Genomic DNA, 144179 nt, shown 5'->3' on the forward strand with positions numbered 1-144179 from the left:
AGGATAGATAAATTATCTGCTCAGTGTGGAATTACTTGGGATTAGCCCATTACTATCACTTCTGCATGTCAAGACACAGGCCTTTTCACCAAAATCTGTGAAGGACACTAGTTTCTCTGCAAAACATGGATGTGGCAATCATTACAAATATGCATTTTCACACATTTAAAGTTAGGCTTCTCCTGTGGGTTTTGCAGTTGATACTGTGCTCTGTAGACTGTGTAAACAGATAGATATGTGGTTTGATTTTAACAGTGGTGAACCTGTCTGTGTGCAGCTTTAGTGTCAGGTAAGTGCATCTTCAACAATCCACTGTGTCCATTCCCACGCAGGAGAGAAATTTACATTGGGAGAGGGCTCCACCACAACGTTTAACACAACATCTTCTCTAGAACACACTGATGATGTCAGCTTGACAAAAGTGCAGTTTCTTCATGTAGAAGACAGACTTCCTCTTTGACACTTGCTGTTGATATTGTGCTTTCTAGGTGTCGGTGTTTCAAATCCAGCATTGCTTAAGTATTGTTACTGTGTGTGTACTGTCATGTACAGTTGTCTCCATTACAATACCTGCTATGCACACTTCTGCATAGGAGACATGTCTTCACTGGCAGAGAGCTACTCTATAAATATTTAGCATCCCTATCCATAGGGTGTGTAGCTGTAGAGTGTTATTGGGCTCATCCCCCAGTTTCTTTCCTTTTTATCAGAACCATCACCCTATTAAATAATGGTGGTGTCATCCATTGAACTGTGCACTGTCACAGTTGTAAAATAACATCTCTTGTAGTGCTTGTGATTCATCCAGTGTTCTCTAGATTGTGAGCTTCGGTAGTCAGTTCTAATCCAGCCATTATGTCTTAGCCTCAGTTGTGTTACTATGTACATGTATAGGTTGTGATTCTTCTTACAAGAATTTTTGTCTATTTTTTCACAGAAGAATGCTTTCTTTAACAGTCATGATGCCCTTTGATAACATTTGCCATTTCTAATATTATCATTAACATTTCTTCTCTTCTATGAGGAATTGAGACAATGCTCCGTATGCCATTACCTTAGTAAGCTGTGGGTTTGAATCCATGATTACCTAGACATTCTGCATGACTGGGATTCTGCCAGCACAGTAATGACTGCATTATGCACCGCATGCATATACGTAGCATCGTGCAATATTGTGTGACAATGAGAACAGGCCTATGTCATGACACTCTTAACCAAATTACAGGTGCACATATGTCTTGCAGCATATGGCATCATATGGCATATGGTGGCACATGTGGCAGCCACAGCAGTGTAGCGGTTAGCATTGTCACCTCACAGCAAGAGGTTCTCAGGTTTGATTTTTGACTAGGGTGCCTTCTGTGTGGAGTCTGCATGTCCTCCCTGCAGTCATGTGTGGTTTCTCTGGGTGTTCCAGTTTTCTCCCACATTCCAAAGACATGCTGCAGGTGAATTGGATACTCTAGATTGGCCCTATGTGTGCAAGCGAGTGGTACAATTGAACTATCAAGGCAGAGCTAGCCACCTGGTGGTGTAAACCATGGCTTGTGATGATTGTCACTGTTGAAGCGAGACCCTGACCCCATGTGCAAATTGGGAAAAGGGGGTTGAGGATGGATTGATGGATATGTCTTTCAGCAATAAGATGATGTAATTCCTTCAAATGCACACTATCTCGGTTATGGCACATTCGGTCTTCACAATATCATGTACCTTCTGTGGTCACAGAGATAGGTGTTCAAAATCCACATTGAGTGACTATAATCATTATATGCCAGTATACTGCTATGCATGAATGACATGCACCACAATTGAAATGTGTACAATTACAGTGGGAGAGGCCTCCTTATAGCTTTTACCTCAAACAACTGGTTTGAACACAATCATATGATGTAATGACTTCACATAGAAGGAGTCTCACAGTTGTGTTAAAATTTCCGCTGTGGCATAAGTGATTAATGCACATTTTGTTAGCCCATGAACCTCACATAGGTGGCTATTCATTCTTAAAAAAGGACAATGTTATGTGAGTGTGCTGACATAAGACAACCACCATTGCTTCAAGATATTTGTACCAATTTTTATGTTGGGCAAATGACTTTCAACACATTTGAGGATTTCATGGCAGTGTCAAATGTGTTCTAGGATTCTTGCATTGTGTGTGTTCCTGTGGCACATTCAGTTAGTACTGATGTATAGCATATCTACTTAACTATGCTCTGGTTGAATCCAGGACTATGTGTAAAAAAATAATGTGGGTGGAAAACATTGGCTTGTCCAAGCAACATTGATAGTGGACTGTTCACAGCTGTCAAAATATTAACATAGCTACCGCCTTTTCATCAGTCTCACAAACTATTATTTGATAAAGTAACATCAAAACCCATTTCTTACTTCACACCTTGATTGATGTTATTTGTGACAAGCTTCAGTACTCTCTCCTGTGGCAGACTCAGGCAATATACAGCTCTGTAGAATGTATAGTATGATTGGCAGGGGTTCGAATCTGTTATCATCTGTATGTTGGGTAACTGTGTCAGACAGGAGTGCCTTATGCAAAGAAAGTAGCTACAGCAGAGTCAGAGGGCTAGATTTTTAAAGCCTCACCCTCTAAGTAAGGGAATTCATACATACTACAAAATTAGATTGATGTAATCCCTTAAAGGGTGTTCTTCTTAACACAACCAATATACCTGCTTCTGTTGTGTCAGTAATTGATATACATTTTTTTCTGATCGGCCTGGCATGTGTTCAAGTCTGGCAAATGTTGAGTATGTCATTGATTGCTCAGAGGCATTACTTTTATCAAATAACAATGATGTATGTTGTATGTTTTCATAAAAACATAATTTTAACTATTTTGTTCTTGAGCTTTATAGGACATAATAATTTAATGTTTGCCATGCTGCAAAATCACCAGAAACTGTGAGTGAGCCAATGTTATGACATTTTGTTGTGTGTTTGTGTTGCTTAGTTGAACTTCTGGGATTCTTTGTTGAAATTCCTTATAAGCATGCTCAGTATAATGATGTAGTAGATGCATGCTGTGTGTAGCAAAGAGAACATTAATTATGGAATGTCATGAGATCTTTTCATTTCTTGCTCTTGGTCGTTGTATTCTACAATGGGTCTAATGAGGGATGAGTACAGTGGGACAATGACCTCCTTTTTTCTGGATGAAAACCCCTTAGTGATGAGGTGTGCCACATAGAAGGATTTCCTGACTGTTGTGGTGATGTGGTTATTGAAGGTGAGACCACTGTCCACCTGTGTCCCTAAGTCTCTTATCACACTTTCGGTGTTTAGTGTACTGCCACCTATGTGATAATAAATGGGTACATGTTTTTTCCCAAAGGGGATAACTATACATTTCTTGGCATTGAGCTTGAGCCCATGGCTCTGGCACAATGCATCTGTTTCTGTAAGGCCCTTTTGTAGAGTGTCCACATAATTTGGGGATTCAATAATGGCTCCCAGTTTGCAGTCATCTTCGAAATTTGTTAGCCAGTCCCTTAGTGCTGGCCTGTACTTCAGAGAAGTAGATGCCAAACAAGAGAGGTCCCAGGACTGAACCCTGAGGTACTCCACTTGTTACTTGTCTGGAGCTGGATTTGGAGTCAGCTACTTTTACTGTGTGGGTTCTGTCAGTAAGCCAGATGGCAACCCATCGAGTGATGTAGGGATTAATGCCCAGCTTAGTAAGTTTATCTATGATGCCAGAGTGGGGGGGGGGGTGTCAAAGGCCTTGGCGAGGTCCAGATAGGCTGTGTGGACTGCCTTATCCTCGTCCACGGCTCTGGAGGCTGATTCAAAGAAGTCAATAAGGTTCAGGAGACAAGATCGGCCCTTCATGAACCCCAACTGGGTGGGGTCCAGTGTTTTAAGGTTGCCAATGTCTTTGTTTATAAGTTCCATGGTAATACATTCCATGGCCTTGCAGATCAGGCTCGTCAGACTGATGGGGCATTAGTTCCCAGGATCCAAGGTAGATCCCCCCTTGTGGAGTGGGATAAATGTAGCTGTGTGCCACTCAGTGGGCACAAAGCCTGAGGTGAGTGTATGATTAAGTATGACACTTAGATGAGGTGCCAGTTCATTTTGTAGTTCATGTAGTACACAGCCCGGGATATCATCTGGTCCCATGGATGCTGTATTCTTAGCTTTAGAGAGTGCATTTTTTACCTGTGTGGCCGTTATTACCGGAATTTGGCAATCTTCCAGTATTGAGATGAGCAATTTAGGGGGTGAGAGGGGGGTGAAGTTGGCACTGAATTGGTCTGCCAGGATATTGGCAATATCCTTGGGATCAGTATATTTAATGCCATTCTGTTGTAGCTCAGAGCAGATCTGAGCATTGCCATTTAGATTTTTGACATAGTTATAGAATGCCTTGTGGTTGTCTTTGGAATCTTTGGTAATTTTATTTTCATAACTAGCTTTGGAGGATTTTATGAGGGATCTCATCTTCTTACTGAGGCTGATAAGGGAGTTTTTTGCATCCTGGGATTTTCCTCTTTTCTGCAGCAGTTTTTTCCTTTTGTTGTAAAGTTTGTTTATGGCAGAGGACCACCAGATTGGCTTCCTTTTTTTGGAGGAGAGCATCTTGGTTCTATTTGGGATGGCACGATTCATGCATGAGTGGATGTGCTCGCACAGTGCCTTAGTGTAGGACTCAGCAGTCAAACTTTCAGTTCCCGTCTGCATGGGTGTCATGAAGTTTGTAACTTCTGACTTGAGTAGCATGAAGTTAACCTTGGAGAAGTTTTTTATGGAGGTTTCCTTACTGGGGGGTGGGGGTGGGATGTGGATGTTAAGGGTGATTAGCTTATGGCCTGACCTGACCAACGAGGGGGTGACCATAGGTGTGGAGCATTGATTTCCCATGTTGGTAATGACCAAGTCTAGGATACTGGAGCCCCTGGTGGGACTATGGATTAGTTAATCCAGGGCATTGGAGTTTATGAATTCCAAGAACCGTTGGGCAAAGGTGTTGGTGCACGAGTAGTTTTCCCAGTTAATGGCAGGGTAGTTGAAATCACCCAGTATTGGGGTGTTTGATTGTATATTAATATTTACCAGTATGTTTAGAAAGGTGTAGTGAGAATCTTGGGTCATGGTGGGGGATCTGTAGCAAGCTACAATTTGGATTGCAGTCTTACCTAGTGTTAGTTGCATCTGGAGAATTTCAGATGCATTGTGTTGGGCAACTAACCTGGTGGTGTGAATATCCTTGGTGAATACGGACACTCCTCCACCTTTAGTGTTTCGATCCTGGTTTGGTGGCCGAAAAGTGTGGTAAGAGTTGTAGCCTGGTATTGCAGGGGTGGTCTCTGGAGCCTTGAACCAGGTCTCAGTTACTGCACAGATATCGATGTCCTCCATTTTTAGGAGTGCCTCGAGAGAGTGCATTTTGAGGTTTAGACTTCTAGCATTGAGTAGCATTACCTTCAGATTTTGCATGCTTGTACCTGTTCCGGTGGTGGCTTTGTCCTTTGAACTTTGCCTAAAAAAGGCACTATAGGGGTGGCAAGAGCCTTAGCCAGTAACCTGAATCCCAGGGGCAACAGGTGCAGACCATCTCTGGCAAAGCATTGTGGTCTGTCGATCATGTCATCCCAGGCAGACAGATATTGGATCCCCTTTGAATGACACCAGAAGCTTAGCCAATTGTTGAAGTCAATCATTTTGTCCTTATATTGTGGTATAGTTCTGGGTGAAGGCAGGATGCTACTTAGGGCTAGGGTCATACCTGCCTGGGCCACATGATCCAAGAGCTCTTCCATGTCTCTTTTCATGTAGTCCAGGGAGGTACATCTCAAGTCATTCACTCCAACATGGACAATGACAGTCATATTTGTACTTGTTGTGAAGTGACTTGAGTGCATGAGTTATGTGGCGGATCCTGGCACCCGACATGCTACATTTAGGTTTTTTGAGTGCAATCATACCATTTTATCATTTATATTAATTCACATAATATGCTTAGCTAATACATTTTTAAATTACAACAACCTTTCTATGGTTACAAATACCAACAAATGGAATAGAAATATCCCTTTCGGAAGTGCATGACACAACAGCTGTAGGGTTCATTGATTTGTGTTTTTACATGATAAACTTGATAACACAGCATATTATCATTCACAAAAGATACCTCGTTATTTACACATTAGATATGCAGTAACAGTAGTATGTACAAATATACACTTATGTGTCTACTGCCCTTACTATTTTCCAAAATCAGCATTAGATATACATTTATCACATTTAGACTCCTTTGTTACCCTGTTGGTTGTGTCCCTTTTATACCATTTGACAGCATTTCCATTTTTATTTATGTACATGGTTTAATACAGTGAACAGGATTAATTTAGTACATGAATATGAAGAATTTTTTCTGATCAAAATGCTCTTTATGCAATAATCACAATGATTACCTAACTACAGTTTCCCCATTTAGCTTCCCGGTTTCTTGTTTGTACACTTACGTATCTGTGTAGCTGAGTACAGTTCCTGGTTTAACTTCCCCTGCATCTTAATTCTTTCATTAAAGTTGTCCTTGCCTTGTGTTATGCTATCCACTCATTCGTGATCACTGGGTTTGCCTGCAGGTAACACCTTTTGTTTATATTGCATACATCTGTGCTCCTTTTTGTTGGCTGCTAATACTTGTGCTCACCATGAATAGGTGCTTCTAAAAGTTTACGTGCCTGTAGCAGTTTGTATGTGCAATAAACACTGCTGCTCATTGCACTAATGTGTAGGCATAGTGTGAAGTGCATCTAGAAAATGGACATATAACTTAAGTTATGCATATCACTCACTCCTCTTCCGACTGGTAATTACTTATTGCAAGATATACCCCAGGATTCACGAATCCTCTGTGTAAGACTAGAGTAGTCTTACACAGAAACGCCAGTCTAAGAATAAGACGGCAGCGCGCTATGCATATTAATGAGGGTGCGATGCCTCAACTCAAAGGCTAACATGGAGCATGCATGAGTGCGGGGGGCGTGTCGGACTGCCGAACAGTCCAAAAATCCACGCCCCTGCAAGTCTCTCAATTGGGAAATGTCAACTGACATGAGCGAGTCCGCTCAAATGTGTACATACCCAACACTACACTCCCCCACATTCTAAACCCCAGTACAATTATAAAATGTAAAACTTTTAATTATTTTTTTATTATTCTCGATATAGCTGCCCGTATTTGCACGTGTTTGTGCGTGTTTGCCCATTGCTTAGCTACAGTTATCAGTCAAGACATCGAAGAGGATAATGAGAAACTTATATGTAAATTAAGCAAAATAGCAATAGCGTAGTGGTAGAACCTTCACACAAAGAGGCGGCATTCCCATTTCGAGTCCCACCACTTCCCTTTTTATTTTCTGTTGGAAATCTGTATATGAAAAGAATTCCTGACATTTATCATTGAAATTTTAGTAAAAAGCATTGAAATGGCCTATGTAGTAGTGAACGAATTTTATATATATATATATATATATATATATATATATATATATATATAAGAAAGTGAAATGGTTATGCATAATGATGAATGCATAAGTAATGTATCTTAAGCAATGTGAAGCACTGCTAAGCAAAGTTTACCAGTAGTAAGCACATTTCAGTATAATTGCTCATAGCTTAGCACTGCTTTAACTAGCGCAATAGCTTTGCACGGAGCTGTGCATCGTGTAAACTAACACAAACAGAGCATGTTTGCGCGTAGCTGTGCACCACACTAACCAGTACAATGTCGGGCAACGTTGGGCAACTTAGAGCAACGTAGAACAGCATCGGGCAACATAGAGCAACGTAGAGTAACGTCAGGCAAAGTTGAGCAAAGTCAGTAAAACATAGCCACACCTCCTAGCCGGTCTGGCCAGTAGGGAAATAAAAAGCAATGACAGGCCTTGAACCCAGGATACTGTGCACCATAATCACAGTGCTGAACCACTAAGCCATGACAGCTTTTCGTAAGTATGCTTCAACACACACATACATATCAATGGAAGTTCACCCATTGCTAAGCAGGTGTACCTTCAGCTGCATTTTTTCAAAACTGGCCAATCACAAATAAGTGCGGGAAATAATGCATATTTAAGCTCCATAGGTGGGAATACTTGCCATAACTGGTTGTAGCTCCCATCTGCAGGCAGCAATGGCCGGTGCTGGAGAGGGCTCTCATTTTCAAGCGCAACTTGGGCATTGAGGAGTCAAAAAGTAATGGTTTGGCTCCTTGTCCATAATCATGAGGATAGTCTCCTGCGGGGCCAGTACCAGGGCACCCAATACAAAGCAGAAGCCTGGGACTGTCTAGCTCATGAACTCACCAGTGCCACAGGTGTCCCTCGGACTGGTGAGCAGGTGAGACACCACCACACAGACCTGAAGAGACACAAGGTGGATCAACTGGACCAGTGGATCCAGGAGGCCAGTGAGATGGAAAATGCCCCACTACTGAGTAAGTAGCCATGGACTTAAGTATGTAAGAATTGCTATTCTAGTGTATACTATGGATAGGTATGTCTCAATATCACTTCATTTACATCACAGCTGCAGGTGTCCGTGTTGAAAATCAGCAAGCCTATGCAGATAGGCTGCTAAGGCTGTGCCTCCAGGCAGGTTAGTAATTATTCTGCTTGTACTGTTATGTAAAATAAATGAGAGAGCCTGAAAAAAGTGTTTTAACACAATAAATAAAGGTATAATAATTCTCTAATAATTATTCTGCATGTACTGTTATATAAAATAAATGAGAGAGCCTCTAGAAAAGTGTTTTAAGTCCTTAATAAAGGTATAATTCCTGGAGTGTGTCTGTGTCATTTTATTTGATATGTTGTTGTACTCTTGCATTATAGAAATAGTGCTGTTGTATTAAGCGCTGTTAACACACAGTTGGGTAGGCCCATATAAAGTGGATGTCAGTAGCTTTTATGCATATTCACAGTCCTCAACTGTTAGCTCATGCCCAGCATGTACAGGTTAATCTGGCACATGAGTAGTTTGGTATTGTGTTCCCCAGAAATGTCATTGTGCTGGCAAAAATATAGTGAGCTGTTAACATATAACTGATAATTTCACCTAAACATATCTAGATAAGTATAGGAAAGTAGAGCTGTCAGTGTACCATCTCAGCAGTAGTGTGTCTGAGCAACTTACAAAATATGTAGCAGTAACATCTGTATCCTGGACAGTTTGTATGTCAGATACAGTCCATGTATATAAAGATCTAGCAAAACCCATTTCACGATTTAAGGACAATTGGGTAGTGTACTAATACATGTAGGGGACATATAACTGCAGTTAATAGGAATGTAGTGTAAACTTGAAGGATATATAAGTTGTTATTAGAGCTATCATTTTCCACCCTACTGTATGTGCATAAAAAATGCAATTCCACACCTCAATGGGTATGTTTAATCTCAAAACATTTGTTGGGACATATGTCCTATTGGTTTATAAATATCTGCATTTATTTCGATGCATTTGCCCTGTTCAAATACCACAATATTGGTGACCTGTTGCCATCAATTAAACCTGCATGCTGTTGTAATGTCCACTGTTGTTCCATATATGCATGTGTCATGCTTGCTGTTCAACTGTTGGAACTCTGGTGTGTTGGGTTAATGGGAATACTTCTGCATGCTGTTATAACAAATTGGGAATGCTGTTGATTGTTACTAACCCATATTTTCATTAAATCCTCCTAAACATAGAAAGTATGGGAAGGCCAGTCCCAGTGGACCCACCTGTTCCACCTCAGCTGGCAATGGCACCTGGCACCAGCAGGTCCAGTGCCCAGCCTGGGACCTCCTCCTCCTCAGTTGGCCCTGTGCTACCTTTGGGTGGAAGCGCTGCAGGGGATGGGGCTCGTCCCCCCCGTGCAAGCGTGGGCGGAGGAGTACCACCTATCACCCTCCGAACGGTCCGGGCTGCAGTGCATAGGGAGATTGAGCATTCTGTCTCTGATCCTCTATGCCAGCTTGAGGCATGAGTGGCGCAACTCATGGGTGAGCCTGCCCTTCCTACGCAGCCCCCAGCACAGCCACCCCTTGGGCTGTGAAGGTGCAGTGGTGACTGCCCATGGGTGGGGATCTCAGTTCCACTGTTGCCATCTGTGGGCTCATGGGCTTGCGATTTCCAAACATCCTTCCCCGTCAATGGTGTTCACCCACCACATGTGTCATATTCTGCCCCTGTATCTGTCTTGTTTGTCTTGTCTGTTTACCTCCCCAACCTACCTCCCCAAAAATACCTACTTCCCCTACCCCACATTCCACTCTCACCTGAAAAAAAAGAAAAAAAGGGCAATCTGCTCCCAAAAAAAATTTACGCCCCATACATAGCTGCCCATTTTGCACACATGCCCGCTGGACACATAAACTGGTATTCAATTTGCAGTACAACATACTTTGTTGTCTTCACCCCTCTCAGAGGGGTTGAAGGTTTCATATTCCCCTCCAAATTGACTGCATATGCACAGCTGTTGCTGTTAAAGAAACGGGTAGCTATGGGCCTTCCCTACACCCGTCCTGCACATCCCAAGCTGTTTTCCCTACTGTCTTTCCCTCTTTGTGCCCCTTTATTACCACTTTCCTATCTCCCCATGTTCTTTTCTTTCAAAGAAATGAGCGTGGGGGTTAGCGAGAGTAAGCACTTTTAAGCAGTAGTTAGTGGGTTTGCGCGAGTGTGCGCTTGTGTGTGCTTAGTTAAGCTTTGCTAAGCATCGCGCAAACCTGCGCAAACCCGCTTACAACTGCTTAAAAGTGCCTTAGTCACTCTGTATGTCAGGGCCCTTGTTCTGCTCAGCAGCAAATAAAACACCTCTGTCAGTCTCGAACCCCGGACCTTGTACACACTAGACTGCATGAAGTACCACTAAGCCCTGGTAGACATACAACTAATTGGTGCTGAAATAAATATACCATGCATCAGAATGAGTGAATGTAAAGGAAAAATAGGAATGCCATAACACAAATCTTGTTCTGTGGATCTTTACCAGCAGTTCTTGTGGAATTGCATTACATGACTGTGAAAAGAGGACCAGCCATTCTAGCAGGAAATAATGTTACAGTAGCACTTTACAACCCCCACACAGTATCATAGCAAGACAAACACTGGCATATCTGATTAGGGCAGAGGCCATACTTTCCAACTGTGACTAATTTTCAGACATGTCCCTGATTTTGAAACAAGTTTTAGCTGTGTCCCTCTGAATCCCACTGAAAAGTACTGATGTTAGGCAGAAAGGTGGGGAATTATACTTAATGAATAATGACAATACGTAAGAGTTAGACACTGCTTGTACTTCAGAAAAGGTGTATTAATCCGTATGCTCTGGTTCTCTCAAAGTCTCAGCTTAATGTCTCTAATATTTTAAAGGTGTACCTCACTTTTACCTACTTTACCCTGTGTCTGTTCAAATATGTACCTGAGTGTTTGAGAGGCATGGCAGAGGCAGAAACACACAGGCATATCAGCTTTTCTGCTGTTACACACTGTGCAAATAGCTTTGGAAGGAGTTCCAGAAGCATACCCTTATGTAGGAGTACAACACTGAAATACCAAGGGATGTAGCCATGTACTGGTAGCAACCAACTGTGACAATGCCATTGTTCCAGTGCTGAAAAGACCGGTGTGGTGCACAGACAAAGAATAACAGGCTAACCTCTGGCTACCATCTGGATAGGTCCACAGTTGGGAGCTATGCAGACAGACTACTTGCCTTGATAAACTAACAGGTACACAGCAACCCTTTAAGTCCAACAAGATAAAATTCACACAATAATACATAATGCTCTCTGTACATCTGCACCCCTACCCAAATGTACAATATACCTGTGTGTTCAGGGTCTACCAAGGATGTAGGTAGGCATACTCAGTACTGAAATTTGTCCAGTTTTCTTGTGCAGCCTGCGCTAATGTCAACACTAAAAAAGCACAAACTGTTCAGAAGTGAGTAAATTAATATTCACAGTATGGCAGTTCACAAACAGTTCATGTGCCAAAAGAATACATCTCAATAACTACTTTTGTATGGCAGTTAATTGTATAATTAGAAAAGAAAGTACATACTCCCATGTATCTTGTGTTAGCATTTGGAGGGGTGAGTACAATTCTACACTGACAAGTGTGTACTGGAAGCAGCAACATTCAGGTCTGAGTACAACATTCAAATCACTGGCTACACCCCTGGCTTCAGATATAAGAACTATACCAACCTTCTGACTTAAACAACGATGTCCATAGCAAACAAGCATGATCCCCATTTAGGAAAGCTGAAAGGGCTATGCCTACCTGAGTTAGCAATTTATAGCATTGGGTTGCTATGACAGTGATTACTGCAATTACCACACAGTAGGCTGCATGCAATTAGCAAATGGTGGCCACCAATTGGTGCAGAGGTCATCACATGCACATGTGCAAATACCTATAAAAGCAGGCTGCAATTGCTGCCTACAAACTCAATCACTCTATTGCAGAGACTGAGAGAGAGAGAGAGACAGAGAGTGAGAGAGAAAGAGAGAGAGAGAGAGAGAGAGACAGTGAAAAGCAAAAGGAAAACGGAAAATAAATAATACCAACTCATACAAAGGAAAGGTATGTAACAGATATGTATTTACTGGCATGTAGTAGATGTTTTTGAAGAGTACTCTACATAATGTGAACTATTCATATGTGACAGTAGTACGTATCTATGCACAGATGTCCTGCTTAACTACTGCCATGGACAATTCAGTGTGTAGCTGTGTGCATTGGGACATAACTGTGAAATATGTAGCTCAGCATTAAATGTCAAACATCTGATCCATGTTATCTGTCTTCTGAACAGTAGTATGGACAATGGCTGTTTGGGGGAATTAGCGCAAAAATTGATATAAATATGGTTGTGACAGAGTAACACATGCATGATAGTCATATTAAAGTTTAGCTTAGCATTGGCAACTGCTGTACCAAGCTAGTATGCTAATCTAGCATTTGTAGCTATATACCCCCTGTAATGTTACTGTGTGTTCACATGTGACACCTGTTCATGTTGCAGCAAGACCCAACAGTTCAGCTGTGAGGTCCAGGGACCTACAACAGTGTGCACCTTGTGTGTATGGCGCACACATATGGAGATATATATATATATATATATATATATGTGTCAAATATATTAACATCTGTATATGTGCATAGAGCAAGAGACATATTGCAACTGTTTGTGAAGGGTGGACATATATATGAACATGACTGAGGTGCACTGTCTGCATGTACGTGCATATTGGACACATGGGCAGGGTGACATGCCCTGTATTAGACAGTGTTAACACTCCATAGTTTCTATTGGTGGCCAGTATGCATTGTACTACACACATTTTGGAACTTGAGTACACGTGTGTGTATGACACAGTTTGACACTGTGCTGTGGGTGATACTCTTACTATCTGTCATTGGTTTGCATTCTGGTAGTATACATAACCTCAACAGCCTGACCATAAACAATTGTTAGCTGATGTCTTGACAACTGACACACAGATGTAGGACACACAGTAACATTTGCAGCCTTCAAGTACTATTCTATGCCAGTAACCAGTGGTATTCACCTGCACTCAGTCCTGGGACCACTCCTGTTTGGCATATAGCTTTCTTAGGTACAAGCAAACACAGTAGGGATATGTCTGGCCACATTTGGCAATGCATACTGTGGACTATAATGCATTCTTCAGATGACACACACATCTTCCAAAAGGGTATCATACAGACAGATACCTGGTGTCAAACCCATACTGTAAAGTTATAAGCCAAATAATGCATAGTCATCCACTTTTACAAAACATAGTATCCCCAGAGTAACACATAGGTAGTAGCCCCCAAAATGTTGAACAGGTACCGATGTATACATAGAGACATGTGTTACGTCATCTCTCCTTTGATAATCACATTTCCAAAGGGTTCTGGAAATCCCTCTGTGGATCACATAAGCAATAACGGGTCTGCATGCATATCCACAAAGGTTGTTGCACACCTATGATAAATAGCCATCTTTGACAGACTTTGCTGCTTTTGAACAGGTTTCAAATATACCTCAGGCATAAACCCTCACTCACACTATTCAATAGAAACTGTAATGAGTGTGAAATGGATGATGTAGGCCAGGGATCACTGCAGTGGCTAGGCTTGGCACAAGCATACAGGGTCTGGAAAGTGGCAGCACGCTCTGGCAAAGATGACAGATGTGTTCATTTTTTTTCTTTCACCATGAAAATGATCTATTCCTCTACTCATCCCATTATATCTCTCATACCTCTCCTTTATTTACCCCACTTCTTTCTCAAGTTATCCTCTCTATTTTGTCAAGCTACCTTAAAGTATGGTTCTTATGGCCATCACAAAAAAAAAAAAAGATTTTTTTCAATTTGGCAATTTATTTTTATGTGTTTAGGATTTACCTGTCTTAGCTTTTTATACTAATTTTTGTGAATTCATCTTTAACTGTTTATGGATTTGACTGTCTTAATTTTTATGTAGACTGATTTTTTTATATTTTTTACTATGTATTATACCTGGAGCTTTTCTCCCCGGGCCTCTACTGAAAATGGACATATATCCAGTTATGCTAGCCCGGTCAACAAATGTAAAATAAATAAATAAATAAAATAAATGTAGAAAGCAGGGTTCCCACCTATAAAATAATTGAGGTCACATGTATGTATATGTATTTGCCACACAGCTACCTGATATGTGTAATGCACATACTGTTGTCATTGTGATATGTCATACAGTACTAAAAGCAAAACCCATATCAAATTGACCAACAGTGTCACACACGTGGCGCACACACACACAGCCACCAAGTGCAGGATTCAAACCCCTACCTAACTATTTTGTGATACTAGAGCAGTACACATTAACATTATATTTGTAGGATGGTGACATCATCAGACTTGACAAAGATAACTATACAACTTTTAGGGTATTTTAGTAGTCTCCAAAAAGGTTGCTCCTCTCCAAGGAAATACACACACATACTCTTATACAGTTGTCAAGTGCAGGAATCAAATCCCTACCTAATTACTTCATGATACTAGAGCAGTATGCATTAACACGACACGTTATACACATTACTGGGAATTTTTTTTTTCCACAGGTATATTTGTAGGATGGTGACATCATCAGACTTGACAAAGATAACTATACCACTTTTAGGGTGTTTTAGTAGTGTCCAAAAAGGTTGCGCCTCTCCAAAGAGACACACTTGCACAAACACTCATACAGTTGTCAAGTGCAGGATTCAAACACCTACCTAATTACTTTATGATATTAGAGGAGTGCGCATTAACACAACATGCTATACACATTACTAGGAGCTCTCCTTTCCACAGGTATATTTGTAGGATGGTGACATCATCAGATTAGACAAAGTGGGTTACATTAGGTGACATTAGGTGGGCTACATAGAAGGAATTTCTAAACACTTTGGCAATGTGATCATCAAAGGAGAGTTTACTATCTACCTGGGTCCCCAGGGCCATAATTATATTCTCCGTACATACTGGATTGCCACCTATGTGATAATTTGTGTGCACTTGTGCACTTTGTTTTATACAAAGGGGATGACTATGCATTTTTTGACATTCTGCTTGAGGGCATTGTTTTGACACCAGGTATCTGTCTCTGTAAGACCCTTCTGGAGGATGTCTGTGTCAGCTGTAGAGTCGATTATGGACCACAGTTAGCAGTCATCTGCAAACTTGTTCAGCCATACTACTCCCGTGCTTGCCTGTACCTCTGAGCAGTATCTACTGAACAGGTGGGGTCCCAGGACCAAGACCTGTGGGATGCCATTTGTGACTGGTTTAGAGTCGGACATGGCACCCGCAACTCTGAACATGTGTGTTTGATCTGTGAGCCAGTTGGCCACCCATCCTGTGACATAGGTGTAAATGTTCAAGCTGGCAAGCTTGTCCATGATGCCAGAGTGGGGAATGGTGTCAAAGGCCTTAGTGAGGTCCAGGTGGGCTGTGTGGACTACTTTCACCTCCATCTGTGTCCTTGGTAACTGTTTCAAAGAAGTCAACTAGGTTTAGGAGGCAGGATCTGCCTTTAACAAAGCCAAGTTGTGTAGAGTCCAGTGTCTGGAGGTTCCCAATGTCTCTGTTTATGGGTTCCATGATAATTTGCTCCATAGCTTTGCAGACTAGGCTGAGTAGGCCTATAGGGCAGTAGTTTCCAGGTTCTGTTGTGGCACCACCTTTGTGGAGCTGGATGGCTGTTGCTGTATGCCATTCTTTGGGTGCATAGCCTATGGTAAAGTTGAGTCTAGACAGTGACTGTAGGTGAGGGTATAGTTCCTTTTGGGGCTGGTGTAAGATGCAGCCTGGGACACCATCCAGTCCCATTGATGTTGTGTTCTCAGCTTTGGAGAGAGCTGTTTTTACCTGCATGTCCATGAAGTCTGGGGCACTGCAGTCTTCTGTGATGGACACAGGCCCTTTTGGGGGTGATGGGGGGGGGGGGGGTTGCACTGAACTTGTCCCCCAGGATGTGGGCAATGTCAGTTGGTTCATTTTTTTTGCCATTTTGCAGTAGCTGACAGCATATTTGAGAGTTGCCACCTAAATGTTTGGTATAGCTAACGAAGGCTTTGTGGTTGTTATTCTTACATTCCTTGGCAATTTGTCTTTAGAAACTGGTCTTGGATTATTTTATGAGCGATCATTGTTTCTTTCTAATAATGATCAGTGATGCCTTTCCTTTTGTGAAGTTTGCTCTATCATGTGTTCGTTTCCTCCTTCTGTTGTATAGCTTATTTATGGGCAACGTCCACCAGATTGGTTTCTTATATTTGGAGGAGTGCGTCTTGGTTTTATTTGGGATGTCTCAATCCATGCATCCCTGTAGATGCTCATAGAATGCACTTGTAAATGATTCTGCAGATTGTATAGCATTATCCTACAGCAAGGGGGCTTTGGAACTTTCCACTTTGGTCTTGAGAAGTGTGCTGTTTGCTTTTGAAACTTTCTTCACAGTGGTTTCCTTGACTCGGGGGGGGGGGGTGTGGATGTCCAGTGTGATTACTTTATGATCTGATATTACCAGCGAGGGGTTTATCTCTGTTGTGGAACACTGGCACTCCATGTTGGTGATGATCAGGTCCAGTATGTTGTCACCTCTAGTGAGCATGGTGACCAACTGTTCCAGGGCATTTGAGTTTTTAAACTCTAGGAAGCATTGGGCAAAGGATGTTGTACACGAGTAATTCTCCCAGTCAGTGTTTTGATAGCTGTAATCTCCTCATTTAATGGTGTTTGGTAGGACCTTTATATTTTCCACTGTTCTCAGGAATACTGAGTGAGGTTCCTGAGACAAGGTAGGTGATCAATAGCAGGCTACAATCTGATAAGCAGCTTTGCCCAATGTTAGTTGCACTTGCATGGTCTCCAAGGCCTCATGCTGTGCCACTAACCTGAAGGTGTGGGTATCCATAAGGTAAATGGATACACCCCTTCCTTTTGTATTTCACTCTGAGTTTTGGGGGTGAAGATCAGAGGGATTGTGAGTGTTTTACATGCAGCATGTCCAACAGCTCTGTGTTTGACATAGCTTTGTATGTTAGGCAGAGATCACCTCTGAGCAGGCGATATGCGAGAGAGTACAGCTGGAGCATTTTGAAACGGTCTGTGTATGGCATTTATTTCTGGCTGCTAATGCTATTTGTGTGGTATTTCTGCAGGCTTTATAGTTGTCGTAGATATCTTGTGAGGTACATAGCAAAAGGGGCGTTGTACTCTATTATGGATCTAGTGAGTGATGAGTAGAGGGGAACAATGTCCTTTTCTATTCTGCATGAGACACCTTTTGTGATGAGGTGTGCCACATAGAAGGATTTCCTGACTACTGCAGGGATGTGATTATCACAGGTGTGTCCACTGTCCACCTGTGACCCAAGGTCTCTTATTACACTTTCAGTGTTAAGTATACTACCACCTATGTTGTAGTTCATGGCTACAGAGTTTTTACCAAAGAGGATGACAATGCACTTTTTGGCATTGAGCTTGAGGCCATGGCTTTGACACCAGGCATCTGTCTCAGTGAGGCCCTTTTGTAGGATGTCCACATCTTCAGTAGTTTCAATTATGGCTCCTAGTTTGCAGTCATCTGGAAACTTCATTAGCCATAGAGCTTCCATGTTAAAGTTTACTTCAGGGAAGTAGATACCAAACAGGACAGGGCCCAGGACTGAACCCTGTGGTACTGCACTTGTCACTGGTCCAAAGTTGTACTTGGAGTCTGCTACTTTCACAGTGTGTATTCTGTCAGTTATCTGGTGACTGCTTCAATGACGTCTATCAGGTTTAGGAGACATGATCTGCCTTTTACAAACCCAACATGGTTGTGGTCCAGAGTTTGGAGATTACCAATGTATTTTTTTATAAGTCATATGATGATACATTCCATGGCCTTGCAGAGCAGGCTCATCAGGATAATGGTGTGCTAGTTCCTGGGGTCCATGGTGGCTCCCCCTATGTGTAGTGGGATAACAGTCACTGTGCGCCATTCAGCAGGCACAAAGCCTGAGGTGAGGCTATGACTGAACATGGTACATAGGTGTGGTGCCTGTTCGTTCTGTAGTTTGTGTAGAACACAGCCTGGGATGTTATCTGGTCCCATGGATGCTGTGTTCCTGGCTTTGGAGAGTGTTTTTTACCTGTGCAGCCATGATGACAGCAACTTTGCAGACTTCCGTTATAGAGATGTGCTCTTTCATGGGTGAGAGGGGGGTAAAGTTAGCACTGATCCTATCTGCCAGGATGTTGGCAATATCAGTTGTGTCTGTATATTTAGTACCATTGTGCTGTAACTCAGAGCAGATCTGAGTGTTGCCATTGAGATTCTTGACATAGCTATAGAATGCTTTGTGGTTGTCTTTAGAATCAGTGTCAATTTTGTTTTCATAACTAGCTTTGGAGGATTTTATCAGGGATCACAGCTTCTTACTGATGTTGACCATGGAGCTCCTCCCCTCATGGGATTTTACCCTCTTTTGCAACAGTTTCTTCCTTCTGTTGTGCAGTTTGTTTATGGCAGAGGAACACCAGATTGGCTTTCTTTTCTTGGAGGTTTGCGTCTTGGTTCTGTTTGGGATAGCACGATGCATGCAGTCAAGTCAGTGCTAATAAAGTGCAGTTGTGAAGGATTCAGCAGTCGTATCTGTATTGTCAATCTGCATGGGTGTCCTGCAGTTCAGCACTTCTGTCTTAAGAAGCATGAAGTTGGCTTTGGAGACATTTTTTTAACATGGTTTCCTTAATGTGGGTGTGGGTCCAGAATGTGGATATGTAGGGTAATTAGCTTATGGTCAGATGGGAACAATGAGGCGCTGACGTCAGGTGTGGAACACTGGTCACGCAGGACAAACCAAACCCCGTAACCAACACAAATAACCACAAAGTGAGCTAAATGCTTCTCATTGCCAGAAGTCTCAGCCTCTAGATGCACACACTCGAGGCACTTCTCATTATGGAGAATATTGATATCTGTGCAGTATCAGTAACCTAGTTCAATGCTCCAGACAGCATACCAGCACTACCAGGATACTACTCATTCCATACCTTCCAGCATCAGAACCTGAATCATAGCACATAGGGTGGGGATGTATCCATATTCATCAAGGATACCTACACCTCTCTCTACATTCTCTCTACAGGATATGTACCCATAGAATGTTGCACAGCAACATTCTTCACACTCCACAGGGGTGGGGCCACAAAAACCCCTTGGAATTCATGCTCTATGAGCCTAACGAGTGTGTTCTGCAAGGCAATGGAGCCAATCATAATGGAAGTCAACAATACAGAGATTGGGAACCTTCACACAGTTGAGCACACCCAGTTTGGCTTCGTCAAATGCAGACCACGTCTCCTGAACTAGGAGGATTTCTTTGACAGTTACCCAGGCTACGGATGATTGAAATGAGCTCCACACAGCCTACCTATACCTTGCTAAGGCCTTTGACACCATTCCCCAGTCAGGTATCATAGATGAACTCACCAACCTGGCCATGAATCCATACATCACAAGATGGATTGCAAACTGGCTCACAGATAGATCCCACACATTAAGAGTTGCTGGCTACATGTCAGACTCTACACCAGTAATGACTGGTGTCCCCCAGGGTTCAGTCCTGGGGTCCCTCCTGTTTGGTATAGACTTCTCAAATGTACATGACAACACAGGAGAGTTGTGGTTGACTAAGTTTGCTGGGAACTGTAAAGTGTTTGCCATAATAGATTCCCCGGAAGACGGACATATTCTCCAGAAGGGACTCTATGAGACAGATGTGTGGTGTCAGAATCATGGCCTCAAGCTCACTGTGGAGGAATGCATAGTGATCCTCTTTGTTGAAAACAAAATACCCACAAACTACCACATGGGTGTTACCCCCTTAAAAATGACAAGGTGATAAGGGATCTGGGGACACAAGTAGATAGTCATCTTTCCTTTGACAACCATGTTGCCAAAGTGATTGGGAGATCCTATGTGGCCCAACTAATCAACAAAGGGTTTGCATCAGGACCCAAAGAGGTAGTGTTGGCACTCTACTCTTACATCATCAGACCCATCATTGAGTACAGTGCTCCATTTTGGATGCACTCGACTTAGCATATCCAGCAGCTGTAGAGACCACATAGGTACCTCATCAAGAGGATTACTGGCCTCAAACAGTTGTGTTATGCAACACAACTGGTAAAACTAAATCTGTTCTTCGTTGCGTACCGCCTACTCAGAGCCATGTCTAACACATAGCTGTTGAACATACTCCATCTACACATAACAACATTGAGTCGCCCTACACATTCCAGGGATATGAACCTCATCAGAATGATGAATACAACATGCTGGTGGGATAGAGTACCTTCCCAGACACTTGCCTTACTGTGGAACAGAGTCCCAATGTACATCAGACAGAACCCTCACTGACACTCTTCAATTGGAACCTTGATGAGTGGATGGGAAACAGACAATTCATGCCAGGCATCACATCAGCAGCTCCACTAGAAAGAGGCTTAGGGTACTATTAGAACTAGGCCTTGGGAGACTACCCAATGGTGGGGTGAAAGCTGCACAACTTGCGTAGGCTGATATATGCCGTCGTGGAGATAGTCTACTACATACCTATGAACCTATGTGACAGGTACATGTCTACAGATACTAGATGTGTACTTCATTGTACAGTCATGTTGTACAGCAGGCACATGGACCACATACACTGTAATGCTTACAGATACTGGTGGCTGTTATGTAAAGTGGAAGAGATGCGCACTTCATGTCTTTCGTGCCATTGGGATGTGTGCTGGGTGGGACAGTCCCGGATGGCTCCCTGTCATGGTCACCCTCTTACACACATCTCTGCCCATCCATCATCTTTGGCTTATTATACTGTGTTCCCCCTGTATATATATATATATATATATATATATATATATATATATATATATATATATATATATATATATATATATATATATATATATATATATATATATACATATATATATATATATATCTATATATATATATATATATATATATATATATATATATATATATATATATATATATATATATATATATAGGTACATAGGTAGGTAATAGGCTATCTACCTGAAGGAATATATTTGTATGGCCAGAGTGTGCAGCTATCACCACCCATGCAGTTAGTTCCCTATGCCTCTGTGTAGTAGAGCTGATGAAGTGATCCATGGTGTGACAGTTCAGTTTCACATACACTCATCAAGGCTCCTCTGGAAGAGTGTCAGTGAGGGTCTCAGCTTACTGTCGGTTGGGATCCTTTTCCAAAGCAAGGGAAGTCTGTGAGTTAGTAATGTATCCCTCTAACATGTTCAATTTAATGTAGTGATGATGATATCCCTAGAGCATGTGGTACAGTGAGCTTGGGTTTACTTCAGATAGCGCATGTACATCAGTTCTGCATTGGACATGGACCTGTCTGTTGGACAGAGATCTCCTGAGTAGACAGTAAGCAACAGAGTACAGATTGAGTTAAATTCAGACTTGTTGCATGGGGCAACTGTCTGAGGCCAGTAATCCTCTTGCTGAGGTACTTCAGTGGTCTTTCCAGCTGCTGAAGGTGCCTAGTCAGATTCATCGCAAGTGTGTTGTGGCACTCTCTGACGGGTCTGATGATTGATGAGTAGTTTAACCTACATGCAAAGATCTTGGCAGTTTGTGGGAACACATAGTATGATTTTCTAACCACTTTGTGAATATATTTCTGGAATTAGAGATGACTATCCACATGTGCCCATAGATCCCTTATTATCACCTCCATATTTAGAGTGTTGGCACCTATGTGGTATTTGTATGACTGTAGCTCGAGGGCATAATTTTTACACCACATATGTCTGACTGAGACCCTTTTTAAGGATGCCTCTGTTGTCCCAAACATCGATTATGACAACTTTTTTGCAGTCATCCACAAACTTTGCTAAACATAGCCCTCGTGTGTTTGACTGTATTTCTGAAAAGTATACACCAGACAGGAGGGGTCCCAGGACTGAGCCATGGGGAACAGCAGTTGTTACCAGCTTGAACAGGAGACCACAATTCTTACCTTGTGGGATCTATCTGTGCCCCAGTTGGCAATCCATCAGATGACATACATATTTATGCACTAGTTGTTGATTTTGTGGATACGACGCGTCTGGGATGTTGGAAAATGGCTTTTCAAGGTCTATGTGGGACGTGTTTAGCTCATTTCATTGATGTATGTCCTGGGTGACTGCCTTGAAAACAGTCTAGCAGGTTTGGGAACCATGATATCCCCTGACCAAACCGAAATTGGTAGGGTTGGGTGTTTGTAGGCTCACAATAGTTCTGTTTATGTGTTCAATCAAGATGGACTCCATGGCCTTGCAGATCAGGCTTAATAGGCTTATAAGACAATAGTTCCTATGGTCTGTTGTGCACCAACACTTGTGGAGTGTGCCAAATGTTGCTGTAACGCATTCAACAGTTTCATACCCTGTACAGAGGGTGAGTTTCAACAGACTGTTCAGGTGCAGGGTCTGTTTGTTTTGGAGTTCACATATGACACAGCTAGGGAAACCATGTCATCCCATAGACGCCATGTTTTTAGGTTTGGAAAGTGCTGTTTAACCATTGTATATGTGATTTCTGGGTTTTCACAATCTCCAGGTATGATAATGGGCCCTTTTGTCAGTGAGAGGGGGGTTAATACATATGAACCTGTCTGACAAGATGTTGGCAATGTCATTCATGTACATGTATTCATTTACAGTTTGCACTGACTCAGAACATATATGAGTTTGCATTGCTATATATGACATTGCGAAAGAAAGCTTCATGGTTCTCTATGGACTCTTTGACAATATTTTTGCCAGAACATGGATTGGATAATGTTAGGAGTGCTCATTGTTTATTGATGATACTGATCGGAGATTTATTGATCTTCTTTGAATTTTCACTTTCTTTGAACAACTTAAGTACTTGTAGTACATAGTTTGATTATGACAGGAGTCTAATATATTACATGTGTCTGTTTTCATATAACTGTGTGCGCAAGGCAGGATTGGTGAATAGTGACAAGTTTCTGGGGTAAGAACTGCAACTGCCAGATATGTGTGGCCCACTGCTGTACTCAGACATGGCCTAAGTGTGTGAGCATGCCCAGTATGGACATATATACTATATGTGTGTAAAAAATCAAGTTGGTTTTTACTTCAGTGCACACCTTTGTGTTGTACGTCGACAGGAAGCACGCTGTGCCTGCAGGGCTTCCATGAGTTGCTTTGCATAGACTTATCAACATTTAAACATACAGGGGTGATGGCTATTATTTGTACATTTCTACCCAGGGAGCACACATGATTGTTACTGTGGGTGTACATAGGATGAGAGGTTCACCTGACACTTATACACATTTGCTAGGCCTGCAATGCTATGTCCAGTACACCATTTCAGTCTGTATTGTTGCCTATCGTACTGGCTTGAGGCATACTACTGTACTACAGAACTTAGCTTCCAATTTCACATATATTAGTTTGTGACTTCATAGCCTACCCAACACACATCACACTGCCTGGCCTGCTGTTATCTGTCTGCATAGGCCTGGGGGGAAGTTCAGAGGGCATGATACAGCATTTATTTGTGTTTGCGTTAGTCTACAATTGTCCTGCTGTGGCTGTGCCAGTGAAATGCTGTCATGGCTTAGTGTTTCAGTACTGTGACTATAGGGCACAGTATCATGAGTTCGAGCCCTGTCACTGCTTTTTATTTTCCTCCTGGGCAGACCTGACTGGTTAAGGAACAGTAAAGCAGGTGTGAGCGTGTTTACCCGGCTTTGCTCGACTTTGCCTGACTTTGCCCAACATTGCCCAACATTGCCCAATGTTGCCCAACATTGCCCAACGTTGCCCAACATTGCGCTAGTTTGCACGGCGTGCAGCTCCACGCAATTGTGCTTACATATGCTAAATAGTGGTAAAATGTGCTTAGCACTGCTTTATATTGCTTAAAATAGGGCAATCATGCCTCAGATGGTGCTGCAGGACTGCCTATGTCGGATGCACATAGTACACTCCCTATACATGTTTGAAAACAGGTAGTGTCAAGTTAGGCATCCCTTTTATTGCATGTGCGAGTCAGAGAGAGGTGTCATTTCCAGGGTTCCTACTGAGTCAATGTATGTGCTATGCGTTGCCTCTTTGCCAAGGCCAGGGCATACTGGACACACCTCCTTCTGCCTACTGGGGCAGGCTCAGGTTGTTCCTCCTTCGAGTCACACTGTGCCTGTGCAGGCCTTGGCAATGGTGGGGGGCTGTTTGGCCCTGCCCCATGCTGTTCCTGCTGCAGCTGTTTTCACAGGATCATATTGTGTAGCATGGCACATACCATGACAATTTGGCTACATGTAGTTGGCGAGTACTGCAAGGCTCCACCAGATGTGTCCAGGCACCGGAACTGTGACTTGAGCATCCCAAACACACGCTCAATAATGTTTCTTGTTTGTGCGTGTGCCTCATTATGGAGTTCTTGTTCGGGTGTGTATGCATTTCTGATGGGTGTCATCAGCCACGGGTCCAGTGCGTATCCAGCATCCCCCACTAGGTGACCGTCAGGGATGTCCCCAATGGCAAATCTCTGGTACAGCTGCATCAGATGCCAGATGTGGGAATCGTGATAGCTTACACGCAAGCCAGCACACACATTCATTATTATGCCCTGGGCATCACACACGAGCTGGCAGTTGATGGAGGGGAAGCTCTTGCAGTTGATGTAGACACTACCCAGCTCACCGGGTGGTGCTTTGATGTGTATGTGCGTGCAGTCTATTGCAACCACCACCTCAGGGTATTCTGCTATTTAGTGGAAAAGACGCATATTGCTGGCCAATGCCTCACTGGAGTTGGGGAAATATACATGCTCACCGACATGTGCTGACATGGCATCCAGGAACTGGTGCAGTACCCTGGATGCTGATGCCTGTGAAACCCCCACCATATCACCAGTGGGTCTCTGGAAGGTACCTGTAGCTAGTATTCATAGGCCAACGCATACCTTGGTATCCACTGGGATGGGTTCCCCTCTGTTGGTTCTGTATGTGAGGCGTGGCCGGCACAGCTCAACAATTTGCTGCAGGAGGTCTCTGTCCACTCTATAGCGCTCCACTATCTCCAGCTCATATAGCCCCCGGTAGGTTACCCTGGGTCTGTACACTCTTCTCCTTCTCCTCACTGTGGGTTGCTCAGCAGCATTCATAACATCACCACCCTCAGCACCTTGCACATGTTGGTTTATGATAGCAATAGCAGCCCCTAACATTTAGTCAGACTTAAGATTTTTAAGTTTTCACTCTTTGTATACTGCAGTGTTGCAGAGTTCTTGTGAAAAAAACAGGGTAGACTGCTGTTTGCAGAGTTTAAAGTGCTGGGCTAGTCTACTGCCTGTGTAATTGGCTGATTCTGATATATTTCACCTGGCAGCTCTGTTAGTTCTCCTTGGTTAACTTCCTACTACTTCTTTTCCTTCCTTTTTCCCTTTCTGTTTCCACAAGGGGCAGCACAGCGCATACGCTGTGTGCCCGTTTGCAAGAGATTTTAGATATATCCACAGTGTACACCTTTGGTTTCTTGTTTTCAGCTAGTACCACTGTAAACATGCCTCTTGCAATCCTGAGCAACTCAGGGCAAACATAAGCCACTGTGCTCCAGTCACCCTACAGTCTTTCAGACATACCCCCCCATGATGTCACCTATCTTCTACTCTACTACTACTTACACTCTAGGGACATGGCTCACATGCTGGGGAAAATTAGGATTCACTATCCTTATCCTCGTTTGCATAGGATTGCCTATTAATGCTTGGTTACATCTCTCACACTGAGCTTCCCCCCCTTAGCAACCACTACTCCGTGGCCATGTTGTTTTCAGCCTGCCATTCACCTGCATGGCAGAACAAGCTTTTTAGTGAAAATGCACATTTGTGGCTATTTTTCCCTTTTTTTCATTTTATTTAAAGCACAGCACATTTGCGAGTCGCTGTGCTACACTTAAACATCGGCGATCGGGGGAAAATGGATTTTAAGGATTTACAACATTTGCAAATGCCAATGGCCTTATATTTGGCCATTGGCATGCTTCCTCAACTAGATGCATCCTTTATTTGGAGCTGTCATAGCTCCGTTTAGCTATTTGCAGAACGGTACTCCGTTACCAACGGAGTACATTTCTGCAGATAATACTACTCTTACACAGACAGGTTAGTATTTCCTGGATCGCAAATTTACCTCATTTGCATAGCTTTCAGCAGCAAATGAGGTAATTTGCATACCATAACACTGTCCGTGCAAGAGTAGCTTTAGAAGCTCTCATGCACTCCCCTGCCGGCTATTGCTGAATAGCTCGGCAGACATATTGCCTGTCTGCCGTCTTACACTACTCTTACACTCCGTGCAAGCCTTGGTGAATCCAGCCCATAGTATATTCTTCAGATTCACTTATACATCAATTTCATGTTATGATCTCAGTAAGTCACATTGTTTCATGTTTCTTTTCAATATCTGGTTGAGCACTGCTTGATATAATTACCAGTATTTTTAAATACTGCTGCTTCCTCTATATTTGGCTTTAAGTTCGGAATCTGATCAATAAAGTGTATAAATCTGTTTTTGTTTAACTGGTTTACTGATGCATGAATTTGACTTATTATTGCCTGCATGTAATTATTGTTTCAGTTTCTGAAAATGTTATTCTGCTTAGGACTCCCAGTGTGAATTGAACTTCCCAGTTGGACATGCCTATTTCACAGTTAACAAATGCAAATAAATAACTAAATGGACACAGTGTAACTGTTTTCATGGATGTGGATACAGACTGACTGAGAATGTAAGAGCAGAGCCAGGTCTCAGTTTACCTGTACACTTCAGTTCAGCACTCACAAGACTGTAGCTTTTGAACCAGAATCTTGTCATTCTTGCACTCCTACTTGCTATCACACAAGAACAAGGTTTGAGATGCTTAAACTCTTCCCTGGCAACAGATCTTCCTTTATTATATGAAGAAAACAATACACTTTTTTCAGGAGAATACCATGCACTCATAATTAGAGATGATGATTTTAATTCAGCTGCTATGCAACAAATAATTGTTTAAGTGTATAGTAGTGTTGATGCTAAGATGATAGCAATATCAGCTGGAAACAAAGTATTCTTTGAGTCTCTAGATTTGGCAACATCTTAGTCTAAGCTGAGTCTTTAACCATTTGGCATAAAATCATTAATAGGACTAGTAACAAGAAACGTCCATATGGCCATGCAAAGGATTAACTAGCTATTTTTGTGCCATTCACACCATTGGCTCCTCAGCCAAGCACATGCACCAAATGTCTGAATCTACAGTTCCTGTCATACTGAGCAGGATTACTGCCACAACAACATATCATCAGTAGGGCAATAACTAACCTGTCTCATGACAGTCTAAACCCAGCTCATGTTCCCTATTAGTGGGTGAACAATTCAATGGTTGGTGAATTCTGCTTCACAATGAAAGGAAGAGCCAACATCGAAGGATCATAAAGAGATGTTGCTATGAATGCTTGGTGGCCACAAGCCTGTTATCCCTGTGGTAACGTTTCTCACACTTCCTGCTTAAAACCCCAAAAGTCAGAAAGATCCTGAGGCCCCACTTTCACAGTGTGTATTAATTCTGAAAATCAAGATCAAGCGAGATTTTGCCCTTCTGCTCCATGGGAGGTTTCATTCTTCCCTGAGCTTGCCTTAGGACACCTGCATTTCTTTTTTACAGCTGTACTACCCCAGTCAAGCTCCCCAACTGACTGTCCCTGGAGCATGTCACACCCAGACACCTGGGTGCTTGAAGCCAGCAGCGAGAACCCTTGTGGGGCTCATCCACTCACCTCACCAGGTAAATTAAAAAACAATAAGAGTAGTGTAATTTCACTGGTGACTGAGGCCTCCCACTTATTCTACACCTCTCATGTCTCTTCACAGTGCCAGACTAGAGTTATGCTCAACAGGGTCTTCTTTACCTGCTGATTCTGCCAAGCCCATTCCCTTGGCTATGGTTTCACTAGATAGTAGGTAGGGGCAGTGGGAAACTCTTTCATCCATTCATGCATGTCACTAATTAGATGATGAGGCATTTGGCTACCTTAAGAGAGTCAAAGTTACTCCAGCCATTTACATGCGCTTCATTGAATTTCCACTTGTGTCCCTCTTGGACAGGGGCAATAGGTGCTGATTTTAGTGTCTTCTTGAACCAGACACCCTTGGAAACACTAGTTGAACTTGGCTAGACTTGTAAGGGCTCTGAGGCCATTATCCTAGTAACTTCATATGATGCCATGATTCCTATATGATGGTCTCTCAACTTCAAGTTTAAGAGTAAAGAAAAAACAAAGATCCTCTTCTTGGACTTAAAAAAAAAAGGAAAAAAGAAAAAAGAAGCTCTTCTCTGTTTTTAAACAGCAACAAACTACTTGCTGCAATTGTAGCAAGCAGCTGCTACAGTTCATGTCACACAAGGAGAGCAACAGCTCTTCAGTTCTGAAGTCTGACTCAAAAGCAATATGGGCATTCTTTTACAAGAGTTGGTAATGCACTGAAGCCACAGATCTCTACAGTGCTTCACTTCTGACCGCATATAGAATACTAGCATATTGAGAAAGCACCAGTAATGCACTGAAGAATGATTGGGATCTGCTGATCATGCCACCTAAAACTTCGCACCTGGGGGTGGCTGCCCCCCATGCTAGCAACGCTTCTGCACCCTTGTTAGCGTCTAACACTAACAGTAAAAACAATGTGTTTTAAAGCCAAGAATGTGGGTGGATGCAACTTTCAATGTGTTTTTAGAGGGAGCAAGTAAGATGCAGCAGTGTTAGAACTGCCTGTGTACCCACAGGTCCTCTAGCAGTTAGAGCTGGGGTGTGCTTTTGTATGGCTGCTCCATTTCCTTACAATAAACTATAATTGGAATAGCAAATTCTAATAATGCTTTCCACAGCAGCAGAAGGGTAAACAGCTGTCCCACCTTTTCACAGTCTGGACAGGACCTGCGCTATGTCTCCTAAAACTGATGTTTTACTGTCAGATACACTCTCCACTGTGCAATGTAACATAAGCTTTTGCAGGGAAGCTGAAGTGTGTGATGCCACTATATCTGGAATACAGGGTATGATCCTCTTTCTTCTTAAAGAGGATGGCTCCATCCCAGTTCTCAATTCAGAGCTACAGTCCCATCTTCAATGCAACATTAAAGGCACTTGCCAGCCACATTGCCCCAATCCAGTCCAGTGTCTTCAAGATGTCTCCCCAAAGTTCAACCAAAATTGCTGCTTCAAAGCTGTACTGGCAAATGACCAAATAAGTTATTTTAGCCATCCTGATGGACCCAGTGGCAGCTGCTGATTTCAAAACAGAGGAAACAACTAAGTGGGTGGGTATTACTGGAATGGGATGGGGGCTATATTATGAACAGATCAATAACAATTTACAAGTTCTTAGCAGATAGGGTTCATGGGTTCATAAGTGTGTACTAGGCTAACGACCACTAGGGTTCTTTTAAACCTAGCCATGCATCCCAAATCTCTGACAAGTTCACGTGTCCTTGAAAAGTGTAAGCAGGGGCATGGGAGGTGAAACATTTGCAAGCAGTGGCTTGGGAGATGAGCCATTTACAGACTGCCTGTGTCCATTAGAGACATAGGTACCAAATCAGGGAGAATTTCATGTTTTTCATCCAGTTGTCCAAGTTACACTTCAATTGGGTTAGGGAGGAACTCTGCTTCACATGGATGGGGAGCCTGTTTCAGAGAAGGAGCAAGTCTCTGTGATACATACCTGTGTCTCCAGCAGGTGCTATTTATATCACAGGCAATTGTAAGTCTTTAGAATAAGCAATTTTGGTACTGTTTGTTTTGCTGCTATGCAGGAAGTTGATCAGAGTGGGGTCTGGCAATGCCTTGTATACCAGGCATAGATCTCCCCTCAACAGCCTGTAGGAGACAGGATACAGAGATAGGGCCTTGAGATGGTGTGCATAGGACATGTTATTTATGCCTTTTATTCTTTTAGTGAGGAACCTCTGTGGACATTCCAATTGCTGGATATGCTTCATTAGGTACATGCCAAAGGGAGAATTATACTCATTGGTAGGTCTAATGAATGCTGAATACAGTGGAACAATGACTTCCTTGGACCTAAATGCCACACCTTTGTTTATAGGTTGCACAACATAGAATGATTTTCTCACTACTGTAGACATGTGATGGTCAAAGGCAAGATTACTGCCTATGTCTGTACCCAAGTCCATGACTACTGGGTCAGTTGTTAGGGATATCTTGTCAATATGATAGTTACCAGCGGTGGATGACTTCCCAAAGGATACTATTATGCATTTCTTGGCATTTAGTTTTAGTCCATGTATTTGACACCAGTTGTTTGTCTATGTCAGCCCTTCCTGGAGAACATTTGTGTCAGTGGGTGATTCAATGACAGCTCCTAATCTGCAATCATCTGCAGATTTAATCAGCCAGAGGCCATTGACATTGGCTTCAAAGAAGTAAATGCCAAAAAGACGTGATCACAGGACAAATCCCCCAGAGACTCCACTTGTGGCTAGCCACTTTGTAGAGGTGAACACCCCAATTCTAACCTCCTTTGTCCTGTCAGCCAGCTGGCTATCCACCAGATGACATAAGGGTTTGTTCCTTTCATAGGTTCATAGGTTGGTACTAGACTATCGGCCCTAGGGCCTATACAAGCCTAGCCATAACAATTCCCTGGATATTTCTTCCTATTTACTTCCCTGGACCCCTGTCTAGCAGGGCAACTGACGTGATCCCCAGGGTGAATTTCCTTTCTCCCATCCAATCATCAAGGTTCCTTTTGAAGAGGGCCAAAGAGGCACTCTGCTTGACATGTATGGGCAGTCTATTCCTGAGTCTAGGGAGTCTCTGGGTCAGGAACCTATCCCTCCAGTATGTTTTGTTTATTGTGATGACAAGGTTTAGATCCCTGGAACGTGTGGCTCTGAGGCATTGGGATTTCTTTAAGTGTAGCATGCCCAACAGCTCTGGGTTTGACATGGCCTTGCATGTTAAGCAGAGATCGCCTCTGAGTAGATGATACGTGACAGAGTATATCTGGAGTTTTTTAAGGTGGTCAGCATAGGGCATCTGCTTTAGGCCTGTGATTCTTTTAGTGAGGTATTTCTGTTGCCTTTCCAGTTGTTGCAGATGCCTTGAGAGGTGCATACCAAATAGGGCATTGTATTCTATAATAGGTAAAATGAGGGATGAGTACAGTGAGACAATGACCTCCTTTTTCATCCAAAGAATGCTTCAGTGCCTACTCATTCTAGGTACTTTATTGAATATATACATGCCAGATGTCTTACTGCAATCATCAGAGTCAGCATTAGCTGAAATAGAACCTTACTCAAAGGAAACCACCCGGACCACTTGTTGCTACTGCCCTACCCTACAGCACTCATTGCCCCTTCCCTGTTTTCTTCCTATTTTGGCATCATACCATTCAGATATATTAATTCAGTCTTCCTTTTTTCATATTTAGTCTTGCTTTTTAGCTTTTGCCTACATCCTCTTATGCTATGTCTGACCAAGATAGTACTGTAATAATTGTGGTGAAAAAATATGAATTAACCTGAGGTCTGGGGGCATCTTGGTCCCTATTAGTCATAAGACTGTAGATGATCTGTAATCTATGTTAGAATGGTTTTGTTGACTGCTTTATTCAACAATGTGCTGAAACAGTTGTGAGTATCGGAAGAAATACAGACTTACTTTTTTCTTTGAAGAAAGAAATACATTATGTCTAAAGCTTGATGCTCAAAGCTGACAAAGTAAAAGTTCCCAATAATCTATGAAGGCAGATGTTTGCAGTTATATGTAAATCCAGTTTGGAAATTACATTGCCTCCCTACCCTACTCCCCAAAAAATGTGTGTCTTATACCTTTTGTGTATCCATCTAGTGTTAGTTTGGGATGAAAGTAAAAACACAAAAAGCCACATGCATAAATTATGTAGCTAAAAGTCTAGGGGAGGACACCATTGTAACTGGTTAAAGCCCTCACAGAACAGGGAACCCATACAGACTCCATAATGATGGACTCAAAGCCAGAAAATCAAGCTGAGAAAATCCTGTGAGATGTCAGTTGCTACCACACATACACATCCTACCCATACCACCACAGACAGCCATTTGTATATAAAGTTGATATTTGACTGTCATGAATGCAGAAAGAAATTATGGCTAACTTCCTTCCAGCAGTCATTTTTTCCTCAGACAGCCCTGCCATACACATCAATGACAGCTACTTTATTGACTGTACACACCTCAGATGAATGGTTGCATTTAACATTGCCACAGTAAACTATTCCAAATTGCAACAAAAGAGTGCAAAATAGTTTTGAAAGTCAGACTAAGGACTGCTTAACTTCAGCAAATGACATCAGAATACATTAGTTGTATCTGCTTATAGCCCCTGCATCCAACAGTTAATGCCTAATGTTTTGATTGTGCACATATTAGATGTCTGATTATGATAAAAATGACCAAGGTAATGTTGTTCACCTTTTGTTTTACACAAACTGTGGATAATTTAATATATTCTGATTTATTTTAACAGTGGATAAAGTAATGTATTCTGATTTATTTTGCACAAATTCACATTAGTCCTGCAAATCCAGAATTTGACTGTTTAGCAGAAACAGATGAAAGTAAAGCTAGGCACTGCCATGCACAGAAAACCCTGTATCCAGAAGTTATAACCATTTTGTTTACTGCATGCCCATCATACATTTGATTGTGATTAAAAGTAATTACCACAGTAATGTTCTCTAACTTTGTTTCACTCATTCAGTAAATAATATAAAGTATTCTGACTTACTTCACACAAATACACCTGATCAGCGTATGATGTTTTAATTCTGAGTACTACACAAATATTACAAATGTGTGAAATGTAGTTTAAAGTTAATATATTTTTCAAATGGGTAACCTACCTGCTAAGGCATTTATTATTGGACTTTAGAATATTTCTGGGTAATATGTTGCTTCCCCATAAGTCCCCCACCCTCTCTGGAGTGTATTATTGCTTGGTTATTAGTCTCTTTGTAGTTGAATTTGGACTTTGCGATGGTCAGTCAATTAACTGAGCTTTCAACCTCAGAGGATTGCCATCCTCCTCTGGTCATCACTTACAATGAAGGGTTTCCTAGTCTCTTATACACTTTATAGTTCTGCAATCTAGAGTGTTGAAGTCTTGGTAGGGCTACGTTAGGGACTACACAAGGAACAATCCACAGAAAGTCACTTGTGAGTGATAAACTAAAGACAGCCATGTATGACTTAGGTTACACGGATGCATTTTTGGAGACTGGACTCCTGTTGGTGTCCATCAGCACAGCAATTACCAGATGGCCAGGTCACACATGTAACTCAGCTGGATACAGACTGGATTAGTAGAACAATTTAATTACTTACATTTAAATGTGGAACATTGGAAAGAGGTTATTTATTTATATTTTGTTTTATTTGTCTGTTTTGTCTATTTGAAACTGCACTTTTGTTTAAAAAAAACTTTCACACACACAAACACACACATACACACACACACACACACACACACACACACACACACACACACACACACACACACACACACACACACACACACAGACACACAGACACACACGCACACACACACACACACACACACACACACACACACACACACACACACACATATATATATATATATATATATATATATATATATATATATATATATACATATGACTCTCAACTGTTAAGTTCATATGCTGTTAAGTTTGGGAGGAGAAGCAGGTGGGGTTGTGTACTATTTGATCTACTATATGAAATGATGTTTATTTCAGCTGTAGATATGAAATATTATTTTCTAGTCATCCTATGCCATATTCTCTCCCTTCTCCCTTCTCCCTTCTCACAGTGACCATCAGCTACTCTACCAAATAACTGTTTTGTTCTCCCTTCCTGTCAGCTAACTTGAAAATGGGTGCTAAAACCATGAAGAAAGTAGGTCATCATTCAGACTAGTAGCACACTTAATGCCCATTTCTCTCGCCACAGGAATGATTGCCATTCCAGTAAAAGTAGAAGGTTGCAGTTCTAAGTCTATTGTAGTGTACAACTGCCCTACCCCACACACACTAAATCTCACTTACTATGCATTGTGCTACTTAGCAGCCCAGATGAACATTTCCTTTCTAGGTTTTCTTCCTGCTGTTTCACCAGCTTGTCTTCATCTGATGGCAGTGATACAGTGACTCAGAACCCTTCCTTTCCCATGGTAGATGAGCAATCTATGACTGAACCCCTCACCTGCAGCTGCACTCCTCAACTGTGGCTTCACTGGTATCTGGGCTGTATCCAGACTTGTATCTCAGCTTGATCCCTCTGCAACACAGAACCAGTTGCATCTAGAATTCAACTTAGGACCAGATTTCAAAGCAAGTTATATTTAGGGGAACATAGCACTACATCCATGTCCAAGACAAAGACTCCAAGATTCATCAAGGCACATAGGCTGATGAGATTTTGCAGGGCCTTATTCATACTTCCATGATACGTACCAGGTTAGCTATGCTGTAAGGTTTAGAGGCTCTACACTGGAATTCAGTGTCTATGTAGACTGTCTAAGAAATGATATGACCCATTCAAATGAATCGACCTTCATGATGTAGGTGCTGCTCAGTCTGTATGCTGACAGTTTTCCTACAGACATTACAAGGTGGAACGGCCCACAGCCTTCAGGAAAAGTATGGGCATATAGGGGTCTATATCAATTTATCAAAGGTTCATTCCCACGAACCTTTGTTTATCGAACCATATACAGAAAACCTTCACTAATGCAAATGTTCAGTTCAATTAATTACTTTCCCCAGGGAAAGTAATAAGTTGCTCAGCATTCCGACCATCACACAAAGTGTAGTATTTCAAACCGATCCCAGGTGGGGGGATTCACCCACCACACCGAGATCACACTACAGTGGGGAAAAGGACAAATTTCTAGCACTCGGCAAGTCATTACTTTCCCTGGGAAAGTCATTGGTTGAACTGAATGTTCCACAGAAGTGAACATTCTCTGTAGATGGTTCGATAAATAAAGGTTTGCAGAAATTAACCTTTGATAAAGTAATATAGACCCACATATAGTAAGGTCATTCAGATGGGAATGTCTTGGAAGCCATGTGTAGTCTTGAGTGTCAAAGGATCTCACACAAATTCATTGTTTTATGAGATTCATACAAACAAAACATAGGGGAAGATTCAAAATAACTACTATGTGAGAGTTTGGGCAGCATTTCTATAGCTCAGTCAATACATTTACTCCACCTTGTATTTTTGGTTGATATCATGTATGCAAGACACGTTTTGCATTATTGCATTCAACATGCAGGTGTTTTTTTAGGGGGGGGGGCTGACACAGCATGATATTAGCAGCTATGCATTGGGTTCATTGACATTTGGGCTATGCTAGGTTCTGGTACTGGGATTCATTTACAAAACATGTTTTTGAATGTCATTCCCTTATCCTGACATAGCATTTATTCCTTATAGTTGCAGTACTGGAATAGAACTGGGTGGTCTTAAACATACTGTGCTCTGAAAGGTGCTGTTTTTTCACTATCATTAGTGCATATCAAGATGGTTAAGGCCGTCTAAAAATTCTTCCCCAACCCTTCTAGAATCCCATAGTTAGTGTTTTGCTTGTCTGACTAAACTGTATATGGTAATATGGCCTGTGCCTGTATTAGTTTGTCCTGAGTTATGTCAAAATAGCAGTTTAAAGTAATGTTTTATTTGTACATTTTAATTATATTCCATGGCTTAATAACATGTAATCTTAATCATGCCATTTGGTATATCGGGCAAAGGTCACATGGTGCAAATGTGACATTCTGAGTAGCAATGTGTCTGATTCACACGGGTCACCTCTAGAAAAAAGCTTTTGTTTCGCAAGTTTCTTACCTAGCTAACGAATAAAATAATGGAATTTACGTCTTAAACAAAATATAAATTAGTTTTACATTCACTCTTCGGCATAGCATTTAAGTCAATACATTTTAAATAGTACTCCTCTAATGCATTTAAATTGCAAGTTTGACTCTGCAGCCATAAAAAGAAAAAAAAAAGTTATGGTGTTAGAATACATTACAGCATGTGAAAGATTGCAGCTGGAGCAATTCAAGCACAGGCAGTTCTGTTTCACATCATATTTATTGGAACAGGACACTTAGGTTGGACACTACGACTCAGCGACTGTACTTAGAGGAAGGAAGTCAGAGGTGCAAAATTTTGGTGAATCAGAAGTCATGTGCAGAAACACAGACATGTCTGTATTTAGACAATATGAGGACCTTAGCACAGACTGGCACAGAGAATAAAATGAGTTCAGGCATGGTGAATAAAATGAGTTCAGGCATGGTGAATAAAATGAGTAGCATGCTTTTGCAATATCTGTCTCTTTTTTACAAGGCAGTGCTATTTATTTCAGTTCTTAACACTTATTTTCTGGTTGCAGATGTTAAAATTACCTGCTGGGTTATGCAGGTCAGGTATTGGATAAAAATTATTTTAGAAGAAAAAGGGCTGCAAGTGAGGAGATAAAAGGTTTGAATGTTGTGTGTAATGTGTTATTTTCTTCAATGTTCTAATGTAATTGCTGCTGTACAAAAATGAATAATCTTTGATACATCTATTGTGAAAGGTAATTTCACTGTACTAGATACTGCAAGGACATTCTGCTGTTAAAGCTGCTGAGGCAAAACCAATTACATGCAGATCTGTTGGCAAAGGCAAGCAGGAATAGGGCTAGCTCTATTTTAATTGAACACATGGTACAATTATTTGGTTTGTTATCCATATTTCAAGCATCTGTGGTCTTCAACTTTTAAAACAAATAGTAAGGTGCAACTGTAAGGTGTTGTAAAACAATTCATCACAAATATGTCAAGTCTGTTAAAGTGTAAATGTAAATTAAAGCACCTGATTGACTAATTTATGAAGCACTGACTAATTAAGGTGTGTTACTGTAAACAACATGCAAAAATGAACTGCAAGCTTCAACTATTTTGATAATGCAAGATATTTAAAAGAAAACATACAACCTTCAATATAAGCAGAATGATATGTCAAGGCGAAGACCTGAAGATGGACAGCAAAATGAAGGGACTGTAGGTAATCCAAAAATTTACATACTGAGTAGTTATATATCAAGTTGGCAGAAACGACACACTTGCAAATATCTCTGCTATGATAAGTCCACTGGTAATTTGAGCTGCAGTTATCTCCAGCTGCATAAAAAAATGGTTATTTCCCAGTGGAGGCTTGTCCTATTAGACTGCAGGACTGCAGCCCCGCCGGCTGTAAAAGGAAAAGAAAAACAAACTAAAAAAATAATTAGCGAGTCCCGGAACTCCGTGCAAGCGTGCTCGGCATTCCCAAATTCCACGTATGCGTGCAGGAATCTGGACTGGTTAAACAGCAGTCCGGATTAGGAAAGAAAGCAGACTACAGATGCTCCAGTTACAACTGCATAGACTGGAAGGGGATCGCACTGCAACGTCTGTAGGCTGGATAGCTATAGCTGCTCTCACGGGACCATTGTATTTCAATGGAGCTTGCAAAAGTGTGTGTGTGTGTGTGTGTGTGTGTGTGTGTGTGTGTGTGTGTGTGTGTGTGTGTGTGTGTGTGTGTAAAATGTACCAGTTAAATATAACTGGTGGCTAGAGAGAATAACTCAGGCTCAAACCTTGGGTGCTGGTAGGAAGAGCCTGAATTCCCTACCCACCACCACTTGTGAAAATTATTCAGATTTTTGCCTCATATTTTTGTTCTGTCCCTCAGAAAATCTGTAGTTTTCTGGATTTTAAATTCACTAAATAATGATGACATTTGAATTTCAGACTTCATAGTCTTCAGAAAGTACATGGTAACACAAAACCTTTTATTCTAGCAATTTTCTAAGTTTATAAGATCAATATTTGAAATTTGTCCCTATTTTTGGGGCTGTATCCCCCCATTATTGGCTTTGTACAGGTGTTTTGTGCTAAGAGGTTGAGAGCTATGGTGAGAACTGAATTCACTAAATGATAGCCATTTAAGTTTCAGTCTTCCACGCTTTCAAGAAGTAGCTGGTTTGGCATAGTGGTATGCTGCTTTGAGTGTAGTGCATAGAGTTCTGTATTCAAGACTTGGCAATGAAATGCATGGTGGTAGCACAGCATTTTATTCTAGCAACTTTCCAAGATTATACAAGCAATGTTTAAAATGTGTCCCTGGTTTTGGGGCTTTTGTCCCCCTCCCAATATATTTTGGCTTTTTCCAGATTTCTTGTGCTGCAAAGTTGAGAGATAAAATTGAGTGTCGAGTGGATTTTACAAGGAGCTGAGAGCTTCAGGGGAAGAGAAGTTTAGTGTTGCTTATGCTAAGTCTGCTTGCATTGTTAATAGCACAACAGGTAATGTACTTACTTTTGATGCAGAAGGCTGTGGGTTCTACTCCCACAGTATGTAGATGCATTGCTGATACTGTAGTGTGTTGTACTTTTAAAGGGGGTAGATGCTGCAGTCATGAGAGGGCGGCCACGGTGGTGCAGTGGTTAGCATTGCCGCCTCACAGCAAGAGGTTCTCCGGTTCGATCCTCGGCTGGGGTGCCTTCTGTGCGGAGTCTGCATGTCCTCCCTGTGGTCGCGTGGGTTTCCTCCGGGTGCTCCGGTTTCCTCCCACATCCCAAAGACATGCTGCAGGTGGATTGGACACTCTAAATTGGCCCTAGGTGTGCGTGTGAGTGTGCCTTCTGTGGAAGGTTGGGCGCCGGGCTGGCAACTCGACACCGTAAAACTCCACTGCCATTCAATGTGCGGACAAGGTGATCCGCTGTGGCGACCCCTAACCGGGAAAAGCCGAAAGAAGAAGAAGAAGATGCTGCAGTCATGAGAATGTCCTCTTTGGCAGATATATCTAGTAACTATGAACCTGTTATTAGTTTGCCATCCAGTCACTATTGCAATACTACTAGCTTATCATTTATCATTTTTTAATATAGCATAGGCAATGTATTCCTCAAGGGCAACAGGCACTTTATTTGTAGATGAAGCAATGAAATATAAAGTTGTTTGCTAGCAGCAACCTCTTCATTAGTTACAGATCTCTTTAATGTGGAATTATTTAGATGACTTTTACTTCTGCAGAGATTGTGCATATTTACTGATAATGGTGGACTGTAGAAGTTTGAGTAGGCTTTTGTGATGGAAATGTTCTGAATTGGGCAGGTTTGTCATTATTGTTGCATGCATTTTGTTTCATTGCTTACTGGAAAAATGTTCAAAACGATAAATTTAAAATGCCCTCTAACAACTGTACTGTATTATAAAATATAATTTAATGCAATCAGGAAGGTGTATCAAAGAACACATGTATGTTTTGTGTGCAAGGGGCTTATGATTTGAAAACAGCCCAAAGTTAATCTTTATCTGCCACTGGCCAGATGTATTTCTTTGAATGTGGGGTTCAATGCTGTTTCAATGAATGTGAGTTTCAAGAGCAGAGAAGTTTTAATGCTAAGTCTATTTTCATTGTAAGACTGCATTGCTTTGTTTAGCAGATGTCTATTAGTGTTCATGCTGTCAAATGTAAAATAAAACTTTTAAATGAAATCCAAATCATTGTAGAAGTAAATCAGTATGCACATTACACTATTTATGATAAATGGGGTGAAATAGACAAGTAATGGGATAATGGAATGGCTGCAGGGGGGAGGCCCCATTGGACCATGATTTTGTGAGTGGGAAAGGGTGGCAAACTGAAACACAGCCCCAGCTGAACTATACCTCTCAACTGTCCAGATTTTTGCAGAATTAATACATTTTTGCTTCTTATTTTTGGTTTGCTCCTCATAATATTTGTGGTTTTCTGGCACATAATTTAGGAATGAAGTCATTAAATAATGGCAGACATTGAGTATCAGACTGCATACCCTTCAGAAGAATGCATGCTAAAGCAAGATCTGTTATTCTATCAACTGTCTAAGTTTATACAAGAGCAATTTTTAGTACTGTTTGTATGTTCCCCCAGTATATTTGGCTTGTCCAAATTTCCTGCATTAAGAGTTTGAGAGGTACACACAAACAAATTGCTTTATAGAATTAGGTATATCCAAACCTCTCAACTGTCCCTGATTTTGGCTCAGAATGTTGCTCTCCCCCTAATAATCCCTCCACAACATAGCAATTTTGGAAGAAAATGTGGAGGGTTTACAATTAATAAATAGCTGTAATGATCAGAGTTATAGATTACTTTTATTTCAGAAATGCATGTAGATTCTCTTATTTTGTCAGCTGCTGAACTTAACAGTACTACTATTAAAAAAGTGTCCCTTCTTTGAGAGGTTCCCAGCTGTATTGTGTGGCTATTTTATATTTTTGCATCACATTTTTGAACCATTTTTCATAAAATTGTGGTTTATTGGCAAATTAGTGGCAAATCATTAAAGACTGAAGTTAGAAAATAATGACAGACATTTGAGTTTCAGATTTCATATCCTTCAGAAAATTCATAGTAATGCAAGACCTACTATTATCCTATTATCATTCTAAGTTTATAAGAGCAATATTTAAAAAAATGGCATTATTTTTGGGCCTTTGTCCCACTTCTATTTATGGCTTTGTCCAGATTTCTTGCTCTGAGGTTGACAGGTATGAGAAATGTGTCAGGGTCACCACTGTCAGCCAAAGATATTTCAAATTGTGACATGCTTGTTGCACCCCATTCCCCCACGTAGTGACTCTGAATGTGTCTAAGCAAGGGAAGGAGCCATACCCCTCAACCATACCAAATACCTCGGTATTTACTGGTTTTGATGTCAAAATAATGTCGTGCCACAAATTACCATGTGGCCCCTTCAATTCCCAATTTTTTTTATATTTACCATTTTAAATTATGAATGAATGGATGATTTCATCACGGATCGCCAGCGTGCAGGTTCATGCGTGATGTCATCTGCTTTCTGAGGTAGTGCCTGACTGCCTGTCAAACTTGGAGACTTAGGTCTTGGGTGGGAGATTTAAAAAAATAAGAAAAACAAAGTTGCTGTATAACCGTGGCAACACAGCCCTGTCCCCACCCACAAGTGACTTACTGGTTGTTGCACAACCAGAATGAGCAAGGATTTCTTGATTGATGATCTGACTGCTGTCTGTTGAGTGTTTCTGTTTCAGATGGAAGCCTGTGCACAATTTAACTTTTAAGTTTTGCAGACTGAGGGACATGACATACCACAATCAGGAAATTTACTTTCTCCAGCTTTGGCAGCTCAAGTATCAACCTCAAGGTAAGTAAAAAAAGAATTAAAAAAAAAAAACAAGCAAACAAACATATATGGTCATTACACTATGGGTGTAGAGTGGATAAGTAAAAAAGTATGCTTGAGGGCAACAACCAAAGTTTAGCATGGAAAAAACTGGTGACTTTCAGTCTTGCACTACTACACATTAAATGGAAGGGAAAACTGTTGCTAGTTGTTCAGCTTTTGTTATTGCTTCTTTATAATCAATTTAAAATCTGTACAATCTTAATTTCACACTTTGGGTACCATAAATTGCCATTGATTCTGTGCTCATGACTTACAATCACCTCTATCGATCTCCATTAGGGAGATGCTGAAGTTGACTCAGCGCTGTTCACTTTTTGCTGAGTGCTTGAGCTTGAGTGCAGTTAAATAACTAGCAGGAATGAGAGAAATTTTATGTAGGATTGATGCAGGAATTATTTGTGAAGTTGAGTGATCTCATATTCGTAAAACGTATTCTCATGAATGATTCATTTAAGATGCAACAGTAGGCACCTAAACTTAATACTTTGATTGTAAACAGCTGTCTTTTTCTAAAAATATATTGCCGGATCTGTGGTTCATTGTGGTTCTTGCAGAAATAATCTATGACACTGTTGAGTGTTTTTTAGTGATAAAGTTGAATTAGAGTGCCTGCAACATTTGAAATTACACTTTCAATCCAATAGCAAATCCCACCTGCCACCTCCTTCTATCTATACACGTGATGCCAACTTAATACGGAGAGATGCCGTTCTTGAATGTATTTATTTTATTTGCTTACCATGGTAGTAGAACAGTGATCCTAAGTTATCAGTTGCAGAATTAGCCCAGGTAGCAGAACAAAATGAAAGTTAAACACAACAAATTCAAACAGCAGCAATGTTTGTTAAAGTATTATCAAAATGTTATGATATAATAACTGCAGTTATATAATGCATTAGGAGAAACAAAAGAAATATGTGTTTTCATATTAACACATATTTTATATAAATTTTGTGTTGCCAGTAGGAGTAAATACTAGCGTAAGGAGAACTGAGTTGTGGGTTTTGTGTCAAAAGAAAAGAGTAATTATCAGACAAGGAGAATGGAGTTGTGTGAACATAGTTTTCAGTCCTTCCCACTCCTAAATGTAGAGTACTGCTACTCATACAAACCTCTAACTGCCCAGGTAGTCACAGAATGTCCAGACTTTTGCTTAACAGTTTTGGTCTAGTAATCATAAAATGTTTGGCTTTCTTTTAAATCATTGAGAACTAAAGTCACTGAATAATAACAGACACTTGAATTTTCAGGCTTAATAGTCTTCAGAAAATGTATGCCAAATGTAGCACCTATTATTTCAGCAACATTTTAAGTTTATAACAGTAATATTTAAAATCTATCCCTATATTTGGGCCTTTTTCCCCCATTATTCTTGCATTTGTCCAGATTTCTTGTGCTAAGATGTTGAGAGTATAGCTAAGAGGTTGAGAGGTATGTATGCTAATAAGTGCATATATCTGTACTAAAGTATAATACCTAAGATTTGCTAAGCTAAATTAAGCCAGAAAATGGACAAATTATGCTAGTCTTAAATTGTCTGTGTGATGGAAGTGAATTGTACACAATCTCTCTCTGCATAACAATGGACTCAGAAAAGCCATGCCTAAAAGTCATGTTACTAGATTGAGTGAGTTGTCTGTGTTTATGGAAAGCTTTTTACTGTACTGGATTTGCATCTGGCTTATTTTTATGTGACAGTTACATCATGTTTTCATAATCACATTTAAGAAAGTATCAGTTAAGCCCTAGTCAGTAACAGCAGTTACACTTTTAGTTCTGCTTCTATCCTTCTTGACACCTATTTTGTTAACCATTGTAGGAAGCATGGATTTGAGTTCCTGTGTGTGCATATGATTTTGATTGCAGATGTTTTTGCAAGCATCTAGTTAGTAGGTTGGTGCCTGATTAGTGGTGTGTCATGGTTAAGTTAATTTTATTTTCCTGAGTTTTGAGCCAGGTGCTTCAACAACTGCATCTTAACAAGTATTGTTCTGGCTATATCATGTTGTGTTAGTTAAAATAAATGCAGAAACAGTTAATTTTATTTTTATAAAAGAAAAACATATTTTAGTTTTACACAAGTTCAAAGTTTGATACAGGTTCAGATGTTAATATAAATAAAATAGTATTGTTCTGGTTATAGTTTGTGTGTAATATTTTGTCTGTTCATCAATCTGCATTTGAATGTTGGCATCCCACAATTCCATGGGAGTGGGTGGGGTTACATAATTATGTATGCAAATGTTATGTTAATCAGCGTACAGATTTGTCCCGGTACTCTTCAATAAACACATCACACCAAATGACATCTGACAACCTTTATTAAATTTCCATAACATAGCTTTGTCCACCAAATTCATTAATTACAACTTATAACATAATTGATTCTAAACACAGCATAACATCCTTGTAATGTTAATCAGGGCAGCGTACCTACTCACCCTGTCCCAGTAAGCAGCATCCATACCTCTGCTCACTTACTTTACTTATGAAGCACCATCCTTGTCATGTTAATTAGGGCAGCATACCTACTCACCTTGCCCAAAAAGCAGGGTTCGTACCTCTGCTCACTTACTTTGCTTATGAAGCAGTGTCCCATCTCACTTCATACACCATTCATTGAATTACCTTCTACCAAATAAGCAGCATCCTTACCTCCGCTTGCTTATCTATTCAGCAAGCTTCCTCCAACTACTCATTTTCCTTTCCCTAGATCCTTGAAATGAACATCCAGACACCAGAGGGGGAATGGAAGATGGCAAGCCTATCTTTCTATTCTGCCTACCCCCACTGATAAATAACCCCACTCCCTCCAACTCACCAACAAAAAAAAAAAAAAAAAGGGAGGGTGGGTAGCAAGTTCATGCCAAAATGTGATTGTTTAACCTAGCTACACTAAACTAAACCTCTTAAGACCCTCCCCATCCTTATCTCATTTCCGCCCAACCATCCCTGCCTCCACTTAATCCTTTCACCTCCCCAACCCACTTAACTCCCCCTAATATCAACCTAACCCCCCCCCCCCCATGAAGACGTCCTGAGGCAACTTAGTTTGTTGTCAAACTCCATTTGTACCTATTTGTCATGGGCCTTTGTCCAGATTTTTGATTTTTCCAGGTTGAGAGGTATGCAAGGATCAGTTATGCAGTGTAAGTGTGCAGAGTATCCCCCCATCCAAGGTAGACACAAGTACTGCATTGGCTTTTCATCTGTCCTTGATTTTGCAGAATGTTCTGGTTTTCTGTCATATTTTATACTGTTGATTTATGCTTCTTATTATTCAGAAAATGCATATCGTTGCAGTGCCCGTTGCTCTGTATTTAAGTAGCAATGCTTTAATGACCATCAGGTAAGCTTGTCTGAGATTGTAAGATGCACGTAAGCTTTAATAAGCATACTGTTAAAGAATTACCAACATTGAAAGCCTTTTTGTTGTTGCCATGCAGACAATATTTACATAACTAGATGACATATAAGCCTTAGGTATTGAAATGCATATGACAGTATTTGTAATACATGACAGGATTACAGTATTTTTCAGAAGCTCATTTCATTTGTTGGGGACTTGCAGTCATCTTTGCAGGCTTTACCCATAAACTAAACAGAATGCCAATCTATCACATGTGGTCTATAACCTGTGCAGTAATCCTTTAAGCAATTTATCTTGAGCTTGTTTCTTGTTTGCTGTTAATTTTTTACTTTGATCATATTTTCCCCATGAAACAAGTAGATAGTTGTTGACAGGCAGCAGGTCATTTTTGGATTAAAAACATTTTTACAAGTGGGGGTATCACAGAGATTGCTACTTTCAGCATGTTACTTGGTACTTTTATAAAGCTGAATATAAATTATAATTAGAACTTCAGTGCAAGGAGAAGTGGTTTGACTTGAGTGTTGCTTGATTTTTTATACTTGATTTTGACTGGCATTCCAGTAATGTATTTAAAAAGTAATTCATTTTTTCATGCCTCACAACCTTTTTGTTTCCATCTAGATATTGTTAGCTGTCATATAGCCAATGCATTAAAATATTTTTTTCTTCTGCACTTCATTTTGTCTTGATTGGACTGTCATAATGATGGTTTGTCACCCAGGACAGCGTATTTAATTATTAAAGTCTCAGTTTTTATGGTTTTGAGCACAGCTCCACCCCTTTCTAATTGAGCACACCCCTTCCCATAGGCCCCAACCATTCAGCTGTCTCCTGCAGACCCCCCTTTGATTTGAAGTCACTAGCCATCACTGTTATTTCATACTACTGAAAAGAAAAATAAACTGCATGCACAAAGATTTATTTGTTAAGAAGGTCCATCAGAAGAGTATTAGGTGAAAAGTGCATGACAAATATAACATATAATGACAAATTAATTTTTTTCAATTAACTAGTATACTTTATGATGGCTAGAAGAAACCAAAGTTCTCAGAAAAAAATGCATGGCGACAAGGCAAAACATACAGCATCCACAGAAACATTGAATGGAGCTTTATACTAAGCTTGATACCTTTAGTCCATGATACAGAAACTTTAGCCATAATCTGGCTATTTTATTAATGTATTAACATTTACTAAAATCAGTAAAAGGAGCATTACATACTCAGCAAGGCCATCCATTTTCTTAGCTTACAAAAAACTGATAGATATTGCAGCACATTTTTCCTATGTGGATTGCCTTAAAGCCCTATCTCTATACTCAGTCTACTGGTTGCTGATAGGTGATCTATGCCTGGCATAAGATCCATCCTTGGATCCAGCTCTGATGGATGTTTTGCACATCCACAAAACAAACAGCATCAGACCCACTAGATCCTAAGGATTTAAACTTTGCATGTGACATAAATGAGACATGTTGGCGAGACAGATATGTGTCTCAAAGGATCTCCATGCTCTAGAACAGGCCCCTATTCATATGAAGTAGAGTCCATCCTTAACCCTATTCAAGCATAACCTTAACTAACGGATGGGAAATTGGAAATTCACCTCAGACCTGGCTCCCATGTGTTTGATAGACAGAGATAGGCAATAATACCCAGACTAACATAGTCCCCTCCCAACATAACCTCTAGAAACTTCTTAACTTACATACTTTTCCTAATGAATGCCCATGATACATAGGGACACAACTGTGTTGGGTTAATTGGTGAAGCTTATAAAGGCCTTGGTGTTCATGTGCCTAGTATATACCTATGAACCAATGAACATTTGCATGTTTAGATAGAGGATTTGTTATGAACAATACACAAGAAAGGATAAATGAGGCAAAATGGACTGTGGCCAACCATTGTCTTGATGAAAATATGTTGGCAGCAGCAACACACACAAATTCATAGTGGATTAAATCAACAATTTATCTTCCACAGGATTAACCAATCTCTATTTTTTGCTGATCTGTTACAGATAATAATAAAAAGAATAGTGATAGTAATAGACATTTGGAAACGTATGTGGATGGTGACCTAACTATTGACCAACATGTTAATATTGTTGTAAGAATGTCCTTTTATATTGCACAGCGTATAAACAAAGGGAATGTGTCTAGATCCAAGGATGTCATTATCTCCCTTTACTTAACCCTCATTAACATATATCTGTCCATACACATGCAACAACTGGAACATCAGCAGAGGTACTTTACTAAAAGGATAAAAGTCCTAAACAATATGTCCTGCATGGACCGACTCAAAGCCCTGTCACTATATTCGGTATCCTACAGGCTGCTAAGATGTGACCTGTGTCTGGCATACAAGGCATCCTCTGATGCATTGCTGGTGGACTTACAGCTAGTTTAATAGTATTAGAAATACTCAGTCTAAGGATCTAATCCTCTTTTGCAGCAGAACAGTATTTGCAGGGATATGTATATATTGCAGATTATACCGCTTCTGTGAAACAGACTTTTCATCCACATAAAACAAAGTTCATCCATGTCTATTTTCAAGTGCAACTTAGATCTGTGGATGTGAAAGTGAAAATGTACTCCAAGACTGCCCCTATACTACTATTGGACAGAGACTTATCCTAAATGTATTACCTCATGCATGTCTCCCCTCAGATTATCTATGGTATCATCCCTGCTATTCTTTTTTGGGGGTAATATATAATTACTGACAGCGGGATGGGTAAGGCCTATCTATAACTAAATGGAATATATTATTTTTGAGCACAAAAAGTGAAACAGGCTAGGCTTAAAATAGCCGACAAGGGCATCTAGCCTAGTATTTACCTATGAACTAATGAAGCTGTAAACTTCAGCTTCCTTTTTGTTATTATTAAACAGCTGGAGATCCAAAATTCTAAACTTGTCTCAGTAATCCTACTTCTGTTTTCAAATCTACAAGGCTGCAAACTGTTAGCAGTTGTTAAAGTGGCACTCTTTATACTGACCGGTTATATACTGGCTATTGGGAAGTAACAGCAATCTTACCACCACAAAATTTGAATGAACAAATATTTCTGTTTAGTCTAGTCAGTGGGGAAAAATTATAACATTTACTGTACCTCTGTATTATCAGAAATCATATAAGCAACAATATTCTTACTACTGAGGCAGTTCAGATATTTTGCCACTAACAGTGACACTAACAGTGACTCACTGTTAAATGTCATATAGCAATTAACCCAGTGATAATATTCATTGATGCAAATCCTCTGGTAAGCCTTTATCCAATGGCAAAAATTCAGCTAGATTCCCCTCTCTTATTAATACAGTTCACACCAGTACAGCAGTCACATCACTACCCTTTAATCATTTTACTAGTAACCAAAGAGATATTACCTCCCAAGATGTAATTTATCTGTTTCTAATTACATTGATCCCAGCAGCCCCTTTGGTATTAGGTATGTTAGTGGTGTAACAGGACATCTAACAGCCAGCCTGCTGCTAGCTCTTATGTGAATGTCAGTACTCCAGGGAGCAGTCACAGCAATGTTAATTGTTGTTTCTTCATTAGTCTTGGTGACAATACATTTAATCACATCTGTCAGTTTGCTTTAATCACTCCTTCAAATGTGCATTCATTATCAATGGTCATCCCACTGCAGTCAGTAACACAACTAACATTAGGCATTCTGCTTGCCACACTAATGCTTTGGATGGCCAGCAGTCATCCCACAAGTAGAAATAACACCCAGCAGTTCTTTGCAGGTCGTACTGCTGATGAGAATGATTTCAGCCAGTACTTTAATACTAAATAATATACCAGTGCCAGTCACAGCTTACAACTGTCCTTGATTTCACAGAAATGCCTTAATTTTGCCTCATAGTTTTGGTCTGTTCACAAAATTTGTGGTTTTCTGGCAAATTATTGAGTATTACAATAACTACATAATGGCAAACATTTGAGTTTCAGACTTCATATGTTTTGGAAAATGCATGCAAATGCAAAACGTTTTATTCTAACAACTTTCTAAGTGTATTATACCAATATTTAAACTCTGCTTGTATTTCGGAGCCATGTCCCACATTATTTTTTGGCTTTCCTCCTGATTCCTGAGCTAAGAGGTTGCACGTTATGGTGTTAGTAATCATATTAACAGCTCTATTAATGACTGCAAGTCTCCAGAATGTCTGCATTTATTTTCATGTCATTGACAACAATATCACTCACCAGCCTTCCAACAGCAACATTGCTGACAAGTTATCTCAGCAGCAAGCTTTGTCTTCACCACCTGTTTTTGCCAAAGTGTACATTACTTTTTAGATAATAACACTGCTTATGACTGACCAAATTAGTAATGTATCTTTTAGCACTATGGCTTCAGAACTCACAGCACAAATGTTTACCCTGAAACTGTGCTTCAACATTTCTCCTATTATGGTTGCACAGTATTTTATTTATTTTATTTATTTATTTATTTAAGATTTGTTTGCCAGGATAGTCCGACTAGACAACAAGTGTTCATTTTCAGCAGAGTCCTGGGAAGAAAAACTCCATAAGTTTACACAGAGAAGAAAAATGTACAAAAAAAAACATTACAGGGTAGTAGCTTACAGACTGTAGACTTTACAGCCGTTAGTATACAATAAGAGGATATTCCCCCTTTTGGTTGAAAATACAAGTGTATAAAATATGCAGTGAGAGTAGCAAGATATTTCACAACTGAATAAGAGTATATAAATGTTTAAGTTTCCATATATACATTCAAGCAAATATGCATGTAAGACCATATACACACACACACATACATATATATATATATATATATATCAATATATATATATATATATATATATATATATATATATATATATATATGGATTCAATTTGAAACATCGAATGTTCAGAACATTGACGTTCTGATCATCGAGACCAGAACATCGATGTTTAGAATATCGAAGTTTCAAAATGAACCACACAAACACCAAATAAATTACAAAAACTATGTTCAGCCCCCTGCACCCCCCACACACCCCCTACTTTAATCCTCCAACTACGAGATCGCACTACAGTGGGGTAAGGGAAATCTCCCATTTACCGCTATATGCGGTATCGCTAAACTGGAGATTTCCCGTACCCTACCTGCAATGCCAACACTCAGATGGCACACACCCACACACAACATGCAGGGCACCTTGCTGCCCTGCATACACACCCACAATTATACATTTTCACTTACCTGGCACTTCCACTTTAAACTTTCGATGTTCTTGAACATCGATGTTCTGGTCTCGATGATCAGAACGTCGATGTTCTGAACATTTGATGATTTAAAGTGGAACTATATATATATATATATATATATATATATATATATATATATATATACACACACACACACACACACACACACACACACACACACACACACACACACACACACACATATACACACACATGTACATACACTCATATATAGGTTATTGCTCACACATGGATAGGTATAGTTAGATGGTGTTGTTTGTGTTGTCCAGGACAGAAGAGGTGTACAAATAGTGAGTGGACGAGGCTTCAGGGGGTCAATTACAGTTGTATAGATGGTTGGTGAAAGGTAGGCTTTTGAAGGAGCGTGTGGAGTTTTGTAGTTTGAGGTCAAGAGGAAAGTTGTTCCATATTCTTGCTATTTCATGGGCAAATAGTGATTCCCCAGAGTTGTTTTTGCATGCGATGGTTTCGATTAAGGCTTTGTTGGAGGACCAAAGTTGTCTATTTGAATTGTGGAAGTACAGCATGCCAGTCAGGTAGGGGGGTTTCTCGGGATAGTACAGAATTAGATGAGCTAGGCTGAGTTGATGGTGCCTTAATAGGTTTGGAAATTCAAGCCAGTGCAAGGCTTGTAGGGAAAGGCAGTGATGGGATCATGATTTGGCATTGGTAGCAAATCTAACGATTTTGTTGTAACAGATGGAAAGTTTATTAAGGTCAGTTTTGTAAAGATTAGTTAGAATTGGGGATGCATAAAGTAGAGTAGATAGGAGGTGGGTCCTGGCTATTGCAATTCGAGATTCGGTGGTTAGATAACTTTTACAGCGATAGAGGGGACATAGCTTTTTGTGGACTTTAGTGATGGTTGTTATGTGCTTTGTGAATTTGAGTTGCTGGTCAATGGTAACTCCTAGGAGTTTAGCCTCAGTGACGGGGTGATTTGGGTTTTACTGGCAGAGAGTACAGAGAAGGTAAGGTTGCTCATTTAGTGGAATAGCACTAGTTGTGTTTTCTTGGGATTTAGTATGAGTTGTGAGTTGTTATGCCAGTTCTCTATTTCAGAGAAGGCTTCTTGGGCTATTTGTTGGAGAAGCTGGATGTTGGGTGCAGAGCATATTAGAGTTTTGTCATCAGCATATTGCACTATGTGGCTTTAGAGGTAGTTGAGTGGAGTTGGTTTGTGAAGATATTAAAAAGAAGAGGTCCTAGAACTTATCCTTGCGGCACACCAAAGGAGGTTGGGAGTGGGGGGGATAGAGAGTTATGCCATTTGACAGATTGTTGGTAGTTATCTAAATAGCTTTTAAACCAGAGGAGGGTGGGGTTGTTAAGGTTGAGGTCAGAGAGACAAGACAGTAGTTTATTATGTGAGACTGTGTCAAATGCCTTGGATAAATCTAGGAAGGTAGCTGAGACAAATTTACCTAGATTCCTGTGGGAGTTTATAGTATTGGTGAATTTGAGTAGGGCAGTGGTGGTGCTCTGGGATGGGCGAACTCTGTTTTGGGTTGAGAAGAGAAGGTTGTTGGTGAGGAGATAGGAGAGGAACTGGTGATGAATACATCTTTCTAGGATCTTAGGGAGGGGTGAGAGAATTGCAATCGGTCGATAGTTGGAAAGGCCTAGGGAGGGGCCACCTTTGTGGAGTGGTATGATATATGATGTTATCCACAGGGATGGAACGGTGTGTTCAGTGATGGAGCTATTTATTAGAAGTGAAATGAGATAGGCTACAGCTGTAGATGCAATTTGGAGGTATTTGGCAGGAAGGTTATTGGCTGCAAGTGTGGTTCATTTGAGTTTGGCTAGGAGTTTTTGGATATTAGAGGTAGGAACAGACTAAATTGTGAAAGGTATGGTATTGATTTGGGCCTAAGGTGGCTGTGAGGTGTTGGTGGAAGTGATGTTGTTTAAGAGTTTAAGTACTGAGGAGGTGAAATAGTTATTAAAGCTGGATGCTATGTCCAGGTCTGTACCTGTTAAATTGGGGGTGGGAGTGGTGGTTCTTCCAGGCTGTAGGATGTTATTTACTGTTGCCCAGAATTTTTGTGGTTTGGTACTGTATTTGTTTTGTTGAGTGATATAATAATTCTGTTTATCGAGCTTAACCTGCTTTTTTGCTTTGTTCCAGAGCTTGTGAAAGGTTTGCCTAGCTGTGGGTGATCTGGTGTGGCACCAGGTTTTCCAGGCTTTATCCCTGGCTCTAAGTAGGGCATTTATATATTTACTTAGATTCAAAAACAATTTATACTTCAGCTAACATGCTATCTTAAGTTGTTACATCATTCTCAATTCCGTAAGAAGGGTTCTGGAATTCCTCAAGCTGCACGGGCAAGTGAGGGATCAGATAGTTCTGCTCTGAAATTCAAAACATGATGAGGCTTACAGCACCCCAGAGCAGGCCATACAAATAAATGGCGCTGTGTGGTGTAGTGACAGATCTATCCTTAGTTGATAACTGGTACTGCAAGTATGAAAAGGTGAACAGCCCAAATGGCCAGTAATATTCAGACTATGTACAGAGAAGACAATGTACCATGGATTGTACAGTCTTACTTTGGTTTCAGGAAGGACACACACTTGTGTGCTGATATAATTTAGAGATCTGATCCATTCAAACCTAAAGGATGAGTTAACCAACATTATTCTGTTAAAACTTGCACTGCACTTTTGAGGCTGTTCGCCATTTATATAGCCTGCTCTATTACTCAGAAGTTTTACAATGCTATTGATAACTAGTGCTAGACACAGGGCTTTTTAACTCCACATAAAGCAGCTTTAATATATAACAGTGGAGAATTTAGACTTGGGTGCAGGGGCACATGCCACCGCCTTTTGCTGTTCTACATCTGTAAAAAATAAAATGCACTGCACCATTGTTTTGTTGAAATCGGAAAAATATACCAGTAAAATGGTACATTTTTCCCTTTCAACTTACTTTTTTTTTCTGTTTGAGTGGAAGCTGCATCTGAGAGGCAATTGGAGGTTGCAGTCAGGTGATCTATATGATAATCCTCAATTGCTCCTCCAACTGTATCAACGTTGTACTTGAGTTAAGGTGCATATTGGTGACAGATTAAGGATTTACTTACTTTGTGAAAAAAAAACATTTTTAGTGTTGCACCTTCAAAAAAGTGCAGAGCTGATTGAGCATATCCTGTTTGTCTAGCATTCCGGATAACTGCTGCAAATTGTGAGTGAGTTTAGAATGACACAGTTTAGTGACCCTGAGGTATTTTTTTTTCAGAAGTACTGGGTCTTAAAAAAAGGAGCCAAAAAGGTACAATTGAGAATACCTCATTTAGCGTGCTATGTTGGATGTGTTTAACATAACTTTAAGTATCTTGCAGCTATATGAATAAACAGATCAGTTATTTTGCTTGCAGTGTCCTGACAGTGATGCTTTTGCTGGCAGACCCAAGTCTATCTTTTAGCCTTATCACACCAACTATTATGTGCAAATCAGGGAATGCCAAAAACTGAACAAACTGTAAACTATAAGGGGCGCACTGCTTGTTGAATGAACTTGGTGGTACACAGAATTAAACCCAGCTATAATTTCAAATGCACCAGTTCTTTTATATATAGATTGTGTAACTGTTAATTTGGCAAGTTTGTACAGTATTTCTATTTCTGATATATCCTACTGCAGTACCACCCTTGGGGTACTAAAACATCCTGTGCATTACACATAGCTGTCTTTCAAGCACATGGAAATAGTTTGATACATTTATCATGTAATTCTTATTCAAAACGATTTCTAAAAGTGTAATAAAGCTTTCTTGTGGGTGTGTCAAATAAGTCTACAGCTGTGCTCACTCTGCAAAGCCTTAATTGCAAACATCTACCTCTTTAAAAGGTGGTGCCTGGCAGTACAGGTGTCATGCGAGAATGGTTGTTGTCAGTTTATGACAGTGAGCGTTAGTGTAAATGGCACATTAAAATAAGATTTATAGCAATGGAAGTTTCCTCCATGTTGGATCTACTGTTTAAACAGCTTTTGTGCCCTTTGTGCATCCAACTGTCAAGCAGTGTTACCCTGCCAGCACTTTTTCTGCAGGTAGGAGGTGAGGTCAGGTGAAAAGCAAGGAGGATGTGTGTGACACAATCTGAATAAATATGACTAGTAGGGTGCCATGTGCTGATCCATCTTTTGACGCGGTGCTAGTTTTCTCTGCTATTTTTCTGCCAACCAGAAAAGGCACTGAAACTGGATTCCATGTGCTTCAATTTTTTTGGCAGACACAAGTCTGTATATTTTAAACAACTTTTTATTAATTTTAAAACAAAGATTCTACAGAATTATTTAAACATAAATATAACAAAAACATAACTATTCACTGATGGCCACAACAAAATCAAACATAGAAAACTAAATCATTTAAAATTTATCAAGTAAATCACCTAATTTTGACCAAAATCTAAACTGGTGAGTAATATTTGAAGTTCTCATTTTGGCAGTTGATAATTCTTTTTTACAGACTTTTTTTGCTACATTAATGAAATCAGTGAAAGAAACGGTAGTTTTACACGTTTACTATATTTGGGTCTTGTGAAGTCAGCAGATATGTATGCAGTCCCACAATTGCAGATCTATACATGTAATTAATTTCAAGTTGGCCCATACCGCCTTCAGAATTTAAAATATACAATCTTGGTATGACTTTATAAATCATTTGATGAGCATGAAGCATCCTTCTTGTTTTCCTGTCTAATTTATCCAACACCTTTTGGGGCCAGTCAGTCACTCCAAAACTGTACATTAGGACAGGAAGAACAAATTGGTTTATAGCTTGAATTTTGTTCCTAGATGTCAATGTTTTTTTCAGGATTAATTTTAAGTCTTCTAAAATATTTCTCACTAATGTTGTAATTTCAGTTCCTCATCTGATGAGCTATACAGTTTTAAATCATTGATAAAGAGAAGATGAGAAGTCGTTACCCTTTGTTGCTTTCTGGAAGCCAAATAATAGCCATGACCTAATCTGTTAAGCAGAAAACTTAATGAGTTAAGGACAAGGCAAAAAAGCAAAACAACAGTGACAGAGAGTCACCCTGGAATATCCCCCTTTGGATTTTTATCCCTGGAATAATAATTTGTCCTTTATCGTGGTTTAACTGCAAAGTGGTTTGGTACTATTTAATGGTCGTCATGATGTAGTTTATCAGTCTAGGGTGTATCTTATACATTTTTAAGCACTGTTTTATCCATGACTGTGGAATACCGTCAAATGCTTTCTTTGTAGTCAATCCATGCCATACTTAGATTCTTCCCCTTTTCACAGTTCTCCACTATGACTTTATTTAACAACAAATGATCCTTTGTTCTATATGACTTTCTTTTATTGCCCTTTTGTTCTATTGCCATAATTGAGTTTTCTTCTAAATGACTATAAACTCTGTCTGCATCAATTCCAGTGTATAGTTTATACATCATCGGAAGGCAAGTTATTGGTCTATAATTTTTAGGGTAGCCTGCAGGTTTACTCTTAAGTAGGAGCATTGTTTTTCCTGCTGTTAGCCAGGTTGGTATCCGTTCAGGGTGTTCATATAAATAGTTCTTACTCATGGCTAAATCTCCCTGCAAAGATGTTAATATTTTTAGCCAGAAGTTAGGTACTGCATTTAGGCCTGGGGTTTACCCATTAGAGGCTTTACTAAACTTTATTAAAATCTCTCTGGCTGTTATGTCATTCCATTTCATATCCTGTACCTTTGAACTTCTAATTCTTTCTTTTACTTCTTCTATCCATTTAGCATCTTTGCTATGTTCCAAAGGATCTTCATAAATACTTCTCCAAAATGTATTTATTTCTTCTTTTTTGATGGTCTTTCAATTCCTTTTACCTTGTTTCCCAATTATCTATAAAACTTTGTTGGGTCATCAATTAATTGTTTATTTTGTACTTTTCCTTTATATTTATCTGTGCATCTTCTATATTTTTCTGCCTGTGCTGTTATTTTTAGTTTCTTATTTGCGACAGTGCATGATAAATCCAGATCCTTTATATTACTGTGCATTGTATTCATCACATCTATCTTTCTGAGTATTTCTGTTGATCTGTTCCCTCTTCTCTACTCCTCTAACAGTGACACTTCTTGTCTTAATTCCTTTATAGTTTTCTCTATTAGATACTTCTATGATGGTATTCAATTTCTCCCCTTCCTTTCCCTTACTACCCTGTGCTCTTGCAGTAGAATATTATCTGTTATTAATTTAGCTGCACAGTAATATTTTCTGTTTACTTCTGTTGTATCACATGAATTTCTATGGACAGTCCTAATTACTGTGATCATTTGTTTTATTAAACTTCTAACTTTTTGGGTTTATTGACGTTCTGCAGTCTATTTCTTTCATTGATCTTAATATGTCTGTCTACCTCTATTAAATCAAGCAACTCTTCTCTTAGCTCATTTTCTTCTAAACTGAGAGCACATTTTTTTGTTTTACATTTTCTGCGGGCATTCTATAGAAAGTTCTATAGCATGTTCCTGTGGCACATTCTTTTCAATTTCATCCTGTGTTATTCGTTGTGCTGTCATATGGGAACTCACTAACCTATCATTCCTCATCATTGACTGCATCAGAGTTGCCACAGTTTCCTGTTCCTTCCTTTGCTGTCCAGCTTCGAGTAAATGTTTAAACTGGTTTCCTGTGGAAGGCTCCAAAATATCTTCATATGGCAACTGACCAGGTGCTTCCTCCTCTATCCTACTGTCGTGCTTTCTGAGTTAGATTTTCTGCACTGAATCCTTCACTTTGCAGGTACTCCATAATCTCAGTTTCTATTTCTTTAACTTTTCAATTACTAATTTTCTTTCTAGTTTTCCTCTTCCTTCTTATTTTTTGTATTGTAAAGTTTTCCATGCCCAGATTCCTTTACCTATATTTCTCTTCACATATCTTTGTTGCTGCTATTTTTGTATTGATTAGTTTTGCTTTCTCCTTTGCATAAATATTACACCATATTAAATCTTTTTTTATTTTCCATGTCCATATTTCTTCTTCAGATGTCTCCTGGTCTTCCTGTTTCTCCTTACTTTGGGGACTCTTTCTATCATGCTGTGATGTAACCTGTGTTAGACCTTCTGCATCAAATTCTTCACTTCACAGGCATTCCATAACTTCAACTTCTATGTTTTTAATTTCCACTTTACTAATCTTCTTTTCTACAGTCCCTCTTTGTGATATTATTTTTATTGTGAAATTTTTCATATCTAGATGCCTTTGCCTGTATTTATCTTCGAATATCTTTTGGGCTGCCTTTTTGTATTGATTAATTTTGTTTATGACTTTGCATAAATATTGCACCATATCAAATCTCTCTTTCCCATGTCCATACTTCTTTATTTATAGTTTTTAAAAATCTCTAGGTTTTATTTATATTTTCTCACTTCATCAGATGGTTCTTTTACCAACCAGATCAAAGTTTCTTGGTCTATATAATGTTTTTCACAAACCTGTTGTATTAATGAACACAAAATTTTATTTGACGTTTCTGACAGTTTTTCTTGTGGAAGTATTTTTCTTTCCTCTAATTTCTCTCTTAATCTTTCTGTATATATTGAGCCTGGAAATTCTGGGTGTTTTGCATAATAGTAGCAATACAAATTTTCTTTCTTATTCTCAAAAGTCCGCTGTATCATCTTTATGGCTTTTCTTTGGCCTATCAGTTATTGTGATTTTTGTGGGCTACTACTTTCTTCTACAACAGTGGGGGGGGGCATCCCCCTTCTGGGCCTGGCTTGGACTCACTGTAGGAATGCTTCTATATTTTAAGGATTCTACTCTGCCATTTTTCCCAATCCTGGCACCAGTGTGCCTACCAGGATTTGACACTTTTTTATCCTGTGTCTTGTGCACCCAGCTATCTTTTTTTAATTTATGACCTAGTTCTGTCCATGATATTCTATATAAAATATGCTCTATATATCAGTTTCGTCTTGGTGAGATTTTGCAAAAAACCGAGTCCACCTTGTGAACGTACTCACCAAGACTTGAGGAAGAATTCAATTTCAGCAATTCTACTCTCCTTTGTTTGCTGACTTATTATCTCTCCATTTGGACTTATTTGCTTGCTGAGTTATCATCTCTCCATTCAGACCCAACTTTGCTTACTGACTTATCATCTCTCCATTCACCCCCCCCCCCTTGCTTGCCAACATATCATCTCTCCATTCGGACCCCACTTTGCTTGCTGACTTATTATCTCTCCATTGAAACCCCTACTTGCTGATTTATCATCTCTCCATTTGGACCTCTGGTAAGGGAGTATCACTGAAAGCAGAGATAGAAACCACAATTTTCCCTAAGAGTACACTGGGAACAGGGACAAACCTGGGACTGGACTTGATGCTTCACAACAGTTCCCAAATGAGCCTTCACATTAACCACTGCAGAGCACTAGGTCCTAGTCCAAGGTATTTGACACACTCATAAATATTTGATATTCACTTATACAAACACTCTTAGGAAATACTGGCACAGATTTACCTGCTATGTTTTCTTTCACAGATTACATGGTAATGGCTACCACCAGTCAAAATACCACAGTGCCCTTCAAAAGGGGTGTTCAATTATATTGAGTTAAATAAATATTGATATAAAAATGTAGCATGCAAATCAATCATTAAGACTTTTCAGAGTGGCCCTGGTGTTATCATAATAAGCATAAGCACTCTTAGGTTACTAAAAGTATTTTCTAAATAACCAAACACAATAGGAGGTAGTAAAATATTTAATAAATAAAACATATATACACTGAATAACTGATTCCAATAAACCACAGAGTTTCACACAGAGGAATTATGAAAATAACTCTGCATGATAGTTTTCACATTGATTGAAGAAAAACTCTGACAATCTAACTGTAGATGCCTGTCTAAAGATTAACTGTCCCTGTCTAATCTAATTAACTCAGCAAGGCAAGATGATACTCTTACGTCTGCAAGGCAAACTAAGCATATATGTCCACTCTTCAGGCTGTTGTCTGGTCCTCAGTGACTGGAATAGCAACTCCTACAAATTCTACTGAACAGCTCTGAAAAACTCACAGTGATAAGTACTCATCTGGAAAACAACAACTGACTGCTATAACAACTACTTCAACAACTGCTAAACAACTGAACTTTAACTGCCTCTGCACCTGTTTTTATAGCAGAATATTTAAAAGTCACAGAAAGCTGTTATGATAATTCTACTCTCTCATATCAGACTTTAGAAAGTAAACAAAACAGCTGCTGTGGAGATTCTATTTCTTTCAGCTCTGGCACATGACATCACATCTAGGTCAGCTGACTGGCATAACCTGCATTCAGAATTCTTTTTTTTAAAAACATGCACATTTGGTCAGCCAGAAAAACACTCTTTGATTCAAACATCTTACATAAATCAAAGTAATAAAAAAAAACAAAAAACCAAAAAAAACATAAACTTATTGGGCAGGATTCACGAATCCTCTGTGTAAGAGTAGAGTAGTCTTACACGGAAACACCAGTGTAAGAGTAAGATGGCAGCATGCCATGCATATTAATGAGGGTGCGCTGCCTCAACGCTAAGGCTAACACGGAACATGCACGAGTGTAGGGGGCATGTCAGACTGCCGAGCAGTCCAAAAATCCATGCCCCTGCAAGTCTCACAATTGGGAAATGTCAACTGACATGAGCGAGTCCGCTCAAATGTGTACATACCCAACACTACACTCCCCCACATTCTAAACCCCAGTACAATAATAAAATGTAAAACTTTCTTTTTTTTTTATTATTCCTGATATAGCTGCCCGTATTTACGCGTGTTTGTGCATTTGCCCATTGCTTAGCTACAGTTAGCAGTCAAGGCATCGAAGAGGATAATAAGAAACTTATATATGCAAATTAAGCAAAATAGCAATAGCGTAGTGGTAGAACCTTCGCACTAAGAGGAGGCATTCCCAGTTTGAGTCCCACCACTCCCCTTTCATTTTCTGTTGGAAATCTGTATATGAAAAGAATTCCTGACATTTATCATTGTAATTTTAGTAAATTTTAGTAAAAAGCATTGAAATGGTCTATGTAGTGGTGAACGAATTTTATATATATATAAGAAAGTGAAATGGTTATGCATACTGATGAATGCATAAGTAATGTATCTTAAGCAATTTAAAGCACTGCTAAGCAAAGTTTACCAGTATTAAACACATCTCAGTATAAGTCCTCATAGCTTAGCACTGATTTAACTAGCACAATAGCTTTGCACGGAGCTGTGCATCGTGCCAACTAGCGCAAACAGAACATGTGTGCACGTAGCTACGCACCACGCTAACCAGCACAACATAGAGCAACATAGAGCAACATCGGTCAATGTAGAGCAACGTCGGGCAACGTAGAGCAATGTAGAGCAACATCGGGCAATGTAGAGCAATGTAGAGCAATGTCGGGCAAAGTTGAGCAAAGTCAGTAAAACATAGCCACACTTCCTAGCCGCTCTGGCCAGTAGTGAAATAAAAAGCAATGACAGGCCTCGAATCCAGGATACTGAGCACCATAATCACAGTACTGAACCACTAAGCCATGACAGCTTTTCATAAGTATGCACTTTCAACACACACATACATATCAATGTAAGTTTACAAATTGCTAAGCAGGTGTACCTTCAGCTGCATTTTTTCAAAACTGGCCAATCACAAATAAGTGCGGGAAATGATGCATATTTAAGCTCCATAGGTAGGAATACTAGCCATAACTGGTTGTAGCTCACATCTGCAGGCAGCAATGGCCAGTGCTAGAGAGGGCTCTCATTTTCGAGCGCAACATTGGGGCATTGAGGAGTCAAAAGTAATGGTTTGGCTCCTTGTCCATAATCATGAGGATAGACTCCTGCAGGGCCAGTACCAGGGCACCCAATACAAAGCAGAAGCCTGGGACCATCTAGCTCATGAACTCACCAGTGCCACAGGTGTCCCTCGGACTGGTGAGCAGGTCAGACACCACCACGCAGACCTGAAAAGATGCAAGGCAGATCAACTGGACCAGTGGATACAGGAGGCCTGTGGGATGGCAAATGCCCCACTACTGAGTAAGTAGCCATGGAATTAAGTATGTAAGAATTGCTATTCTAGTCTATATTATGGATAGGTATGTCTCAATATCACTTCATTTACTTCACAGCTGCAGGTGTCCGTGCTGCAAATCAGCAAGCCTATGTAGACAGGCTGCTAAGGCTGCACCACCAGGCAGGTTAGTAAGTATTCTGCTTGTACTGTTATGTAAAATAAATGAGAGAGCCTGAAAAAAATGTTTAAACACAATAAATAAAGGTATAATAATTCTCTAATATTTATTCTGCATGTACTGTCATATAAAATGAATGAGAGAGCCTCTAGAAAAGTGTTTTAAGTCCTTAATAAAGGTATAATTCCTGGAGTGTGTCTGTGTCATTTTCTTTGATATGTTGTTGTACTCTTGCATTATAGAAATAGTACTGTTGTATTAAGCGCTGTTAACACACAGTTGGGTAGGCCCATATAAAGTGGATGAAGGGAGTGCCAGTAGCTTTTAAGCATATTCACAGTCCTCAACTGTTGGGTCATGCCCAGCATGTACAGGTTAATCTGGCACATGAGTAGCTTGGTATTGTGTTCCCCAGAAATGTCATTGTGCTGGCAGAAATGTAGGGAGCTGTTAACATATAACTGATAATTTCACCTAAACATATCTAGATAAGTATATGAAAGTAGAACTGTCAGTGTACCATCTCAGCAGTAGTGTGTCTGAGCAACTCACAAAATATGTAGCAGTAACATCTGCATCCCGGACAGTTTGTATGTTAGATACAACCCATGTATATAAAGATCTAGCAAAACCCATTCCACGATCTAAGGACAATTGTGTAGTATAATAATTCATGTAGGGGACATATAACTGCAGTCAATAGGAAAGTAGTGTAAACTAGAAGGATATTTAAGTTGTTAATGGAGCTATCATTTTCCACCCTACTGTATGTGCATAAAAAATGCAATTCCACACCTCAGTGGGTATGTCTAATCTCAAAACATTTGTTGGGACATATGTCCTATTGGTTTATAAATATCTGCATTTATTTTGATGCATGTACCCTGTTCAAATACCACAATACTGGTGGCCTGTTGCCATCAATTAAACCTGCATGCTGTTGTAATGTCCACTGTTGTCCCATATATGCATGTGTCATGCTTGCTGTTCAACTGTTGGAACTCTGGTATGTTTGGTTAATGGGAATACTTCTGCATGCTGTTATAACTAATTGTAAATGCTGTTGACTGTTACTAACCCATATTTTAATTAAATCCTCCTAAACATAGAACGTATGGGAAGGCCGGTCCCAGTGGACCCACCTGTCCCACCTCAGCTGGCGATGGCACCTGGCACCAGCAGGTTCGGTGCCCAGCCTGGGACCTCCTCCTCCATTGGCCCTGTGCCACCTTCAGGTGGAAGCGCTGCAGGGGATGGCGCTCATCCCCCCCATGCAAGTGTGGGCAGAGGAGGGCCACCTATCTCCCTCCAAACGGTCCAGGCTATGGTGCGTAGGGAGATCGAGCATTATGTCGCTGATCCTCTACGCCAGTTTGAGGCACCAGTGGCGCAACTCACGGGTGAGCCTGCCCCTCCTACGCAGCCCCAGCACAGCCACCCTCTGGACTGTGAAGGTGCAGTGGTGACTGCCCATGTGTTGGGATCTCAGTTTCACTGTTGCCATCTGTGGGCTCATGGGCTTGCGATTTCCAAACATCCTTCCCCGTCAATGGTGTTCACCCACCACATGTCATATTCTGCCCCTGTATGTGTCTTGTTTGTCTTGTCTGTTTACCTCCCCAACCTACCTCCCCAAATATACTTACTTCCCCTACCCCACATTCCACTCTCACCTGAAAAAAAAAAGGGCAATCTGCTCCCAAAAAAAATTACGCCCCATACATAGCTGCCCATTTTGCACACATGTCCGCTGGACACATAAACTGATATTTAATTGGCAGTACAACATACTTTGTTGTCCTCACCCCTCTCACAGGGCTTGAAGGTTTCATGTTTCCCTCCAAATTTATTGCATATGCACAGCTGTTGCTGTTAAAGAAATGGGCAGCTATGGGCCTTCCCTACACCCATCCTGCACATCCCGAGCTATTTTCCCTGCTGTCTTTCCCTCTTTGTGCCCCATTTTCACCACTTTCCTATCTCCCCATTTTCTTTTCTTTCAAAGAAATGAGCGTGGGGGTTAGTGGGAGTAAGCACTTTTAAGCAGTAGTTAGTGGGTTTGTGCGAGTGTGCGCCTGTGTGCGCTTGTGTGCGCTTAGCTAAGCATCATGCAAACCCACGCAAACCCACTTACAACGGCTTAAAAGTGCCTTAGTCACTCTGTATGTCAGGGCCCTTGTTCTGCTCAGCAGCAAAATAAAACACCTCTGTCAGTCTCGAACCCTGGACCTTGTACAAACTAGACTGCATGAAGTACCACTAAGCCATGGTAAACATACAACAAGTTGGTGCTGAAATAAATATATCATGCATCAGAATGAGTGAATGTAAAGGACAAATAGGAATGCCATAACACAAATCCTGTTCTGTGGATCTTTACCAGCAGTTCTTGTGGAATTGCATTACGACTGTGAAAAGAGAACCAGCTATTCTAGCAAGAAATAATGTTACAGCAGCACTTTACAACCCCCACACAGTATCATAGCAGGACAAACACTAGCATATCTGATTAGGGCAGAGGCCATACTTCCCAACTGTGACTAATTTCCAGGCATGTCCCTGATTTTGAGACATGTTTTAGCTGTGTCCCTCTGAATCCCTCTGAAAGGCACTGACATTAGGCAGAAAGGTGGGGAATTACACTTAATGAATAATGACAATAAGTAAGAGTTAGACACTGCTTCTACTTCAGAAAAGGTGTATTAATCCATATGCTCTGGTTCTCTCAAAGTCCCAACTTAATGTCTCTAATATTTTAAAGGTGTACCTCACTTCTACCTACTTTTCCCTGAGTCTGTTCAAATATGTACCTGAGTGTTTGAGAGGCCTGGCAGAGGCAGAAACACACAGGCATATCAGCTATTCTGCTGTTACACACTGTGCAAATAGCTTTGGAAGGAGTTCCAGAAGCATACCCTTATGTAGGAGTACAACAGGGATGTAGCCATGTACTGGTAGCAACCAACTGTGACAATGCCATTGCTCCAGTGCTGAAAAGACCGGTGTGGTGCACAGACAAAGAATAACAGGCTAACCTCTGGCTACCATCTGGATAGGTCCACAGTTGGGAGCTACGCAGACAGACTACTTGCCTTGGTAAACTAACAGGTACACAGCAACCCTTTAAGTCCAGCAAGATAAAGTTCACACATTAATACATAATGCTCTCTGCCCTACTGCACCCCTACCCAAATGTACAATATACCTGTGTGTTCAGGGTCTACCAAGGATGTAGGTAGGCATACTCAGTACTGAAATTTGTCCAGTTTTCTTGAGCAGCCTGTGTTAATGTCAACACTAAAAAAGCACAAACTGTTCAAAAGTGAGTAAATTAATATTCACAGTATAGCAGTTCACAAACAGTTCATGTGCCAAATGAATACATCTCAATAACTACTTCTGTATGGCAGTTAATTGTATATGTAGAAAAGAAACTACATACTCCCATGTATCTTGTGTTGGAATTTGTAGGGGTGAGTACAGTTCTACACTGATAACTGTGTAGTGGAAGTGGCAACATTCAGGTCTGAGTACAACATTAAAATCACTGGCTACACCCCTAGCTTCAGATATAAGAACTATACCAACCTTCTGACTTACACAATGGAGTCCACAGCAAACAAGCATGGGCCCCACTTTGGAAAGCTGAAAGGGCTATGCCTATCTGATGTAGCAATTTATAGCATTGGGTTGCTATGACAGTGAGTACTGCAATTACCACATAGCAGGCTGCATGCAATTACCAAATGGTGGCCACCAATTGGTGCAGAGGCCATCACATGCACGTGTGCAGATGCCTATAAAAGCAGGCTGTACTTGCTAGTCACACATGCAATCATCCCATTGCAGATGCTGAGAGAGAGAGAGAGAGAGACAGAGACAGAGACAGAGAGAGAGAGAGACACCCCCACCCACACCAGCGGGGGGGGGGGGGAGCCAAAGACACACCAAACTGAAAACTACGAACACATACAAAGGAAAGGTATGTAACATATATGTATTTACTGGCATGTAGTAGATGTATTTGAAGACTACTCTACATACTTTGAAACATCAATATGTGGCAACAGTACGTATCTATGCACAGATGCCCTGCATAACTACTGCCATGGACAAATCAGTGTGTAGCCGTGTGCAGTGGGACATAATTGTGATATATGTAGCTCAGCATTAAATGTCAAACATCTGAACCATGTTATCTGTGTTCTGTACAGTAGTGTGGACAATGGCTGTTTGGGGGAGTAGCGCATACAGCTATATAACCATGGATGTGACAGAGTAACACATGCATGATAGTCATATCAACGTGTAGCTTAGCATTGGCAACTGCTGTAACAGGCTAGTATGCTAATCTAGCATTTGCAGCTATGTATACACCCTCTAATATTACTGTGTGCTCACATGTGACACCTGTTCATGTTGCAGCAAGTCCCAACAGGTTAGCCGTGAGGTCCAGGGACTTACAACAGTGTGGACATTGTGTGTGTATGGCACACACATACGGAGAGATGTATCTGTGTCAGATATATTAGCATCTGTACTTTCTGAAGGGAGGTCATATATATGTTGGTGAAGGTTGTTATGTGCATATTTGTATGTAGGTAGTAGTGTGTGGCAAACAAGACAGCATACAATGCTGGTATATGACATGTGGTGGTTAAACGCTGTGGGTGTGATTTGTTAGGTTTGCAGTGTTGCAACCAGTGAGGCCTGCTAAAGCTACATGGGCTGAGAACACCTTCAATGCATTTCGCACAAGACTGTGCAATATCATTACATAACTGTATACCTTACATACTTCGCATAATTGATATTCCCACCATGAAAGGTGCACTGTATATGTGCCTATATGTATTTCTATATGTACACCAATGGATGTTTATATGTATGTGCATAGATATATATATATATATATATATATATATATATATATATATATATATATATATATAAATATATATATATATATATAGAGAGAGAGAGAGGGAGAGACAGAGTCATATTTACTGCGACAGATGCCTGGTGACAAAGCCATGGCCTCAAGCTCAATGTCGGAAATTCATTGGCATCCCTTTTGATAAAAACTCTGTACCCTTGAACTACCACATAGGTGGTAGTCGACTTAACACCGAAAGTGTGCTAAGAGACCATGGGACACAGGTGGACAGTAGTCTCCCCCTTGATAATCACAGTGCCACACTAGTCATGTAATCTGTCTACATGGCACACTTCATCACAAAAGCTGTGTCATCCAGGGAAAAAGAGGTCTGTGTTCCCCTCTACTCATCACTCACAAAACCCATTAGAGAGTACAATGCCCCTTCTGGTATGTACCTCACAAGACATCTACAGCAACTGGAAAGGCCACAGACATACCTCACAAAGAGTAATACTGTCCTCAAACAGATGCCCTATGCAGACCGTCTCACAAAACCACAGCTAGACTGTGTCGCATACCGGCAACCCAGAGGTGACCTGTGCCTAATATACAAAGCTATGTCAAACCCAGAGCTGTTGGACATGCTCCACGTAAACAGATCACAATCCCTACAAGCTACACGCTTTAGGGACCTAAACCTTGTCACCTCAATAAACAGAACATGCTGAAGGGATAGATTCCTATCTCAGAGACATCCCAAACTCCAGAACAAACTACCTATCAATAGCAAACATAGCTCCTCAGTAGCACTCATCATGAATAGTCTTGATGATTGGATGGGAGATAGGAAATACACCCTGGGAATCACCTCTGTGGCTCTGCTTGACAGGGGCGCATGAAATTAAATGACTTGGGTGTCAAAGGCCAGGGTACCGTCTGGCTAGGCTTCTGTAGGCCCTAGGGCCAATAGCCTATTACCTACCTATGAACCAATACACACCCACATGTACTTGTTGCAATAATTGCTATGTGAGGTTGACTGAGTGTGTTGGTGAATGTGTTGGTGAATGTGTCACAGTTGTGTATATGTGGGATAGCTTAGTGGGAAACTGTTTCTGTCATGGTATTATGTGTCCTAGCTCTGATCCCAGCAAAAGATGTGTATGCTATTGCTAGCCAGAAAAAGCAGTATGGCATACGGTGTGATGTAGTCCCTTTGTGTTAACTGGGGTGTGCCATTGGAGGATAAAGCAGTACATGTATGCTCATTGATTGGTACTGCTGGTGAATCAAACCCCTGTATGAACTGTAGTACTATCTGAAGCTGTAGGCCTAAACAGCACAGTATGGTGTATGCCCACATTGCTTGGAAACACTGTTTTGTGTGTTCCCTGTAGTCCTCAAAGATTACATACTTCAGGCATAAGGGTTTGTAAGTACTGACACACAGTACTGTATGGTACACACGTAAAGCTCATCTGGGTTGCCATACCTCTGTGTCCTGTATGTATGTCTGATGTGTGTGTGGGTATGCCTGTAACATGCCCTTGGTCATATGTGTGTTACAGGATATAAGTGCGTATCTAGCAACATGTATAGTCTAGTACAGCAGTATGCCACCTATATTCACAAATGTGCACATATTTTAGGCAGGGTTTTCGATCAACTAACGTGGTATACTGGTAATACTGTAACTGGACTTTACAATCATTGCAATGGATTACATATTTCTTTATGCATTAGCTTGATATATACCTCCTGTGGCTAGGTGGTGCATTGTGTTGCGTACAGTGTGCCATGTACTGTTGCATAGTCTTACATAGTGGTTTCTCTTTGTTGCTGTGCAGAAAATGTTTTAATATATAGAGCGTGTCAGGCACTGTCAGGCAGTTGTGGGTTGAGCACTGATATGTGGTATTGAAAGTGTGTATCCTCTGACAGGCAATAGTTTGCTATTTATGGCACTTCAGTGATATCTGTACTGTAGAATGTTAAGTGTGCCACATGACTTGCTCACACATATTGTTTCATTGTCTTCCAGGGTCATGGCCCACCATCACAACCCTGCCTATAGTTATGCAGAGGATGAAATACTAACCACCTGTCTCATCCAACACTACACCCTGCAATTCTCAAGAACCAGCCAAGACCAGCATGAGCGGACTGCACTGTGGCAAGATGTTGTCCATAGGATAAATGACATAGGCATGCATAACTGGACATATGAGCAGGTACGACATCACTGTAGTGATTTACTTAGACATGTCCGGCAGCGTGCGTCTGATGTCCGTAGGCAACAGCTTGCCACAGGTGGTGGGGTTGCCACCCATCCCCCCCTCACCAGAGTGGAGGAGCTGCTCCTGAGCCTGGGGGCTCCCAGCCAACAGCAACAACAGCACTCATGTAGCATCATGGAGGCTGGAGCCCCCCAGCAAGTTCACATTGAGCATGCAGGTAAGGTGGCATATCTGTAGACTACTGTTACCTCTATTGTTAGATCATGCATATGTGAGATGTGTACTGTGTAGTTAGAAGATGTGGAGCCTGGTGTTGTTCAATACTGATAATTTGGAACATGATGTGTAGGCCTGTGACTGTCAACCATTGTGCTACTGTAAGACTGCAAACCCACAGTAGCAATGCCACAGTTGTTGCCACTGACAAACTGTTTCATATCCTTGCAGGTCCCTCTGGTGTGACAGCAAGGCAGCAGACACATGCTGGTGAGTGTGTTCTACATTTAATATTGCAAATAAAATGTACATGTCATAGGTGAGGTGTAGGCCATGTACACATGTAATACACCTACGCATAATGCATGCTGTGCATGTTTGCTGTGACACTATGCACATCTCAGTAACGTGAGTGGCTGCCTCAAACACATGCAATACACAGAGCATCCCAAACAATTGTGGCTACACTATAGTGGACATTGGATAGGCAGTCGATACACATGCACACGACATACACAACTCCGTCATACGCAGTAGATGTTAATATGCTACACATGGCGTATTCAGACACATGCTGTAAGGTCACACTCCAGTATCCCAAATGTCATCAACACAGCACACATAATATACCTGAGGGGTAGAGATCTATCATGGGGCAGTGCGACACTCTTCAACACACAACACATTCATGTTAGGCAATGCTCCCTATTGGGCACCTTACAAACCCATGTAACAACTGGCTGTGAAATGGTGAATGCAGTCATGGTACTGCGGTTCAGGTACAGCATGATAGGTGCTGGTCTGGCACACATTAGTAGCCTTGAGTGACCACATGATGCTGCATGATGATGGCTCATGGTACTACATGCCATCCAGTTACAGTAACCACAGTACTACACATAGCATTCATTGCTATACACCTCAATGTTGTGTGTGTGCAAACATATGCACCTATGCACAATATGCATAGCAATCACCATTTGCACAAAGTGATACATATATGTCTTGTAAAGCTATTGAGTGTATAAGTCACATGACACACATTGGGTATGTGTGATGTTTAATGTTGCAGTTGTGTTGTAGCATGCCATGTCATGGCTGGCACTGGCATGTCCACAATATGTTCTACACTCACCATAACTACTGTACAATGGCTATGTTGAGCAATGGTATTCCATCAGGTATACACGCACCACTCATCCTGTGTGTATACATAGGATGCATGAGCTAAACCTGTGTCCACAATTATCTGCTAAAGACACAGATGCTCTAATCAGTAACAGATATCTATGTGACACACAGATAAACATCCAGCCATGGTATGTATACCTGTGAGTGATGGTGCACAGCACATTGAAGAGCTTGTAATACTTGCACAGCAATGTTGTGTCCATGTACACATTGAGTTCCAGGGTGGGGCCAATCACTGAACAACAACACACATGCATCAAAGCCATGTATACTGTTATTAGCATGGACTGTCTACACTCCCACTGCATGCTGTTGAGCAACACACGTCCTGCATACTGACACGTGTGATATGACTGTTTGTCTTGTGATACTGTACCCCACCATCAACCGCTATTGGGTATGTTCTGGATTGCTGGTGGTGTGTGTGTGTGTGTGTGTGTGTGTGTGTGTGTGTGTGTGTGTGTGTGTGTGTGTGTGTGTGTCTGCTTTAGTGAGGAGTGTATTTGTGTGCATGTGTTCATGTGTGCATGTGTTCATGTGTTCATGTGTTCATGTGTGCATGTGTGCATGTGTGCATGTGTTCATGTGTGCATGTGCTCATGTGTGCATGTGTGCAAATGTGCACATGTGCGCATGTGCATGTTTGCACGTGTTCATCTGTGCATGTGTGCATGTGTGCATGTGTGCATTTGTTCATCTGTTCTGACATCATGTACAGGTTGTAAAGTGTGTTTCCTGTCTTCCTCTCACAGGTGCTAAGGTTGGGCTGGTTCACTGCAGCAGGGAACCTGATGTCACTGTGATAATGAGGATAGGTGTGTTGAGGCACAGGTATGTTTGCCAGGGTCTGTTGTTGGGCCACCAATCGACAGTACACAGCTGTCCACCCCATCCATGCACACAGTCATACTGCCAATACATCCATCATCACCAATGCCCTTAGCTGAGGGACAGTCTACAGTCGGCAATGGCCAGAACAGTGTGATACCTATGGCACATGCATCCGGACACAGCAGCCATACCCAGAGGTCTGGAATGGTATCACATAGGCAGATGTCCAGGGGTTCTCATCAGAGCACTGCTGGTCATCATGCCCCTGGCAGATGTGCCACAGGTCTTACAACCTCATGCATGTTCCAGGCTATCATGGAGGCACAGGCACATATGGAACAGTACACCAGACAGGGACTAAGGGCACAGAGGGCACATAACACCGCTTTAAATGACAGTATCCATGACCTAGCAGGTGCCATCCATAATTACACTGTGGTCATGGATAGACGTTGGGGTGAGACATTAGATGTCCTCTGCAATGTCATGTCCATGTGTCAGGACAGTGCGGGATGGGTGAGACATCGACGTAGATGTATGCCAGCAACATCAGCAGCTGGCAGTCGCCATGGATGTCCCTCAAGTCATAGCCGCTCCCGTAGTGCCAGTACCAGCCCCAGCAATGTTGGGGGGTGGGCTGTCCATAGACCATTCTAGAAGACCACGTGCACGTGGCTCTGGACAGTCCCAACAGGGGCTTGGGTTCAGTGTACATATGTCTACCTCTGAGGATCGTACTCAGTCTGGCTTAGTACCTGATACTGTCAGTAGCATCCTTGCCAGGCACAGGTACCATATCCGTGGCCGGAGACGGTGATCTGTAAAGCCTGGCAGGTACAGTCTGTGGCTGTCCCACAAATCCCTGTATATGGCAGCCACATGGTGGAACTGTGTGCATGCAGACACACACACACATAAACCAGACACCTAGGGCTAACACATACCCGCACACATTACATCAACATTGGCCCATACCAGTACTCTTGGCCCTCACACACACACACACACACACACACACACACACACACACACACACACACACACACACACATACATGTCAATTGTATGGCTCAATGTAGGCCTCTGACAGACCAACAACACACCCTGTGCATATGATGAAACCTGTGCCACCTCCTGTCATCTGTAACATTGATGCAGGAACAGGCTAATATGGTGCTGATGCACAGGGTGACTTTATGGCAGTATAGCAATGTTAGCATGTTGTCAGCAGTAAAGTGTAATGATATCCTTGAAGGTGTAGCTGAGCAGGCATGATGCATTAAAGCTATGATTGTCAATGTAGTATTGTTTACACCAGTGTTAATTCCAATAGTGTATTGTCTGCCCATGTACCACTTGGCTGATGTGTGTAGTATTATGCATGTGTTAGAGAGTGGACAGTACATGTGGGATGTGCGCAGCACAGGTTTGCAGGTGTACATTTGTGAACATGGTGGAGGTGCACTGTCTGCATGTACGTGCATAGTGGACACATGGGCAGGGTGACATGCCCTGTATTACACAGTGTTAACACTCCATAGTTTCTATTGGTGGCCAGTATTCGTTGTACTACACACATTTTGAAACTTGGGTACACGTGTGTGTATGACATGGTTTGACACTGTGCTGTAGGTGATACTGTTACTATCTGTCATTGGTTTGCATTCTGGTAGTATACATAACCTCTACAGCCTGATCATAAACAATCGTTAGATGATGTCTTGACAATTGACACACAGATGTAGGACACACAGTAACATTTGTACCCTTCAGAAACTATACTATGCCAGTAACCAGTGGTGTTCACCTGCACCCATTCCTGGGACCACTCCTGATTGCCATATAGCTCACTTAGGTACAAGCAAACACAGTAGGGATATGTCCGTCCATGTCTGGAAATGCATACTGTGGCCTATAATGCATTCTCCAGATGACATACACATCCTCCACAAGGGTATCATACAGACAGATACCTGTTGTCAAACCCATGCTGTAAAGCTATAAGCCAACTAAAGCATGGTCATCCACCTTTACAAAACATAGTATCCCCACAGTACCACATAGGTAGTAGCCCCCAACATGTTGACAGGTACCGATGTGTACATACAGCCAAGTGTTACATCATCTCTCCTTTGGTAATCACATTTCCAAAGGTATTTTGAAATCCCTCTGTGAATCACATAAGCAATAAGGGGTCTGCATGCATATCCACAAAGGTTGTTGTACACCTATAATGAATAGCCATCATTGACAGACTTTGCTGCATTTTAACTGGTCTGTAATATACCTCAGGCATAAACCCTCACTCACACTATTCAATAGAAACCGTAATGAGTGTGCATGACATGGATGACCTAGGCCAGAGATCACTGCAGTGGCTGGGATTGTCACAAGCATACAGATGTGACCTAAGGTCTGGAAAGTGGCAGCACACTCTGGCAAAGATAACAGATGTGTTCATGGAGAAAGCAGGGTTCCCACCTCTGAAATAATTGAGGTCACATATACGTATATGTATTTGCCACACAGCTACCTGACGTGCAATGCACATACTGTTGTCATTGTGATATGCCATACAGTAGTAAAAGCAAAACCCACAACACAGTGACCAACTGTGTCACACACACACTCACCAAGTGCAGGATTCAAACCCCTACCTAACTACCTTATGATACTAAAGCAGTATGCATTTACACGACGCACTATACACATTTTTGGGAATTCTTCTTTCCACAGGTATATTTGTAGGATGGTGACATCATCAGACTTGACAAAGATAAGTATACCACTTTTAAGGTGTTGTAGTTGTCTCCAAAAATGCTGTTCCTCTACAAGGAGATACACATACACACACACACACACACAGTCATACAGTTGTCATGTGCAGGATTCAAATCCCTACCTAACTACCTCATGACTAGCGCAGTATGCATTTACACGACATGCTATACACATTACTGGAAGTTCTCCTTTCCACAGGTATATTTGTAGGATGGTGACATCATCAGACTTGACAAAGATGGGTATACCACATTTAAGATGTCGTAATTGTCTCCAAAAAGGTTGCTCTTCTACAAAGAGATACACACACATTCTCATACAGTTGTCAAGTGCAGGATTCAAACCCCTATCTAACTACTTAATGATACTAGAGCAGTATGCATTTACATGATGCGCTATACACATTAGTGGGAGTTTTAGTTTCCACAGGTATATTTGTAGGATGGTGACATCATCAGACTAGACAAAGTGGGTTATATTAGGTGACATTAGGTGGGCTACATAGAAGGAATTTGTAGACACTTTGGCAATGTGATCATCAAAGGAGAGTTTACTATATACCTGGGTCCCCAGGGCCATAATTACATTCTCTGTACATATTGGATTACCACCTATGTGGTAATTTGTGTGCACTTTGTTTTATCCAAAGGGGATGACTATGCATTCTTTGGCATTCTGCTTGAGGAAATTGTTTTGACACCAGGTATCTGTCTCTGTAAAACCCTTCTGTAGGATGTCTGTGTCAGCCGTGGAGTCAATTATGGACCACAGTTATCAGTCATATGCAAACTTGTTCAGCCATACTCCTCCCATGCTTGCCTGTACCTCTGAGCAGTATCTACTGAACAGGTGGGGTCCCAGGACCAATACCTGTGGGATGCCATTTGTGACTGGTTTAGAGTCGGACATGGCACCCACAACTCTGAAAATGTGTGTTTGATCTGTGAGCCAGTTGGCCACCCATACTGTGACATAGCTGTTAACATTCAAGCTGGTAAGCTTGTCCATGATGCCAGAGTGGGGAATGGTGTCAAAAGGCCTTAGTGATGTCCAGGTGGGCTGTGTGGACTACTTTCACCTCCATCTATGTCCTTGGTAACTGTTTCAAATAAGTCAACTAGGTTTAGGAGACAGGATCTACCTTTAACAAAGCCAAGTTGGGTAGAGTCCAATGTCTGGAGGTCCCCATTGTCTCTGTTTATGGGTTCCATGATAATTTGCTCCATAGCTTTGCAGACCAGGCTAAGTAGGCCTATAGGGAAATGGTTTTCTGGTTCTGTTGTGGCACCCCCTTTGTGGAGCTGGATGACTGTTGCTGTATGCCATTCCTTGGGTACATAGCCTGTGGTAAGGTTGAGTCTGGACAGTGAATGTAGGTGAGGGTGTAGTTCCTTTTGGGGCTGGTGTAAGTCGCAGCCTGGGACACCATCCAGTCCCATTGATGCTGTGTTCTTAGCTTTGGAGAGGGCTGTTTTTACCTGCATGTCCATGAAGTCTGGTGCTCTGCATTCTTCTGGGATGGGCACAGGCCCTTTTGGAGGTGATGTGGGGGGGAGTTTGCACTGAACTTGTCCCCCAGGATGTGGGCAATGTAAGTTGGTTCAGTGTATCTTTTTTCCATTTTGCAGTAGCTGACAGCATTTTTGAGAGTTGCCACCTAAATGTTTGGTATAGCTAACGAAGGCTTTGTGCCTGTTATTCTTACATTCCTTGGCAATTTGTCTTTAGAAACTGGCATTGGATTATTTTATGAGCGATCGTTGTTTCTTCCTAATAATGATCAGTGATGCCTTTCCTTATGTAAAGTTTGCTCTATCATGTGTTCGTTCCCTCCTTCTGTTGTACAGCTTATTTATGTGCAACAGCCACCAGATTGGTTTCCTATTTTTGGAGGAGTACATCTTGGTTTTATTTGGCATGTCTCGATCCATGCATCCCTGTAGATGCTCATAGAATGCACTTGTAAATGATTCTGCAGATTGTATAGCATTATCCTATAGCAAGGGTGCTTTTGAACTTTCCACTTTGGTCTTGAGAAGTGTGCTGTTTGCTATAGAAACTTTCTTCACAGTGGTTTCCTTGACTGTGGGGGGGGGGGTGATGTGGATGTCCAGTGTGATTACTTTATGATCTGATATTACCAGCGAGGGGTTTATCTCTGTTGTGGAACACTGGTACCCCTTGTTGGTGATGATCAGGTCCAGTATGTTGTCACCTCTAGTGGGTGTGGTAACCAGCTGTTCCAGAGTGTTTGAGTTTTTAAACTCTGGGAAGCATTGGGCAAAGGACGTTGTACAGGAGTAATTCTCCCAGTCAGTGTTTTGGTAGTTGTAATCTCCTCATATAATGGTATTTGGTAAGACCTTTATATTTTCCACTGTTCTCAGGAATACTGAGTGAGGTTCCTGAGACAAGGTAGGTGATCTGTAGCAGGCTACAATCTGATAAGCAGCTTTGACCAATGTTAGTTACACTTGCATGGTCTCCAAGGCCTCATGCTGTGCCACTAACCTGAAGGTGTGGGTATCCATAAGGTAAATGGATACACCACTTCCTTTTGTATTTCACTCTGGGTTTTGGAGCCAAAGATCAGAGGGATTGTGAGTGTTTTATGTGGAGCATGTCCAACAGCTCTGTGTTTGACATAGCTTTGTATGTTAGGCAGATATCACCTCTGAGTAGGCGATATGCGAGAGAGTACAGCTGGAGCATTTTGAGACAGTCTGTGTATGGCATGTATTTCAGGCTGCTAATGCTATTTGTGAGGTATTTCTGCAGGCTTTCCAGTTGTTGTAGATGTCTTGTGAGGTACATAGCAAAAGGGGTGTTGTACTCTATTATGGATCTAGTGAATGATGAGTAGAGGGGAACAATGTCCTCTTCTATTCTGCATGAGACACCTTTTGTGATGAGGTGTGCCACATAGAAGGATTTCCGGACTACTGCGGGGATGTGATTATCACAGGTGTGTCCCCTATCCACCTGTGACCCAAGGTCTCTCATTACACTTTCAGTGTTAAGTATACTACCGCCTATGTTGTAGTTCATGCCTACAGAGTTTTTACCAAAGGGGATGACAATGCACTTTTTGGCATTGAGCTTGAGGCCATGGCTTTGACACCAGGCATCTGTCTCAGTGAGGCTCTTTTGTAAGATGTCCACATCTTCAGTAGTTTTGATTATGGCTCCTAGTTTGCAGTCATCTGGAAACTTCATTAGCCACAGACCTTCCATGTTAAAGTTTACTTCAGGGAAGTAGATACCAGACAGGTCAGGACCCAGGATTGAACCCGGTGGTACTGCACTTGTCTCTGGTCCAATGTCATACTTGGAGTCTGCTACTTTCACGGTGTGTGTTCTGTCAGTTAGCCAGTTGGCATCCCATCTTGTGACATAGCGATTTATACCTAGTTTAGTGGGTTTATCTATAATTCCAGAGTGGGGGATGGTGTTGAAAGCCGTGGCAAGATCTACATAGACTGTGTGAACCACCTTACCCTTGTCTACTGTTCTGGTGACTACTTAAATGACTTCTATCAGGTTTAGGAGACATGATCTGCCTTTTACAAACCCAACATGGTTGTGGTCCAGAGTTTGGAGATTACCAATGTCTATTTTTATAAGTTATATGATGATACATTCCATGGTCTTGCAGAGCAGGCTCATCAGGCTAATGGGGCGCTAGTTCCTGGGGTCCATGGTGGCTCCCCCCTTCTGTAGTGGGATAACCATCGCAGTGCATCATTCAGCAGGCACAAAGCCTGAGGTGAGGCTATGACTGAACATGATACATAGGTGTGGTGCCTGTTCATTCTGTAGTTTGTGTAGAACACAGCCTGGGATGTTATCTGGTCCCATGGATGCTGCGTTCCTGGCTTTGGAGAGTGTTTTTTACCTGTGCAGCCGTGATGACAGCAACTTTGCAGTCTTCCATTATAGAGATGTGCTCTTTCATGGGTGAGAGGGGGGTAAAGTTAGCACTGATCCTATCTGCCAAGATGTTGGCAATATCAGTTGGGTCCGTATATTTTGTGCCATTGTGCTGTAACTCAGAGCAGATCTGAGTGTTGCCATTGAGATTCTTGACATAGCTATAGAATGCTTTGTGGTTGTCTTTAGAATCAGTGTCAATTTTGTTTTCATAACTAGCTTTGGAGGATTTTATCATGTATCACAGCTTCTTACTGATGTGGACCATGGAGCTCCTCCCCTCATGGTATTTTACCCTCTTTTGCAACAGTATTTTCCTTCTGTTGTGCAGTTTGTTTATGGCAGGGGAACACCAAATTGGCTCCCTTTTCTTGGAAGTTAACGTCTTGTTTCTGTTTGGGATAGCACGATGCATGCAGTCATGTAAGTGCTTATGAAGTGCAATTGTGAAGGATTCAGTAGTTGTAACTGTATTGTCCATCTGCATGGGTGTCCTGCAGTTAAGCACTTCTGTCTTAAGAAGCATGAAGTTGGCTTTGGAGACATTTTTTAACATGATTTCCTTAAAGTGGGTGTGGGTCCAGAATGTGGATATGTAGGGTAATTAGCTTATGGTCAGATGGGACCAATGAGGTGCTGACGTCAGGTGTGGAACACCGGTCACGCAGGACAAACCAAACCCTGTGACCAATACAAATAACCACAAAGTGAGCTAAATGCTACTGATTGCCAGAAGTCTCAGCCTCCAGCTGCACACACTCGAGGCACTTCTCATTATGGAGAATACTGATATCTGTGCAGTATCAGTATCCTAGTTCAAGGCTCCAGACAGCACACCAGCACTACCCGGATACTACTCATTCCATACCTTCCAGCATCAGAACCTGAATCATAACACATAGGGTGAGGATGTATCCATATTCATCAAGGATACCTACACCTCTCTCTACATGCTCTCTACAGGATATGTACCCATAGAATGTTGCAAAGCTACGTTCTTCACACTCCACAGGGGTGGGACCACAAAAACCCCTTGGCATTCATGCTCTATGAGCCTGACAAGTGTGTTCTGCAAGGCAATGGAGCCAATCATAATGGAAGTCAACAATACAGTGATTGGGAACCTTCACATAAGTGAGCACACACAGTTTGGCTTAGTCAAATGCAGACCACGCCTCTTGAAATGGGAGGATTTCTTTGACAGTTACCCAGGCTATGGATGATTGAAATGAGCTCCACACAGCCTACCTATACCTCGCTAAGACGTTTGATACCATTCCCCAGTCAGGTATCATAGATGAACCCACCAACCTGGCCATGAATCCATACATCACAAGATGGATTGCAAACTGGCTCACAGATAGATCCCACACATTACGAGTTGCTGGCTACATGTCAGACTCTACACCGGTAATGACTGGTGCCCCCCAGGGTTCAGTCCTGGGGTCCCTCCTGTTTGGTATAGTCTTCTCAAATGTACATGCCAACACAGGAGAGTTGTGGTTGACTAAGTTTCTTGGGAACTGTAAAGTGTTTGCCATAATAGATTCCCCAGAAGACAGACATATTCTCCAGAAGGGACTCTATGAGACAGATGTGTGGTGTCAGAATCATGGCCTCAAGCTCACTGTGGAGGAATGCATAGTGATCCACTTTGTTGAAAACAAAATACCCACAAACTACCACATGGGTGTTACCCCCTTAAAAATGACAAAGTGATAAGGGGTCTGGTGACACAAGTAGATAGTCATCTTTCCTTTGACAACCATGTTGCCAAAGTGATTGGGAGATCCTATGTGGCCCACCTAATCAACAAAGGGTTTGCATCAGGATTCAAAGAGGTAGTGTTGGCACTCTACTCTTACATCATCAGACCCATCATTGAGTACAGTGCACCATTTTGGATGTACTCGACTTAGCATATCCAGCAGCTGTAGAGACCACATAGGTACCTCACCAAGAGGATTACTGGCCTCAAACAGTTGTGTTATGCAACACATCTGGTAAAACTAAATCTGTTCTTCGTTGCATACTGCCTACTCAGAGGCACACTCTGCCTAACATACAGAGCCATGTCCAACACATAACTGTTGAACATGCTCCATCTACACATAACAACATTGAGTTGCCCTACACATTCCATGGATATGAACCTCATCAGAACGATGAATACAACATGCTGGTGGGATAGAGTACCATCCCAGACACTTGCCTTACTGTGGAACAGAGTCCCAATGTACATCAGACAGAACAGCTCGCTGACACTCTTCAATTGGAACCTTGATGAGTGGATGGGAAACAGACAATTCATGCCAGGCATCACATCAGCAGCCCCACTAGAAAGGGGCTTAGGGTACTAACTATTAGAACTAGGCCTTGGGAGACTACCCAATGGTGTGGTGAAAGCTGCACAACTTGTGTAGGCTGATATATGCATTCATGGAGATAGTCTACTACATACCTATGGACCTATGTGACAGGTACATGTCTACAGATAGTAGATGATTTAAATTAATTTGGTTGTGTTGCATTGAGCAATATCTAGCTGGAAGTTGTGACTCTGTTTTTTCAGTTAAGGCTTGTTAAAAAACCTGCATAGCCAGTGATAAGTGGGGGTAGTTTACGTCATTGTTATTCAGTTTCTGCCTTATACAAGTGGTACAGTGAATTATTTTCTGTTTAAATTGTGAGCTTTGGCCAGCTAAGACCTGCATGCAATCAACTGATCGCATAAGTGAAGTTAAGTAAATTTTTATCTGCACTTTTTTCAAATAATACACGATTTAAATTAATTTGTTTGTGTTGCATTGAGCAATATCTAGCTGGAAGTTGTGACTCTGTTTTTTCAGTAGGTCCCCACCCACTTTCCCTGTTTTTGTTTTGGTGTTAATCTTGGTGGCTTTGAAACTGCCCGCCCCTCACTCAAAAAAAAAAAAGAAAAAAAAAAAAAAATGTATCTGCTTTTACTGTATTTGTGTTTCTTACTACTTTATTTTGCTTTTGCGTCATCTTAAAAGTACTCAATTGTATTTATTGCTGCTTGGTGTAACTCATTCGAAGCCTTTTAGTTTAAGCACTTGGGCTTCAGACCAGTTGATTTACATTAAGAAGGTTTGTGGTCTGCACTGTAGTGGCAGGACAGGTAGCTTACATCCTTCTAAGTTGGGAACTGCTGATTGAGGGCTCAGTGTCTGTTATTCTAAAAGTGTATTAATTCTGGTTTAAGCGCTTGGGCTTCAGGCCAGTTATTTTACATTAAGGGGGTCCGTTGTCTGCACTCATGTGGGAGGAGAGGCTGGACTTTGCTCTTCTGAGCTGGGAATTTCTGGTTAAAGGCTTATAGTGCCTGCATATTTGAACTGCTTCTTACTGAAATTGGTACACCTTGTTTGCTGTATCATAGACTAGATCCAGGCCTGCTGAATCTAGCTTTGTTTGTATAACTTGAGCACTAATCCAGGCATTCTTTAAATTATTCAATTGTATTTATTACTGCTTGGTAGTAACTTGATTAAAGTGTAGCTATCATTCTAAGTCTTTTGGATTAAGCACTTGGGCTTCAGACCAGTTGTTTTACATTAGGAAGGTTTGTGGCCTGCACTGTGGTGGCAGGACAGGTAGCTTACATCCTTCTAAGTTGGGAACTGCTGATTGAGGGCTCAGTGTCTGTTATTCTAAAAGTGCATTAGTTCTGGTTTAAGAACTTGGGCTTCAGGCCAGTTATTTTACATTAAGAAGGTTCGTGGTCTGCACTCTTGTGGGAGGAGAGGCTGGACTCTGCCCTTCTGAGCTGGGAATTTCTGGTTAAAGGCTTATAGTGCCTGCATATTTGAACTGTTTCTTACTGAAATTGGTACACCTTGTTTGCTGTAACATAGACTAGATCCAGGCCTGCTGAATCTAGCTTTGTTTGTATGCTTGTTGTTGTTTGCTTGTTATTTCCCTGAAATGCTAATTCCACCTAAAACGTGGCTTTTCAGCGCTTCTGTGGATCCCTAGTGATATCTGCATTGCTTACTGTACTTATTTCCTTGTTTCACTTGAAAGAAAGTTACTGTTTGTCATTTTTGCATTTAAGTTACCTGTAACACATTGCATTTAAGTTACCTGGCACTTGCTCACTAAAGCAATTATATAAGTCAGCACTAAAAGGTTTAAAGCACTACACCCTCACAAACTCCCCTTGAGTACCTTGTTCCCCATTGGCCATTTTTTTCAATTATAAAGGAATTCCCAATACTATTCTAGCATGTCCAAAGGTCAGTTGTCAATCTCCTCTCCGGTCCAGCTGGTGAATCTGGGAATCTTGAGACAATGTTACAACTGCCTCATGTACACAGACAATCCTCTCCTCCTCCCAACAAATTCCAACACATGTGAGAGATGCAACCATATAGCCAAACTGGAGGCTAAGCTCTCTCAACTCAGTACTGGTGTAACCAGTCAGGAGGAGAAGGAAACCACACTCACTACAATTCCAGTCTCACATAGACCTACCACGACAGCAAACCAAACACATAAACACACAAAAAGATACTCAGAGGCTCTAAATAAAAATCTGCCTAAGCAGCAGAGACCTCCAAAGCAGACACCCAATCAACCGCTACCCCAAAACAAAACACGTGCAACACATAGGTCACAAAGCCAGTGTGCCGAACAGTCACAGCCCTTAAGGCTAAACAACACACCTGATACACTTGTAATAGGTGACTCTATCGTCAGGCACACTGACATCCCGCTCACCAGCCTAAACAAAGAGAAGGTCACGGTGAGCTGCCTGTCAGGTGCTAGGATCCACCACACTCAGGTCACTCCAAGGCAAGTACAAATATGACTCAGTCATTGTCCATGCTGGTGTGAATGACCTGAGACGTACCTCCCTGGACTACATGAAAAGAGACATAGAGGAGCTCCCTGAGTATGTAGCCCAGGCCGGTATGACCCTGACCTTGAGTAGCATCTTACCCTCACCAAGAATTATGCCACAATATGAAGACAACATGATCAATTTCAACAAATGGCTTAAGTATTGGTGTCATTCAAAGGGGATCCAATGCCTGTCAGCCTGGGATGACATGCTCGACAAGCCACGATGCTTCACTAGGGATGGCTTGCACCTGTCATCCCTGAGCTTTCAGATATTGGCAAAGGCTCTTGCTACCCCCATAGTGCCTTTTTTAGGCAAGGCTCAAAAGACAAATCCACCTCCATAGGTATCACAAGGGATAAGAAACTAAGAGTAATGCTACTCAATGCCAGAAGTCTAAACCTCAAGATGCACACACTTGAAACTCTCCTTAGCATGGAGAACATCGATATCTGTGCAGTAACAGAAACCTGGTTCAAGGCTCCCGAGAGCACCCCAGCACTACCAGGTTATACCTCATACCATGCTTTTTGGCCCCAAAACTTGGACCAAACCACAAAAGGAGGGGAGTATCAATATTCACAAAGATACCCACACCTCCAGGTTGGTGGCACAGCACGAAGCATCAGAGACTATCCATGTGCAACTAACAGTGGGTAAAACTGCCTTCCAGTTTATAGCCTGCTACAGACCACCCTCCCAAACCCAGGAACCCCACTTGGTCTTCCTGAGAACACTGGAAAATATGAAGGTCTCTCCATACACCATTATATTGGGTGACTTCAAATACCCAAACATAGACTGGGAGCATTACTCTAGCTCCAACACCCTAGCCAAAAGGTTCCTAGAATTTATAAACTCAAATGCTATGGAACAACTTGTTACCACTCCCACAAGAGGGGAAAACATACTGGACCTGATCATCACCCACATGGGAACTCTATGCTCCAGACCAGAAGTTTATCCCTCACTGGTAAGATCAGACCATAAACAAATCTCACTAGATATTCACATCACGACCCCACCCCCTGCCTAGAAAACCACAGTGAAAAACTTCTCTAAAGCAAATTTCACACTTTTCAAAACTGAGGTAGAATCCTTCAAAGCCCCTGGGCCTGTGGAAAATACAGCCCAGACCGCAGAATCCTTTATAAACACATTCTATGAACACCTTCAGGAATGCATGGATCATGCAATCCCAAATAAAACCAAGACCCAATCCTTCAAAGGCAGACATCCTGTCTGGTGGACCCCAGCCATAAACAAACTATTCAATAAAAGGAGGCAGCTACTACATGATAGAGCAAAATCCCAAAAAGGGAAGGCATCTCTGATCAGTATTAGCAGAAAACTACAGGCACTCATAAACTCGTCTAAGGCCAGCCTAGAGAGAAAAATTGCACAAGACACTAAGGATAATCACAAGGCTTTCTTTAGTTATGTTAGGAACCTGGGTGGGAATTCCCAGATATGCTCAGAATTAGTCCAAAATGACAAAAAATACACCGAACCCACAGATATTGCCAACATCCTAGCTGACAGGTTCAGCGCAAACTTCTCCCCCCCTCCCCACCAAAAGGGCAAATATCTATCCCAGCAGAGTGCTGCCCCCCTGACTTCTCAGATGCTCAGGTAAGAGCCGCCCTCTTCAAAGCAAAAAACACAGCATCAATGGGACCAGACGGTGTCCTGGGCTGCATCCTACATGAACTCCAAAAAGAGCTAAACCCAAACATAAAACTACTGTTCAATCTCAGCTTTACTACAGGATATGTACCCAAAGAGTGGCGTACAGCAACAGTGGTCCCTCTCCACAAAGGTGGTGCCTCAATGGATCCTGGAAACTATCGCCCCATAAGCCTGACTAGCTTGCTCTGCAAAGCTATGGAAAGGATCATCATGGGCCTCATAAATAAAGATATTGGGGACCTACAGACACTGGATCCTACCCAGTTCGGCTTTGTTAAGGGCAGATCCTGCCTCTTAAACCTGGTAAATTTCTTTGAAACAGTCACCAAGGCCATTGATGAGGGGAAGGTGGTCCACACAGCCTCCCTGGACCTCACAAAAGCCTTCGATACAATACCCCACTCGGGCATTATAGATAAGCTCACCAGCTTAAATATAAACCCCTATGTCACTAGATGGGTTTCAAACTGGCTCAAGGACAGAACCCACATGGTTAGAATTGCTGGAGCCATGTCAGACTCCAAACCAGTTACAAGTGGCATCCCACAAGGTTCAGTCCTGGGATATCTCTTGTTCGGTATATATTTCTCACAGGTACAGGCCAACATGGAAGGACTGTGGCTGACCAAGTTCGCAGATGGTAATCCATTAAGTACGGAAGAAGTAATTAGGGACCTGGGGACCCAAGTTGATAGCAATCTCTCATTTGACAACCACATGGCCAAAGTGATTAGAAAAACATTTTATATAGCCCACCTAATCATGAAGGGATTCACATCTAGATCAGGGGAGGTCATCGTGCCTCTTTACTCATCCCTCATCAGGCCCATAATTGAGTGCAATGTTCCTTTTGGGATGTACCTTACCAGACACCTGCAGCAACTGGAAAGACCCCAAAAGTACCTCACCAAGAGGATCAAAGGGCTCAAACAGATGCCATATGCTGCCCGGTTAAAGAAACTCCAGCTCTACTCAGTGGCATACCGCCTGCTCAGATGCGATCTGTGCCTGACGTATAAAGCCATGTCCAACCCAGAATTAATGGACATGCTGCACCTCAGAAAATCCAAATCCCATCGAGCTACGCGCTTGAGAGACTTGAACCTCAGCACTGAAATAAATAGGACATGCTGGAGGGACAGATTCATAACCCAGAGGCTCCCTTCACTCTGGAATAAAATCCAAGTCCAGGTTAGGCAGAGTCCCTCACTGACTCTCTTCAAGAGGAATCTTGTTGAGTGGATGGGAGATCGTAGGTTTACCCCGGGTATCACTTCTGTGTCACTGTTAGACAGAGGCACAGTATACTAACCTCAAAAAAGGACATAGCAAAATTAATTTAAAATGGGTGGCGAAAGCCAAACACACTCTGGCTAGGCTTCTAAATGCCCTAGGGCAGATAGCCTAGTATGAACCTATGAACCTATGAAGATGTGTACTTCATTGTACAGTCATGTTGTACAGCAGGCACATAGACCACATACATTGTAATGCTTACAGATACTGGTGGCTGTTATGTACAGTTGGAGAGATGTGCACCTCATGTCCTTCATGCCATTGGGATGTGTGCTGGGTGGGACATGGCTCCCTGTCATTGTCACCCTCTTACACACATCTCTGCCCATCCATCTTTGGCTTATTATACTGTGTTCCCCCTACATATATTTATAAGTACATAGGTAGGTGATATGCTATCTGCTGAAGGCATATATTAGTATGGCCAGAGTGTGCAGCTATCACCACCCATGGAGTTAGTTCCCTAGGCCTCTGTGTAGTAGAGCTGATGAAGTGATCCATGGTGAGACAGCTCAGTTTCACATACACTCATCAAGGCTCCTCTGGAAGAGTGTCAGTGAGAGTCTCGGATTAATGTTGGTTGGGAGCCTGTTCCAAAGCAAGGGAAGTCTGTGAGTTAGTCATGTATCCCTCCAACATGTTCTATTTAATATTGTGATGATGATATCTCTAGAGCATGTGGTACAGTGAGCTTGGGTTTACTTCAGATAGCACATGTACATCAGTTCTGCATTGGGCATGGACCTGTCTGTTGGGCAGAGATCTCCTGAGTAGACAGTATGCAACAGAGTACAGACTGAGTTAAATTCAGTCTGGTTGCATGGGGCAACTGTTTCAGGCCAGTAACCCTCTTCTTGCGGTACTTCAGTGGTCTTTCCAGCTGCTGAAGATGCCTAGTCAGATTCATTGCAAGTGTGTTGTGGTACTCTCTGATGGGTCTGATGACTGATGAGTAGAGGGAACCTCCTTTGACCTACATGCAAAGACCTTGGCAGCTTGTGGGAACAGATAGCATGATTTTCTAACCACTTTGTGAATATGTTTCTAGAAGTAGGGATGACTATCCACATGTGTCCATAGATCCCTTATTATCACCTCCATATTTAGGGTGTTGGCACCTATGTGGTATTTGTATGACTGTAGCTCGAGGGCATAATTTTTACACCGCATATGTCTGACTGAGACCCTTTTTAAGGATGTCTCTGTTGTCTCACACATCGATTATGACAACTTTTTTGCAGTCATCCACAAACTTTACTAAACATAGCCCACGTGTGTTTGACTGCATTTCTGAAAAGTATACACCAGACAGGAGGGGTCCCAGGACTGAGCCATGGGGGACAGTAGTTGTTACCAGCTTGAACAGGAGACAGACCACAATTCTTAACTTGTGGGATTTATCTGGGCCCCAGTTGGCAATCCATCAGATGACATACATATTTATGCACTGGTTGTTGATTTTGTGGATGCGACATGTGCCTGGGATGTGGGAAGAGGGCTTTCCAAGGTCTATGTTCATTGTGGGATGCGTGTAGCTCATTTCATTGATGTATGTCCTGGGTGACTGCCTTGAAAACAGTCTAGCAGGTGTGGGAACCATGATCTGCCCCTGACCAAACAGAAATTGGTAGGGTTGGGTGTTTGTAGGCTCACAATAGCTCTGTTTATGAGTTCCATTATGATGGACTCCATGGCCTTGCAGATCAGGCTTATTAGGCTTATAAGACAATAGTTCATATGGTCTGTTGTGCACCAACACTTGTGGAGTGTGCCAAATGTTGCTGTAATGCATTCAACAGTTTCATATCCTGTACAGAGGGTGAGTCTCAACAGACTTTTCAGGTGCAGGGTCTGTTTGTTTTGGAGTTCACATATGACACAGCTAGGAAAGCCATGTCATCCCATAGACGCCGTGTTTTTAGGTTTGGAAAGTGCTGTTTAACCATTGTATATGTGATTTCTGGGTTTTCACAGTCTCCAGGTATGATAATGGGCCCTTTTGTCAGTGAGAGGGGGGTAAATATGTATGAACCTGTCTGACAAGATGTTGGCAGTGTCAGTCATGTACATGTATTCATTTACAGTTCGCACTGACTCAGAACATATATGTGTTTACATTGATATATATGACATTGCGAAATAAAGCTTCATGGTTCTCTATGGACTGTTTGACAATATTTTTGCCAGAACATGGATTGGATAATGTTAGGAGTGTTCATTGTTTATTGATGATACTGATCGGAGATTTATTGGTCTTCACTTTCTCTGAACAAGTTCAGTACTTGTAGTACATAGTTTGATTACGACAGGAGTCCAATATATTATATGGGTCTGTTTTCATATAACTGTGTGTGCAAGGCAGGATTGGTGAATAGTGACAAGTTTCTGGGGTAAGAACTGCAACTGCCAGATATGTGTGGCCCACTGCTGTACTCAGACATGGCTTAAGTGTGTGAGCATGCCCAGTATGACCTTTCAGTATGTTGTTGACTGACATTTGCTTCATTTATTTAAGTGTGTGAGCATGCCCAGTATGGACATATATACTATATGTGTGTGAAAAATCAAGTTGGTTTTTACTTCAGGGCTCACTTTTGTGTTGTACATCAACAGGAAGCATGCTGTGCCTGCAGGGCTTCCATGAGTCGCTTTGCATAGACTTATCAACATTTATACATACAGGGAGGACAGCTATTATTTGTACATTTCTACCCAGGGTGCACACCTGATTGTTACTGTGGGTGTACATTGGATGAGGGGTTCACCTGACACTTATACACATTTCCTAGGCCTACACTGCTATGTCAGGTACTCCATTTCAGTCTGTACTGTTGCCTATCGTACTGGCTTGAGGCATACTACTGTACTACAGAACTTAGCTTCCAATTTCACGTATATTAGTTTGTGACTTTATAGCCTACCCAACCCACATCACACTGCCTGGCCTGCTGTTATCTGTCTGCATAGGCCTGGGGGGAAGTTGAGAGGGCATGATACAGCATTTGTTTGTGTTTGCATTAGTCTACAATTGCCCTGCTGTGCCTGTGTCAGTGAAATGCTGTCATGGCATAGTGGTTCAGTACTGTGACTATAGTGCACAGTATCCTGAGTTCGAGCCTTGTCACTGCTTTTTATTTTCCTGCTGGGCAGACCTGACTGGTTAAGGAACAGTAAAGCAGGGATGAGCGTGTTTACCCGGCTTTGCTCGACTTTGCCTGACTTTGCCCAACATTGCCCAATGTTGCGCTAGTTGTGCGGCGTGCAGCTCCATGCAATTGTGCTTAAATATGCTAAATAGTGGTAAAATGTGCTTAGCATTGCTTTATATTGCTTAAAATAGGGTACTCATTCCTCAGGTGGTGCTGTATGTCTGCCTGTGTCGGATGCACATAGTACACTCCCTATACATGTTTGAAAACAGGTAGTGTCAAGTTAGGCATCCCTTTTATTGTATGTGCGAGTCAGAGAGAGGTGTCATTTCCAGGGTTCCTACTGAGTCAGTGTATGTGCTATGTGTTGCCTCTTTGCTAAGGCCAGGGCATACAGGGCACGCCTCCTTCTGCCTACTGGGGCAGGCTGAGGTTGTTCCTCCTCCGAGTCACGCTGTGCCTGTGCAGGCCTTGGCAATGGTGGTTGGCTGTTTGGCTCTGCCCCATGCTGTTCCTGCTGCAGCTGTTTTCGCAGGATCATACTGTGTAGCATGGCACATACCATGACAATTTGGGTACATGTAGTTGGTGAGTACTGCAAGCCTCCACCAGATGTGTCCAGGCACCGGAACCGTGACTTGCGCATCCCAAACACATGCTCAATAATGTTTCTTGTTTGTGCGTGTGCCTCATTATGGAGTTCTTGTTCGGGTGTGTGTGCATTTCTGATGGGTGTCATGAGCCATTGCTCCGGTGCGTATCCAGCATCCCCCACTAGTTGACCATCAGGGATGTCCTCACTGGCAAATCTCTGGTACAGCTGCGTCAGATGCCAGATGTGGGAATTGTGATAGCTTCCAGGGCAGCCAGCACACACATTCATTATTATGCCCTGGGCATCACACACGACCTAGCAGTTGATGGAGGGGAAGCCCTTGCGGTTGATGTAGACACTACCCCGCTCACTGGGTGGTGCTTTGATGTGTATGTGTGTGCATTCTATTGCACCCACCACTGCAGGGTATTCTGCTATTTGGTGGAAAAGATGCATATTGCTGACCAATGCCTCACTGGAATTGGGGAAATATACATGCTCACCGACATGTACTGACATGGCATCCAGGAACTGGTGCAGTACCCTGGATGCTGATGAATGTGAAACCCTCATCATATTACCAGTTGGTCTCTGGAAGGTACCTGTAGCTAGTAATTATAGGCCAACACATACCTTGGTATCCACTGGGATGGGTTCCCCTCTGTTGGTTCTGTGTGTGAGGCGTGGCTGGCACAACTCAACAATTTGCTGCAGGAGATCTCTGTCCATTCTATAGTGCTCCACTATCTCCAGCTCATGTAGCCCCTGGTAGGTTACCCTGGGTCTGTGCACTCAGCACCTTGCACATATTGGTTTATAATAGTAATGGCAGCCCCTAACAATTTGTCAGCCTTAAGCTTTTTGAGTTTTCACTCTTTCTATACTGCAGTGTTGCAGAGTTCTTGTGAAAAAACAGGTTAGACTGCTGTTTGCAGAGTTTAAATTGCTGGGCTGGGCTAGTCGACTGCCTGTGTAATTGGCTGATTGTGGTATAGTTCACCTGGCAGCTCTGCTAGTTCTCCTTGGTTAACTTCCTACTACTTCTTTTCCTTCCTTTTTCCCTTTCTGTTTCCACTAGGGGCAGTGGCGCGCAGACAAGAGCACACGCGCAGACAAGCGCACACACGTTCACATGCTGTGTGCCCGTTTGCAAGAGATTTCAAATATATCCACGGCGTACACCTTTGGTTTCTTGTTTTCAGCTAGTACCACTGTAAACACGCCTCTTGCAATCCTGAGCAACTCGAGGGCAAACACAAGCCACTGTGCTCCAATTACCTTACAGTCTTTCAGACATACCCCCTCCTGATGTCACCTATCTTCTACTCGACTACTACCCTACTCCTACACTTACACTCTAGGGACATGGCTCACATGCCAGGAAAAATTGGGATTCACTATCCTTATCCTCATTTGCATAGGATTGCCTACTAATGCTTGGTTACATCTCTCACACTGAGCTTCCCCCCATTAGCAACTACTAGTCAGTGGCAATGTTGTTTTCAGCCTGCCATTCACCTGCATGGCAGAACAAGCTTTTTAGTGAAAATGCACATTTGTGGCTATTTTCCCTTTTTTTCATTTTATTTAAAGCACAGCATGTTTGAGCGCCACTGCGCTACGCTTAAACATCGGCGATCGGGGAAAAAAATAACATTGGATTTTAAGGATTTACAACATTTGCAAATACCAATGGCCTTATATTTGGCCATTGGCATGCTTTCTCAACTAGATGCATCCTTTATTTGGAGCTGTCATAGCTCCGTTTAGCTATTTGCAGAACGGTACTCCGTTACCAACAGAGTACATTTCTGCAGATAACACTACTCTTACACGGACAGGTTAGTGTTTCCTGGATCACAAATTTACCTCATTTGTATAGCTTTCAGCAGAAAATTAGGTAATTTGTATTCCATAACACTGTCCATGCAAGAGTAGCTTTAGAAGCTCTCATGTATGCCCCTGCCAGCTATTGCTGAATCGCTCGGCAGACATATTGCCTGTCTGCCGTCTTACACTGTTCTTACACTCCGTGCAAGCCTTCATAAATCCATCCCATTTACAAAATTACAGATAATCATGTTGGCATATATAAAACAAGGTAATTTGCAATTATTTACAAGTATTTACAAAACTTTAGCCATTCATGCTAGCACAGAGGGAAATCACTAATACATTTTCTCCTTTCTCTGCCTGATTACAACTAAACGCACACACTCATGCACCCACAGACACAGATACACACACACACACACACACACACACACACACACACACACACACACTTATATATATATATATATATATATATATATATATATATATATATATATATATATATATAAACACACATGTGGATGTGTGAAAAAATATCCAAAAACCTCAAAGTCTTATGCACATGAACAATGTCAGAAACAAAATCTCATTTTACTTAATCATATTGCCTATTGCTAATGTGTTATTTTTATTTAGAATGTGTGTGTCCATATCTTTGTGTATATATTTATATCCATACACAGACATACACACAGTCACATGCACATGCATATACTTATGCACACACACATATATTATGACATTGTGACTGCTAAACCAGGGACAGATGCTGGGCCAAAAAGTCAGCAGACTGGAGAATAGCAGTTGAGCAGGGTGCAATCTGAAGATAATATGCTATAGCACACTGCTCTGGAACCTTCTGTAGGAGATTGACATGAAAGTCTATTTAGAATGGCACAGAAAGGGAAAATCATGAAATAGAGAGCAACAAAGATGCTCTTAGTCCAGAAGCTCTGCTTGATTTGATATACACAGAAAAGCATATTAAGTAGATGAAAGAAACTGATTGCAGAAAGTAAATATCACTCAAAATATAAGAAAAATGCTAAATCATATGATGTTAGTAAAAGGAAATATTAAGATAAATGAATGTGATATAACAGAAATAAATAGGATGTATTACTGTGTGGCTAAACTAATAACAGATGAAATATTACAACAGAGGTGTAGAGTCATTAAGGAAAGGAAGGTAACAAGCAGAAGGATACCATGGAAGCCATGAAAAGAGGAAAGTATAAAGTAACTACGATGAGACGTATCACTGCTAGAAGAATTCAGAAAAGGGAACAATTCTTTGAAAGACATATGTGGTAAAAGTAACAGGATTAAAACAGACAAGGATTTTTATAGACTATTTCCAATAATAAACTAAAAATATCAGCACAAGCAGAAAAACGTAGAAGACATGCAGATAAATAAAAAGGAAAAAATAAAATAAGAAAATAAGCAATTCATGCATGACCCAAAAAGGTTTTATAGAAAACTGGGAAATGAAAAAAAAAAACAGATAACACTGAAAAAGGAAGAATACATATAATTTAGAGAAGCAAGTTTTAGGGCCCTGTTGTACATAACAATGATGCTAAAAGGATAGAAGATGTAATAGTAAGAAACTTGTAACATAAGGGATATAAAACAAGATGAAGTAATGGACAGAGAAACTGAGAGAAAATTAAGAAAAGTACCTAAATGGAAAACCCCAGGTCCATATCCATTGCCTGTCTACTGAATAAAGGTGTTAACATCTTTACACAAAGATGTAACCATGATTAAAAAATACTTATGTTTAATTTTTGTAATTACTTAGTGCCTTGCCTAAAGCCTTCACAGAGTTAAAAGTATAAATAAGACAAAACCATCCATATATATATATATATATATATATATATATATATATATATATATATATATAAACAATAAAATTACATTATATAAATAATTATCAAAAAAAATCACAGTAAACTTTTAAATGAACATTCACTGTTTAACCCTTTAGGTTTCAAAGTGTCAATTTTTATTATAAACATTGTTTTACTTTTCAATAAAGGCTGCTTAATCATTTTATCTTTCTTTAATTTATTCTAAAACTGCCATTTTAAATCTTTACCTTTTCCTTCATGCACCTCACATACGTATTTGTCCCAAGAGCTTTTGTATCTTTTGTTCTATACATAACCAAAATGTCCCTACATTTTTACCATAAATGTTCTAATTGTCTACCCGTATGCATGCACCTTGCATTGATCATTTAAATTGCAGTAACTATAAAACAGTTGTAAACCACTTTGCAACTGAGCCAAGATAAAGGGCAAATTGATTTCCAGAGATAGGATTAATCTTTGTTAATACTGCTGTTTGTCTTTCCCTTAAGCAATTAAGCTTGTTAGTTAATCAGCTAGGCTGGGTGGCCATGGTGGTGCAGTGGTTAGCATTGTCGCCTCACAGCAAGAGGTTCTCCGGTTCGATCTTTGGCTGGGGTGCCTTCTGTGCGGAGTCTGCATGTCTTCCATGTGGTCATGTGGGTTTCCTCTGGGTGCTCCGGTTTCCTCCCACATCCCAAAGACATGCTGCAGGTGGATTGGACACTCTAAATTGGTGGTAGGTGTGAGTGTGTGTGTTTATGTGCCTTCTGTGGAAGGCTGGGCACCAGGCTGGCAACTCGGCACTGTAAAACTCCACTGCCAATCATGAGCGGACAGGTGATCTGCTGTGGCAACCCCTAACCGGGAAAAGCCAAAAGAAGAAGTTAATCAACTAGGCTATGGCTACAGCCTAATTTCCAGAAACTGGCCATGTTCTAAAACATCTTATCTACTTTTTTTTGTGAATGATTTAAAATTCTATACTTTATCAGATTAAGGTGTGAAACATAACTTGGAAATGATTAAAACTCTTTCAGATCATATAAGAATTACATTTGGACTTGTTAAATGTATAAAAGCAACATTTCTAAAAGGAAAGCTGCAGCACCAATAAAATGTCAACTTATGACAAGGGAGTGATATAAGGGAGCTTGAGCAGGAGGTCATATACAAACATTTGGGAATACATAATGGTTCAGCAGTAAAACATGACCAAGTGAGAACAAAGCTTAGTGTAGAAAAATTAACAAGACTAAAGCTAATATTAAAAACTGCTTTGCATCTAGGAATAATGTTCAAATTATAAATTATTTTCCTTTTCCTGTTCTAACTTACGGCTTTGGTGTGATTAACTGGCCCCAAACAGCTTTAAATCAGATAAAAAATGACAAGAGAAATGTTTCATGCTTATCAAATTATATATAAAACAGTGCATATGAACATTATATATCCATTCCTCTGAGGGTGGTATAACCCTCCTCAAAATTGACTAAATGTATCAGTCTGCACACATATATGCTGACCTCATCAGTATGTAAGACAGAGAAAGTTCTAAAGCATTAATAGACTGAGTCCAAGATCACATCTTTGCTTAGGTTAGCAGAAGGATTTTGGAAAGGAGTGGGAATGGAAATCAAACTAGAAGTAGATGTGAATTACATAGCTAGTGAAGGTGCCAAAAAGAATATAAAAAAAGGACAAGAAGAAAAGGGAAGACACTGAAAAGTTCAGAAACATGTTGGCAAGTATAGAAAATGTCTAGAACAGCCAGTCATTTGTTAGGAATATTTAAGGTGAGTTGAATTTAAAGCAAAAGATGAAAAACTCATAATGGTGGTTTAAGACAGTGGGTTACATATACATTGGTTTATGGAGTTTATGGAAAAGGTGAGAGAAACAGACAAATGCAGGTTCTATAAAAGAGAATTGGAAACATCCTAGCATCTCATTGCTGCTGTGATGCACTTATGGTTGAGGGTCTGTACTCTTATAGCCAAAATAATGTGACAAGAATGTTGCATTGGGGAATCATAAAACACTACAATATAGAAGTCGTTGAGAAGCACTGGAAGCATGAACTACAAAGCACTATCAGCAGTGATGAAGTCTGGATCACATGGTCACTCATTGCCATCATTTGAGAAAACAGATGCAATTAACCAGACATAATTTTCCAAGAAAAACAGACAAAAGTAGCATTAATCATAGAAACTGCTACACCCAGTGATTATAGTGTTTTACATACTAAGAGATACAAAGTTATAAAATACCCTGATTTGTAAGCAGACATAATAGCAGTGTGGAAGAAGGACATCCAGGCAGGTCCAATAGTAGTAAGAACAACAGGATTGATAAAAAAGAATTCACAACCATACTTAAATATGCTACCAATACATGTAACCCCATATAAACTACAAAAGGTGGTAATTCTGAATATATTGCAGCTGTGGAATAGAATACCCTAAGCAAACATCAAAGATTGCAGTGTTAAACATCTCATGAAATGTAATACTACATTGACTTAGGAATGTGATCCATACCTGTCAAACTTTTAGAAACACAAAATAAGAAATGAAAAAAGCACAGCACACTGATGTAGTACAAGTATAGCCACATTTCCAGAAATTGGCCATGTTCAAAAAACATCTTATCCACTTTTTGTGAATGACTTAAAATGTTATACTTTATCAGGTTAGGATTTGAAAGCAGTTTGTTTCCTTTTAAGAGCAAAAGGCAGGGGGAAAGCATGATGTGAACAGGAATCAGAAGTCTTTTCTTAGGGACATTACCGTGCTAAAATCATGCTCTTGATCCCTAGAGATGATGAGGATTTGGCACAGGAGTCTCAAGATGGTTATGCACCTATGAAGAATGACATTTGAAAGTTGCCATGACCTTTTTGGGAGGAAATACTGGCTTGTAAAGAGGAAACTAACCCTGGAATTCATTAACAATCATGTAGTCACCATGTTAAGCTTACACAATGTAAGCATGCTAGCAAGATGAGCAGCAGCTGTAAGCAAGCTAGTGAGATGAGCAGCAGCGCTAATTGAATATGCATGCTGCTCATCATGCCTACACATTTGCAAGCAGGTTTTCATGGTCAGCAGTAGTGCATGTGGCCATGAAAAGGTGCTTGTAAGCACAAGCACAGAATGTAAACAAAATGGCTTACTTATAGGCAAAGCTCACATGCAAACATGTGCTGTAACCAAGCCATATTAAGAGCAAATACAGGAAAAGAATACAAAATGAGGGGAAGTGAAATGAAGGAATTGTACACAAATTGTGTTATACTGCATAATTAATTAATTTGGATGGGGAAATGTGTAAAGTGTACTCGTATACTGCAGCAAATGTCATGACGTGTATAAGAAGCATTTCTTACATAAATCCTGCAATATTGACGTAATGATAATTAATATCAATGGCAATATTGCAGTTATGTACAGAAATATAAATGGGCAGGCTACTAAAGGATGTGACAGGGGTATAATGCTGCAGTGAAATAAAGGGGAGTGAAAATGTGATATACACGTTACTTAAATGCTGAGTTGAGATAACATTTAGCAAGGACAGAAGATACGTTATGGGATGAATGTATAGACTGCAGTTATTGCATATGAAATGTATATACAGGGAATTTATTTATGCAAGCTAACACCACTGCTGTATTCTTCACCTCAGCATGTAAACACAAAATCAAATAGACCTCACAGTTGCAATATCAGGTACATCAGAAATGGACATGTTTTTGCAAAGAAATAATAGTGGCATCCATCGGAAACAGGTTTCTCACCTGCAAACATGTAATAGACAACCAAGTGTAGCATAGTTATGTAAATGTTAAATGTTCATATAATAACCCCCAACATGCATATGTAACAAATGACAACACAGAATAGATGACATGTCCTGTGTTCAGGTTTTCCACTGGTGATTTGCAAACATCTACAACATTGTTATGCTTGGCATGCTCACATGGAAATACAGGGAGCAGAAGCATAACAGCAATTCAACTACAGCAACACGCTAGAAATGTACTGAAACAGAGGACCAGTCACAGTTTCTGATGGTCTGGCAGCATGCCATGCAGTAAGACAAGTTTATTGAATCCTTCATCTGTCATTAAGCTGTACAGTGGGACAAAAACAATTGCAGTGATAAAGACATGTCCAGATGAAGACATGCAATACAAAGCATAATTATCTTGAGAATAGGTAATGCACGTGAGCAATGAATGGTATAATAAACATTCACAACATGTCATTTTTGAATATATGCCAGGATAGATATCAGAGATATGTCTGTTATGTCATGAAATGCACATTTGAAGGGTTTACAGCTCTTTCCTATCATAAGATGTATCAATGACCTACCTTGCAGGACAAGACCTGAAAAAGGTGACCCTCTGAGTGTACCATAACTATTGTCTGTGTATAAGCCACTGTTTCTGATACACTTGTCTGACAGACAGATGTTACCAGATTGAAACCCTTGCCTATTATACAAATATATAAATGGATGGTAGAGGCCTCTCCCACTGTAAATGTACACATTATAACTGTGGTTAATGCCATTCATGCATGACAGTATAAGGTCTAACAATGCTAACAGGCACTGAATGTGGATGTTGAACACATGAGCATTTGCCAAAAGAAAATACATGATATAGAATAGGATGAGAGTGGCCTAATGGTTAAGGTGTTTGCCTTACAAACACAAGGTGCAGGGTTTGAGTCTCACAAGGGATAATTGGCTAGGCTTAAAATGGCTCGCAAGGGCAATTAGCCTAGTATGAACTAATCAATTTTTTAACCTCAGCACTGAAATAAATCAGACATGCTGGAGGGACAGATTCATAACCCAGAGGCTCCCTTCACTCTGGAATAAAATCCCAGTCCAGGTTAGGCAGAGTCCCTCATTGACTATCTTCAAGAGGAATCTTGATGAGTGGATGGGGGATCGTAGGTTTACCCCAGGTATGACTTCTGTGTCACTGTTAGACAGAGGCACAGTATACTAACCTCGAAAAAGGGCATAGCAAAATTAATTTAAAATGGTGGCGAAAGCCAAACACACTCTGGCTAGGCTTATAAATGCCCTAGGGCAGATAGCCTAGCATGAACCTATGAACCTATGAACCTATGAATGTGCCACAGTAGAGGTGTTACTACAATTGTGAGATATGTCAGTATGGGAAAGCATAGCATCATGTTATTGTTGCAAGGGATATGTGTGCCTGTAATTGCTGTAATAAGTCAACAACATACAGAATGTCATTTCATTCCCAAGTGCCACAGAATAACACTTCCTACATATATATATATATATAAGAAAAATATGACATAATCATTACTCTGAATAAAAGCATTGCTGTGTGACACATTATCGTAGAATTTTGTGAGAGGAATCTAAATCTATATGTATGTATATATAGCAAATGCACTTGGCAGCAGTGCTAACAACATGGACAGTCACACGAAGACTGATGTAATATAATCTGAATAGTAATGGCTGTATCTTTTATTTTTATTTTATTTATTTTTTTTATTTAACATTTGTTAACCGGGAAAGTCCGACTTGGAACAAAGCCAATTTTCAGCGGAGGCCCGGGGAGAAAGGCTCCAGATGCATGTCTTTGTAAACAATCTTTGGTTAATCTTAAATAACTACCAAAGAACACAAGCTAAAGATTAGTGCCTGAATCACAAGTGCTGTGAAACATGTTGAGGAACAACAAGGACAATGTACAGTTAAATGGATGACATTACCACTGTTTATTAGCTAGATGTCTGTGCTAAAAAGGAGTTGAAGTGCACAGTAATACTGTACTGCTGCATATTATTATATATGCATTTGAAGAATAGTATTCACAGTATGAGTGTGAAAGATGCACTCGCAGCTGGCCTCAAGCATGCTACATATGTAGTTACACAATGAACAGAGCACAGTATCGAAGTCATGCAACACAGTTGAGTTCATACTCCAATTGTAAGATACTTCAGTTATGGTAGCATTATATAATCATTGCATGGTCAAAAAGTTATTTCCACTGGGGATGCTAGGATTTGCTAGTATAACAGTGTGCCACAGTAAATCTATCTTATAAATACAACTATACATAAAGGTGGTTGTGAGGTGCCCAACAATATATAACAGTAATCACATTCACACTATTTAGGCGGTGATAGATTCAAACCACCTACCTATCCCCTTACACCATGTATACAGCACATTATCAGCAGCCAGTGCCTGATGGGAGCATTGAGTATAAGTCAGCCATACAGCATCTGTGAAGGGATGACATCAGCAGTGTATAAGCAAGGAGATGTGTCTGGTAAACTGACTATTGCAGCCATCTGGAGTTGTAAAAGTTGTCACTACAAATGTTGTTGTTGATGTGTCTTTCAGCTTTTCCCAGTTAGGGGTCACCACAGCGGAACTCCGGTCCGCTAATGATTTGTAGTTGATTTTTACGTGCCAAGTTACCAGCCCTGATGCACAACCTTCAACGAAGGTATGCCCATTCAAGCATGTCTCCATGCAGAAGACGCTCTAGCTGAGAATTGAACCGGACAGCATCTTACTGTGAGGCGACAGCGCTACCGCAGCACCACCACAAATGTGTGTTAAAAATACTGAATTCATTTTTAGTCTGACTTGAAGAATTTAAGCACTTCTATATTCAAACCTCCTACCTATGTATTTATACTGTCTAGAGAATAATAATCACCACAAGAGACGTCTGACATTTAAATTGTGACAGTTCACTTGTGAAAGAATGACCTTATTAGTGTGCTGCACAGGGGGTGTAGGCAGAAAATATAATTTTTAATCATGTGCTCTTATTGCTGCCTCACAAAGCACATGACATTTGAAAAATAGAAATGCCATCCTCCATACTTATCAAATGTTGGCATCACATTAAAAACATTAAATTCATATGTTTTCAGTCTATGAGACTCTTGTTGGAAGCATAAATTTAGACAGTTGTTGACAGAGTATGGCCTAATAAATACATGTTTTCTTTAAGATGTGCATAGAAATTGTACTTAGTAGAGTACAAGCAGTAAGGCTAGCTCCACTGTTGTGTTGCAAAGAAGTGCTGGATATGAAAGTTTGGATTAGGGGTTGGAGGAGTCATGTAGCAGGTTAAAACATTTATCCAGAGTAGAAGTTAATAGAGCAAATGCTCACCTAACTGTAAACACACCCACTCACATGCACAAAACTTACCCATATTGAGCAGTGAACCTTCTACATATCTGTTTGCACAATGTAAAACATACTGCATTAGTTGTAAGTGCCACAGGAGAAGTCTGACTCTTAAGGGTACAGACTGCATTTTTGTCAGGATGTCCTCATCAGTGTGTTTCATGCAGGACATTTCAGTAAAAAGTGGGATAAGGGAACTGTTCAGACATTTAAATGCATTCTCTTCAGGGAAAGTGGATATGGCAGCAAGAATTTTACACACACACACACACACACACACACACACACACACACACACACACACACACACACACACACACACACACACAAATTTCCCATGTTGAACATTGAACTTCCTACCTATCTAGTTATGCAATGTAGAAAGCACTGTAATAGTTGCAAGCAGCACAGAAGAAGTCTGATTCTTAAGGGTAAAGAGTATGCACTTTTGTCAGGATGACGTCATTAGTGTGGCTCATAGAGGATGCTTCAGTAAAAAGTGGGATAAGGGAGCTGTGGCAGCAGGTAAATGTATTATTCTTAGAGGAAGTGGATACAGCACCAAGTATCACACAGTATCTCTCTCTCTCTCTCTCTCTGTCTCTCTCTCTCTCTTTTACTCACACACACACACACACACACACACACACACACACACACACACACACACACACACACACACACATATCTTCCATTTTGGGCATTGAACCTCCTACCTATTTAGTTATACAATCTACAAAGCACTACATTGGTCACAAGCATCATTGGAGAAGTGTAACTAACAGTGTGAAATAGGTCATTTGAACTTTTTTAATTTTACTGTTTGGAACAGATGTTACTGTACATCACAGGTTGTGTGACAAATGCATATGTGTACACAGGACAATGTAACATCACTATGATTGTTACATGTAATGACATACTTCTCTACTAAAATTTAGATACTGTCCTTCATGTACATTGCACTACTGTGAGGGACATTGACATGTTGTACATTATGGGATGACCTAGACATTCACTGCTGTACACCACTGGATTATCAATCAAACTTTCCTGCGACTTCATATCAGGATGAATACACTCTTGAATTCTCTCTTACTTTTACTTTTTGCATTGCTAAGACAAGCATGCAAGTCATCAATAAGACAGGGCACTGCAGAATAACAGTGATGGATTATGTGAGGGCAGGTTAACCCAACATGTAACATAGTTGCAGATGTAAACACTGTTGAGAAGACATACATACTGAATTAACTGTACCGACATCCTTCTGAAAGCAAGATCACCTGTTGACAAATGTAATAGAGACATACAGATATTGTGCAGCCTAAAGCAAGAATTGTTTTTGTTTTTTTATTTTTTTAATTTTTTTCTGTTTTTGACTGCAGTGCTGCGAAGCCAAACTGATCTACTCATGGCAAAGGGATAGCACATGTGTAATAATATCTTGACGTTTTTTAGCTTGGAATGGGAATTATCAATAGTCTGCATTACTCTGTGCTGACTTTCATGGAAGGATCTGTACAAGACAGGCTTCACAATAGGTAGCAGGCACATTAATTAGCATAATGGCAGAAGAATGATGTTTTAAGTAAAGGTGTAGCCAACATTTACATCCACAGGAGTCAGACAACACATTCTGAAAAGTGTTTCCATCCGTTTGTACTTGAATCTTTACAGCATTCCTAGACAATCATTCATATCTGAGTATTATCTAAGCACACCACATAGGAAGTCACACATATCTGCTGACCTCACAAGACCCAAATGCAGTGAAAGTTTTGAAAAATGAGGAGAATAAATCTAAGATGACTTCCCTGCTTAGGCTAGCAGAAGCATAATGGCATCAAGTAGGAATGGAAATCAAACCACACGTAGATATAAATCACTCAGCAACTGAATGTACCAAAAAACTAAAGAAAGAATATAAGGTGATGGACCAGATGAGAATGCAAGAAATGTGGAAAATGCATACATATAGTTGCAAATATAGAAAACTTCTGGAAGAACCTCATGTTGATCAGGAATGAACTCAGGAATGGTTAAGGAGAAGTGAATTCAAACCAAGAGATGAAAGGTTAATATTAGCGGCACAAGATAATGGGCTACGTACACATTGGTTTACAAAGTCCATTGAACATATGGGAGAAACAGACAAATCTAAGTTTTGTGAAACAGAATTGGAAACAATTGCACACCTTGTTTAATGGCAGAAGGACTGTATACTGAAAGGCATAATGATGGGACGAGACTGTTGCACTGGGATTGTACAAACATTGTGGTACTGAAGTGGCTGAAAAACAGTGGAAACATGAGCCACAAAGCATCATAGAAAATTATGAAGTATATATCACATGGGATCATGCATTATTGACATTTCAAAAGATAGATGCTAGAAAACCACATATAGTGGTCCAAGAAAAAAGAAAAAAGTAGCATTGATCATTGAAATTGCCACAGTCAGTGACTCCAGTGCCTTGAGTACAGTGAAACACAAAGTCATAGCATATCAGGATTTGCAGGCAGAAATGAGAGCAACGTGTAAGAAAGATAATTAGATTGTTCCAATAGTAGTTGGAACGATGGGTCTTATAAAAAAAAGAATCTACAATCGTACTTAAGATATGTTACCAATACATGTAACTCCATACAAACTGCAGAAGTAGTCATTACTGGGCACATTGCAGGTGCTGTGAAGAGCACTTCTGGCTGATCAAAGACTGAAACAATACTAATTTCATAAACTCTAATTTTACTTTGACTTAGGAATTGGGTCCATTCCCATCATGGTATTAGAAACCAAAAAGTTTTGGAGAAATTAAAAAAGGGAGAAGTCATACTTCAGAAAGTTAACATTTGACACCACATTTCAGCAAATATGAATTTATGTATTCATCTTCATTACCCTGTTGACCATTGTAATCTATACATCCAAATCTTCAGCTTGTTGAAAAGTATATTAAACTGAATAAACATAGTTTAGCACAGCAGCATGAAGTGAGACATAGTGATGCAGATGAAGACAATGAAATCACAAGATATTCCCTTATACTGTATGCTTTCATTTAGCCTTAGTTAGAGTTGTTGATTTGCGCCAGATATTGCATATATACAGAGGTAGAAGATTAATGATACAGAAGGAAGAAGATGCATCAACAGGATAACATGGAGGGTGGGGCAAAGTATCTTATGACTGAAGAAGGATAATGGTGGCTCATAACAATATGCAGCCAACAGGTACACATAAAATAGTGTATCAAAGCCTTCAGTAACACTTAGCTAATTGCTTGATTTGAATCCTTAAAATTAGTCATTTTTCTATAAATGTGAGCATGAGTTCATCATACCACAAAGGAATTGTTACTTTGGAACATTAAAATAACACAGTTGAAGCACAGTGGAAACTTACTGAAGCAGAAGGGGTGAACAGAGAGTTTGAGACAGATGCAGGGTGGAGCAGCAACTATATGTTTTGTGGGCCATGTATGACCATCTGTATGATGTTTTAGTCTTACTTATTAAATCGTCAGTAATCTGTCATGCTCTGTACAATAAAGTGTTTGCTATAGGTAAAATAAAGGGTATGAGAGTGCAATAAATACGATACCTAACCAGGATAAGGTTGGCTTAATAAGTCTCCCTGTTGGGGCTGCAATGCTTTTGAAAATTATGTCTGGCTGCATTATTCCAGTGGTATGTTATGTTACTGAAATGTTTTATATGGAGAGAAACAAAGATGTTTGCAATTAAATATATGACAGGAATATGAAATGTCATAAATTAATAAATTGACCTACATCTGTATTTGAATGCATGACACTAAGCAAAAAGTACAAACAGGATTGTTATTACAATATGTCACAATGTAGTAGGTTTACGCACATGTGTGTGAATGTCACTGGACCACTGCAGATTACATGAAAATCTTAATTTTCTTTTGCAATAAGAAGTTAAAGAGCATTCACTGTCACTCATCATTTCTATATTATGTCAGATGTGGTGCAAATCCCATGGACATAAAGTGAAGACTTTTCCATGGGACATTTCTGGCTATGTGTTTTGGATGTGAATCTACTTTTTGACCAGATTAAACATGCGAAAAAGGAGTGGATAAGACAGTTGTAAAAATGGGGTTAGCAAGCAAAGGGTAGGACATTAGGGAAAAATACAGGAATTTGCAGGAGGGTCATGGTAGTGCACCATAGCTATCCACTTCTTCACAATGTAAATGTACAATTGTACAAACAATTTTATGACTTTGCAGGATCACCACACCAGTGATAGGTGACAACAACTGAATACTATTATATGGCCAATTTTACCAAATCAATTGTGTCTGAATGACACACAGGCAAAGTGGATGGCTATGTATGGGATATCTTTTTTTTTTTTTTGTGAGACAGGGGCACTTTTTTGGGGGGGGTGTTGGGAAAGGTACTTAGGAATGACAGGGTCAGGTAGATAGGGTAGGCTAGAAAGCATCCGTAGACATACAAGACATGCAAGAAAGACAGTGATGGTGATGGTGACAAAGGGCTCTGAGACACCATGATTGGGGATGGATAGGGGACAATGGAGGAGTACCAACGTCCAGCTTGAGAAGAGTGAGACTGTAGCCCTCACCCTCAGAACTGTCATCACTGACTCCTGCATCAGCTTCCTGGGTCACTGCCAAGCATGGTATTTTCTTTGCAATGTGATGCAAATTCTTTTCATCTCTGCCAATATGTGGATCAAAGTATCTCTCCATTATATCCTCCACCAGCCTTGTCAGCTCCTGTCAGATGACGAAATCACCGCCTCCAACACTACTGCTCCTGGAGGGTACTACTGCACCAGCAGCTAGAGCTTAGCAACTTGACACAGTTGGAGCAGGTAGGCCAGGGGGTTGTGGAGACAACACTGACAGGTTGTGACACCAAACTTCTGGGAGTCTGTGCTGCCATCTGTGGAGGTATGCTGGGCCAAGCTGCAGTGGTCAGTATACCTTTCTGTGCTGATAATTAATTTTTCTGCAGCAATTTATGCAAATAGTATGTTGTGAATAAATTATAACTCTCCCTCCAAAAAGAGACGGATAAAAGGTGGGATGTCATAGTACTTTTTTTCAATAAACATGGTTAGGCAATACATACTCAATTATGATAATTTACGACTGAACACCTTTGCCACACCTCTATGTGATGGAAAGGCATTTATGTGTCATAAAATAAAAAAAAATGTCATTACTGTGATATAGGAAACAGCAGCTTTTATTTCCCTATGATGGACCAGAAATAAGCATTCTAATTTAATAATTGCAATTACCATACTGTAATTCTTCCTGACATATTATTACTGATAATATGTTATAAATATTTATTCAGTAATAGCAAGTAATTTCTGCTTCTGTGTACTGAACCCCCACACACAATTAACCTGGTGATCTCTTTGCCTAATGCAAGCAGCAAGAGTTACTGGAGAAAACGTGCATGTTTGAGATGAAGTTTGAGGTCTGCCTGCTCAAGATACTAGTGTTTGTGGGAATGAAAATAAGGTTCAGGGTTGAATTTGACCTGAGTCGTACTTAACCCATGTCTCTCTGATGTAAGTTAATCTCTCCTGGTGTACCTTACAATTTGCAGCTCTCTCTTTTGCAGCTGTACAATACAAAATAAAAAGAAGCATATGTCTATCTATCTTTATAGATATATATATATATATATATATATATATATATATATATATATATATATATATATATATATATATATGTATGCTTACCTTCATTTTGTTGGAAGCAAGTTGTACGATGCACCAAAGTGCAAAAGTACAACCTCAAGATTTCAGAAATGTCAACTGCCACTGTTGCGAATTCAAATGAGCGAATACACAATGGTGTTTTCTCATTTTAATTTGTCATTCTAGGTGCAGATCGCACTATAGCAGGGATCAGAAAAATGACCACTTTCTCTTACTGCAGTGGAATCTCAGAGTTTGTATATTAAAGTAGTGGGGGTGTGGGGGGCACAGCCCACCTCATGGGTGGTACACAGATGCTTGCTCCCCTGCAAAACAATGTTTGGAGACATTCGGAAATGTCTCTTAACATTCACTGTTGTGCTGCAGTTTGTAAATGTTCGAATTTGATTTTCCAGATTACCATTTTCAATATTTTGTTTCAGGGACATGTTGAGTTTTGTGATTTAAAATCGCTCAATAGTGCGATCGTACAACTGCCTTTCAACAATATGAAGGTATACCAGATATATATATAGATATATATATATCTAAATATATATATATATATCTATATATATATATATATATATATATATATATATATATATATATATACGTACACACATATATATATATATATATATATATATATATATATATAGATATATATATATATATAGATAGATAGATATAGATAGATATATATTATTTATTTATTTTATTTTATTTTGCATTTGTTAACTGGGAAAGTCCGACTGGATACATATCCATTTTCAGTGGAGGCCCGGGGAGAAAAGCTCTATGTTATGAAAGAATTTAGTAACAACAACAATAAAAATGTAGGTATTTAGTAACAATAAAAATGTAGGTTACAAGATATCTAAAATTTAACAATAAATCTATTTACAAAAGTTTAGTAACAAAACCGCAGTGGTGGTGCTGCGGTAACGTTGTCGCCTCACAATAAGACGTTGTCCTGTTCGATTCTCAGCTAAAGCGTCTTCTGTGTGGAGACATGCGTGAATGGGCGTACCTTCATTGAAGGTTGTATGTCAGGGCTGGCAACTCGGTACGTAAAAATCTACTGGGAATCATTAGCGGACCGGAGTTCCGCTGTGGCGACCCCTAACCGGGAAAAGCCGAAAGATGCAACAACAAAAGTTTAGTAACAATTTAAGAAAGAAAAATGCAGGTTGTAATGATCTCTGGAAAGTTAACAATATGTCAAAGAAAAAAGTCATCTGTAGGTTACATATAGATAGGACATAAAAAACATTATCTTTGAAGCAGTGAATACAAAGAAATCAATCTTTTAAGAGAGGTGTGTCTGTAAGATAAGCATTTTCAGTTAGAAAGCAAGGCAGATAAGAAAGAGAAGGTTATTTCAGTTGGAGGGATTAGAATTAGTGTGGACAGAAATAGTAAGTTATAGAGGGAGAAAATGGTAATCACATCTGTGAGCTAAGTTTTGTTTAAAAAGTTTGTTGGTGTGTTTTTGGGTTAGTTGGGGTTTTGATAAGAGCACGACTATTTTTTGACTGCCTCAGTATCATTTTTGTATAGTTTAGTCAGGGTTTAGACAGCCAGAGTTTGTGCATGTGTATCTTTAGAGATATTTTGAATTGAGGCAAGGAGCTGTTAGAGGTTACTTAAATATATATATATATATATATATATATATATATATATATATATATATATATATATATATATACACACACATACACACACACACACACACACACACACACATATATATATATATATATATATATATATATATATATATATATATATATATATATATATATATATACATACATACATACATACATATAAATGTAATGAGTACCTGCACTGGCTGGCTAGATCATTAATGCCATATTACAGACCAGTTATGAGTCTGTACACTTACACACCTTGGTGGTGTTTACTGTGCTAAATACAGCCTCCTCTCAGCTTAGGAGGTCCTGCTTGCCTTTCTTAAGGTCACTATAGTGGTAACAAGATTGTTCCCTTGTGCATGAAATGCCTGCTGTATTGGAGACAAACTCGGCTAAGCTACTCCAAGCATCAGACTTATACTGAGACTTGGTATAGTTCCTCTGCAGCAGCTTTTGGTTTCAGGGCTTCACAATGAGTGTCAGAAATATCCTGGAATCTTCAACACCCTACCTTTGTGCTCTTAATTTAGCGCCATTTTCTATCTCACTAGCCATATCTGCAAATGCCAAACTAACAAAATATGTCTAAATTTGTGCTCAGATCAGATCTTGTGGATAAATGGTTCTATGCAAAGATGCACACGCTTGTCAGCTGCATTTGTACAATTGAAAGCAGATGAACTCCTTGGGAGACACACTGGTAATATATACATCATATCACACTAACGGTATAAAACATAGTCATTGAGCTTTGTCATGTCTGATGCTCAACCTATTGACACAAGTTCCAATATTCAATAATGGAATGCTTAATGGCATGCCAATTACTCCTTGCAATTTGCAAGGAGAAGGGTAGCGATTTGTGACATATTATGATGTTCGGGGTTACACAATTGTAGAATATTATTGCAACAACCAGGAATTATTGCAACTAGCCCGGTCAACAAATGTAAAATAAAATAATAAAATAAAATAAAAAATGATTGAACCCATGGGATAAAGCGTGCAAAAATTGAAACATAGCTTATTATCTGACATCACTACATAAGACCTACCTTTTCTGGCATGGAAATTAGACATATACCAACTTCAGAATGTGGTTTCAATTAGTTTTGGGAATGCATTCTAAAGTAAAAGTCAGTATTGAGTTTTGCAAACATATTTTAAATGAATGCAGTTGAATGTGCTGATTAATACAGGCTGGTTTATATTACATACATACTTCACAAGACATAACTAAACACAACTGGGATATGTGATGAGTCATGATGATTATAACAAAAGTATTATGTCCATCATACATATGGAAGTGAGTTTTATATTAAATATTATCATTGTCATGTATAGGGAAATTGGACACACATTAGCTTAAGGTTATATGTGAAAAATTAATTATATATTCTAAATAAACGAGTTTAATTATGCAAGGATTACTGATAAATCATTTGCAATAAACAGGTTTAACATTATAATTTTTCTTTAGTGTTACAGTCCTAATCAAAATGTTGTGAGATATGGACTTTTTACACCCATTGTAAAAGTATCTCATAGGTAGATTCAAACCCTTAATCAAGTATGATTTTTATCTAACCTCACTGCACTTACACCCTGTGCCACAGAGACAGGCATGTGATAGCATTTCTCCATACATGACTGTCTAGAGTGCTGAGGAATGCACACCGTTGCCAGGTGTTTGCATTACAGAAAGCAACCTAAACTTTTTTTTTTCAAGTTTTCCTGAGTTAAGGAACCATGTTTGCACACTGCCATGTAGACAGAAAATGCAAATTAAAATGATAAAAAATATATATATATTGTGAATAATTGCAATGGTATCTCTAAATGGGATTCAATGTTTCACATGTCTTATTTTTCAAAACTGACATCAGGTACACGTTGTGCCACCCATTTAGTTATGTGATAGGTGGTATTTCTCCACTCATGACTGGCCAGAGTATAAAGGATAGCCCACCATTACCAGATGTGCTTGCACTACATAAGGAAGTCTAAACTAAATTTTTCATGGTTTCCTTAGGTAGAGAACAGTGCTTGCATGCTGCTAAGGAGAGAGCAAATGCAAATTAAAATGACAAAAAAATTGCATAGAGTGAATAATTGTAATGGGATGTCTAAACGGGATTTGAACAATGCTTCATGTGCCTTATTTCTTTCAATTCATCTCAGCTTCATCTTGTACCACAGAATTTGACATCTATCATGTGCCTCCTCTGCAGTAAGTGCTATCCATGTTGCATAGGGCTTTACAATGATATCAGGCATATTTGCTCTGCATAAGGCAGCCTAAATTAAAATTTTCACTTTTTCCTTAGTCAGTGTTATTGAGCAGTGCTGACTGAATAGCAATTGGAAAAGACATTAGAAAATAAATATAGCATGGAGAAAAAAGCTGACAGTAAATTAAATGCAATGAATGGGTATATGTATCAATGATAAGAGCAAGAAGTATATTAAAGTGACACCTTTTTCTTTTTGTCATTACTGCATTTATAATACACTTTGTGGAAATATTATCAGACTTGCAGTTAATGGCAAATAATGTGAAGGTGGACAGACAAAAGCTCAAGTTGTTAACAATATTGGCAAGATTTGCCTTTTAAACAACAATATAATGGTATCACAAAATGTGATCAAATATGTATGCAGGCCACCCTCTGTAAAATTATCATTTAAGTGGATTCAAACCATGAATCTAATGTTCTTTTTCTTTAAGCTCACTGTACTTACACTTTTTGCCAGAGAAAAACTTACCTGGCAGGAGCATGTATTTACCGAGTTCTATCCAGAAAGCTGATTTCTGTACAATGCTACTGGGCAGGTTTGCTCTACATAAGGAAGCCTAAACTAAATGTTTCACATTATTCCTTAAGCCATGAAAGTGAAGTTTGTGCTGCCAAGCCGTGAACAGATGCAGAAGGCAATATTTAGCAGAAGCATTCAAACAACTTTTTGGAAATAACTTGAAGGCACATGAAATGAATCACAGTGTATATGTAGCAATGTTCACAACTAGTACTGCATTGCTCTGATATATTGAGCTGTCTCAAATCTCTCTGCCACATTAGTATTATCTTGTATGTGTTACAATAACAGGACTTTAGCTAATGCCATAGGAATGGAGAATGGCACAGAGAACAGCAGAAATTCTTTCATTGTTCACATGGCACACACAATTAATATTGACATTATTACAAATTACTTCTCTGCCTGTCACCTTTAGTCAGTACTGACCTTACTTGAGTTTCCTACATCAACACATTCATACAACAAAATGAGTTTCAAGATTTATATTGTAAAGTCAATCAGTAAACTGATCTGGGATCAGGTTTTGGATCCTGAGTCACCTGCATTGTTTCCCTAAGCTCTATACCTTTACACATTATGCCTCAGAGATAAAAGTGTAACATCTTTAATTTTTCACACCATACTGTTCAGACTGTTGAGGAAAGTGCAACAATGCTGGTCTTCATCACACTATTTATGGCAATCAAAATAAGATTTGCCAGTTTTCATGTTGCTCAGTGAAATGCAGTTCAGTGCTATTGACTACTGTCAGTCAACAGAGTGCAATTCCAAACAGCATTCAAATGGTAAAGGAAAAAATAAAACAAAAAATATATCAAATACTTTAAATCTATACTTCACATGCTTAAGCAACTTTGTCATCTTGTAACAGAAATCTGTAAGGATGTGAACACTCTACCAGGGGTTGTGAGAACAATCATTTACAAGTATTTCCCAACGTTTTCACAGACAAAGACATATTAGCAAGGAGAAAAAGAGTTTAGATCTAATGATAATGTGACATTGTAATAGATCACATTGAAATTGCAAGAAAAACTGGTTAAGAAAGTTCTCCTTTTTCATTTGACAGTAAATGTCTGGATGATTGTGATGCTGCAAACAGTTAGGATGTCTATGTAGTCACACAAAGTTAATAACTGCAAACACTACAGGTATATCCCTTTCTTTCTATATGGTGCCATATACTCATATTTATGCTTTGTTAATAGTAAGTCTGTCACTGTTTCGCTGCATATGTTATCTTTATCAATGTTTAAAATATTCCCTTGAATGTGAACATTTTTACAAAGAATCAGAAACTGTGATCATTAAAGCCAGCATTTGAATGTTAGGAATGCCACTCACCTAAATCACTCAATATACTTTCAGACTTTTTGGTAACTCTCTTCACTCTAACACACCCTCAGTAGGCATTCATCAGAGAGGAGACGGTGAAAGCTGATTGCTCCAGCAGTCAGAGTAATCATGGACACCTGCAAGCTGTTAATAGGGAAGACTTCTCAATGCTTGTCCTTACATTACTAGTGCATTTGTTTGTAATTGTGTAGATCCTTACAACATGTTTACATTCCCTAAACTTAGTGCAGCTTGTGGTATTCAGGAATTCTAATGACTTAACACCTCATTTGCATACTCACCGTAATCACAGGGCTGACTCTGCACTATATAAATGTAATTGTGTGGCTAATGTCCTTCATTCATACTGGGGAGATTGTTTTGCTCCAGAGCTTGACACTGTTAAAAATGCAACTTTTGGAGAATTATCTATTTTCTACAATGCTGTATTGTCAAGGTATGTTGCTATTTTTTGCATAATGCTTTTAGATTAACATTAAAAGGTGAATTGCACTGCCTGCTGAAAAGCATCCTTTTCTTAATTGTTTTTTTTCTTTTATCCCCTTCTTTTGACATAGCCATGTGTGCATTACAAAAAGAATGCTGCAGAATGCTAGTTGACCTGTTTTTTTAGTCTGCATTTAATTTGACATTCACACAGCTATTGAAGATGACTGCATTCTAACTTTGTAGGAAGAAATGGCATTTTATACGTGTTAGCAGGAAAAGAAAAATGTTTACTGTTTGTGGATTTCTACTTAACTGACCTCCACAGGAGTGGAGATAGCAGTTATAATCGTTTTGCCTTACATTTTTCCTGCTACATTTTTAATTATTATTGTTAATGCTGCAATGTATTACATAGTTAAACCTGTGTTATCTGCACTACAGAAGTGTTATACACCACTGATGATTTTGAAAAAAAATATTTTTGGTTGGGGAGCTGTCCTAACTTGTGTGTAGTCATAGGGAATATTACCTTTTAAATTGTTGTGTACATATTTGACACATGCAGTCACATATACATGAGTTCTCAGCCACCCTGTCTACATATTAAATATATATAATTATATGTGTCTGTTTTCTGCTTCATCTCATACAGGTATATGACACCCAAGAAGAAACCTATACCCTGTAAGCCACCATATAATTATGCTGAAAATGAGTTCATTATCCAGTATTTACATCAGCATGGAGCTTTTCTGTTAGGGACAGGTAGAGGTGACCAATCTGCCTATGACAGTATATGGCAGCAGGTGGGTGATTATTTTAATGCTGTCAGTGGGCATGGGAGAACTTAAGCCCAGATACAACAATAGACAAGTGACATGATAACCTCTGCTCACCACAGGCCGGTTGCAAATGCCAGAGAAAAGATGCCTATTGGAGGTAGTCCTGCTAGTGAACCATCACTAACTGAAACAGAGGAGTTCTTGTGCACTGTCAGAGATCCAAATAGCTCTGGAGAGGGTTACCCCATACCCTTGATGTTGGTGCAGAGGTGTATGGCAGATGCAGAGTGTCACAAGCAGACCTTCCAGGTATGCAAAGTGTCATTGTTATATCTTTATATGTGTATATATTAGTTGTCTGATCTCTATATATCTATATCTATATCTATATCTATATATATATATATATATATATATATATATATATATATATACACAAAGAGAGAGAGGGCGAGAGAGAGAGAGAGAGAGAGAAACAGAAATAACTGTGAGTCAGACTATGGTCACAGAGAACTTGTGGAGAAGGTTTTGGGGTGAGGGGTAGAAATCCAACTGTTCACTACATTTTTGTATGGGTGCATTTTTAATCAGCATGTGTGAAGGGGATTTTTCTCTTTTTCTTGTTTCATTTGCATTGTAATACCTAACAGACTTCTTTGCTTTCCATTCCTCACATACAGGCACTTCTAGATTACAGGCTGCCAGCCCATTTGCACATGTTAAGCACACAATTGTTTATTGCTATTACTGTATATAATGTAGTTTCAGGTCTATATGAGAGTATACTTTGCTTTGCTTTAACATCTCTTAAAAGGTTTAACATACCTTTTGTATAAGGAAAATATGTAATCAAGTTTATTCTCCATTTTTCTGCTTGCTGTGCTCATTGCTTGTTATCATAGGCGATACTGAGATTGGCACTGTAGAATTCCTACCATCTGATGTCAGAGTATCAGTAGCCTCTGATGGTGATAGTGATGATAAAATGGGACAGTTTGAGGTGCAGGTAGTCAGTCTGACAATGAAGTCATTTCTCCCACATCCCTTTTCCATATGCATACTCATACCCCTGACACAAAGACCTCTAATATAGTGCAGGTTGAGGGTGACACAGTAGATCAAGCTAGTGTGGTTACTCTGGTTGCACAGCTGGTTACTTACCCTGGTAACCATTGTGAGGGCATGATGCCACACAGGAGGGGTGGTAAAGGTACATGGAGGAAACCTGCTGTCCACTCTCCTACTGATGCTGATGTGTCATTAGGTGCCACCAGTCATATGCACAAGGCTGTAGTAGAGAGGCAGATATGTTCAACCTGGTCATCAGACGAGATAGTGTGACTACTAAATGTCATGCATTCTGTTATGAATGATTCCCTGAACTGTGCTGACAGCTCCTTGGATAAGATGAATGATACACTGGATTGGACAGTGTCTGTGATGAAATGTCTGTTGGGTGAGGGTGGGCATCCATGTGGCCACAGAACAGCTATATCTTCTGATGTTATCAGACATGGCCATGTAAGATCCTGCTCCTGTAGTGACACTATATCCACTGCTCCATCAGCGATTGCAGTGTCCACACCCAGATATGATCGACCACAGGTTCATGGTAATGGATGTAGTTGTGATGAGAACTTGTCCATCAGACATCACTCACATTCAGGTAGCATCCAAACTACTAGCCAGGGTTGTGGAAGTAGCAGTGCAGCTCCTTGTAGAGATGGCTTTTGTGTTTGGGGCCAACAATGCTAAACTCACTAGGCTATCATGCACGGCTCACACCTGATTAAGATACCTGGACATAGTGCTAGCACTGTGTTCAAGTGTATTCATGCAGATGCACACACACACACACACACACACACACACACACACACACACACACACACACACACACACACACAGAAAAATACACTTTCACTTGCCCATACCACTTCAAAAAAACACAAGTTATCAAACAGTATTGTTGAGGGCTATATATCTGTTGTTACTGGCCCTGGATATTGTATATTCTAATAGATACATATATTTCTTACTTGCACACTCATTTATTTGGTGTCAGCCTTGCCCCCACATCTCCCCACTCTGTGTAAGTGATGATGACTGTTCCCTACCCTTTGCACATGTCTTTGTGACTTAGGGTTACATATATGTCTAATGCACACAGTGGATAGCTAATGCTTGCTTATTCACAAACTTGCATTTATCTACATGCATTGTAGAAAAAAGTTGCTGATTTCTTGTTTATGCTCATTTGTGAATGAGTGCTTCTATAATTGTTGAACATCATTGTATTTCAGTTAATATTGTCATTACATCATTGGAAGCATTAGGTGCTTCAGTCTTGCTTCTGGATATAGTTGCGCAAATAAGGGTATCATTGATTTGTTCCATATTTTATAGATGATGGTGAATTTAAATGCATGATGACCATTATTGTTTGTGATACCTATGTTAATATAGCAAAATATGATAGAAGAGATATTATTGACATAACTGGACACCTCAGACAAAATCCTCTGCTTACGGGCATATAGATATTTCCGTATGAGAGTAATATATTCTATAACTTATTTTTTTTCTTTACACTACATAAAGGAATGGATTGTTTCAATTGGTAAATCACTTTATTTATAGTGAATGAGAAGTTCATTCCCATGGCATGAGTGGTACAGATATTGCGTGCAATTAAATGTTTTCCACTGACACATTGGCACTGATATTATATATTTTAATTTCAACACAGAAAACTGTTTTTGTAGATTTTCAAGATAAAAGTAATGTAAGTAGCTTAACACAAATGTTATAGAAAGGAATACACGTAGTCCATTTGTGGTCTTGAATAGCAAGTTATTTGCACCAGAATGTGACGAGGTACAACTGTTTTCATGATGTGGGCATGAATAGCTAGGGTTTATATATTAGTCAAGTTGGACTCAGAAGCATAGCTGGTTCAACTAGCACCCTGGGTTAGTCCTATGAACCAGCACCCCACCCCATCAGCTACTTCACTGTGGTAAGCTGTAAGTGATTGTCTTATTACAGTTAAATCTACACAAACCCCCATCAAAAAATGATGTTCTTTCTACTGGCATACCACCAAGGTAGGCAGATGCATGGCACACCCCATTGCCCCAGCTGTTCAGCTACCATTTCTGTACTCTGCTCCAACCCTCCTTTAACATATTTTATTTAAAAAAAAAAAAGTATTTCTTCTTTTAATGTGTAGCAAAATGTTTGTTAACTTCCTACATGGAACACTTCAGCACTCATGTTTTAGTAAAAAAATAAATAAATAAATACATAAAAATCTTTTTAAACTATACCAAACAGGTGCTAAAGTTCATACCCTGTCTGCACAGAGACTTACAGCACTCATATTTCAGTTGTATTTATTTATTTTAAATTTTCTTTTTAAACTGTAGCAATCTGCTTGCTACAAATACGGAAAGTATTTGCTGCAGTTTATACCATGTCTGCACAGAGCATTGCAGCACTCAGATTTTAGTTAAATAAATAATTAGCTTTCAAACTGTAGTAAACTGCTTGCTACAATTACAGTGTAGTAAGCAGTTGCTATAGTTTAGACCACACACTTAGAGCTACAACACTCAAGTTTGACCACAAAGCCAGCTTTTAAAAGCCAGTACTGCATTAAAGAGCAATCAGGGTCAGCTGATGATGCCCCCCAACACTTTGCACCCAGGGCAGTTTCCCCCTCTCATCCTACCCTAGATGCACTACTAGGTGGACTGTTCTGTTATCAAAATGAAATTTTATTATCAATGGCTTAACTTGTATCAAACGGTTCAGTCTCATTTTTTCAACTCCAGTCATATACACTATATTAATACATTTTTTTCTTTTGTATTTTCTGTACAAAAATATCCACCTTTATTTAAAAATAAAATATGCTTAAAGAATAACTGTTTTGTTTTAAAGACATGCCTTAATAGTAATACAAATGGAAAATATATATGAAGGTCAGTGGGACATGAGTGTTTTTCATTTGTGGGGATAACTACCCTTTTTCTCATTCTTTTGTAAGGATAGGCAACCTTTCTCTTTCAGAATAAAGGAAGGTCCAGATAACAGTAAGAGTAAAGGAGTTGGAAAGGAGAAAAGAACAAAGATGATGCATGACAGCACAATGACCGGGACAAAAACCACAATGAAAGGATAGTGTAAGGATAGGCAACATACTCACAGATAAAACAGCTACAGGAATGGGAAGGAAGCAAACAATAAAAACAATTCAATCACCCCAAATGCACATTCATGATGGGTACTCTGCACAAAAAATGCATATAATGTGTAATACAGGCAATGTATGCAACTATGATAACCGAATACAAAACAATGCAGGACAAGTAACCTGGCAGCTGTGCATCAATGTCTTGTTCCTGGCAAGCACAGGCATTACAGTAGTGAGGAGTACAAGATTATTAGGTGACAACGGAAGACAGAGATATGATATTGTTGGGGCATAGTCCCAGAAAGGCAAGGTGTGTGAGACACTCATACTGTAGTGGGTAAGGCATGCCACAGTGAGTAGCACAGTGAGAGGGAGTGGAAAGCAGTTTGGTAGAGGAAGGGAGGGGCACATTCTCTGATAAACATCTGGGTGTCAATGAGCTAGCAATGGCAGTCAGAACCACAGACAGATGTAGAATATGTACACATATGTAACTACCATACTGGAGGGTATGTCTACAGTGGTACCTATCACCATAGCAATACACACACACAGCATAATTGTTACATAACAGAAATTGCTTAGCAACAGTACAGGATACAAAACACCCACACACAAGCATAAGATAGATGTCAATTGCCCAGCAGGGCTGCTGTATGTGTGATGTGATATGGCAAACTGCACTATGCTGAGACATTGCCCTGCCCAGAGGACAAATAAAGCCATAGTAGGATCATGACTGCCACACTATGGGAATACTGACAGAGAGGAAAACATCGGAGGAGATGCATCACAGGGTAAAGGAAGGCTGTGTAGCATTCAGCAGGGGCTGACTAATGGATACTACTGGCTAATATGGCATACTGCACATATGACACAATAGTGTAGTGTGTCAAATGCAAACAACTGTAATACTTTGATGCAAATGGGATGGCACTGTGTCTGAAACCATTGGAATCTGTGAACACCTCTGGCAAAATCCTTGTCAGCACTACAGTGGTAAGAGAGCAACACAGAAGGACATGGCAAAGTAAGCAACAGGCATACAGTAGGCAAACACAAAGTAATGCTAAGATGGAGCATGCAAATACAGTCACATTGTATATACCCACATATATGATGCTACAGACAGCATGTGGAGAAGACACTGTGCCACTGTACTTATCAAACAGTGGAAAACAATGGTGAGACACACTGAGATGAGCATGCCAGGCAACTATGCAATACAATGCACATATACAAGAGTCAATGACATAATTAAAAAGATCTGCCCCAGGTCATAGGAGGCAGTGTGAGGGATACCTGTCAATACAGTGCATATGCAACTGTGCACACATGGCGGCTATAACATACACCACATTTGAACACAAACCATATTACACACAATAGGGCAGGCACAGAAGTGTGACAGATAAAACACAGTATGTCTGCATGTGACAACCTCAGAACAGTGAACTTCATGGCACAAACAAATGCAACACACTCATACAGGACTGAACGACTTTTGAGTTAAGTAAATAAAACTCTGTATTGCATTACAGATGCTGTCACAAGGTCATATGATGTATGGCATGAGACAGAACACACAATCCAACAATTGCACAGCAATGATATGACCAACACTAGTTATAGATGTCTCCACACACTTGCTTAAAGATTTCATGAAGGATGGTGCAACATATACAATTATGTGGCTGCCATGCTTCAAGAAATAGTACACACATAGACAACATGGAATGGGAAGGACACACACAAGGTAACATGACTTGTGCACCTAGAAGGAAATAAACACATAGTTGTGATAGAAAGTAGAGCAGAGCAGATCATAATATGCAGCACAACACAGGTCTGTAGATCACCATCTATGCAAACATATGACAGGTGTCACAGGACCACAGCTCATGTTGGACTTGTCTCAAAGACAACCCCACACAGACAATAGTGGTGTGACAATAAGGGTTGTCCACAACAAACTGTCATTGTAATGTGCATTTGTACAACATGTGACAGCCCATGGATATTATAGAAAGACAGGTATGCATCACAAGAGCACCAGATGCCAGGGAAAACAGGAAGACCATAAGGTGTGGAATAAGCAAATGTACCAAGCAGTTCTGTGATGGTACTGCTCTGCAAGTGTACTATGAGTAGTGAAGTCTGCCAAATCATGTTGCCATCTCCATGAAGATATCCTGGAAAATGTCATGGACACATCAGCTCCTGTAAATCAATGTCCAGGGCACTATGACTGGTATCAGCAGGCAGAATGCCCTACACAACATACTGCATACTGCTTCCTTGGTGTTGCTCTCAATGATCAGTGATTAGGCATTTCACTACTGTGTGGACCACCTAACAGGTGGGTTGACCTTAAATAAGAAACCTGTACAGAGGCATATACATCACCAGAAAAAAAATGTTACATTCAAGTACAACATAATAGCTGTACCACCTCACAGTTCTACAACAGCAGTATAAATATGACATGAATCTTTCAGACAAAGGGAGGGCATTAACATGGATATGACTAAAGACAGAGTGAAGGCTATCATATCCTTTGACAGTATGTACACTGAACATGACATCATGGAAGTCAACAATGACCATATTGCACTGTGATCTTGTCAGCACATTGCTACCAGTACTGCAACATGTAGTCACAAATCTTGAAATGCTGTATTGAAATGACATGTCAGCATGACTTGCAGGGATGTGTTCACACATTGCAGTTGTGACTATCTGGTGTCACATACTGTGGAAAACATAGGACAGATATTACTGTGGCACATAAGAGCTATAAACCGTCAACAGATGTGTAAGTCCAGTGTTATCCTGAGGATGGTGAAAGTTTTTGACATAATTCCTGATGAAACCTCCCACTTTCTTAAGGATCATGAGGACTGGATAGGGACATTCCCATGCAGCTCCCCATACTGCAGCTACTGCAGATATATGAGCAGCAGATCCAGCTTGCAATGCAGAAATGCCAGGAAGTCCTATCCCAGATGCCTCTGCAGGAATTGCATCACAGAAACAGTTGTTTACAGGGCTCAGTGCAATAACTACCAAGCATTTTACATCAGGAAGACCATTAACAAATGTATAACCAGGATAGCCTAGCATTACTCAGACATCAGAAGTGGTACATTGAAGACCCCATTAGCCAAACATGCTAAGGAACAACAAGGACACAGCACCTTCAAATTCCTCATCTGACTGGTGACAGCTCAATTGAAACAAAAAAGACAAACTGGAAAAGAAAGAACTTGAATGGCTGATTAGGCTAAAAACAGTCAAAGCTCCTGAACTGAAAAATACTTTTTCTACCAACTATGTCCCCAATATGAGAAAACTCAACCAACACATGTTCTACTGAGGCAACAACATAGCCATAGCCATAACATCAGGGATGGAGCAGTGGTGCAGTGGTAGTGTTGTCGCCTCACAGCAAGAGGTTCTCCAGTTTTATTCTCAGCTGGGTTGCCTTCTGTGCGGAGTCTGCATATCCTCGCTGTGTTCGTGTGGGTTTCCTTTGGGTGCTCCGGTTTCCTCCCACATTACAAAGACATGCATTTGGAGCATTCCTCCCCGGGCTGCTGCTGAAAATTGGATTTGTTCCAAGTTAGACTTTCCCAGTTAACAAATGATAAATAAATAGCCAAGACTTTTTTTTTTCATTTATTGACTGAATCCTAAGTAAATACAATATCTGGTGGAGATTCTCATTAATTATCCTCAACAGCTTTAATACTCATTCTCCTACATACTTGGTTATTTTTCACTGTACTTAGAAATTTTATATTTAGCTAACTTTAGTATAGTCTCCTGTTGTATATGTTTAACTACCTGATCCCCATGGAGTTATTTCCATTTTTTTTCCTTCCTTGGTCCCCAGTAGCACATCTACTTATCACCCGAGTAACCTTATGATTTTAGTGCTGTACCTGATCTTAGTATATTCAACAGTAAATAGGTAGATTTGATAAAGACCAACAAATGTGTTAGCAGCAGAACAGATACTCCACCACACATACAAGTTTCCTCTCCCTTGAATGACACATCACAAATGATGCACACAGAACTATTTACGAAACAATACCTGTTGGTATTACCACTTGTCCTTTGCCTTTGTTTTTATGTTTATTTTTAAATGTATGGTTTTGTAAGTATGTGTTTTTAAATTATATGCTTTTACTTTTGCCAGGATAAAGTGACAATGAAAAGGATGTTTCTGTTGTTAAAACTTACGAAAGAGAGATCCTATATATCTACACATTGCAAGAACTTTACTAAAATAAATGATTGTTGTAATTATAGAACACTCTGAAGACCCACTCTGTGGTCAACTCCTGGATAGGTCACAGGCACTCCCAGAGGGAAGGCTGCAGGTGGGTTACCATCCATGTATCTACTGTATAAAAGCCCCACTGATTAGTCACATCCACTTAAGCGCTTATCTGCCTGCAATAAAGGACTGGACTACAAGATCACTAAGTCTGTGAGTTATTTTTTTTTCTACCCTAAACTAAACTGTTATTTTAATAATGTGTTCAAGATTTGACCTTCAGTTTTATTTAATTTCATTAGTTCTTCTAGATAGTAGGAGAAGGGTACTCTCCAATAGGCTCAACCACTGGAGACTGCTCTACACAAGACAGAAAACGGAGGACCGACACCCATGGGACTACAGCAGCACATCCAATTAATCAAGGCCTCCTCAAAACAAAGGCTGGGCACACTCACTGATTGAATTTTATACTTAGTTAATATGTTTATCTATATATGGCAAAAATACACACACACACACACACACACACACACACACACACACACACACACACACACACACACACATATAACACAGTGAGAGAAAAAGAAAGAGAAAAATCTGTATTTTTTCCATTTTAATACAAAATAGCTAAAAATGTGCTTCTGACATTTGCTACTGAAGTGAGAACAATATTCGTGACTGTATGCCATGGAGTAGAGCTGTACTGCAATAGAGCAGCATATTAAAGTGTTGAAGGAATTGGTACAAAATATAGTAAGACCATGTATGGAGTCTTAACCCAAAGCATAGACATAGTACTGAATGTAACTATCCTTAAGCAAACTGTCATATTGGACAAAATAAAAGACAAATAAAAGTGTGAATTCAAGAACATGATGATGACACTAGAAGAAACAGTCTAATTAACAATCTTGCCAGCAATGGCCTATGAGAGGCATGATAGAAATGGCAATAGTTTTAAATATACTGTGATGGCAATTATACATTTGCCAGAGAGGAAAGTTGGTATTTATTTTCAATTACATCAAAAACAAAAATAATCTTGAAATACAAAACATTGTCACTGTGTGGTCTGAACAATGACATTGCATGGCCTTATTTAATTTAATGTAAATTGCTTAACCTTACATAAATGGGCCTGTCACTTTATTTTGTGAATGTTTGCTCAGAATTAGCGTTCAGTGATCATTTTGATGAAGCATTAGGGGAAAGAAGAATAAATTAAATTAAATGAGTTTAATATGTAAAGAAAACTAGACTCTCCACAGGAAAAATATCCTTTGCATCTAGTACAATAACAAAGCAGTTTTCCACATGTTGAAATCAAGTCTAATATGATCATAACTGCATCAGCAAAAACTAGTAAAGACAACGCTGACAATTTTAGTGTAGACTTAGTACAGACAACTGAACGTTTAGTACAGAACAGTTTAAAGTATATTTATTGAGTTGTACTATGTAAGACAATCAGGGTTTCCAGATGTGATCCTTTTAAAATATATCCTGGGTTTTTCATTATGATGCTGTGACTGAAGGGACTTCCTTTGATTTGAGGTATGCATTATTTATTTTTCCTGTTAGGATGGCACTGTGCGTCTTAGATAGTAGACGAGGGATGTTGACTAATGTGTGAGGGGTATGCATGATCATTTGAAAGTGAAAAGAGCTATAGAAGGAGGCTCTCTGTGTACTCCTGTGCAACGTTTCTCAGCATTATGCCCCTTCTAATGAGATAAGCAAGCCATCCACTGGCTTTTGCAAATAGGAGAGTGAAGAACTGTTGGCAATATTTATCTCTGTAACTTGGCCCCGTGGGCAGTGTGAGGAGGAAAGGCTAATTATACAGCTTGTGATGTAGGCTCAAAACCTCATTAAAAAGATTCAAGTTAAATAAATCCTTTTGCAAATAACAACATCAGGAATGATATATTTCTGGAGTTTAGCTAGTTCTGTGTAATGTAATTCTGCATGGTACAGAATATTGTAAGACACTACAAATGGTTCTGTGACATAAAAACCAAGGCTAAATGCAAAGCAGACTACATTCTGGCTTTAAATTACCACACTGTGCACAAAACCAGTTGTTGTCCAGCGTAGCAATGACACTGTTTGCATTTTTAAACATTTGACTTAAGATCTTATGAAATGAAGTCAAGTAGGGAGGCAAAAGTGCAGTTTCCCAGCTAACAGTGTTGGCTGACAGGGTATAAGATTACTTAGGGAACAATGTTAACTCAGATCCATACGTAGAATTAAAGGGCTGGCATATTCTGCAAAGAAGACATCTGGAAACACTCCTGCAAAGACATCAGAAATGAACACAACATAATCTTCCTCCACTACACTGACAGTTGGACTTATATTGGGAGTTATTGAAAAAAATGCCCACATGTTGATTGCCACATTATATAATGGCCAGCAAGAAAGTATGATGAGGAACAGTGGGAAATGACATTGCAATTACTGAGATAAAGAACTGGGTCTAGTGTCCCAGGACAGTGATGATAACAGTCCGTGAATAGCACCCAGCCTACCTGTTTGCTTTATGCTGCTATTGCCTGAGCTCTAAGCCTGCTTTCAGAGCATTGGTCTTAGCCTGTAGTAATTAGTTTTGCGGAAGGAGCAGGCACTTCAGCTCTAGCACAACACTTTGTTAATGCAGACAATTGCCATTTTTCTGACTCATATCTGTGAGAGAAATAGCTAGAAAACCATTAATCTGTAGTGACAGAGAAAATAGTAGCTGTCCAATATATGAGGCAGCGACGGGTTTTAATGTGACAAAATGTGTCTCTTCATAAGTAAGGTAGCATGCATTCTGATGGGACTTGGGAGCAGTTTGAGGTAAAGGTGGCTATGCTGACTATGAAGTAGGAGTTAAATTTAATAGTTGTTTCTAAGAGAGAGAGGTTAGGACATGGGTTGGGGCACTATTAGCACCAGTGTGTATGTTTTTTTTTTTTTTTTTTATGGAGGACCAGAATTTTCTAGGATAATGTGTTTGATTCTTTTGAGAGAGTAGTGTTCATCTTATAGTTACAGAGTTGTCATTTTGTGCAGTTGTGGAGTTCTTTGTAGTGTTATAGGTTTGGAAAAAAATGTCTTTCTGTCATTCTTTCTATGACTTACATCTGCTACTGTAAGTGGATAGCAAGGGGGGGCATGGTTGAACATTGCTCTCCTCTTTGTTAAGGGGTAAGGTCATATAGGGTATTTATAAAATGGTATTCAGTGTGTATGGCACCATCTAGTGGCAGGGTTTTGAGAGTGGAACAGTTAAATGATTTTTCGGTGTCAGTGACATATCGCTCTTAAATTGTGAAAGGTTGCAGGTACTCCTATACAGGTGTTGTATGGAGTGGTGGCAGATACATCTGTGGATATATGTAGGATGATGATCAATCAGGCAGTCTGGGAGGATACCTGATGAAGTCTATTTGCATGAATCAGACACCAGGATCTCCTCTAAAGAGGAGCCACTATTTTTGTCCTTAAATGTAGACTACAAAGAAACCAATTCATATTGCTATTCAAAAAATATAGAGTGCTTGACCTGAAACTCAACTTGCATTATCCATCAATTTTGAAAATCTACTTCCCTCAGAGCACAGAAAAAAATAATTTTGCAGAAGAAGCTACAGCAGAATTGGACGGCTACCAGGAAGTTATGGGAAAAAAAACTGAATATAATAGCAAAACCTACAGGATGAAAAACAAGAGGGAAGATAGCTGAGAAAGCCCACCCCAGTCCTCCGCCAACAGTTGACAGATAAACAGAAAAGGATGCGACATTTCTCTAAGCATGTGCATGACAGCCTAAACCAAAAGAGCAAACTGAACCTGAGGGAGTGAATCACTGGGTGAGGAACAGGAAAAAGGTCAGAGAAAACCTAAACACTGAAGGGATAAACTTAATAAGAGGAAATAATAAAGACATTATACAAAACATTTAAAATAAAAATAAAGAGGAGTGGGAAAGGGGTAAAAATAATGGAAAAAATATCTTTTAGTAATGAAGTGACCCAAGAACAAGCTAACTTTGTACATCATTGCTGGATGTAATTGAATGAAGCTTCTGAACACAAACAAGTGTTATTCCTAACCATGAAGGGATTGAGATGTTTATAGCATTTCTTCGTAAATATAGCCGGTATGATATGAGACGTATCCAACCATTATCCCTGTTTGTTGAGGTAGCATTACAGAACAATGCTTTCATTTTGATGATCATTATTATTTACAAATTTCTGGCTTAGCTATGAGCACTTCCTATGACAATAGCTACGCCAATATGGTGCTAGCCCACTGGGAAGATATGTGTATTTTTAATTTGACTGCTAGATCTAAATGCATTGTGGAAAAATAACAAGAACTTTTGAATTCCAAAAAAGCTAAATTAATGACATTTACCTCCAATAACCTCTCACCAACTAGCAGTGCACAAAGTACTATCTAATTTAACACTAACATATCACAAGTTACTGAGCAACATCATAGGTGACTGGCCAGTACTAAAAAAAACACACACACACAAATTAAGACTACTTTGCAACACCAAGCCATTTCTCACTCACTGCAGCAGGATGGTAACTGTAACATCACTCTTACTTTCTAGCCTGCTTTATGGATCTATAGTGTTCACTAATCTTTAGACTAAACTAATGAATAAGCTTCAACCCAGTTATAATAAAATAAGTAAATTTGCATCGAGCCTTCCAGACCAAACCCAGTATTTGATTCCCTTGCAAAACTTGAACTGTCAAGGACTACCACACCATATATCATATTCACAGCTCATAATGGCACATGAAATACTAAACCATCCTCAAACACTCTAGCCATAAGCAATACAATAAAATGGGACAAGCCCAAAATGAACTATCAGTTCCTCAAGGTTTAGCAACTAATAGAATCCTCAAAATCCAGCAACTCACATGGTGACTTCATACAATGATTAAGCATAACTAAACTATGGAACAACATTCCCTTCATCATCAGACAAATTAAAAATATTTTTGTTTTTAAGACTGACTTCAAACTACATCTAAAATATATTATATGAAAATTGCCCTGAATCTCCAGATTACAAATACCCAAGTTCTCATGATCTCCGCCTTACCTACTAACCCATTTCTTCCCAACTGGCTCTTTATGTCTTATTCAAGTGATTTTTTTACACTCCCTCCACAAGGTACATAGGCAATTTTGATCTTTAATGAGCTTACAAATATGCATAATTATAGATACATATCATATTACTTTATAGCTATGAAATGCTGATACTCTCTACTGCTTTCTGATTTTATTATATTTATACTGATAATTTCCATCTTCGGTGATGTTCTGTAATGTGTACCAGTTTCACTACTACAATTTACATCTTTGTGTGATATTTCCTATTTATACAATTTTAACAAGCTTCAGCATTTTTCTACATATTTACTTAGAGCTTATTTATGTTTTGTTATACTATACAGCTACTATTTCTTGGAGCTTTTCTCCCCAAGTCTCCATTGAAAATAGGCATCATACCCAGTTGGACTTTTCCAGTAAGCAAAGTAAATTGATAAATAAATAATAGCTAAATAATTTGTGAATGGTCCTAGGTAGGTTAAAAAAGCACATATTCAAGCAGCAGACATAAACCAGAGTTCTCACTTCTTTTTTTCTTACTTTGGACATATGGTCAATAAAATTGCTTAGATTAAAAGACTGATATTTTAAAATCATCTACGTAAGTAGCATCAGAAAATGTTGCAAATTAGACTATAACTTCGACTTCTAATTTACCAGTACATAGGTTACCACCACATTCTCAGCAGTTCTACATGGAATAAATGGATAATTACAGCATGATGCTACATAGTAATGGACAGACATGTACATATGAGTATTTTGGTGAAAAAAAAGATGGTGTCCCCCCATATTGGGGGCTACACAGTTGCTTAACTCTTGCAAACCTTTTTTTTTGTTTGTTTTCTTGTTTTTTTTTCTTTCTTTTTTTTCTACTGATGTTTACATCATAACTGTAGTTCTCACTTGAATGTTTGAACTATTTTGTGACTACAGATATGAGGGTCAATTACAAAATAAGTGCATGTTCATAAAGAAACAATGCAGTCAATGTGGTAGGCAATACATGAAAAGGGCATACAGACCAGATTCATATTATTCACTCATGAAGAAATGTATCACCTAAACAGGATGAGTACGTTTTAACAGAAAGACAGATGCAGTAACATCCAAAGATGGGTGTTATGCCCTAGAATAGAGACAGATAAAAATAGCTATACCCAAAGAAAGATGGATGACCATAGTCATACTTAAAGGAAAAACAGATCTTTATCCAAACAAGAAAGGATGAGACAATGGGTTCTAGAAAAGGGAGATGAATGACCAGTACCAGATCTGAAACTATTTCTGTTTTCCAGTTCTAAAGACAAAGATTTATATCTAATATTGCCTAAGGCTAGGGACTCCTATTTTAGAGATGAATTCATCTCTTGGGTCTACCACACAACCCATCTATGTTCAGAAGGGTCCCAGAGAAGTAATCCAGATCACCTGAGAAGAGCCCCCTCCAACAGTGAACCTGAGAATGAACATATTTCAAAAATGCAAAAATGTGGAATAAGAAACCAAAAAGCAAGGCTTAGTACAGTATTAATATCTTGTACTACAATAATATATTTTTGAATTATACAACAGCAATATCAACTTACAGTAGTATAGAAAGGTTGCATGCATATATGTAATTGCCATACAATGATTATGTATATTTCACCAACAACATATCTAAGTTAGGAGGAAATGACATGGGCACATGTTAATGGATGTCCACCTGAAGTTCATGTTTTCTGTAAAGACCAAACTCCAGAAAAGTTGGAGTTCATTTTGTTTCTTAGCCAGCATGTGTAATTTAAATGGTTTTGCAGAACAGTAATGTAGTTCATCTGTAATAATCAATTTTCACCAAAACATTTCCAGAGAACATCTTTCAGACAATTTTTAGAAAGCATGTACATTAATTGTTCCCAAGAATACACTACATTAATCTGTTACATGTACACAGATTTATCAACATGGCACAGCAAGAAATGGTGATTTTGTTTTATACAAAACACACAAAGAAAGTTGAAGTTGAACGCACAGCTGCAGATTTGGTAGACAATTATATGAAAAAAGGCACACAAGTTGTGATAAGCACTATATACTCAGGCACTTTCCATGACAGCTATTGAGTGCAGAGCAATACTGCAGATATTTCCTTCTATAACTAGTGGCAGACATAGGCAGATGAACCTTTCAAACTTGTCAATATTTTGAACAGGCCGATCATTCATATTCTGGGTACATTTTTAATGTTCATGTCATTCACAGGATTGAATACCTTCCAATTTATCCTAGCCTGTTACTTACCACAATTTCCACTTGCTTAAACCATCCAGGAATTTTGATTTTCAGAAAATGCTATAGTTGGGAATAGGGCATTTGCAGTATGTTATTGCCATGGTTTTGTTTGCCTTTGTCTCCTAAATATCACAGACTTTCTTTGTTGAGTTTTTAAGTTAGGCCATCTGAGCAGGACAGGATAATCCCAGACTGCAAAATGATTACCAGAGATGTACTTTGCTGACACCCATTAACAAACATGCCATATAGCTGACTTGGATCCAAATACTGAGCAGGAGGGGTGACTGTAGCATATGTGTATATAATACATATATACAAAGAAATCTCATACTTTGGATACAGTTATAACATGGAACGCCCCTGTACAGCAAGCAACACAAAACTTCTTTCTTCAAGAGTTTGAATTAAATGATGTGGCAGATATCAAGCAAGGCAGAGTTTGGTGTTATTAGGTAGAATAATGCTTGACCCAAATGAGAACAAAGGTTGTACACTTTTGTTTCTTTGAGTATCGTGACTGAGTCAGTGTACAACTAATTGTCATGACCACAAAACAAATTAGCATCACCAATATAAAATGCAACATAGCTTCTTCATTTCTTTCCAACCACAACCCTACACTTACCTGACACAGAAAACATACCTTGTGATGTTTTCTTAAATGAAGTCTGAAATGCACAAGAAATAAGGGACTGCATTCCTGTTTTATACATCAGGTAAGTCAGCACTTATCACTACAGGCTTGCAGCAACCCCTTGGCAAAATATGCTACTTCTCAGAAAATGGAAGACAAGTTACTTTGCTGTAACTTGACAGATATACTTACACAGGTAAAAGCAGCATAGCAAACATTTAAAATTTCTGCCACTGGGTGAAAAAGTTGAATTATCAAATTAGCATGCTGGCTTTCATCGTATGCCATGCATACAGTGAACCAGCGCAGAGGTATTGGAAATAGAGCTAATCACTTGTAAATACATCATGGCATACAACCCATATAACACTGAGAAAATGTTAGAAGGAGGGGACATGAATAAAAATGAATTCAAAATTTAAATATATATTGGATACTTGAGTGATGGACAGGTTGACAGACTAGATCAGACAGGAGTCTCCGTTGACTATGATGTTTGCAGATGACATTGTGATCTGTAGTGAGAGTAGGGAACAGGTGGAGGAGACCCTGGGAGAGGCGGAGATATGCTCTAGAGAGAAGAGGAATGAAGGTCAGCAGGACAAAGACAGAATATATGTGTGTGAATGAGAGGGAGGATAGAGGAATGGTGAGGATGCAGGGAGTAGAGGTGGTGAAGGTGGGTGACTTTAAGTACTTGGGATCAACAGCTCAGAGTAATGGTGAGTGTGAAAGACAGGTAAAGAAGAGAGTACAGGCAGGATGGAGTGGGTGGAGAAGAGTGTCAGGAGTGATTTGTGACAGACAAGTACCAGTAAGAGTGAAAGGGAAGGTCTACAAGAGGGTAGTGAGACCAGCTATGTTATATGGGTTGAAGACAGTGGCATTGACAAAGGGCAGGAGTCAAAGCTTGACGTGGCAGAGTTAAAGATGTTGAGATTTGCACTGGGTGTGACGAGGATGGACAGGATTAGAAATAAGTATATTAGAGGGTCAGCCCAGGTTGGAATGTTTGGAGACAAAGCCAGAGAGGCAGGATTACTTTGGTTTGGACATGTGCTGAATAGGGATGTAGAGTATATTGGGAAAAAGATGCTTAGGATGAAGCTGCCAGGTAACAGGAAAAGAGGAAGGCCTAAGATAAGCTTTATGGATGTGGTGAGAGAGGACATGCAGGTGGTTGGTGTGATAGAGCAAGATGCAGAGGACAGGAAGAAATGGAAACAGTTGATCCACTGTGGCGACCCCTAATGGGAGCAGCCGAAAGAAGAAGAAGAAGAAGAAGATTGGATACTTGAAAATATCATACTTTATAACTGATTCCATTAACAGACATGATCAGTAAAATACCAAAAGAAAAATCCAGCAAGACTAGACTGTCCACCATGTGGTTCCTTAAACCTCTTGCATTAGAGGCAACATGGGATATATGCAAATGACACTTTAAGGACATCAGGTGCTTCAGCTATATGGCAATTCTGAATGTCCATGACTTTTTCCCTTTTCAAGTCTATCTTTGGACAAATTCAGGGCAATAATGCTAAACTCCACTAGCAGTGGACATTCATGTTTCAGCCGTCTTATGACATCATCAACACAGCATAAGTGGAATGTTTGGTTAAACTTTAGAAACACAGGGTTGTCATACCCAGCTGATATCCACATCAATCAAGGTTTCTGCAAAATATTCCAAATAAACTAAAACAAAGAGGGGAATTCAATAAAGCCTACACAGAGTGATTTTCCATGTAGACATTTTGGCATGGCCCCAACATGGAAACCGTCAGCCGAGCGATCCAGTAAACTGAGCAGAGGGGCATGCACGAGTGTGTTCACAGAAGTGTCTGTGGAATGCAAATCATTATATAAGCAGGTAAAATTCATGCAAATGAGGGTGATTTGCAACCCAATAAGCCAAACAATACCTGTGTAGGAGGCGTGTTGGTGTCAGAAATGTACATGAAAAGTAAGTGTACAGAAATGTAAAAATTAAACAGGGGCTATAAAAGCCCAAAAAGAATATGGGATATAGCAATGTAGGGATGTAAATGGCCAAATGTATGCCCAGTGAGTCCAAAAAGCAATGCAAATCATTATAAAATATTACATTTTTTTAATACATATATTACGTTTGTGTGGCAGGCAGCAAAGCGCAAACATGCTGTTATGCAAAAAAATATATTAAAATGTTGAAAAACTGAAAAATAGGGCATTTGCAAAAATAATGAATTATAGTGCCCTGTATGCAGAGCGTATAATGGCAGATTTCAATGGTTGTTAAGGAGGCAGGCCCTGGAGTAGTGAAGTATCCAGGGAATATGCAAGGATCTGTATGCAAATTAACTGGGGTTACTGAATAACAAAAATGGGCCTCTGTGTCCGCAGATAAAATCCTTGTAGAGCTAGAATTGTGTTGGTTGTAGTAGATCAGGTAGCTGACATCAAAAGGGGGTGTGTCACACTGTGTTTTAGTAGATTGGAGCTCAGAGGTGCCCGTTTGCGCTCAGCTAAGCACAGCTAAGCAGGGGTGTGTGTGTTCAGTGCTGCTAAGTTTTGTTTAGCTGCAGGACATGTGTTTAAGCTACGCTGAGCATGCCCATGCATGAGTGTGTACCAAAACTGCTGAGCACTGCTTATACTAATGCAGCAGGTTTGCGCGTAGCACCCCAGTGTTTTGCAGTGAAAGAAATTAAAATAAAATACAAGGAAATAGCCTGGAAAAGCCAATCACATATACATGACTGATAAGCCCTGTTGCACTGGCACTGGGCCATTCAAAACCTTCACTGCTAGACCTGGCAGGTAGAATGTATCATAGTCAACCAATCACACAGACTGAATCTGCAGCACACCACTATAAAGTATGCATACACCCTTCAATCTGATTTTTCCCATATACTCTGCACCATTGGTATACAGACTTGGGAATTCTAACTGACAAAATGATAGGGGCTGCTGCTGCTCTGTTACATCTGTATGTGCTAGAGTCTGAGGTCAGGGCTGTGCTGATGCTGACAATAGGCCAAGACTGGGAAGGAAAAGAGTGTTTAGGCCCAGAATAAACTTCCAGGGGCTAAATGAGGTGGAGATAGTAGAGCACCACAGTGTGGATAGGGACATACTATAAGAACTCACAGAGCTTTGCCGCCCACAACTCAGACCCTGAGCCAACAGAAAGGAACCCATCACAGTGGAAATAAAGGTATATGTAGCCCTTAGAATACTAGCTACAGGTGCTGTTCACAGACCTACTGGGGACATGACAGGGGTCTCACAGGCATCTGCATCTAGGGCACTTCACCATTTCCTGGCTGCCATGCAAACACATGCCAGTGAGCAAATATATTTACTCCACACCCCTGAGGAGAGGGCCAGCAAAATGCATCTCTTCCAGCATGTAGCACACTACCCTGAGGTACTGGGTGCCATAGACTGCACTCATGTGCACATCAAAGCACCACCTTGTGAGGAGGGTAGAATCTGTTTCAACAGCAAGAGGTTTCACTCCATCAACTGCCATGTTATCTGCAATGCCTAGGACATTATCATGAATGTGTGTGTTGCCAGCCCTAGCAGTTATCATGACTCCCACATATGGCATGCATCACAGCTGTACCAGATGTTTACTGGGGGGGGGGGGCATCCCACATGGTCATCTACTGGGGGATGCTGGCTATGCACTGGAAGCATGGATGATGACACCATCAGAAATGCACACATACCAACTGAAGAATGCCATAATGAGGCACATGCACAAACACGCAATATCATAGAGCATGTATTTGGGATGCTCAAGTCATGGTTCCGCTGCCTCAATATATCTGGTGGAGCCCTGCTGTACTCTCCAACCACATGTGCACACATATTCACAGTATGTGCCATGCTACACAATACAATCCTGTGGAAACAGCTGCAGCATGTACATCACAGGGAATAGAGACACAGCCCCCACAAGTGCCAAGATCCCCACAGCCACTGGAGGACTCAGAGTAGGAAACCTTTGAGCCTGTCCCTGTAGGCAGATGTAGGCATGCCCAGTATGCCTTTGCCTTGGCAAAGAGGCAATGCATAGCACATGAAATGACATCCTAGGGACCTAGGGACTGACACCTCACTCCAACTCACATACATAGTAAAAAGGATGACAGTCACACCACACAGCATCTAGCTTACCATGTATTGGCTGTGTATTGCATGCATCTGACAGAGTCACCTCTGATGCTGCTGCAGGCACAAGGTTCGTCACTGTTCTTTACAACAAATGTATGGGGTACTAGACTATGGTAGCATAAGTATGAACCTGCCACATGTATGCAAGTGACTAGAGCAGGCTACTGGGATACCTGAACACAACTGATAGCTATGTGGGACAACAGGAACTCTCTGTCCAATACTGTATGACCTATAATATTCAGTAGGCCCCAAGGTAGCAAAACCCACTGCACTATGTGACGAAATTTCAAACAGTCGGGTCATAGGACAGATGCATGACTGGCAGTGCTAGAGTCTCCAAACCCCAACACAGCCATGTTCCCATACAACTGCAGTAACATTATGTTTGCAAGGTGATAGCAGCAGACTACACAATCCCAAGGCTGTCCCAATCAACCTAGTGACATGTTCCATTTCCACAATATGCAGAGGTCAATGTGCTGTGTATATCTGTGCTTGATAGTGACAGGAATTAAACTGCACTGTCTGGTGGCTGCTGTGGCTTAGTGGGCTAAGTATATTACTGTGGTTCATGGTGTTCATGGTTTGAGACTGGCAGCGCCTACTATTTTGCATGTAAGCTACACCTATGGTAGGCGACTATAGATTGTCCATATGTTACCATTTGCTACTGCAAAAAACCTGGACAAAGCCAGAGACAATGGAGGGACAGAGGGGCACAGATATGGACAGTACACAGCTCTGAGTAACCTAGATGGTGGCTAGTAGAACAGCAGGTTGTAACAAGTCAGAGTAGCAGCAGGATGTAAAGGTCATCACATAACTGTGTCAGTACTTACAACACGTCAGTGGGTCCTATCTTCCCTTTCAAATGTAGAGAGTTTCACAGAATGTCCACATTTTTGTCTTATATTTCTGGTCCATTTTTCATAACATTGTAGTTTTCTGGCAAACTAGTGGCAAGTCAGTGTAGATTGACATTATAAAATAATGACAGACATTTGAGATGCAGACTTCATACTCTTCAGAGAATTCATGCTAATACAAAACATGTTATTCTACCAACTGTCTAAGTTTGTAAGAGCAATATTAAAAAAATTGTCCCTATTTTTGATCTTCTGTCCTACTTTTATATATGGCTTTGTCCAGATTTCTTGCTCTCAGAGGTTGAAAGTTATGGGCCCCATCTAGTATTATAACACCAATACAACACAAACTGTCTGAGGACCAGAGCAGACATATGGGGTTCAGTGCTAGACAACCTGCAAAACAGCTGCAGTCAGAGGTGTGAAGTCTGTAACCCTGTGTGTGGTTTTACATCTTGCACCTCAGTCACAGCATACCTACAACTACATAGAGCAGTAACGGTGGACACAGCCAGGAACAGGAGTGGGGCAAAGGCCCACATATAAGGAGAAGAATGAGCTACTGGCCAGACAAATGTAAAAAGTGCAGAGTAGAACAGGTCATGCAGTAGGGTCTATATTATAACAACAAATGAGCAAATGCTCGAACGTTGTTATATCAAACTCAAAAGTTCGAATTGACAACACATCGAACTACCAGAACAGCAATTTTTTTCCAAAGGAAAAAAAAAAATCATTTTTCCAAAAAAAAAAAAAAAAAAAACAAAGAAAACAAAATACATTCAAACATTACATAAAGTGGGGGGCTTCACCCCCCACACCCCCCTTACTTAAATATGCCAACTCTGAGATCGCACTACAGTGCCAAAAATTCCAAAGTGATGGAAGTGGCCAAGCAACTTCTTTCCCAGGGAAATAATTTGCTTATATGCCGCTTCATCGTTTTACATTTTCGACATTTGAAGTTCGACCAAGATGCATTTGACAAACTGCGTCTTCAATCTTCTGATAGGAATCCATGCAGTAGCATAGGTTCCCTGCTGTGTATGGTGTCAATAGCTCAAATGTCTGTCAGCAGTTCTTCATTTCAGTCTATAATGATCTGCCACTGATGTACCGAGAAATCACATTGCTATGTGCGTCTATATCAGCATATCGAATGCTGAAAATGCTGAATGCAATTTAATTGAACTTAAATGTTCGAAATCTCAAAACAGCTAACTGACGGAACATTGATGTCTTTCTCAGAGAAAGAAATCGGTGTTCCGTGCAAAAAAAAAAAGATTTCAATACTTTAAACACTGACAGAAGTGGGGGGCTTCACCACCCACACCCCCGTACTTAAATATACCAACTCCAAGACTGCACCACAGTGGAGAAAATAGCAAACTCCAATGACGGCCCACTGATTTCTTTCTCTGGGAAAGAAATCGATGTTTCATCAGTTTGCTCTTCTGAGATTTCAAACATTTCAGTTCGATTAAATTAAATTCGGCATTTTCAACATTTGAAATGCTGATAGGAACCCTGCTATGTAAAATATACCAGACATATGATGAAAAACCCTGTTCAGTCTAATACAATCTGCACACACCCTAGATATGAGTCAGATATGGCCAGCACACAGCTGGGCAATCCCTTGGGCATTATGTCAGGGAGATGCTGGACCATATAATCAGGTGCAGCAGCCAACTGGCTGTAGCACACAAAATCCCAGACTGGAGTACAGGTATGTCTGGACTGGAGTCCCCTTGTAAGTACTGACAGTCACACTGGGCATGCTCCTATACTTAGCTAATTTCAGCTCATGTCTGAAGCTTCATCTGCCTATAGAACCAAGATGTCAATATATCTCTGTGCATACAGACTGCTATGTATACCTAACTGTCTCTCCCTATCCCCATCAGACATGATTACCCTTATCTATCAATATGTGGCACATACAATATAAGATATATATGTATCTGCAGAGTTTTATATAGATACATATATATAGGTAATATATACATTATATGCAAACAGACAGAGAGAGAGGGCGGGGAGAGAGACACAGAAAGGTAGAGAGTGATGTAGTGCTGCTGCCACTTGTACACCAATTGTTATCAGTGGCACGTGCAACTAGTACAGTGAGTTGTAGTGTGTATTGGTAGGTAGGGGTTCTAATCTCACCTCAGTCACCTTGCATGTGTATGCAGGTATTCCACATACAGCATCATACCCACACCCAACAGGCCTATGTCTGTGCAATGGTCAATCATTTTATGGCACTATGACTAGTGTCCTCCACAACAGTGCCCTCCATGTCAACAGCTGCTGATGTCATCCACCCCAACAGCAATGGCACACGTGCTCCAAACACCTAAGCTCTGTAGTGCATGCAGTATGTATGTAGCACTGTACTCTATACAACTAGATAGGTAGGGGTTCTAAACCCAACAGCGGCAACAATGTGTGTGTGTGTGTGTGTGTGTGTGTGTGTGTGTGTGTGTGTGTGTGTGTGTGTGTAAGTACATCCCCTTGCAGTAGTGTGTCTATCTTGCCTATGTGTGTGTAATGCTAATACATTTTAAGACCCGTGCCTACCTGTTAACCACCACATTAGTGTATTTTACATGGCCTGCTGATGTCATTCACCTTAGAAGCACAGTTAGACACTCTCCAAACACATAAGTGCAGTGGCACATGTGATGAGTACGTAACACTATAGTGTATTTAACTGGATAGGTAGGTGTTCTACTCTTAAAACATGCAACTATGTGAGTGTGTGTAAGCATATCCTCTTGCAGCAGTATGGCTGTTGCGTGTGATGGTTATACAATTTTAAGGGCCTGTTAAACCCCCAATTGGCAACCTTTTCAGGGTCTACTGATGTCATCCACCTTAGAAGGACAGTTAGACACTCTCAAAACACAGTAGCTCTGTGGTGCATGTGATAAGCATGTAGTACTATAGTGTATGTAACTATATAGGTAGGGGTGGTAATCTTAAAACCAGCAACTCTGTTAGTGTATGTGTGTGTGTGTGTGTGTGTAAGCATATCCACTTGCAGCAGTGTGACCGTCTTTTGTGTGTGTGTGTGTGTGTGTGTGTGTGTGTGTGTGTGTGTGTGTGTGTGTGTGCAATAGTTATACAACTTTAAAGGCCTGTGAAAACCTGTTAACCTTCCCATTAACCTTTAAAGCTCCTGCAGCTGTCATCCACCTGAACAGTAGTGGCAGACACTCCAAAAACACATAAGCTTCATGGCGCATGTGATAAATATGTAACGCTATAGTATGTGCAACTCCATAGGTAGGGGTTCTACTCTCAACAAGAGCATCTCATGTGGATGTGTACATCAGAAACACCTAAATGTTATGAGAAATAGCATAATCTAGGCAAATGATACTAAAGTAAACTGTTATATTGTCCAGAAAAGTGAGGTTCTCTCTGTTGCACTTGCCATGGGTATGGTTTGTCCTGCCAGTTCTCATGTTACTACAAAAGGTGTCTCACATTAGGCATTTGATAAGGTGGCAACCGTAGTCTGTCTTACCAATGTGTGCAAAATATGTATAAATTTTGAGGCCCTGTGAGTAGCTGCTGCCTCTAAATAACCCTCGTGCATCTAGGCATGAATGCTACCCGCCACCACCTACATTTGTAGGTACTAACCAAGTTTGTGGATGACTGTAAGTTGGGTGCTGTCTGTCATTGACTCCCTAAATGTTGTTAACATACTGTAAGAGGGTCTTACATCAAATACAGACTGGTGCCAATGTACTGGACTCAAGCTAAATGCAAAAAGCTGTATCATCACACCAGTCAGCAAAGACACGGCCCCACTGTTTACCACATCAATGGCAACCCTTAAACTCAAAACCCCTGTTGCGAGACCTCGGTACTCAGACTGATAACAATTTTGCATTCAGCCATCATGTAGCAGCAGTGGTCAGAAAAGGCTTGTACATGGTTCATGTCATAGGTAAAGGGATTGTATCCAGAAAAAAGGTGGTCATTACCTCTCTATAGTCCTCACGCCATTGACCAATATATTAATACAATGTCCTGTTTAGTATGTACCTATCCAGACATCTGCACCAACTGGAAAGGCCATGAAAATACCTCACAAAGGTAATTCCTGGCGTCTAACACCTGTTCCATATAGACAGGCTCAAATCTCTATTGCTCCACTTGGTATCAGACAGGTTGCTCAAAGGTGGGCTGTGTTACACCTACAAGGCAATGTTGGACCCTGCCCTACTACATTTGCCCCATATCCATAAGTCTAACTCCTCATGCATTACCTGCATGACAGGCCAAAATCTGATATGCGACATCAACACAACCTGCTGGAGACAGGTTTGTCTCCCAGAGGCTGCCCTGTCTGAGAAGTACACGTCACATATATGTCAAACAGAGTATCATGCTAACCCTCTTCAACTGTGATGAGAGGATGGGAAACCACATTTCTGTCCCAGGAGTTTGACCTGTGTCACTCATTGACAGGGGTAACAGGTGCTGACTGATGTTTCTTTCTTGGAACAAACCAATAGCTAGCCTTATAAGAGCCCCAGGGCCATTACTCTAGTAACCTCCTATGATCCTATGAACCTATGATTCTACTGAACTCCCAGGTAACATGCTGTGTCATGGGGTATGCATGTAAGATTATGCTGTCTGCCCCCATTATCCCTGACACACTGTAATACACATACGCACACCTAGGTAATCATGCACATATACAGCCATACCTTGGCAAAGTCACATTTCTGCATTGCCACCATGCCATCCTAAGCTGCTGTATTGGCACCAGCTCTCCATGGTGTAGACACACAGATCCCTGGAACAAAAACAGAAAAAGGTGTGGGAGACAACAGTCAGTCAGCAATACTACCACTAATGTAGCATCATGGAACAAAGGTATATACACTTTGATGTGTAATTATGATGTGTCAGCAGACAGCACCTTACAGGGCATAACACTACTGCATTACAAACTGTCATTAAATGTACTATAGTCAACCTGTGCATCAGACACATATTTGCATGTCCCTGCATCGATGGTATGGATGATAGGGATGTGGCACAGGTATCATCACATGCACTGGGTGCGGTGTGGGTTTCCAAAGGCCTAGGCTGTGCTACATAGTTGACATTACATGTGCATACCTGGAAGGGTGCTATTCAGCTGGGCCATGGAGAAGATCTGTGCATGTCTGTTGGTGACCTGCATTTGACAGTGATGTGTGTTTGCACATCCACAGTCAAGCCATGTGCTAGCCCTACACAAGGGTATGTTGGACAGCTGTGGATCGTACATGGTAGAATGTCGAGTTCACCATCTCCTCCCATGAACATGGGAACTGACTCTGCCAGGAGTGGCACTGGCACCATCATATCCAGGGTCAGATGCAGTACTATTCACTGACAGTCACTGGTGTCTGCTGGGTCCGTCTTCCTTACAAGTCTGCCCAGGACTATGTGCCCATGGTCCACTACATTGTGATGTGGACGGCACCCTCCCTTCTGTAGTGCTGTTGGTACTGCCACTACAGGAGCGTGACTGTGCATGGCCATGTGGACTCTCAGCTGATGTTGGTGCTGACCTACATCCACATGTCTGGCACCCTACTCCCACTACATGTTCCAGAAGAGACAATGTGTGGTTAAGGGCTGACAATGACTCATCCTAATGTATGTCCACTGCATCGGCAAAGTGATGCATGGCATCACCAATGTTGTGGATGGAGTCATGGATGCCAGACAGTGATGCATCCTTGATCCTGAGCATCCATCTGGTGTTGCATTCAGAACATGTCTTTGCCTCCATGATGGACCAAAACATGCATCGAGTGACTCATGATGTGACACCTGTGACAGGTGGTGGATGGGCAGCAATCCTCCTTTGAGCATTCCTGTCAATTTGCCTGTTTGGGACCTTGCCAAATCTCTGGCTATGGCTAGTGTCTACTGTCATAGATGCCATAGTTGCCACATCCTCCTGTTCGATGCCACCACCCTTTGACTATCCAATATCTACGGCTGCAGGGGACTGGGTATGTAAGGGCATACTGACTGTGTGCAGGGGCATTGAGGGAGGAAGTGGGATGTCAACCCATGGGAAAGATTCAGCCCCCAACAACTCCACCTGTGCCTCACTATGTCCACCATCATTGTCACAGTCTGATGAGACACTGACATCAGGTTGTGAGGGGGACAGACTCCAACCCCCATGGTTACCTGTGAGGAGGAAGACAACATGACTACATTAATACCTGCTCTATTATGTCGTCTGCTGATCTACACACACACACACACACACACACACACACACACACACACACACACACACACACACACACACACACACACATGTGAGGTGCCACAACTGCATTGTACATACCACACCTTATTACTGAGCCCATGCACAGCACACAACCATACTACAATAGACACAGACAAGACAGGCCCTTAACAACATGCAGTGCAGCTACGTCCACTTAATGTTGCCAATACAATACACCTGTGAGATAAGTGACATATTAGTGTATGTGATGGACCTTCACCGAAAACACATTGTACATGTCTCCACCATACTATTGCCCCTGTATAGTAGACTGCATACACTTTCACAAAAAAATACTTGCAAATATGTTACAGCTCCTGCAAATATGCTGCTGTGATTACCAATTCAATGCACTGCAATGAATCCCTCCACAACTGAACATACAAGTATTGAACTATGGCTAAGCTTAACATTTGTGTCCATAGGTTCATAGGTATGTACTAGGCTATCGGCCCAAGGGCCTATGTAAGCCAAGCCACCAAGATTCCCTGGCTTATGCCACCCAAGAAAGTTATTTTCCTGTGCCACTGTTGAGCAGAGACACAGAAGTGATCCCCGGGGTGTATTTTCTTTTTCCCATCCAATCATCAAGATTTTTCTTAAAGAGTGCTAATGAAGAACTTTGCTTAACATAGATGGGTAGCCTGTTCCAGAGTATGGGAAGTCTCTGGGATAGGAATCTATCCCTCCAGCATGCCATGGTTTATTGTGGTGACAAGGTTTAGGTCCCTAGTGTGTGTAATTCAGAGAGATTGGGATTTCTTTCGGTGTAGCATGTCCAACAGCTCTGGGTTTGACACAGCTTTATATGTTAGGAAGAGATCACCTCGGAGTAGGCGATTTGCTATGGAGTAAAGCTGGAGTTTTTTGAGACGGTCAGTGTAGGGCATTTTTTTGAGGCCAGTAATCCTCTTTGTAAGGTACTTCTGTGGCCTTTTCAGCTGCTGCAGATGTCTTGTGAGGTACATTCCAAAAGGGGAATTGTATTATATAATGGGTCTAATGAGTGTCAAGTAGGGGGGAACAATGACCTCTTTTTTTCCTAGATGAGAACACTTTTATGATGAGGTGTGCCACATAGAAGGACTTCCTGACTACTGTGGTGATGTGACTATCAAAGGAGTGACTGCTGTCCACCTGGGTCCCAAGGTCTCTTATCACACATTCGGTGTTAAGTAGATTGCTGCCTATGTGGTAGTTCATGGGTATAGAGTTTTTACTAAAGGGGATGACACTGCACTTTTTTGCATTGAGCTTGAGGCTATGGCTCTGACACCAGGCATCTGTCTCAGTGAGTCCATGACAAATTGGCAGTCCTTAACATTCCTAGGGTATAGGTAAGCATTAACAAAACAGTTTCACACTCACCGGTTACAGGATTTTGGACTCCGGCGACACCAGATGTACCTATGGAATTGTGGTGGAGCGGTATTGTCAGCAGACACAAATGTGGCATTGGTACTGGATAATATGTGTATATATCAACATTTAAAGTACAAACTGTGATACTGCGTACATTGTTGACATTCTGAGATTGACCTGACATCTATGTACAGGTAAGCAGAGGCTGCCACTATGACTGCTACAGTAATGCAATAATGACCACAGGAGGCTTACCTGAGCACTTCTCTGCTGTGGAAGTTGTGCCACCCAGCTCCACAAGCTGGTGGCTGAACCCAGGTTTGCCAGAAGCTCCTCTGTTGCAGAGATTGGTTGTTGTGTTGCAGGCCCTCCACCAGTTTCAGCGCGGTACCTGGCCACAGCTGCTGCCATTTACCATGCAGCATTTATCATATCAGTGATCTGGTGTCGGACCTACTCATAGCTTCTTTTTTGTAGCCTGACATGATTTACTGATGCAACAAGGTCTGCCCACAGTGCAGCACATTGTTACTGATTATGGTGACTCCTCGACAGCAGGATTGCATGATGCAGTCTGAGGCCGTCAACTATGACTTCATTCTCAGCTGTAGTAAAAGGTGGGTTCCTCCTGAAAGACAAGAAGATGGGAACACATCATAGGACCACGTACATTGCTCTCAATTATGTGCACACCCCGCACATCCACATTTGCCAGCACTCTCCTCCACTAACTCCTACATCATACCCTGCCATCTCTCACCACAGTATGTATGTGGCTATCAGCAACATAGTGGCAATACATCATGTGTTTCCCTCCTCATCCTGCTGTTTCCTGCTACTTGCTACATGTTTTCTAAGGTGTTCAACTGCATCTTGTCCGTTGCACCTATTAATGCTTGGTTATAGCCTGTCTACATTGCATGCAGTAGTGTAAGCCTCCTAGATTTCTTTTAAGCACCTAGGCTGTAGGCCCACCCCTTTGGTCTCCCTGGCCGGCTTTATATTAGAACATCGAACATTTGAAATGTCAAGTGTTCTAATAGCGACCTGTTTTCAGCGAATGCTGAAAATATCAAAGAAACAGAAAACCGAATTCTTTCCTAGGGAAAGAATTTGGTTGTCCATTTCTGTTGCTTTGGTATTTTCAGCACTCTGTTGGAAAGTTACAGGTCTGGTTCAGGTAAGTGTGCGATTGTGTTGACGTGTGACTTTGGGCAGGTTAGGTGAGTTAGGGTTAGGGTGCAGGTCAGGTAAGTGTGCAATTGTGTGGACGTGAGGGTTAGAGTGGGGTAGGTGAGTTAGGGTTAGGGCACGGGTGAGGTGACTGTGCGATAGTGACGGACCTTAGGGCTAGGGTTTGGGTTAAGGTAAGTGGATAGTTAGTGGTGTATGTATAGTTTAGTGTAGGGTTAGGTGTACAAGTTTAGGTGTATGTGTGTGGATTGCTGTTTGTTTGGTGTGCTTGTGTTGTGTGTATGTGTTTTGGAACAGCAAATTTTTTTCCCTAGGAAAAAATTCACTGCTCTGAATGTTCGATGTTTCGTATTTTCGATTGCTAGGGTTTGATATTAGAACACTCGACATTTCAAATGTTCGGTGCTCTAATATAGACCCCCCCCCCTGGCCTCCCTCCCTCAGATGTTGACAAATATGGCCCTGTGTGCTGTGATGTGCTGTGTTGTTATGTCTCCACACCCATCAGTGTCATCTACTGTGGTA

The sequence above is a fragment of the Protopterus annectens genome, chromosome 2.part0, assembly GCF_019279795.1.
Source record: "Protopterus annectens isolate FY-2018-M chromosome 2.part0, PAN1.0, whole genome shotgun sequence".
NCBI lineage: Eukaryota > Metazoa > Chordata > Ceratodontiformes > Protopteridae > Protopterus > Protopterus annectens.